Source organism: Eschrichtius robustus, chromosome 9 (genome assembly GCF_028021215.1).
Source record: "Eschrichtius robustus isolate mEscRob2 chromosome 9, mEscRob2.pri, whole genome shotgun sequence".
Taxonomy (NCBI): Eukaryota; Metazoa; Chordata; class Mammalia; order Artiodactyla; family Eschrichtiidae; genus Eschrichtius; species Eschrichtius robustus.
The window spans coordinates 25,761,385-25,905,563 of NC_090832.1; the positions used below are offsets into that span (position 1 = coordinate 25,761,385).

Consider the following 144,179-nt stretch of genomic DNA (forward strand, 5'->3'; position numbering starts at 1 on the left):
ATAGCAACTAGTACAGTGACTTCCTCACGGTAGGGAACTTATTAACCAGGCCCTGCTAGAGATACTGGAAGGTGAGGAGCAGAAACCCAACTAGGCTATGCTGAACCTCATGTCGAAAGCCAAAAGACTCAGAGCATCCATCGTATGTAGCCAGGGCTGCAGCAAGCACCCCAGGACACAGACAGACAGATAGATTGGTTCTGAGTCAGTTTCCTGCATCCTGTGGAGTCAAAAGGAAGACCTGCACACAGCAACGGGCCTTGTGAACAATGGTCACTTCCTGTGGCCAGGAGAGTCTGAGGGCGGGGGGTGGCCACTCACGGTTCAGACAGCACTTTCAGGCAGGGTGCTCCCGAGGCCACATCTGTAGACTGTTTCTCTTCAGATCTGCAATAAAACTCCTCTCCCTTTTTAACCTGTGTTAAAGAGTTTACAGTAAAGTAAACCTTGAACTTGCAAGAGTGAATTTAGCTTTCCCGTGGAGGGGGAGATAAGTAATACTCTGCTTATGGGTACAATAGCGTTGGATATTCACATACTCCGATGCCAACTTAACTATATTAATCTTTGTTTCCTCGTGTGAAAAATGGCAGTGCCATAGAAGTTTTAAAAAACCCTCCACACGCAGGAGGGAGGGGATATGGGGATATATGTATATGTATAGCTGATTGACTTTGTTGTAAAGCAGAAACTAACACAGCATTGTAAAGCAATTATACTCCAATAAAGATGTTTAAAAAATTTTTTTTAATTAAACAATAAATAAATAACCCTCCACGTTTTTTATCCTAACACACAAGTATATTAATAGTAGTAGTAATAGTGGTAGTCGACACTTTTGTAGTGCTTTTACTATTTGTCTGGCAGTGTTCTGAGCACTTCACACATAATCCACCCATTTATGTAGACTCAGCTGTGCGCACGATTTCATATCATAATGTTCAGTGCTAATTCTGTACCAGTATATGAGTTGTTCCACATCAGAAAAAAAGAGTGTGACTAGCAAAAGAATAATGATGTCAAAGAATAGTTGTGAGAATTAATAGCAAACAGTGAAACCGAATCGAGCGATTTCTTTTCTGTGTTGTGGGTCACGTGAGCTGCCCCATCTGCTGCAATGGAAAATGCTGAGAGATAAGAGAAACAAACGGGCTGCCTCTCGTGCTGCCCCGCACCGGACCACACGAATATCGACTGCTCACCCCCGGCTCCCCTCACTTTCCAAGATGATCCTGGCTGATTCCAGGGTGTGAAACTCCGTATGAAAGATAGGGAGGTGTCAGCAGCTCAGCCCAGAAGGCTGGGGATTGGGCAGTGGCTTCCTGTAATCCCAGGCGCTGGCTGACTGCCCCGCTCTTGGCAGTGAGGGCTGGGAGGTGGGCTGGGAGACAGCTGTGCTAGCACTGCCGCCTGCACCGGCCTGTGGAGCACTGGCCCCTCATGGAACTGCCTCACTATGTTCTGCCTGAAAGGTGAGGGGGCTTCGGGCCCACTGGGGTGGTGAAGCTACAGTTAGAAAAATGTTCGTCTGGCATCAGAGTCTAAATCCCAGGGCTAGTTCTCTTAGAATCCGAGTTTGAGGGAGTTTTGTTAAGCATGAAAGTGAAAAAGTCATTGTTCTTTTTTGGTTGCAAACAGGAAGAAAGACCTCCTGCTGGGGAGATGGAATTCTTCTTTTAGGCAGAGAGGATATTTCTCTGTTTGGATGCGTTTTGGATGTGTTTTGTCATAGGCAAAAGTAATTAAAAGTTTAGAATGAAAGGAAACTTAATAGTCTAAGTGGGAATGGTTTACAGCTGTAGTATGAGTCCTGTTAGAGAAGTTTCCATGCGATGAGTCGCTTGTGTAAAGGGTTAGAGTGAATAGAAAGGGGGAAGCAATTCTGTTGCTTTCGGCTTTAACGTGTGAATCCAGGAATTAAACTAATTTTACCGTAGAACAGACTTCTCGTTCTAGCTATGTGTGTATGGGTATAGTGCTTCGGGAAGCACTGGAAGATGGGCAATATATGAATATATGTAGTGATTCCCCCATCAGTTGGAGAGTATTTTCTCTTTTTAGGCACTTATTTTTTTCTTCAACACTATTTTTCTTCCAACTCTTGTCATAATGTAATTAATTTAAGCATTTAAGAATGTGTTTCTTGATGAGATTGTTGGAATGAGGGAGTTAAAATGAATTTCCTTGGAACCAGAGTAGACTATTTTGTTCATATCTTTCAGTGTATATCACTGTGTTGATGCGAAATTCTTGATGGCTTTTCAATTTTGGGAAAGAAAGTGGCCCTGGCTTGCTCTGCTGATTTGCCCCTTTGTCCTGAGTCTATGACTGAAGTGTTGACCAGGGTTCTCTAGTCTCAGCCTTTACAGATTTAACCCTGACAACTTAAAAACCACCAAAGTCTTTAATATTAAACTTTGAGTTTGGGTTGTTTGTTTATATGGTTGGTATAAATTTGATCAAATTGACGGGGTAAAAGCAGAAAAGAACATCACATCTTTCTCTCCCTAAGAATTCAACTAGGGGCTTCCCTGGTGGCTCAGTGGTTAAGAATCCACCTGCCAATGCGGGGGACACGGGTTCGAGCCCTGGTCCGGGAAGATCCCACATGCCGCAGAGCAACTAAGCCTGTGTGCCACAACTACTGAGCCTGTGCTCTAGAGCCCACGAGCCACAACTACTGAGCCAGCGTGCCACAACTACTGAAGGCCGCACGCCTAGAGCCCGCCGCAACTAGAGAAAGCTGCACACGGCAACGAAGACCCAATGCAGCCCAAAATAAATAAAAAATAAATAAATTTATTAAAAAAAAAGAATTCAACTAATTCTTACTCTAAAATGTATCTAGTTGCAATGGATTTCTAAGAAACCCCATCAGCAGAAATGAATTTGAATATTTCTGAAAAATAATTTGAGGTGAAATGAGTTACGGGCTTTCCTGATGCTTTCTCAAGAAATTGTTTGCTCAAAAAAAAAAGTGTAACTATGAAGAGCCAAAATTCAGTATCATTGGATGAGTGTGCCTCCTAACCGAGTTGTCATTTCCCCAGCTGAAATCATTATGATCTAATGACAGCTTCCGGTTTAGGATTTTTAATTGAATGCAGGTGTGGAATTGTTGCAGGGCATGACTTCCGCCGCTTCAGCGTGTTTGCCTCCACCCATTCCCATCACAGCAATTTCATTTTATTAAAGAATCTATCAATTTCATGGACTCTTAGTTTCTGAGGTAACTTGGGAGATTTTAGAAGGTCAAGTGAATGGCATGTGATGACAACTGAATGCTTTTATGCTGAAGTGTGTGTTCTAATCAGGACTCCACAATCCCTTTTAAAAAAAAAACAACCCACTTTCCCATCTCCCAGCAGCCAGGACAACAGTTGACATTTTGCTCTCTTCCTGTGATTTATAGCCTCTTGATTTACAATAATGATTTTTAGGTTGCCCTCTGTCCTACATGTGAGGCCAACGCAAGATAAAGTCATGGTGAGTGAGATTAAACACAGGAATATTAAGGGCTGCTTGTGTTGCTTTGTGTTCTTACTGCATTTGTGTTTCCCTCTGTTGGAGGCTTTTTCAGAGGACTTCATTAATTGGCCTGTTTCTGTGGCTCCCTGAGGTCCTAGGAACTATTGGTTATGATTAGCGTGGGTATTAAAGGAAGCATGATTGCCCTTCTTTTGGGTTCAATCGTGTCTTTGTGCATTTCTTTTAATTGTTGAAGAAAACACATCAGACAGCCTCCCACATGGATGCAGGGTTTCCTTTTCTCCATTTATACTACTTTTTTTCTGAAGTCATGTCTACTCAGCTTTTGGTCAATTTGGTGCTAGAAAAAGTGCCTTCTTGGAAGAGAGGTGTCATCTTTGTCACTGTTGTTGGCTATAATAGCTCGTATAGTTACAATCACCCTCTACTGTTGTCATTGAAGTAGCTCGGATACATTCATTCCACCCACGTTTGCTTCCTACGGGCAACATCTGAGCTCCCAGTCTCTGGGAAGATGTTCTCTCAAGTTCTGCCAAGGTCCCTGTCGTTAACAAAGCCGAGGTGTGTTGTTCCTTCACCGTGTAATCAGCAGTCTGGGAAGTGAGTTTCCAGCCAGTCAAATAATATGATTCGCAGGAAACTACCATGCATATATTGTATACCATTCATGGATGACTTTATTCAAAAAATTAGAATAAAATATTTTTACCTCCAAAACTGCATGGAACATAATTAAGTTTCTCCGAGACGATTCAGAAAATGCAGATTTCTTAATTACAGTGCACCAGCTTCATCTTTATAAATATTAATTATCTTTTCAGTACATCTCTAACTCTGAAGACTGTCCTTTTCTTTTAATTTCCAATCTATCACAGATAAGTATTTTGTAAAACATAAAATCACATGCTGTGGGCTGTCACCACAATGTCAAACAGGTGTAATAAAGTTCTTAAACATTTTATTTCGTTTTCTATAGTAATCTTACTGTAGACTGGTAACAAAGCGTTGGCACTTGTAAGTAGACAAATCTGTATAGTTAGTAGACACTTCTGTATTAGTTTCCTAGAGCTGCTATAACAAATTACCACCAAGTGAGTGGCTTAAAACAGGAATTTCTTCTTTCAGTTCTAGAGGCTAGAGTGTGACCTCAGGTGCTGGCAGGGTCTTGCTCCCTGTGAAGTCTCTAGGGCAGAATCTTTCCTTGCCTCTTCCAGTTTCTGGTGGCCTCAGGTATTTCATGGCTTGTGGCAGCACCTATGCCTCTGTCTCCACATGGCCTTTCTACCTGTGGGTCTCTCTGTGACTCTCTGTCACTTGATTTTCTTATTAGGACACCTGTCATTGGATTTAGGGTCTACCCTAATCCAGTATATGACCTCATCTTAACTGACTACATCTGCAGACTCTACTTCCAAATAAGGTCACATTCTGAGGTTCCCAGTGGACATGGATTTTGGGGGGGACATTAGTCACCCTATTAGAATGGACCATGCATAGTCACATGGATTGAGAGTAGCATTATAGGAGGTGTATTTAATGGAGAACTGTAAGAATGGCTGTCCAGTGTAGCTGCTGTGATGATGTATTTGAAATGTGTAGCATTGCAAGTTTGACAAGTTTGTATGTGTAGGTAGAAGGGTTGAATGTACCCAGTACGATCAGTCATGCAAAAGAAAATGTTGCCTTTTTATTTCCTATAAAGGATCCAGTTTCCTTCATGTACTCTGATCCTGCTGAGACGGGGAAAAACAAAAAACAAAATTGAACTTCAGTTCACTGCAGTCAACTCAGTGTGAGCCAAAAATTTAAACAGTTGCATTAGCTAGCTCAGCCTGTGGGATGAATCGGTCTCTCAGAATTCTCCTATTATCTCCTTCTCTCCAAAGTGGATTCTGTTAAGTTCCTCCCTTATTAATATAACAGAAGTGATGCATGCTAAGTTATGTACTTTTGAATCGTTGACTTTCTCATTACCTAATTTTTGAAATGTTAAAGCAGGATGCTTCCGTGTAGTTGCGTTTAAAACATAAGGTATTTTTTAGTGTCCTCACTCTTAATATGGAAAGGATTAATACACACATCCTTTTGTACTCTTAAGAATAATTTCAGTACGTTTCGTGAGAATCGTGAATCTTAATTTCTGAATTTAATATTGATTTTACCTGGCCTGCATTCTCTCCAGGATTTAAACCTGGCTTTGGGGTTGGACTAGATTCTTTCCCTTACACTCCTCTTACTGTCATCCAAGATCCAGAAATTGAGTTTCATGGATTGGAAAGGTGGTGCATTCTGTAGAGTGGGTGTATCCCAGCTGCCTACATACTCAGCATGGTAGGGTCCTGTCTGCATCCTTTTCTGCTTCACAAGTTACAGATTTAGGAAAGCCTTTAGGTTGTCCAATAATAGCAGAGTTATGTTGGAGATTACAGCTATGAACTATGTCAGGCATGTATTTCTGTTCCCGAGAGGGCAGTTCATCGTAGAAATTCAGCTCTGTCCTTCCTCCTCGTGCACCCTGGAACAGATCACGGGCCTCTTTCCAGTTGTCTCGTGTATGTTGTACATGTAAAAGAATTCCTTAGATTCTTTTCTTGGCAGCATTTGGAAAATAATGTCTGGAATCAGAAACAGATTTGTTATTTCTGTGCTGAAACAAGTGCATTTTTCAAGTTAGCAAGCAACCATTTGCTCTGGAAGGTTCCACACCCCTTCTTAAATCCAGTAATAACCTGTCAAGTAAGTGTTGAGCAAAGTTTATGCAATTTTACTATTTGATTCTGAGCATCATTTTAAAAGGCTTGAACAATCAAAATGCAAAGTGACCCTGGGAATATTGCATCTGTGTGAATCTGGACATTTCATTATCATACATTCAGATTTTGAGTTTTACTTAAATTAGGAGCAGCCTTTAGGACCGTAGTCCTGCAAGCCTTTCCTCCTTTCGTTTAAAAATTGCATATAATTGCTAGCCGATAACCTATAGCTACCAAGAGGAATTCACATTTGCTAAATCTGCAATTTGAAGTAGCACTTTTAATAAACACACTGATGATATCATGCATTTTTCAAACTGGCGGGCAAAGCCCTTGAAATTTAATAAACCAAACAAAGCTAGCCCTTTATTTCCTTTGTCTTTCCCTTGAAAACTTTCTCATGCTTTCCAGTTCTCTTTCTTCCTTCCGCTACGAATCAAAATCTTGCTTTTACATATGTTGCAGTAGAAGCCAGATCACTGTGCTGAAGAGGTGATATAATAAAAACTAGGAGATGCCATCCTTAAGGAATGAAAGAGCAGTTAACAGAGCTTTGCTGCCTGAAGCGCGCAGGGCTGGGGGTCTGCTCGTCTGTAGAGCATGCTCTGTGCGAGGATAGTGCCCTGGGTGATTTGGTGGAAATGAATCAAATGACTCGAATTACCAAAAGCTTTGGCAGAGGTTTCCGTTAGATTCTCCATTTGAATATCTCCTGCCCCGTTTTTACCTATTTTTGTTTTCTTTATTTGCTGATTTCCGTGTCTCTTTTTTTCTAGTCTTTTCCCTCTCCTCCTCTCCTCCTCCTCTGATTGCTCATTGAGGGGGCTGCGTTATACCTAAGCCGGATTGAACTCCCTCTAGTTACGAAGGTGCAGATCAGTAATCTGCACACGCGTTAGTAAAGGTGATAGTTAATAGACGAAGGCAGATGGACCAGTGTGATGAAGGCAATTTACCGCTCAGGACATCACGTCACCACCATCAGCCAGGCACAAAGGTATGCAGGGGTATGTATTTTTCTATTTTAAACATCAGCAGAAAATACTGCCGGAACAACCTGAGGGCCTTTAAGCAATTAATAGCTTTTGCATGATTGAACGTATTGGGGACGCAGGGTAAGAAGATGGATATTCCTAGATTTGAAAAATGTCCATTGTTTCGTAAAATCAAACATAGCAGTTGGATTTGAAATTAAGAGGTCTTCATTTGACAGGCAGTAGTATAATGACGAACTATTGGGTATCATATTAGCAATGTCCATTCTCCATCTGGTGATTATGTCATGTTTATCGGGTTTTGTTAACTTAAATTGGGTTTAGAATTTGTGTTGTTGTTACTGTCAAAATGTGGCTAATACTGAGAGCCATTGAGACAAAGGCCATGCTGGCTTGAATGAGGATTTAATTTGGGGGGTGGGCTTGCATGATAAGAGCAATGTGAGTGCTCGTCTCCACTTCTTCATTGGAATGTCTTCTTATAACAAAAAGATATAAATAGCATAAATTGAGCTTTAGGAACTGGGAGTTGAAATATAGTTTAAGTGAATTTATATTTAAGTGGAGTATAAAGGGTTTTCAAAGGTCAGATTATGTATTACATGTTTGTTCTTGAGAAATTTGGCAAGAGGCAAGACAGCATTTGGAAACAAAAGAGAAAAGTTCCCTCCTCTGATGACCATAAGAGGACATCTATGCTCCTTATGGTTTTATTTCACTGCGTGAAACTGTGCGAGCTTTGGAAACTTTTAGAATGAAAGTTGGGACACGTGCCTCTGCTCTCTGATATGTGGAGGGGGAGGGGCGGAGGGATGCCCTGCGACTTGCCGGGGGTGTTCTTAGGAGAGGGAAGAGAGAGGGGGTCCAGAATGGTTAAGGTGGCTTCAGGAAAGGCAGCAGTCCAGGAGATTCCAGAGTTGGTAGAAGGTTGGCTGGGGAAAACCAAGAAGCTGAGAGTCGTGACTTTTCTGTTTTCAAACAGAAAAGGTTCCTCAGCAAATGAAAAGGGAGCCCCAGAAGATGCCTGTGAGGTAGCATGGTGAGGGAGAACAAGGCATGTGGGAGCACCTAGCCCCAGATGGTACTCCGTCTCTCCTTCCTTGGCCATCTCTTAGAAATTCGGAGTTTTTCTTTAACCCATTCCTCACTTTTAAGAGGACAAAGGAAGCTCTAGTTCCTTCTTTTCCTGCAAAAGTGTTGCTATAACAGAATACCTAGTTGTATGCAAAAAAAGGCCAATATTATCCCAAGGTGGCTAATTTATATATCTAGATTCATCCAAAATTTGTTGATATTCTGAAATACCTTTGAGGTTCATCACATCTGACCAAACTGTTTTGATAGAATTTAGGGTGTAAGTATTAATTCATCAGATGTTAATGGGTACTTACCATGTGCCTGGCTCCCCCCGACCCAGGAAAGCCTTCCATCTCACACGGTCCTGGACTTCTCCCAGGCCCAGGTCTCCTCGGCACCCAAGACCTTTCCAGCTGCTTTCCTGTCCTCTCAAAAGGCACTACTGCTTGCGCCTGATTTGGGGGTTCCTCTTTCCCCAAGATTGACTTTGAGAACAAAGCAACGCCAGAGACTTTTTAAAGGGTTTCCCTGCTAATGATGACCCAGATAACAAAACATTAACAGATTAATCTATGAAGAAGATTCAAGAAATCCCAGCTCTGTCCGTTAATAACATAAGCTTGAGTAAAGATCTCCTTAGCTTTGAGAGTAGCAGCTACCTGACAAAAGATCAAGGATTAAATAATAACTTACATAAAATGCTGGGCCTTTTCTCACAAGTATGTAGTAACGCTAGTTAGATGTGACCTCTCGAAGTGCTTCATAAAGTTACTGATTAGACTTACCTTGGGCTTGTGCAAGTAAAGACCGACTTCTACCACAATTTACGAATACAATGTTAACTATCATATATAGTGAAAAAAGGCAGATATCCTTCTGGTTTTTCACTGCAACATATTTACACCAACTTTTGTAAAGTTTTCTGGAATCACCGTTGTATAAATACACCCAGATGAATACAAAGAATCATAAGTCACGTATACTGGCAAATGAGCACTGTAGCAACACAAATATTTTGAAAGCGGGGGAGGCCAAGGAGAGTATCCTGACGCGGTTCTAACTGCTCCAGCGGAAGTGTTTGCTCCCACAGCAGTTGAGACGAAAACCATTCCTTTTTGGAAATGGAAATGTTCCTGGCAGAACAAATACTTGATAAAAGTTTAAAACAGGATTTGGGCTGCTCGTATGGTGCCTTTTATAAAACTGCTTTGTATTAAAAAGAAATCTCTCCATATCTATAGATGAGAGGAACGGATGGGTGGGTAGTTTTATCCTTCATAGGTAGACATGTCCTTATTTCAGGTTGACTGTTGAGGAATCGGTAACTGGCTCTCCTTAATTGCTGGAGTATTTCTCCTTTTGCTCAATTCCTTCTTCCATTGTTAATTGGCCCATTTTCCACCTCAGAGAGAACAGGTTAGTGAGTGTACGAGTTGTCCAGCTGAATTGTCAGTAAATTACAAAGGAAGTTAAAAAAAAAGTAGCAGACCCGAAAGATGACATTGTGCGTCCATTCCTCCAAAAAAGCAGGGTCCATAAACGACGGAAGGACTGAATGCAGATGAGTAAATTTTTGATGGCTTTAAGCATGATTTAAAGCATTGGTTAACATGAGATAAAACATTAGTTTGATATTTGCCATCACTTTTAGGTTTGGGATTATATGATTTCAACAGAGACAGCTTCTTTTCAGTCACCTATTGCGAACATCTAAAGCTTAAAGGTCCAGTATGTTTTCTGCTTCCCACAGAAAGTTAATGTTGGTATGGCAGACATTATAAATCTTTATTTATATGCTTTTTTGGCTTATAGTAACAAATTTGGCTAGAAGTGAGTTTGTCTTAGTTGCTCCCCACCTCTCACTCACCTTCATGAAATCGTTGAATAGATCCATTGTTGGAGTGTTATCTGCAAAAGATAAAGTGTCTGTGAACTGAAGGGAAAACAGGAGCCCCTAAAATAGATGAGATTCCTTTGGCACATGACATACCAAAGGCTTCTCCCCGACTGCTATTTTGGACAGTGTTTGACTAGGTTTTCTTTAATTTTCCCTTTGCCTCATTTCAACATTGGAAAGTGACCTTCCTGCTCTGTGTATGAAGACCAGCTACCTTTCTCTGTCTCCCGCTTGATATTGGCAACTCTGTGATGTCTGCGATTAGGTCAGGCTGTAGGGGTGCCCGATAGAGAAGCGAGAGAACAGGCAGGCTTCTCTCTGCCAGAGTCGTGCTTCCTCACTGCACAGCGAGAACTCTCATGTCAATTCTAAGATAATTCTCTAATCAGTGTCAAGAGCCCTTTGCTGCTTTTCAGTAAGGGACTCTAGTATTTGTGATGTACTGATAATTCCCACATTTCTATCTCCAACTGGGACCTCTCCCCTAAATTTCAAATGTGAATATCCAACTGCCTCCTCCACGTTTCCAACTGGATGTCTAATGGACTTCATGAACTCCTGGTCCCCTTCCCGCTTTGTCCCCACATCTGTCCCACTGCAACCGTCCTCATTTCCATAGGTGGCAAATCCACTTTTGCAGTTGAGCAGGCTATAAACCTTTAAGTCATATAAGATTCCTGTTTCTCTCTTAACCTCCCCCGTTTAATGTCAGAAAATCCTATTGACTCAATTAAAAAAAAAATCTTTTCTGGGATCTGACTACCTTTGGCCACTTCTACTGCCAGCTCCTTGCCTGGGTCTCACCTGGACGACTCTCACAGCTTCCCTTGAGAGCCTGTTTTCATCCCAGTAGCCAGAGTGAACCTTTGAAAACCTAGGTGAGCTCATGCCACTCCTTTGCTCAAAACACCTTTCACTCAGAGTAAAAGCTCAAGCCTTGGCAATTTCTCGTTGTTTTCGGAACATCAGTCACAGGCCAAAACTAAACCATAGAGGAGAAAAGTGGTTTTCTAAGAACCACAGAACTTGTAGCTGTGTCAGATCCTTTATTCTGGCAGAAAATGCAAAGGTTTCCATGCTGAAACCACAGCCCCAGGTGAGTAGTGTTCTTGTCCGGTGCTCATGGAAGGTGTGGTCTTTAATGAGATGCCTTCATCTTTTCTGCAGTGGGAATGAAGATCATTCCAATCTGTCTCATTTTATCATCAAATGTAGCCATTTGTGTATTTAATGCAGCTACCAAGGTGTACCTTTAGTTTTTAAGAAATAAATTTGATAAGAGAGTTTCTGTTGGAATTTTGGAAAATTGATTCCCATGGCTTTTTTTTTTTTTTTTGGATAGGGATTAAGTTAGAACTAAACAGTAGGGAGCCTATCCATATTAGGAAGCTAACAGAAATATTTAATAAGCAGCTCAGTTTTTATTCTTATGCATATACTTGTTTTGCTGAGCCTTGGTTTGTTATAAGGAATATCAAAAAGTCCTCTCATGATAAGTGCTTGATATTTTACTCTTTCATAGAACCCCGGCTTTTTTCTTTTCCCTTTCATAGCATTATTAAAATGGAGGGCAGGCTCTGACCCACTCATTGAGTGAGATTTGCAGGTTCTTTGTGACATACCACGTCATGTGTTTGGTAGTGAAAGGTGCTGTGGCTTCCCCACTAGATTCTAAGCTCCTTGAGGGCTTATCCCGTTATCTTGACCAAGAAAGAATTCCAATTGGTATTTGTGATTAAAGGAATGAAATGTAATATTTAACCTAGTTTAGGTGGAAAGGACTTCATCCATCACTCTCCATGAAAATAAATGGACTCTTCTGAGGATAACTTAAAATAGAAAAGTGGATTTTTCTACTTTCAATGGGACTGAAAATATGCAGGCAATAAGCAGAGCAAGAAAGATTTTTAACTTTCAAAGTTTTATTTTCTATAGCAACCTGATAGAAAAATCTAGTGCAACAATTTCAGTCATTAATGGCTTGTTAAGATGGGGAAGCTGATCAGAGAGGAGGAGGAAGGTTAATGTGTTTCTAGAAATTCAAACATTCAGAACAAATGAGTCTAGACTTTGTGGTGACAGGGAGGGAGACATGCTTCCCAGGTACCTTCTTGGTCTTTGAAGTGGCAGGTCACCATCAGGGAAATGGCCAGTCCCCTGCTGGCTCCTCTCAAGCACCGTCCTGAAGTGGTTACACTTCTCCTAAAGGACTGGGGATTTACTCACTAAGGAGAAGCGCAGCCTTTAAGCACTTTCTTCCCTCTTGAGTTTTCAATTGGAAAAAAACAAACACAAAACAAAACAAAAAAAACTCTGCTCCAATGCATAGTCCCATGAATGGGCAGTTGACTGTAGATAAAAGGAAAGTGATAAAATTATCTTTAGAAATATGAGATTATTTTCTCTTAGCAAGTCATCATTTAAATATGGGACTTTTTCCTTTTTATATCTATTCAAATATTTCTATTGAAATTTTATCTCATTTGACCTTCCTATCCCTGATTCTAAATTTTCAGAGCCACTGGATTATTTTCTAGGGTTCCCCTGTATGCATTTCACTCTATTTCCATTACAACACTTGTTCCCCATTTTCTCCGTCAATATGCTTACAATTTGGTCCCTGTGTTTTTCTGTCCATGTTAGGTACTATGAGAACAAGCTGGTTATTATTCAGGACCTTATATCAGAGTGTACCTAGAGGTGCTTTATTAATATCTGTTAGTGAATGAGTGCTTAGCTGCATTAAGGACTTTATTTCTTCCCCTTTACCTCTGTGAACTATTATGGTTATTAAAAATCACAGGAACTTTAACCTGTAGGTTGTGTTTTCAGCTCAAATAAAACGAAAACGGTGGGCCCATCCATCATTTTAATGACCAGTTGAGATCTTACTAAAATGCACATTCAGGATGGTGAGCCTGAAATCTGCATGATGTGATTAACCAGGAGTAAAATTTTTGCATGTGAAGCAGAAAGACTCTTAACCTAGGAGTCAGAGAGAGTTTCTCATCCTGAGTCTATCATTTACTGACTCTGAGGAAGCCACTTAACCACTGAGCCATTTTCCCCATCTAATGAATAGAAGTGGCTGCCCTGCCTACTTGATGGGGTGATTCTGTGGGAATCAAATGAGATAAAGTACCTGGAATGTTATTGGGGAAACTGGCAATTCTCTTGCTTCCTCCTCTTTCATTTTCCTATACTTCCTGTCAATTCCCCCTTTTTAATATGTTCTGGAACCTGCCTCTCCTCTTCATCCCCTGGGCTAGCACTGCCATAGTTTGATGACTTAGCATTTCATGCTTTTATTGGTTTATCGGGAGTCTAACTTTCTGATTCTAGGCTAATTGCTCTCTGATCCCCTACTTCAGACCCTATCCAGAATGTAACAGACCTCATTGTGTTTCTTCTCTTACTGTAACTCTTCAGTTCCTCCCCCCCCCCCCCCAATAACATTGCCTTCAGGATAAAGTTTAACTTCTTTAATACGATGCAGGGGAGCCCTTTATAAAAGAACATCTTCCTGTTTTCCTCTTCAGCCTCAATTCTCACTTGCCTCTTCCCCCATCCATATTCACCACTTTTGCTCATCTTTCTTTGCACGTGTCAGGACCCTCAGCTTAGGAGGACTATCTGTTTCTCCCGTCACATCTACCTAACATTCAGATTGGACCGACAGGACTTAGTTCATACATTACCTCGCCTTGGAAGCTCTCCATCACTAACATTCCAAAGCCGGTTTTTAAGCTCTCCTCCGTGCTGCCTGTCACATTGTCATGCAGCTGTCTGTCTTCTTGTGCTAGGCAATAGGAACCTAGAAGGCAGGGCATGTGTATCAGTCATTGTCCTTGATGCTAAGAATCACATAAGACTTGATTGAGTTAATTCATTCATATTTGAAAATCTTTAAAAATATGAGGGAAAATTCTGGTGTATCATCTGGCTTAGTATTAGAAGCAAAATAGAAAACATTACCCTGCCCGTGTATAAAGTTATAAACTGTTCACACCTGGGATACTGAGGCTCATTTCCAACTGTTCTCTTTAAGTAGGTTCCAAGGAGTTGAAATGCATTAAGAATTGCACAAGTAAGATTTTTTTTTTTTGGTCTGGGAAGAAGTAACTATGCCAAAAAAAAGTCCTAAAGTAATTTGGGTTTTACCTGGGTAAACCATGTTTGGGATGCAGGACCACATTATTCTGTAGGAATAAATGACACGGATATTGTCAACCAAAGCCAGGTGTTCGGGTCTAGGGATTTATGACCTGGATGGTGGTGCATACCAAAAATATTAACCCATTCAAGACAAGTACAGATAAACAATTTAATGATGGAGCCATAATTGATTATCAAGGTAAGATAGTATGTTTGAGTCTTCTGGAACTCAGGAATCCAAATCATGGAATACTGCTCCTCTGCTCTACCAACCGTGATATGCAGACTCTGGCCCCGTGATGTTCATCACCTGGCGCCATGCCTGTCATCGTGTTACACTACATGGCAAAAAGGGACTCTGCAGATGTAATTAAGGTTACTACTCAGTGACCTTAAGAAGGGGAGATTAGCCTGGATTATCTAGGGTGGGCCTCATGTAATCCCATGGGCCTTAAAGAGCAGAGCCGCTGGCGAAGGGGGAGTGGGAGAGGCTCCAAGTGTGGGAAGGATTCAGTGTGCTCTTGCCAGCTTGAAGATGGGGGAGCCACCGGGAAACCTTGAGAAGGAACTGAATTCAGCCAACACCTGAATGAGCTTGGAAGCAGCTCTTCCTCTACAGCCTCCAAGTAAGAGCCCACACCAGACGACACCTTGATTTAGGCCTTGTGAGACCCTAAGCAGAGAACCCAGCCGAGCCTGCTGGACTTCAGAGCTGTACAGCCCTGAGATAAATAAGTGGGTATTGTTTTAAGGTGCTGAATTCATGGTATTTTGTTACAACAAAAATGGGGCTGACGTATGGGAGCTTCTTAGTTTGGGAACCTTTCTGTTAGGACACTTGATTTCCGGTGGCCCTTTATATTGAATGGGCTATGTTTGACAGACACTAAAATTAAATGCTCTTTCTGATAGCTGTGAGGGGTCTTTACTTCTGGCTGATCTGAGATCTTTCCCTGACCTCCAGAACATCAGAGTTGACCCGAAGCGTGCCCATGAGTGTGTCTTAGACTTCTAAAGGCTCCAGTGGAAAAATCAACCAGGGGAATCTTACGTTATTATATGCTGACTTTGTTCAGGAAAGGTTAACAATGATAAATCTGAGGAATGAAGATTGTGTTTGGTAGTACAGTATCAAAGGCTCATTCTCAATTTTTCCAAGTGTTATATAAAAGTAGGACATTTGAGATGTTTACTTCCTTTTAGCATAGTTTCTCTAATATTGCCTTTATGAGAGCTATTCTCTGTCAAAGGCCCCCTCAAGCCCCAAATGCTTGAAATATACTAATCTTTTGTTAAGGAAAAGAGAGAGGATTTGAGTGTGACTTCATTTAAGAAATACTGTACTCTCATGTTGCAATTCTAAAAGCCATTCATTTTATTTGTGATGTACAGGACAGGCAAAGACTTAAGCCTGGGCCATGCTTTGTCAGTGTGGTGAATTTGTCCGTGTTAATATTAAAACAGTTGACTTGGTATCAAAATAGGAAACAGTTGTGTCTGCATAGGATGATAATAGCAGAGTCAGAAATTAACAGAGTTGATAACCCTGCTTACTCACTGGCCTTTGTAGAAATTGACTACCACCTAGGAGGACAAATGTATCTATCCCTCTCAGAACACGGAATAACAACCTTATAGATAATTCTTTGAATGACTAGTTGAAGAATGAAAATGAAAAAGAATGGGCTACTGACTTGATGGGGCAGCACGGCCAACAAAGTTTAAAAACCTGACAAATTTTTTTTTTTGCTTGCTTTGCTTATTTTATATGTGTAATGAATTTGAGATATAATTTTGACTTTGGAAATAAGAGTTTCATTTGACCTTCTGCACATTCATTTCATCCCTCAGATATTGTCTACATTTTCTTGTTTTTCTAAGTCAGTCTCTTGTCTTTGTCTCTGCATATTTATTTTTTCAAAAGAAACATTTATTTAGTGTGAGAGCAAAGCTCCTGCCCAGTGGTGTTTGAAGACCAGGCTGGCAACAAAATCTTGATATTTTAGGCTTTTCGTATAATCATCTGACATTATATTTACTTACAAAGCTTCATAATTATGTCAAATAACTTGCTTTCTCTCCCTGATCCTCTCACCTGAGTCTTATGTGTACAATTTACTAGTGCCCAGTAAATTACAAAGTATGAACTGGAAAATGGCCCATGAACCTCAGAGGAGGAATAAATTAGGAGACAGGTCTGGGATCCAGTTCACAGGCTCTTGTGTGGAGCTGTCTGATCACTGGTGACTTCAGCTCTGCAGGGGACTGTATGGCAGGGGGCAGGAGTCACCTACCTTCCCTGCGGCTCAGCTCTTTCACCTCTAATATACAGATGGTAATTCCCTAACTCGTGAGATTTTCATGCACTTTAAATGGTATAATGCATGTAAAGCTTGCCTGGAACCTGTCTAGACCCAATAATTGTTAACTGCCATTTTTCTTTCTGTCCTATGTGTGTGTTAAATGCCACATAGCCTCTGTTAATCTAACCGCTGTTTGTGACACTGTAGCGTCAAAGAGGATCCTTTCACTCAGCGTTTTGTTTCCTAAGTGGATTGGTAGGGATCATACCCACTTGTTTTTACTCTTCATATGCAGATGCTCTCAGCAAGTGCCCGAACACCGGTAATCCTGCTGCACTCTGATTTGCCGGTGACGGGAGCTATAAACTCAGCTGCTATGCACGAACGAAAATGAGGGGATTTGTTTTCATAGTGCGACAAGCCTTATAAGCCTTATTACTCTGTTGTCACTTCATATTTTAAAAAGAACAGAAACTTTTGCTGTTGTTGCACTTTTGCCTTTCCTGCTTCACTGTCCCAGGCTGCTGTTTGTGAGCCGCATTGGAACGTTCATCTAAATGTCTGTATGGGTTTTGGTGTTTCATTGTGGGGTTGTTTTTTTTCTTTTTCCTCTGCACATAACTTTAGTTTCTAAAATATGTAACTACGAAAGAAAGCCTTATCCGTACAAAAATCCAGTGCAGCCTCACAGCGCTGTTCTTGACCTCATATGTCAATAGGATAAAAAGGAGGAGCCCGAAGAGAGACAACATTGATTTGTGTGCTGCTTATACAGCTGGCTCAATTTGCTTTCTTGTTTAAACACTGCAAAGCAAAGACAAAGAAGCTAATGTTACACACATTACAGGGTGTATTACCTTTTTTAAGGCATATCTGTAAGTGTAAAGAAGCAGGATAGATGCTGGGGGAATTTTAAAAAAAGGACCAAGATTGACAAAATTTTTATGGGTATTATCAAGATGGATTTTATTCAACTTAAGACCCTGTGTCAGGTTATTTTAAAATTCATTAGTATTGCAGGTAAAAAATAGAAGGAAATGAGGATATTTAAATACAAAAGTAGACTCTTGAAAGTAGTGATACAGAGAAAGTTAAATTTCAAAACTGATGAAATGTAGCCAAAACTGCATGCAGAGGAAAATTAGTAAACTTACATGTTTGTATTTTTAAGCAAAAAAGAATAAAAATCAAGCTCTTGACTCCAGGAAAAGTATGAAGGTTCATAGTTATTGAAATGGCTTATAATAAAAATTGGAGAAAAATGGCAAACCCACTGGAATTTGTTCATATATTACAGGTGTTCTGGGTAAAAGAAGAGAGGGCAGGGAAGGGGCGTATATAAGAAGGAAGAGAAGTGGGGACTGTGTATGACAAAATATGAGGTTTTAACATTGTGACCCGAGGATAAAATTTTAAATTTTATCTTTAATCTTGTGATCATTTTGGCCAAATATTTTCAAATCATTTTTTTCCCTAATAGACTTCCTTATCGGATCCCCAAATATTTCCCCAACACTTAAGTTGTCCTTAGAACTCTGCTGCATTCCCTCACGTATCAGCGTAGCTAACCTCCAATTTTATGTTGTCTTTTATTTTGCAACAAAATAAAATGGTTTTATATCTTCTTGCTCGGGGTGCATATAGTGATTGTACAGGACTGAATCCTTGCTGTTTCTGACAGGCCAGAAGCATCTCTTTTATCTATCTATATCACATAAGTTTGTGCCCCAAATAGAACTTTGAGCTCAACCTGTGTGGTTCTGTCGTTACAGATGTGAAAAAAACCAAGGCCCAGACACAGTAAGGTTCCAGGTCTCACCTATCAAGGTGTGAGGACTAGAAATGGCAATCCTTGGCCAAAGGCTACTCTGTCTCTACCAGTTTGTAGCCAGCCCAGTTATTATATGTGCCAGCCCTTCCAAGACCCTTTCAACCAGTTTTCTCTTTGGCTTTTATTACATGAAAATTTGGCAAGAAGGGCTTCCATCATTCAGATAATTTTCAAAGGCAAAGACTCTCCTTTTAATTTATTTTTGGTATTTAAGAATGGTCCTTTGATAATCACAGGAACATCCCTTCAATATTTTTAAATTCTGTTTTTACTTGAGTACTCACTTGATGTGGAAGAATACCTTTAAATCACTCTACTGGTCTTTCCTCTGTGGAAAACTTTTTGGCATTATCTACGTAGAAGCTGGATTATACGCACGCTATGAACCAGCAAATTCCCCTTTTAGTGATGTACCCAACATAAAGATACAAATATGTTCACCAAATGACATGCATGAGAATGTTCACAGCTGTACTTTTCATAGTAGCCCCAAATGAGGAAAAAAACAAATGTCCATTAATAATAAAATGGATGAGTAAGTCTGTTACCATACAGCAGTAAGAATAAACAAACTACTGCTACATGCAACCGCCTAGATGGATATCACAAACATAGTGTTGAGTGAGATATGCCAAACACAGAAGAGTATGATTCCCATCATATAAAATTCAAAAACAGGCAGAAGTAATCTTTGGTGATGACGTCAGGGTAGTGGTTACCTTTGGGACATGAACAGGGAGTTCTGGGAGCTGGTAACCATCTACGTCTTGATCTGGGTGCTGGTTACATGGACGTCCACATTGTGGCAATTCAGTAAAGCTGCTCACTTAACCATTTGTGCACTTTTCTGTACCCGATAAAAAGTGCACTTAAAATTCATGCTTAAATTTAGCTTTCGGTTCTCAGGCTTTGTGTGCATCTATGTGGGGCTTGGCTTGCTGTGTCTGCTATGTTAAGTGCTTATTCCTTCCCTAGGCATCCCCAGAGGGCCTGTGGGGTGGCGAGTAGTTAGGAGGGGGCTTCCAGCATCCCATACCTGGTTTTAATTCTTGCCCCACCACTGGACAAGCTTACGGCCTTTGAAAATTACTTGGCTCCTTACTGCGTCTCTGTTTCCACAACAACAACTCGGGGCTGTAATCAGCATCAGTGAGTTAAATGAGATAACGCATGGAAATGGTCAGCTCAGAGTAAGCACTATTAACTTCTAGCTATTGTTTTTATTTTGTCTCTCTAAAGACTGTTCTGTCCTTTAAAAATACAGAGCAATCTTGCTATTTGGCAGCAGGCTAGACCTACAACATAGACATGGGTTTGGACTTCCCATTCTTATGTCCTTAGATTTCATACTCTCCATTACTCTTCTGTTCCAGTATTCATGATGATTCCATGTCAAGAATTCCCAATCAAGGGAGTCAAGAATTCCCCTTTCTCAGTGCACTGTCTTCTATTCCTGGAGATATGGAGCCTATTTTGCTCCAGCTTTTTTACCTTAAAATGTTCTCATTAATCCATTGCCTTCCCCACCTCCTCCACCTCCCAATGATAATTTTTTCTTCCTAAATACAAAAAAATGCTGGGTGAACTGTAAGACATGGGGGGCAGACTTCCCGTAATTGCCTTGCTGGGTACCTTTTGCCCAAATGAGTGTTTCTTCTCAGGAATGTTCGGAACCTGTATCCAGCCATTGTTTGGTGGGAAGATGGAGATCGCAAATGCTATACAAAGAGATCAGGAAAGGGTGAAACGGGGGGGGGGGGGGGGGGGGTGGAGACCCTTTCTTTTTTCCATTAATGAAACTCATCGATTCAGAAAATAATCCCCTCCCTTTATGCCTAAAGATTATTGTCATTCATTAACCCAGAGTGTTGAACCTTGTTTTGTAATGTGAATCTAAAAAGGGCTTTTCAGTGACCCATGGACACAGAAACAAACCAGAGAGCTTGAAGAGAAACAGACGAAGAATTTTCTGAAAAGGGATATTATAATGACGTATTTCAGAGTTTGAAACTACTTTCTTGACCTCACATATCCTTTACATGCCCACCCATTTTTCTCTTTGTCTTCAGAGCAAAACATGTTAATAAAACAGGTGGTCTACATCCAATCTCCTCACTTTCCCGCCGCCTCTTCACTTTTTCGTGGATGTGGATCTGGATTGCGGGTCGTCCACTGCGCGCTGTGCATCCCCTCAGGGTACTCGCAGCTTCCCCGCGGTGTGGCCGGATGCAGCGCTTACATTTTTGTCTTTGCCTCACTTTAGTAGCACATTCTGTGCACGTGACTATTTTCCCCCCCTTGATACAGTTTCCTCCCTTAGAGTTTAAGAACCTACTTCATTGGCCACTTCTTGACTCTTTCTTCCTCTTTCTAACCAAGAGCCTTAGGATTCAATCCTCCGTTCTCTTCTCTACCTGCCTTCTTTCCCCAGGTGTTCTCATTCAGTGCTTTTCAGTACCTTTTGTATGCTCATTTCCAAGACTTTTTAAAAAAATTTATTTTATTCAAGTATAGTAATTTACAGTGTTGTGTTAATTTCTGCTGTACAACAAAGTGATTCAGTTATACATATATATACATTCTTTTTCGTATTCTTTTCCATTGTGGTTTATCACAGGATATTGAATATAGTTCCCTGTGCTATACAGTAGGACCTTGTTGTTTTCCAAGTTGTTTTTAATCTCTGACCCTGGCCTCTCCTCTGAGCTTCAGACTTAACATGCAATTGGCCATGTGAGATTTTTCACTTGCGGGTCCCATGGACGGCTCCCTTGGAGCATGTTTTGATTCCCTTCCCCTTCAACTGTTCCCCCTCCAGGGTTCCCTTTCTCAATAGATGGCATCACTAGCCTCCCCCAAGGTAAATTCTGCAAAAAACAACAACAACAATAACAACTGGAGTTAACTGATCCCTCCCTTTCTTTCTGTCCCACATCTAACCTTTCTATTCTACCTCCTAAATATATTTTGAATCCGCCCATTTCTCTTTTTTCAGCACCATTTCAAGCCCCCATTATTTCTTGCCTAGTTCACGACAGTAGCTCCCTACTTCCTGTTACTTGCACACAATCTATTCTCCACACAGTGGAAAATTGGATAGTGGTCAGAGAGATCTGGTCGAAGCTCATGTGTTTGTTCCAGAAATTAGAACTCAAGGTGGAATTGACCAACTTCTCATTCAGGCTCTGTTGTCACTGAAAGAAAAACACCCAGCATCAAGAGTTGTGAGTTTTATTCAGGGTCTTACTGAGGACCCTGGCTCAGGAGACAGCCACTCAGTAGCTCTGAGGAAACTGCTCTGAAGAGGCAGGAGAGAAACCAGTTTATGTATGATTTTTGGCGAGAAAATACGGGCAGTCAAGCATATGTCTCGGTAAAAGGTTACTGCTAATCACAAAGAACCGATATCTCAAGTGAATGATTTTAATGCTTTTCTGTGTATGGGAAGATGCAGGGATGTGGGGTCATTAAAATTCTTCCTGAGACATGCATCTAACTGTCTAAGGGACCTGCTTGTCCAAAGCACAGAGGGCCTCACCCTGGCATCGTCTTAATTTCCTCTCAGGGTGCCCTGTCGGTCAGCAGCCGCAGCCGGTCCGTGACTTAGCCCTTGCAGAGCTCGGTGGTGAGCATTGCTCTCTGTTCTTCTTTGTTCATACCACCATAGACAGAGAGGGCTGACGTGTTTCTTTTTTAGAGATAGAACATTTCAGTAATATAAATGGGAAGCAAAGAGTTACTAATCAACCCTCTCTGAATCCTGAAATGGAGGGAATAAGAAATACGATATGGCCAATGTAAGTGTTCTGGATCCTTCTCCAGACATCTTGTTAGAAACCCTTAGTTGTGTGTGGAGGAACGTCATTTCTGAAGTGTGAGAAAGAACTAGCACCAGACAACAACCTGCAGACACTGTGCTTGTTTTCAAAGATTGTTTACGAAAGTTGCCCTGCTCCCTGTTGCTCTTCCGACGCGGACTATGTATCATGACGATTACAAAAAAACATCTTGTACACGTGTCACACTCGCCTTGCAAACTTAAATTATTCATATATCGAGATGGCAGTAAATTACTTTCTTCATCCAAGATGCCATTTCTCTGATTTTTAAAAAACTGGGTAAGAACATTAATATTTAATGCTTTTATTTTATAATATCAGGGTGTTTATGAAGAAATCAATATTTTTGAGTAATGAGATACATAGAAATTCCATTTGATTGTCATTTGGTTCTTGATAAGACTTTGTTCAGGGCATTTTATCAAAAGGAAAATTGGATAGCAAAATAGAATTTTTTAAGGAGATTCACTAAATTACCACTAAATTGTGCCTTGAAAAAATACTGCTGAAGATATTACTATCTACATGGTGTTTTTTTCCTGCCTCATTTCAGAGATGGCTTATTTGTGCAGTGTGCTCAGAAAAATTGTGTTCTCTCAATAGATGCTCACCTATGGAGTGTTTAATTCTTCAGTGGCATTTTAGAATGTGTAAATATCAGAGTTTCTATATCACTGCTTAGATTATTCACTCTTCTTCCTGAGAACACATGATATAGTAGAGAATTAAGGCCAAACATAAACTTTTCTAGCATTGTTTCTGTTCATTTTTTTTTTCCAATTTTAATTACATAAGGTAGTTGGAAAAGTGAGTTTATCGAACTTGCTCTTTTAATTTGTGAAGTCAGATCGCAACAACCTATGGAATAATTCTGGTTTCTTGAAAATCATTCCTTTGAACCTTCCACTCTCACCTCTATTGCCATTATTTTTCTTATATAATGTGAATTTGAGCATGTATTTTAAAAAATCTGCTGTAATTTTTTTTTTTTTTTTTTTTTTTAAGTTCTCCAAAAATGAAGTCTATGGAAAGAAACCAATCCTGGGCTGTGTTGAGTTAATGTACTTAGTAGGTGACCATGTTGAATACTACTTGTGGGCCACTGATGCAATTTGAGTAAAAGAATTCTCCAACTTTCTCAGCTGCTGATTTAGGAAGATCAGATGTAAATGACTATATTTCTGGATCTGAATCAAAAACAGATATAAAAGGTGACAAATCCCAATCGATTTTGGAGCCTCTTGTAATTGTTCTTTCTCAAGAACTTGGCCAGAAATCCTTCAGCAGTTTCTGTCACTGGCTCATTCAGCTCCATCTCACTCCCTGTCTGGCCTGACTTCTCCTATCATGTTAGCTAAGCTAACACCTTCATTTCCCAGACTCCCTTGCAGCTAGAGTTGCAGGTACGTGACCTAGGCTCTGTCATCCAGACCCACTGATTGAATTTGGATGCCAAACTGAGGAATCATAGGCAGTAGCTGTGTAAGCTGTTTGGATCTCCTGGCAAGCCCAGCAGCACTGGTCTCTTGCTCTTCAAACATTTGCTTCTGTGGACACTTGACATCCAGACTTGCACATGATCAGTGATAGCCAGTGATGACCAGCAGGTGGCGACAGCGGCATCGTTTCATTGTAACAGTCCTGACTATGTGGTGTGTAAACTTATCCTCTGGCCACCTGGAGATTCTGAAAGCTCCTTAAGGTCCCTCAGTAATTCCTCTTACCTTAATATAATGAGTGGATTCTGTTTGCATCTAAGTGTTCTGGCATTGCCATCATAGCTGCTTTAATAAAGTGCTGGCTGTCCTGTTTCAATTATCTGATGTTCTTTCCCTAAACACTGATGTTCTTTCCCTAAATGCTGATAGTGGCTAGATTTTCTTGTGTATTCTTTATCAGAATTGATGCAGTATTTCAGAGTTGTATGTAATTAACATTGAGGAAAAGACAGCGTTTTAAAAATAAACAAACTATGTTATTTTTCATTTATGGTCTTTTTTATAAGATACATTTCTTTATTTTTTTCTTTTCCGTTATAGGTTATTATGAGATATTGAGTATACTTCCCTGTGCTATACAATAGGTCCTTGTGGTTCACCTATTTTATATATAGTAATGTGTATATGTTAATCCCCAAATCCTAATTTATCTCCCCCGACCCCCGCTATCCCCCCTCTATCCCCTTCAGTTACCATAAGTTTGTTTTCTATGTCTGTGAGTCTGTTTCTGTTTTGCAGATATGTTCATTTGTATCATTTTTTTAGATTCTATATGTAAGTAATATATGATATTTGTCTTTCTCTGTCTGACTTCACTTAGTATGATAATCTCTAGGTCCATCCATGTTGCTGCAAATGGCATTATTTCATTCTTTTTTATGGCTGAGTAATATTCCATTGTGTTTATGTACCACATCTTCTTTATGCATTCATCTGTCGACGGACATTTAGATTGCTTCCATGTCTTGGATATTGTAAATAGTGCTGCTATGAACATTGCCTGTTATCTTTTTGAATCAGAGTTTTCTCTGGATGTATGCCCAGGAGTGGGATTGTGGGATCATATGGTAACTCTTTTTTTAGTTCTTTAAGGAACCTCCATACTGTTCTCTATAGTGGCTGTACCAATTTACATTCCCACCAACAGTACAGGAGGGTTCCTTTTTCTCCACACCCTCTTCAGCATTTATTATTTGTAGACTTTTAATGATGGCCATTCTCATTTGTGTGAGGTGATACCTCATTATAGTTTTGATTTGCATTTCTCTAATAATTAGTGATGTTGAACATCTTTTCATGTGTCTATTGGCCATCATTTATGGGCTTTGTTCATGACCATATAGTTTATACAAAACCCACTCTTAGGGAAAAAAAAAAAAATCAGTTTGTCAAGGTAAGAAGTAATCAGGAACTAAAATATTCATTCAAAATTGTCCAGCAATATGAAATTGAAAGAGAGACTGGTGAGGCTAGAGGCTAACGTGAGTCAGTAGGTGACTGTATCCCATCCCCCCAGATTGTTGATGTCCTACCTGGAATAGATTAGCATTGAAGAGAGGGAGGCAGTGTTAGGATACAGCCAAAGGTGAGGCATGGGGGACGTCATTAACATAAGGGGCACAGACTACTTACCTCCATTCCTTCTTTCATCAACATTAGTTTATCTTGGTTTTATGGAGCTTGCTTACTATCTCAATTCATTTTTCTATGTCTTTCAAATTTTTCTAAAACACAGGATCACCACCTTATATGAAAACTTTTGGTGTCCAATCATTACTGACTGAATGAAGTCTAACCCCTTTATTCAATAGGCAAGATTCCTCCCAACCAGTCCTGACTTACTTTTCCAGCCATATTCCCACTGCCACCCCTAGGAACCCCACTTTTTCATCTGAAGGGCCAGCAGATTGTCTCAGGCAGGTTCAGGTGCAGACAGCAACGTAAGCAGAAGGGGATTCAACACAGGTTGTAAAGATTGTTGGAAAAGCTTGGGGAACAGGTCCAAGCTGAACTCCCAGGAATGATATCCAAGAAACCAGCTCAGAACTGGCTCACCAAGGGAGCCGTAACCTCTGCTGCAAGCAGAAAGCTGGCACTCAGGTTTGGACTCCAAGATCACATTGCCGCAGCTGTGTACCTTACCTGCAAAATGAGTGTCACTGGTCTTGCCTACCATCTCCACGAAAGGAGGAACTGGACGCTGAGGCTGCAGTTACCACTCCTACTGAAGTGTCTCAACAGTCAGACTAACCACCAGAGCTAGCTGAGTGCAGACTCAAGTCCTCAGCCGAGTTTAGGTGCAGCGACTTTTCAAACCAGGAGACTCAGGTATACTGGAGTCTGGGAAATGTGGTTTCCAGCTCCCAGTGACTGCAAGGCGGTTTGACTGAGGCCATCAGAGGCAACGTGCACCATTTGTTGTACACGTGACTCAGTATTCCCAGCACACAGACGCCTCGCTCTCTTCTTTCGGCCTTTGCTCTTGCACTTTTGTCTAGTTGGAATGTGTCTCATATCCTCTCTATGTAGCAAAGCCTTCAAGGTCTAGCTCACATGTCATCCTGCTATGTCATGTTTTCCCTGATATCATTTCCTTTTGGCCCCCATTAGAGTTTACCCTCTGTTTTAAAATGTCTTATTACCATTTGCTTGTATCTGCCTTCTTCTATTCAATAGAATTCCTTACAGACAAGGAATAGATGCATTTTTGTCATTTAGTCAAACTTACTGGCAACTCCAAAGCCAATAAAGGCCTGATCCCGGTCCTCAAGGAGGGAAGGTCCTAGTATGGGAGACACATAAGGACAGTTATGGAATGGATAAACCACAAAGGAGTGGACAATCCACTCTTGCGGGGAGAGGGCATGGGAGATGAAAGGATCAAGGAAGGCTTTGTAAAAGAATTGTCTCCATCTTGGGGTCTCCAGTGCCTAGAGTAGTGCTTGGTGTATAGCATCTTTAATAAAGAAGACCAGGCTGGAAAGGAGTGATGTGATATTTTTGAATGAACTTTTGTCTCTTCTTAAAAGTTCTCTATTAATACTGATACTTTAACATTAGTTATTTTTTAATGCCATAGAGTAAAGCTAAATCCTCTAGAGCTCATTGTGTTTAAACTGTTTCTTTTCTTCCTGTAACTCATTCCTTTAATAAAATAATATTAATTGCATGCCTACTGTGCATCAGATCTGGTGCTCGGCACCTGGACCCTGCAGACCCGCTGAGCTGTGGCCTCTCTTCTACAGTCTAGATCCTGTGTCTAGTGAGACATACAGTTACTAAACAAATAACTACAGAAACACAAGTACCAGTGCTATGAAAGAAAAGTGAAGGTCTCCATGAGAGTGAATAATAGAAGGTATAAACAGAATCAGGGTCAGGAAAGGTTTGCTTTCCTGAAGAAATGGCAATTAATCCAAGCCCCAACATATGATGGGAAAAGAGCAAGAAAAAAGTAATCCACTATTCTTCTGTCTCTCATTTTTCATAGCAACCGAAAAGGAGTTTTTCCCTGTAACTCTTCCCCCTTTGTCCATCAGCGCCAGCAATCATTTGGTTGACAATATACTTGGTATTCAAGTAAATAAATTCCAATTTCAACACACAAGGAAACATTTCAAAAAATGACTTGTACAATGTATAATGAGGTGAAAATAACCATTATCTGTGTGGAAATTTTTGTTTAGTCTTTGCAAGCTAGTTCTTAAGGGAAATTTTCATAGAGGTTAAACAACTATGGCCCTATAGACAAATGCTTTTTAAATTTCCTGGCTCTTTCCCTCCCTCACCTGTTTCATAAAGATGGGTGATTACCCCCTTTTTTTGAATGTGCCCATGAATGTTATGCGTTGTCACATTGTATCAAGTTCCCAAGCGTCTGGCTTTTCCTGGCACCAAGATTGGCCCTGTGCAAAGAGATCTGTATGGATTCGGCCCTGGCCCGCCAGGAGCTTACAAAAATGGCAGAGGGGGTTTTGCCATGTGTAGAATACACAAAACATTAAGGCAAAGAACTTAAAAACCATTTGAATTAACCCGAGAATGGATAATTGATGCTAGAGCATAAATAGACTAAGTACCTTTTATTAGGAAAGCAAGAAGAAAGACATTCGTCGTGGGGAATGGAGGCAACCTTAGAGAAAGCCCGTGGGGACAGGGCAGGCTGAGGGGAATTAGCTCCTCCTTTGAACACTGTGGGAATCTTCCGAAGCCGTCTGCATAGAACAGAGGAGAATTTGCAGGCTACGGCTGAAAGCAGTCCTCTGCCCCAGGACTACCAAACCATCCCCTTTTCCACTGCGATGTTTTTAGGACATTCTACACATTTTAGTGCTCTCTGAATGAAGCATTCACGTTGCCATTCAACATGTTTAGTTTGGGGTGCATTCTAAGTCAAATTATACAAGAAGCTATTTGTGGCATGCAGCAGCTGCAGAAAGAAGAGGCCGTGTTTTTTTTGGGGGGGGAGGGGAGTGGTGATGTTAAACAATATGAGTGAAGCTAGAAAGTTCAGAATATAGAGTTATCGTTGTTGATGAGTGGTTGTGATTGTATTGACAAGAGGGAGAGGAAGGCTACTGAGCGAAAAAGTGAATTTTATCCTATTTCAACATGGGGTGTCCTGCTGGAACTAGCTCTCCAGAGCTGCCCCGGGGATTATTTTGATAATGAACGTAATACATTGTCTGGAGTCTGTGGCTGATTCCTCTATCCAGTGGGGTGCGGTTGGTGAGTATTTCTCTTCAGAAAGCAGTTAAAATAATTAAATTCCATTCAAGTGAAGCTGATTGTACATGAACGTCAAGGCACGTATTGAAAAGTACAGTTATTTTAGGACCGCCCTCGATAGTCTAAATGTATACTTCAATAGTTTGCTAATGAGAATTGATTGTGGCAGCTTCATTTGAACTTGTTTCTATCATATAATGATGTGTGTGAATTGCTACGCACAAAGAGATAGGTGTTTCAGATGAGGTGATAAAAATGGATGAAACTGAGTCTTCTGAGAGCTGCCGTACAACTTGAGAGAGGTTTGGGAAAACTATTTGGCATTGTAAGAACTTAATCTGTTTTATTTTCTCCCCAGATTTCTTTTCTTTTTATTCTGGTTGAGGAAAACATTGATTGCCCATGTCTTCGTTACCGAATTCCTATAGTGATTTCTACTCCCTTGATCTTTTTTCTTTAGTGAAAAAAGCACACACACACACAAAATAATCAGTGGACCAAATTATGAAATATTCACACCTGTCTTTATATTTCCAAGCTTCATAGTTTTGGCTGCATATTAGAAATAATGTTAGGCACATGAAGAAGACTGTTGATCTTAATCCTGCCTGATATTATTGTATTTGCAAGATGTGAAGAATTTAATTTTTTTTTTTTTTTTTTTTTTTCTGCTTTCTGTTTCAAACTGCCATGATACCGATGCGGAGGACCTAAGCATATCATTTTTTACAAAGCCAGTGGCCAGCTGTTACCTAGTATTAGCATTATTGTTTTGATTACCATTGATTTTTCTCAGATTCTATGTGAGCCTAATTATGTGGGCTCTGCAATCACCATGCTTCCCTTCCCTTCCAGTTGTGTCCAGTTGTATTGTCCTCTAGCACCAGGGAATGCCCAGAAGTGTGAAGAGACTTCTGCAGCATCAGTTCAGAAATCTACATCGTGAAATCCTTGCTTTAGAAAGATTAGGTTACGAGAATTAGGTTACTGAACATAAGTCTCTATATACTAACCAATGTTTTTATTCTTGTCTCTTGCTGTCAGTTGTTGTTTACTTATTTAAATTTTACCTCTCTGGATTGAAAAGAAAAATCCATGAAAATATATGAAAACTTGAGTTTATAGGCAGGTTTTATTTATTTCAAAAGTCTGTGACTGCCTAACTTAAGTAAAAGTTCTGTACTCTCTAGATTGTCTGAATATCATTTTATGCCAGGCTGACCTTCCCTTGCTCCTGCTGTGACATCTCCAGCATAATTACAAAACCTTCCTAGCACTCATGCTTTATAAGGAGCTATGGTTTCTCTGAAGAATTCTGCTGCTGTTTATTCAGTGGCTTAGGACAATGTAAATTTTTTTTTTATAAAACCTAACACGAATCAGATAAATGTTATCCTTACCTAGATCAACTTCTACCATTACTAGAAAACCAAATACAGTTGGAGACATTTAACTATAAGTATTGCTGTCAGTTCATCAGCAAACCAAAGCAGTCTGTCTTAATTTGTCTAATTATCATTTTGCATGTGAACCAGCTGGCCTCTTAACAAAAGCAGTTGATCACATCAGCTTATTAATTGTAGCCTTCATCTTAACCATATGTGAAACAATATAAGAAATCACAGGAAATAAAAGAAAAACTAAACAGTTCATGGTATTCTTCCCATTGCTTGTTTTCTCCAAATGGAAACACACTCCTTTGGATTCCTTTGTTATAAGATTTTACCTTTTGGTTGTAAATTGATATGGACCTCTGTTTTCTTAGTCCTAGTTATTCACTTGTAGCTGCCCCCTTATTGAATCAGAAATGCTTTCTAGAATTCAGGGGTGCTTCCTTAATCTGAGCTTGGTTGCAGATACTAGGGAGTTTATGAATATTCACAAATCTTCCTGGAGGTATGAGATCAACTTTGTCCAAATTGAGGCTCAAAAGGGGCACAGAGATTACAGAGTATGGTCTTTCTTTGGTAGAAGAAGATGAGGACATTCTTTTGAGACATGACCATGAATGTGGGTGTGTTAAACCAGAGCCCTTTTTTCCAAGCTTTTCTGTCAAGAGACAGCAGGAGGAATCCTTTTCCTGTACCAGTGTCTCATTGAGCGGACAGCGTCCCCCTGTAGGTGGCAACCTTCGACTTTGTCAGTTTTTCCCCTGGTAGTCATGATTAGGAAGTATCCTTTGCTCTCAATTTTTTTCTAGGTAGAAAATTCTTCTCAAGTGTAGATTCTTTATAGGTTTTGTAACCTGTAGGTGGCAACCTTCGACTTTATTTTGTCAGTTTTCCCCTGGTAGTCATGATTAGGAAGTATCCTTTGCTCTCAAGTTTTTCTAGGTAGAAGATTCTTCTCAAGTGTAGATTCTTTACAGGTTTTGTAACACCATCAATCAAGCAGGTCCTTAATATTGTCCAATTTAAAAAGTAAAAGAGAGCCCAGAATATAAAACACCTCAGCTACTCACATGACTCTCTTAAATTAGATTTCCAAGATCATCACATTATACTTTGGCTTTTCATTCCATGATGAGATTTTTTTTCTTCCCTGAAGATTTAGAAGAAAGGTTACATTGATTTTTTTTCTTTTCAAATTTAAAATTTTATTTCCCTTTAAATTATTTTTCTTATAAAAGGATATAATTATGTTAAATTTAAATAGCCCAGAAAAAATATTTTTATTTCCAAGTGATTGAAAATTATTCTCTAAGATGTGCTAGGCCTTTAATATGTATTCAGAAAATATGTTTTGAATGACAGTATTGGGGAAGGTAAAATGAGTTAACTTAATTGAACTAGTTGATATGTTGCTCTACTCATATACTTTATTCCTCTCCTGAAATGAGCGATTATATACCTCATATAGGCTGAATAAAATGAATTAGATGAATCAGTTCACTCGGGTGGATGGATTAGGGCTATACAACATGTGAAGAATAACTAGTCCAAGTATAAGAGGCTTACATTTAGTGATCCTATTTGTTCTCTTTCTGCAAGACAGACATAGTTCACTTTGGAGGAAGTTATCCTTGAAGTAAAATGACATGTATTTTTGAAATAGTTATGAAAGCTCTGTCAAGGAATGCTTCTTAAGGAAGGGTTAATGCTTGAATTATAACTTAAAAAAAGAATAGGGGCATGCCAAGTGGATAAGTCAGGGATCCAGCATTCCCGGGGAAGAATAACAGGGGCACAGAGGGAGACATGAGTGTGGATGGTTGGAGCCCCGCCCATCAGCCCTCTGCAGTGAAGGCAGGGTAGCGTGGTGTACTGAAAACTGGAGCACAGGATGCGGAATGAGCTCAGCTGCTGGGTAGCTCTGTGATCTACTGCAGGTCACCTACTTTGTAAAATAAAAGGAGTGGATTGGATGCTCTTTAGGGCTCTTTTCAGCTCTACCTTTCTAGGAGCCTGTGACATCTCCCCTTTCCAGTTTGCCCTTGCTGTATCCCTACCCACCAGTATTTCCAATCTCAGGGCCCATTCCCTTCACAAAGCTCTCCCCTGTCTGCCCCACCCTATGTCCATCATGTCAGGACAGCCTCCGGATTGTCACATTCCCTACATTAGAGAGACAGTGCGTCCTTCCATCCCCGCAGGCATGGTTGAACTTTGAATGCTCAGTCAGCAGGGCTCCCTTTGTGTTTTAGACTTTTGATGGGGGTTTCTTTTTTCCAAAGCATACTTTCCGTCTGCTTCGCCTTTCATTTGTTCAACATTTGTCACATGAATATTGTGACTTGACTAAACTAGTCACGGTGATAGCAGACGTTTTGAAATTGACCAAGCAGATGGTAGCAATGGTTTTAGATTAAATTATTAACTAGGATCCACAGCAGAAGCCTTTAGCTTCAGCACATGCAGAGTGAAGGGTATTTCCTAGCATCTGAATTAACTGGCAAAGCGGATGCCAGATCAAGTTCCTTCTAAAGAATTGATACATTATCATCTCTTAAGGTTTCCCTTCCTACCCCCAGCCACTCCCCCGACCAGATATTGATGAGAAGAGAGATTTCCATTTGTCTTGTTTTCAACATGCCATATGATTCATCATTAAAGATTAATTCAGAAGCAGAAGAAAGAAAAGACTATTGTACCAATGAAGTTCTAGAATATTGGTGATTTTTAATACACTTTTGTGAAATAACATGATTCATGGGACGTTAAAATAATTCTTCATGGGCATCTGCCATCAGACACATATTTGCATTCCAGGCCGGCATCTCCACAACCATGCGTGCGTGTGTGTGTGTGTGTGTGTGTGTGTGTGTGTGTGTGTATGTTTAACATTATTATTCAACTGTTAAATGTGTAAGATTACACCCAGTGTATATTCAAATTTCCCCATTTGTCCAAAAGGCCTTTCTTTATAGCTGGTTTATCCAAAACTTGCATCCTATCCAGAATCATACATCTGGTTGTGATGTTCCTTAAATCTCTTTTAATCTGGCACATTCCCTTTATTGTTATTATCATTTAATTGATTTATTGCAGGGGCCAGACCAGCAAAATGTTCCACTTTTCAGTTTGAGTGATTGTTTTTGTTTTTTTCCTCTAGCTCTAAGTCTTGTATTTCCTGTAAAATGGAAAAATTTAACTTGTCAAAAATGTTTAACTCGAATTTACCATGGGTGATGTTTATATTACTTGGTATTTCATCGCGTCAGGGCCCACATAATACCGGTTGTCCCAGTAGCGTCTGCTGGATTAGGGAGATGGCAGGCTGATCCTTCCATTGTGCTGTTGCTCTAAGAGTCCTCTTAGATCGCAGCTCTTCAGTAATGGCATTTAAAACTGACAAGTAAATCAAAGAAGAAGTTTTAAATGTTTAATATCTTAGACTAAAGAGATGAAGAGTAGTAATTTGTAAGAAAAATGCCTGATGTGAAAAATAAGAGATTGATTCTTTTTTTTTTTTTTTAATTTAATTTTTGGCTCGTTGGGTCTTAATTGCTGCACGCAGGTTTTCTGGCTTTCTCTAGTTGGGGCGAGCAGGGGCTACTCTTCCGGGGGCTACCCTTTGTTGTGGTGTGCGGGCTTCTCATTGCAGTGGCTAAGAGATAGATTCTTTAGCCAACAACTGACAACTCATCTTTCAGTTTTTAATCAATTAAGTGCCAAACAGCAAGAACCTATAGTGAATTCAATTTGTCTTGAATAATATAAAGTATATTTTTCCATCTGTTGTATCAAATACTTAAGGCTATTTTTTAATATCATAAATTACAATTGTATTAACAAATGAATTTGTAGATTTTTTAAAAATCCCTTAATTGTGAAATTTTGTCTATCTGAAATTCAACTTTATCTGGGCATGCTGTATTTTACTTGGCAGTCCTGTTTTTAAAATTTACTCTCTTATTTGTACATTTATTGATTGTATTAATTCATCTGCCTATTATTAATTTGCTTTGCAGCTTCAATAATGATTGCTATTTTCGTAGATAAGAATTATAGACTGTATATAATTTCTCTCAATATTGCAAGTATTTATAAAAACATGAAACATAATTCTTCCAAAAGTTAAAGTTATGGGAAGACTTTGTTACTTAATAAACCGAAGCTAGGCCTAAGCTTTCTGTAAGTCTATCTATTACTAAAGCATTGTTATGAATGTTTATTAAGGAGATTATGTTGCTAGTTACTTTTTATAAATTTCTAAAATCTCTTACTACTAAGTGTGTACATTTTATTTTATAGACCTGTGGCCTTGCATAGGATACTTTCTGCTATGATGTTTTCCAATCCAACGAGTCTGAAAAGCACAAGAATGAATGGGTGTGTCTATGGATTTAAACATTGTATTTGAAGTATTTTAACTATGCATAAGGATAATCAGTACACCTAAATTAACTTGTTCATGTACAGTCTTCTGTTTCAGATGTTAAGCTTGATTTTTAAAAATAGCATAAAACACATCAGTAGTCAGTAAAAGCACCATTTATAGATAAGGCTAGGCTGAGAAATTTTCTATTTTCAAGAGCTAAATTCCTTTGAGACATGCTTAAATTATCATTTAGAATCTGGAGCTCTGACCAGAATACCATTACATCTGACTTTTCTTTCCCTTCCCTCCCCTTCCCCACTTAGATGACCACGGTGATTTTGTTGATTATAATGGATTTTGTCCATTTTCAATTGATCTAGGACTCAAATTTTATGTAATTCAAAATGTGTATATATATTATGTGGCATAATCATGCCTTGTTTCTACTTACAACTCCTGTTTAGTATTTGAAAATGTTTCTTTTTATGAAATACTTTTAAACAAAGTTTGTGAAAGTTTTAGATTCAAAATAAAGACTTTTAATGCCCTAACTATATTTAATGCCTGAAGCTTTGTGTAAATGGGGAGAGGGAAGGGAAGAATTCAGAGGGGGTGGAGGCCTATCTATGAGTCCTTAGACAGCTCTGCACTTAAAGCTTGTAGGTTTATACCTGTAATCTTTTGTCCTTAATAAAAAGAATAAGGGTATATTTTAAGGTTTACTGCAAATGAAAGCATGAGTGGTAACAGGGTCATTTATTAATAGCTAAGGTCTAATTTTTAAAATTTTATATGTTAAGTATATAATGGTTCCTGAAACATAATACACACTGTTAAAGGCAGTCTGCTAAGACCAAGGATGTTGTGGAAAAACAACCCTGCGTGAGAATTGGTTCTGACCTCCTCACCACTGGCGTGATGATTTGCTGCCACTGGGTCCCCACCTTCTCTCCCTCCCTCCAGTCAAGCCCACTTAAGCCCCTCAAACACTCTTCACCTAGACTAGTGATGTCTTACAGTGTCATGCTGGCCATACAACTTCCTCTGTTAAACTCCTTCACTGACTCCCTAGCCCACCAACTGAATTCCACCCCTATGACAAGCAATGCCCTTCAGGGTCAGACCCCTGCCTCTCTTTCCACCTTTCTCCGTGTCACTCTCCCATAAGCTTACACCGAAGCATTTGCAGATCTCCGTGTGTCCCAGGACTGGGCTTTACCTAGAAGTTCCCTCTTCGCCTCTGTTCCCTAACAGCTGTTTGTCTGTTTTCTACTGGAAGTTTTATGGTTTCTTACATTCAAGTCTTTTATCCATTTTGAGTTGGTTTTTGTGTGTGATGTGAGATAGTGGTCTAGTTTCATTCTTTCGCATGTGGCTCTCTAGTTTTCCCAACACCATTAAGGGCCCATCAACAGATGAATGGATAAAGTGGATGTGGTGTGTGTGTATACACATACACACACACACACACAATGGAATACTACTACTCAGTCATACAAAAAGATGAAATCTTGCCATTGGCCACAACATGGATGGACCTTGAAGGTATCATGCTATGTGAAACTAAGTCAGATGGAGAAAGACAAATACCGTATGATTTCAGTCATATGTGGAATCTAAATAAATAAAATAAACAAACCAAACAAAAACAAACATGGATAAGGAGACCAGAGTAGTAGTTACCAGAAGGGATGGGGGTGGGAGGAGGGAAAAATGGATAAAGGGGGTCAACTGTATGGTGATGGAGGGAAACTGAACTTTTGGTGGTGAGCAGGCTGAAGTTCGGACAGAAGTTTAACAATAATGTTGTACACATAAAACCTATGTAACGCTGGAAAGCAATTTTTAAAAAAAGCTTAAGTGGCTACCAATAACTAAACTATGTTTGGGTTTGCTTGAATTCTTCTCTAGGGAACAATACTGTGGCAGTGTTTTCTGACCTAATACCTCAAATTATGACCCAGGATCTAAAGCTAAATGCATTAACTTTCAAACACAAATAAAAAACTAATTTATAAAAAATAAATTTAAAATAAGTGAGCTACATACCCTTTGTCATCTTTCCAGTAAACATCATGGCCTTATCTCTCGCGCCATACTTATTCATTGTTTTATTATTTTTATCTGTTTGGGTGTGGTCACTGACTTTCGTAGGAAGTTCCTCCCCACTGGACTATGAACTTCCTACGAAAGTCAGTGACCATGTTCGATTTACTTTTAACCCGGATGCCTAACGCAAGGCAGCTAATAAGTGCTCGATGTAAAATTGCTGACTGGTGGAACATAAATGCATATTCACAGTTAAAATTTTTAGAATATGTGTTACTTTGCAAAATATTCCTCTGACTCTTTGCTGGTATGTTATATACCCGCTCCTGGGAAGTAATCAGGTAACTGTAGAAATAATCGGATGATTCCTAGAAGAAAAAATTTAAATGTTGGTTAAAAATAAGATTTCATTTCAGTGAAAGATTAAGCAGAAATGTTGGACTTTTATGAATAAGGATGCCAATATTTATGCAATAGTAGTGGTAATAGAATTCCAAAATTCTGGACCAGGATAAGCCACCAGGATTATTCAAGTGATATTAGAGCATATTTTCCTTTGTAATATTTGACAGTATTTTTAGAGAGCAATGATTTACTCTTAAATATTTTAATTTATAGGTTCTAATAAGGACTTTTGTGTAAGATACATTAACTTGAATGTACTAACTGAAGACTTCTACTCTTAAATATTTTTATTAGTTGTGGGCTCTAATAAAGACTTTGGTGTAAGATATATTAACTTGAATGTAGTAATTAAAGATATCTTTGCAAAACTTAATTGCGCTAATGGAAGAGGGCTCAGGACACCCAGATTCTCATCTTAGCTCTGACATGCATCAGCGTCTAGATCTCAGTTTTCTCATTTTTTACTGGAGTTTAAATGTACCTGTCTGGTTCGCTGAAAAATTGACTGTCAGCCCTAATAGAAATGAGAAAGTTCTTGATAAGTAGCTAATTTAAGTAAACTGGCTTAAATTAGACGTTCAGCTTGAGATAATGTGAGATTCGAGTAGAGGTTAGTAAGATGGAGCTGGAGGACAGACCAATGAAAGACAGCAGACGGAGGTGAAGACTGAGTGGGGTGTTTAAAGGCAGAAGCTTCATCCAGAGGTCAGCATATCTTTCTCTAACGGTCCAGAGAGTAAATATGTTCAGCTTTGCAGGGCATATAGCCTTTGACGCAACTACTCAGCTCTGCAGTTTTGTGCAGCCTGAGAGCAGCGTAGACAGTAGATGAATGCATGGGCGTAGTGGTGTTCCATCACAACTTTATTATCAGACACTGAAATTTGAGTCTTATATAATTTCACATGTCATGAAATATTATTCTTTTAGCTTTTTTCAACCATTTATAAAGAGACCAGCTGGATTTGGCCCAAGGGCCATAGTTTGTTGACTCCTGCCTCACACCAGCAAAATCATTAAGGTTTCAAGGGGGAATAAGTAAATAGCATAGTACGGAAGTATAACGACTGGCTCGTGGAAGCTTGTTAAGAGTTTGTCAGAATCCAGAGAAGGAGCAATCAAATGTAGGAAAGGAGCTAGTGGTTTGCAGTGTTGATGAAGAATAGTGCCAGAACTGGGTCATTAGCCGTATATGATTAAAAAGATAACTAGAAAGATGCGGAGAGAGAAAAAGACCATTGGTACTGGTTAGAAGTTCATGGTGACCACTGAGAGTTTTTTTAAATGGTGAGCGGTAGAATTTTAGGCAGGGGGAAAGATAATTTGTGCATCAAAACTGGAAGTGATAGGTTTAGAGCAGTCATTCATGCAGCTGGCAGTTTAACTCTCCAGCAAGTAGAAAGACAACCATGAGATTGTGAAGTTGATTTCCATTCACAATAAAGGGCATTACTGTCCCTTTATTAAGCTTAAGACTGCTTAGCTGTCTCTTCAGATATTATTCATGTCTCTAACAAATACTTATATATGCTTACCACATACCAGGGACTGTTCCAAGGACCTTGTCAATAATAACTTTTTAAATTCTCATAATAACCTTGTAATGTAGTGTTATTACCTCCATGTTACAGATGAGAAAACCAAGGTATGGAGAGGTCACTTCTCTAGTAAGTGGCCATTATCCTGGGTGAGAGGGCTCCAGAGCTGAGCTCTTCACTCCTTTGCTATGCTGTCAAGTCTTCCACGTTTGGGATATTAGAACTTTTTAAAAAAATTGTTGCTACTGATATAGAGCTAAAGTTAGAATAAGAAGTACCATGGATTTATGTATTTTCCGTTGAATGTGTAAATGGAACCATTGAAAAATACTAGACACTTTCGTAAAACCATGACTCTTCAATAAACTATGACATCCAGGCAAATGCAAATTATAAGATGAAAACACTTCCTCATTCTCATGCTTCTATGCAGGATGTAAAGTAAGAGATGAGAAAATCATTGGGGAAATCTTTATAATTAAAAAGCTCTTTCCAAACACAACTTACTATGTAACACGATAAATACCCTAATTTATGTGGTTCCTTCCTGAAGCTCTGGACTTAGGAGGTTAAGAGGCAATGCGGAATAACGCATAGAGGACAGTGTGCCCCGGGAAGTGGAGTGGAAGCCTGCTTTCTACCCCTAGACTCACCACTGACTGCTGTGTAACCAGATAATGGCATTATCTTTACACACCTCAGGCCACTTAATATCAGGTTTAATTGAATGAGAAAGGGAATTACTTCATGCGTGACTCTTACCAGAGTTCATTTTCTTAGAGCACTTCTCTGACTAGTCCTAATGTCTCACTACCAATAAACATATCTCCCTCTTTAAAATGAGAGCCAGTGGGATTCACTGGATAGATTCTTACTTTATTGCCATTGCCTCCTTCAAGTTTTTACTCAGATCTCACTTTTTCAAGCTCTACCCTGACTCCTGTTTAATACTACAACTTGGCCACCTCCCCTCCTCCCAAGCCCCTTTTATCCTATTCAACTTTTTCCTTTGTCCATTCTACTTACCACCTTCTAATATACCATATAATTGTGGTTTACTGTCAAGTAATGTAAGCTCCAAGAGGGATCTCAAATGAGTGGCCCTTAGTATGTGCTCAATATTTATCTTTTAATGAATGAATCAGTGTTCCAATGCCATTGTTGTATACATGAAAGGCCATATGCTGTTTCCAGTTGGAAATTTGCATGGGGACATTCAACCTCGGAAACTTGTTGGTTGTGAACTGAATAGGAGTACTTCCTGCCAGAACCTGCTGCTACCTGTCTGAGTGCAGTGAGCTGAGAGGCAGCTCTTGAAGCCGGGCGAGGTTGTCATTCTTGCTTATAAGTGTGTTTTCCTAAGGGAGACTTTGCACACTCGTTTCAGGCAGCTTACACTCACAGTAGTTTGTCATTTGCCATCTGGCCACGTGGTTACTTTTAAATAAAGCTATGTATGGGATGAAAGAACACAAATTGGAAATCTGTGATAATATGTATGGTGATAGGATAATATGTGTGTTTTGGTTTTTGTTTGTTTGCTTTGCTTTTGTTGTTGTTTAAAAAATAAGATTGGGGGGGAAATGATTTGAGGAGGAATCATTCCAAAGTTTTCCCTAGAGGGAGCCCCTTATATAAATTTTATTCTTTGACTAAGAGCTTTTGTTATAAACGAAATGTTTTGAATTAGTGGGTTATTACATTTTTCCATTCAGTTGTAAGTCTGGCCCAAAGCTATGAAATAATAGGTTGTCTAACATGCCTCAAAAACTGTTTTGCCATGAAGTGGAATTGGGGAGAGATGTGCGGAGCATTCTTTTCCTTTGTCCCTTTTCATAATATTTTCTTACTTGTGTTCTTTTCCTTTTTGTTCCTGTCCCTTTACCCCGGAATGTATTTTTTACAGTGTCTGCTTGTACCACTTTTCTGATTCTTCTCTATTTGTGTTTCCCCAGTTCTCTGTGGCTAATTGCAAATGGGTTTAGCTAATTGCAAAAGAACCAGAACTCAGTACAGTACATTCAAGTTAAAGAGAAACTCAAATAATGTTTGTTAGAAATTATTCCTCTTCTCTCCCGTGGGTGGTGTTTGATGTGGAATTTAAAAAACCTGGCTTAGATGATAATTAAATTTAAAATACAGATTTAAATGATTAGGGTACTATATCATCTAATTTCTCCTTTGGAATGGGAGAAGTTGAGGGGTTTTTTTGTGGGGTGAGGTGGGAGAGTTGTGGCAGCTAGATGCAAACAAGATCACCCTTTGGAACAATGACAGTGCTATGCTCACACTGGCAAGAAAAAAAAAAGAAACTGGGTGAGAAGACAGGGCGTACTAAATTGCACGAAAATGCAACCAAGTCCTCATTTACAGCTCCATGGAGATTCTATTGTAAAGTTTTACTGCTTCTTTGCAAACATTCCTTTGGTGTGGGAGGCTGAGCCTGGGGGCATGGTTGGGGAAACAATAGTCTGGCTCTTTTTTCCCCTAAATCAGTTCAAATGCCTGACTTAACTAGGGAGTCAAAGAATCAACAGACTGGCTCTAAGACTTGTCGGCTCCAGTAAAAAGATCTGGATGTTCACAGTGGCCCAGTGAAAATGGGGAACACATTTACTTCACCTCAACTTCCTTAAGGAAAATCTGCACTATTTTTGTGGAATCCAGAGAGGAGAAACTTCTGATCTATTGGAGAGAAAACTGAATAACTGAGCACCAAGGCAGAAAGACCGATGTGGCTATCATGCAAATAAGAACTGTGATTGGCTTTCTCTTTCTTTCTGTACATGTTGTCACTGGCCGCTCTCAGCCTTAAAGATTAGGTTTCAGTGGGAGCGTTTCAGGTTCAAGGACTGTTAATGGTTTGTAACTGCCTGACAATAAGCTCAACCTCAAAGTTACATCACCCGGGGCAGATGTCTAAGGATTCAAGACCAGGGGAAGAAAGTTCGAATCTGGAACAGAAGGACGCCGCTTGCCACCTGCTTGCTGCACTGAGCTTTTAATGTGATTCAAATTTCTAAGCCCTATGTAGACATCCTGGAAATGGTGGTCTTTATTAATACAAAGATCAAGTCTTTAATTAAACTTTTTAGGAAGAAAAGTAAGTAGTTTCTTTTCTCCCCCACTACATGCGAGTGTGTGTGTATGTGTGTGTGTTTTATGTACTACTTCATCCTTTCGAGTGACGGAATTAAGAGTGTGAAACAGCATAATTGGCATGAGTTAAACTCCATTCTATACCAAGTTGTTCAAACACCTCAGACTTTTGTAACTCTAGGACAGAATTCTGTGATTTTTTTAGCATGTCTTACTTATTTATGGGTTGGGATTTTAGGTGAATTCATTTCTGCTTCTCAAAAGAAGTCCTTTGAAGAAGGGGGGAAAAACCCTCTTGTATTTACTTTATGTCTGCCTTGATGTACAGTGTATGTTTCTTTGATTCTTTGGCTAAATATATGAGGAGCCTCTGTGTAATGTATCACATATTTTTGGTGGGGATGATCCTCTAAAACCCCCTGGCACTCTGTTGGGTATCTAAGAGCTCAAGGACAGGCTCTGTCTAGACTGATCAGTCATTGTAAAGTACACAGCTTTTGTGATGTGGCTTCATTGTATACTTACCACTGGTTTAAATTTCTTTAATCCAGGTGCTTCTTCATTCTTTGGAAAGTATAATTTTTATAAATACATGGTTCTGTTTTTACATAGTTGTTGGTTTATTTTATTTTACTTTAGTTTTTGGACCAATGGATTTAAACTGGATAAATGTGCCACGGGTAGGAGCGTTGGTAAGAGAAACTTCGGAGAAAGCAAAAGAACAGCCCTTGGGGCTCATTTCTACAGCTTCCCTGGTTGAAGGCTGTCTTTGGATGGACTGATTAAAGTCTGCCCTGGCAAGAGTGAGATACACCAGGGGAGAGACAACTGTCCTTTCTTAGGAGCCAGTTTAGTAGCTGTGTGGTGGGGCTGATGGTGTGGCTACACGGACGCTATTACTTGGATTTGATTTGTAATTGGCGAATAGGAAGAGTTTCAATTTTCAGTATTTTCCAACTATGAAGTATGGTAATTCAGTCTTTCAAATAAATAGACATTAGCACAAAACATTGTAATTAACTGTGGCTACTCTTTGGGGGACATATGGTGAGTCCCACCCTGTGCAAGATTCTCAGATACATAACTAAGAGCTAAATCGGGTCTCTGTGGATTTTATAGATTAAGTTTGATAGTTCTATGCACCATGCAAAACATTTGTTCCACGGAGGTTATGTGAAATGCCAGATGCCTAGTTTACATGCTGCTTTTAGCAAACATTAAAAGCAGAAAGCACACAGGACATTTCTGTTTTTAACTTGATGTCTAGTTCTCAATGTTTATTTTCCCATTTAGCAGTTTATGGAGAAAGTGGGATGGTTTTAAAAAACACGTTGTCCAGTTTTATTGAGATATAATTGACATACAGCACTGTGTACGTTTAAGGTGCACAGCATAATGATGTGACTTGCATATGTCATGAAATGATTTTCACAGTAAGTTTAGTGAGCATTCGTCATCTCATATACATACAAAAGAAAAAGAAAAAAATTTTTCTTTGTGATGAGAATTCTGAAGATATACTCTCTTAACAGCTTTTATATAGAACACAGCAGTGTCACTTGTGTTCATCATGTTGCACATCACATCCCTAGTACTAATTTATCTTACAACTGGAGAAGGTGGGATGATTTAGGAAATGAATTATTTAAAGCCCGGCTTGTAGAATTCAGTAGCTGTAGAGAAGATGGTATATGGGGTGAGCGCTGACCATGGTATACACGTGGTGGCTTATGTTCCCAGGGGCACTGAGAAAGGCCAAGTTCCTCTTCAGCGATGGTTGAAAAGTCAGGAGCTACCTTCAAGTAATTGCACTGCTCTCGCCACAACCATTCTTTACATGAGTTATTTCATAAGCTAAGGCTTTACATATATTAGTTCATTTGATCTGTTTAATGGCTGTAATAGCTGTACTGTAAGGTACATTGAGTTAATTTTAAACATGTTCAAATAGAAAGGTTCAATAGTTCATGCACGCCTGTTGATTTTATTTTGAGAGTCTACTTTATGGTCTCATTTCCAGGGACATGTTACGTTGTAGAAACAAGTATGCCCAGCGTGCCCTGTGTGGCATAGGTCAGAGTTAGGGGAGGACTCCCCCCTGACTCACAATTGTCGTATCTGCTGGTTTTACAGGAGTTAGACTTGTCACCCTCAGTAACTGCCTCAGCACAGGGTCCTTCTCAAACTTCTTTAGTCTCTTCTACACCTGGCTTATGGCAGCAGTTATATAGAGAGTATTTTAAAAATTGTTGAATATTTATGGTGCTGTCAGTTTCGTGTTGGGATCCATTGGTACCCCACTTAGATTGTGTTGTCAGGAAAAAATGAAATGCGTAGACAGAGCGATCCCAATCCCTAGAAGGATAAAGGAAAATTGTCATAGAGATTTAGCCTACCTATCATTTCCCCCTCTGATGTCCTCAATCTCTTTTGTGTTGGAAAAATTCAATTGAATTGGATTATATTGGGAAAAGTCAATTGCATTGGAATTTCTAAAAACATTTGAATATAAAACTATTCCATGAAAGCAAGAAATACAGAGAAAATTTTGTAGCACAAATGGATTTCTAATTAGATATGCTATTTAAATGTATTACCTTGAATGTTTATGATTAGTTTCGTAAAAATTTAATTGAGTTTATGACAGTGATGTTTTAAAAATAATGCCTTAGAGGGGAAAGAATTGGTCCCAACTTCTTAGTAGAAAATTTGTTTTCTGTCTTGACAATCTAACATTTGCTAACGCAATGACATAGTACAATTGACTATTATTTGTCATGGTGGAGTTAAGCAGGAGTTGGAGGTCTTCATTGATTTTGTTAATCATTTTCTAACACTGGAGTAGAGGGAGGGCCTAAAAAGCTGGGAAGCAATTAACTGAACAAACACAAAACACAGTGGGAAGGACCCCTGGGATCTGAGATTGAATCTTATTCAAAATTTGTTCCATTTCTCCCTTGCTGGCCCTTACCTATGGGTGTGTTAGGTACCAAGAACCCACCTTGATGTAACACATTTAATTTGACCTCTGAATGTGTTCTTTCTTTCTACAGCTGTTTCCAACCTAGATGAGGAGAGTCGATGGACAGTCCACTACACTGCTCCATGGCACCAGCAGGAGAATGTGTTCCTTCCCACCACAAGACCCCCCTGCGTAGAGGACCTGCACCGCCAAGCCAAGCTCAACCTCAAATCAGTATTGAGGGGTAAGATGGTGCCCTGCAAGCTTGCTGTTCGTGGATTATTGACTGTTAGAATTGAAAGCATAGATTTGGTTGCTATTTATAATGAACAGATAGTATGCTGTGTCTTTATAAAATATCATAAATACTCACAACCTAATACATGCCTCGTATGTTCTGGTCTCTGAAAGCTGCCGATTTACAGTTATGCAAATCTGTCCTTAAAGTGCCTGCTCCATGTTAGAACCCTCTAGCATGTTTAAACCACTAGTACTAATTTAATCCAAATAAACACCCGCTGATGTGGGAAATTTTGCCACTGCCTTTTTAAGACCATTGTAAGTATTCAAAGCAAATTGTTAAAGCTAGTACTTTGTAATGGTTTGTTCAGTTAGTTCAAGTTGGGTGGAAAGGGGACCTAAATATAGACTGTGAAGGAGTGCAGAGTGGTTTGATTTATCAGAACTTGGGCAGCACCCAACGGGGCTCCTTTAAGCCCAGGTGGGCAGAGTGCACTGTGGCCAGTAGGAAATCCAGGAAGAGTGTACACCTGTATCTAGTTTAAAATTCTCATTTTTACCTCAGCTTGTTGCTGATGTTAAGAAGAGTTTATGCATGGTCCAAAGAAGGCATCCTAAAAGTGATAAAGGAGGGAGGAAGTTCTTTAAAAGAGGAAGAAGTGACTTTTAAGATTCAGAGACTTCCTCTTAAAACAGCAAACCAACATTCTTATCCTACCAGACTCTGCTTCTACCAGCTTTCTCCTATGTGCTGTTTGGGATCTAACTATACTAAAAAAGTACTTGTTGCTTATCTGAAATTTGATTTAACCAGGCATCCTATATTTTATCTAATTGTGAAAGACTTACATCTGAGAAATACTGTTATTGATTCAAGAAAAACCCAGCATGAGGACCCCTCTAATTTTTATGATAGTTTTTACTTGTGTATCAGTCATTTATTAAGTAATTCATATATTAATGTACTGTTACTATAACTACTGTGGTTACTAGCTAACGTTTATTAAACGCTCAACTCTATACCAAGTATTGCTCTAAACCATTGCACATATTGTCTCTTAATCCTCACAATAATCTACCAACCATTACTGTGCCAGTTTTACAGATGACAACATGGAGACACAAAGATTAGAAACTTGCCTAAGATCTCAAAGTTAGTGGTAAAACCAAGATTTAACCTTGGACAGTCTTAGGCTATAGAGCCCATATTCTTAACTGCTGCCTTTAACAACCATTTGTTTGAAACCTGTTATTCTGGCAGAAATGCAGAATACACAGACAGGGTCTCAGCTCTCGAGGAATTTATACTTATATCTAGAGTGCAAATCACAATGTGAAAAATACTCGAGAGGTGCCAAAAATTGCTGTATCGTAATTAAAGGAAGCAGATAATCTCTGCTTAGAGAGAGAAGGAATAGCTGTCAGTAGACTCACAATAGATTTGGTATTCTGAGCAGAACTATACAAACATTTTCGATCATGGCCCTATTTTTTCTTCCTTTAATCTTTTATAATGCTTCAGTTATCTCATACGTATCTTGCAATCTTATGTGTCTTGTATCTCACAGTCTTGGCATTGGACTGTCCAGCAATGAGGACATTATTGGGCTCCCTTTTTCATTTAGACTGAATACCCTGTATATTTAGTGACTACAAGCTTAAATGAGAAGAATCACATTAGTTGGGCTCTTCCGTATGGCCTTGGAGTTGTACTTTGACCTTTGCTGACTTCATGAGGTGCCTAAATCCAACCACAATTTCTTCTAGATCCCTTCAGTTCCTAGTGATTTGTCTTTAGTAAATTTTGACAAAGAGCTTCTCTACTTAGAGCTCACCTTCCTCCACCAAAGAGTTAATAAGAAGATTAAATGGCACTGTTCCCAGGACAAACCCCTGAGGGAGTGCCATTGTTAACATTTCTCTTGTTGCTCTGAAGACAGAACACTGCATGGTCTGGCTTGTAGAGAATGCTTTCTCAAAGGTATATGTGAATTTGAGTATTCAGGCCCAGTGGTTTTTTTGATCACTCTCCAGGAAATAGTGCTTCACTACCTCTTTCATGTATTTTCAAGTACCAGATCAGAGCTTCTCTTTTCTGCCCTTAGAACACTGAGCATCTGTATATAGATTTTTCTGATTTTATTTTCTTTTGGACTGTTCAACAGATACCTATGAAATATCATCACCACTGGTTTTGCCTACACTTAGATTTTATTTTGAAAAGGTAAATGCTTCAGTGATTGCTTAAATGCCCTAAAATCGTTCATCGAAGGGATTTACTCTTCATAAAATTAATAAGTTTGGGAAATTCTTAGAGCTCAACTTTTAAATCTGGATTTAAATGCAGCTTAAGAGATTTTAGATACCTGATAACTTGAAGAATAGTGGTTGAGAGAGATGAAATGAGAAAGAACATCTGAGCTCTTTTGTTCTTCATTTATTTACTTTTAATCACATGTACAGAACTTCACATACCACTTCCCCTACATCATGTTAGCAACTCGAAATAAACACAACATGAGCGCAGAGTATTTATTGCCTCATTATCAGTGAAGATTAAAAAGAAAAAATCCAGTCCCTTACTATATGGCACTATTAAAGTATGATGTTATATAAGATTATCAGTCTAAGTTAATTTGACCTCAACAGCCTTTGCTTAAAAATAGAGAAAGGTAGGTCACTCACTATTCACAATGAGCATTCTAATATTTTGTTCCTCCTTCTAGTCTTACTGTGACTTTGTCCATTGTTTTAAGGAAGGAATACCATCATTTAATGTTAAACAGGTTGGTGCTTTTTCTTAATCATTAAATGCTCATTGTCTGAGCTGTTCTGTCAGTTTTTGTGGGGGGGGCTCAGCTCCCCTCTTGAGGACCATAAAATACAGGGGGAAATGATACAGTGAGTACTAATAAATTAATAACTAAGTGTTGTAAACATTTGCTTATGTTAAAGTAATGCACAAATGCTTACTGGTCAGTAGAGTGGTTGAGGAAGGCACAGGTTTACTGAAAATGCTTTTACGAAAAAGCTAAGCTCGGGTTAGTACATAAAGGTAGATAATAGACACTACTTAATACATATTTAAGAATCAATTCTGTGCTATGCCAGGAGTTTTCAAATGAAGAGAGACAAAAGGTCGTGGGTCCCCAGCTTTAAAGAGCTGAGCTTGCTGTCTGGTGTCAAGACTGAAGTAAACAGACAGTAGTGTAATGGAGATGGGCGTGAGGTACGCTGGGCATACAGGGGAGAGCTTGGTCAGCCAGAACAGCACTGGGAGACCACCACTCTCCCATTCCCGCGCTGCGGAGGAGACGGGCTTTCCTGGTGCGTCACACGGCATGTGGAGTGCCTGTAGCAGGTGGTTTCCATTCCAGTCCAAATAAAGCAGAGATCTTTTGTATTTGTTGTTGGGGGCTAGTCTCTGGAGAACTTGATAGAATTTAGTGACCATGCTCTTGGATCAAATGATTTGGTTTTGTTGATTTATTTAGTTACCAGAGATTTAGGTAATGACTTATTGCTAACAACAATACAAAGGTGTACCCATTTGTTTTTGTTTTTTTATTTCTGGCTGCGTTGGGTCTTCCTTGCTGTGCGCAGGCTTTCTCTAGTTGCGGCGAGCGGGGGCCACTGTTCGTTGTGGTGCTCCAGCTTCTCATTGCGGTGGCTTCTCTTGTTGCAGAGCACGGGCTCTAGGCGCGCGGGCTTCAGTAGTTTTGGCACACAGGCTCGGTAGTTGTGGCTCGCAGGCTCTAGAGCGCAGGCTCAGTAGTTGTGGCGCACAGGCTTAATTGCTCCGCGGCATGTGGGATCTTCCCGGACCAGGGATCGAACCCGTGTCCCCTGCAATGGCAGGCAGATTCCCAGCCACTGCACCACCAGGGAAGTCCGTACCCATATTTTAAGAGTATTTTGATATTTGGGTAAACAGGACATCTGGCTAGTAATGAATAGTGAATTTTACTGAATTTCCGGAAGAATTCTTCCCTTTTAATTTCCATAGTTATTTGAACCCTTCACGAACTTCATCAGAGTTAGTTGTGATGATCAGTAACCTTTATCTATCTAAATTTTTATCTCGGTAGTTTTTATATATATTGAAAGGGCCACAGTTCAGTGGGAAAAGGGGAATTGAGGGATGAGGTGGGCTCACTCAGACTCAATGAAAGTTTCAGATTTTATTTCTTCACAACCTGTAGGCCTCATTTGACAAGTTTTAAGATTATTAAAGGCTGAAACAAACATGTGATTTTTCAGGCTTCATTCCCCCAAAAGGCCAACTTGGGAGAGAGATAAACATACTTTCTCGTAGTATGTTTAACAGGCAGTTTGGTTACTGCATCTGTGTTAACTCCTGCCTGAATTAGTTCACAGAGCATCTGTTGTTGGTATCAGAAACCGTCTAGTCACAGCTCTCATTCCTGAAGAAACACATTTTAGCAGGTCAGCCCGCTCTGTGGCTCTAGAATTAGAAGTGTAAGCCCAGGGAGGAATGTGGGATCTGGCCTGTGTTAATTCAGAGTCAGAAGGTTATGTTTATTATATCTGGAGAGATAAGAATTGGGGATTTACACTTCGAAGAAATGACTATTTGTACCAAGTGATTTAAAACAATAGTGTGTGTGTGTGTGTGTGTGTGTGTGTGTGTGTGTGTGTGTGTGTGTGTGTACAGACCAACCTATTTAACATTAAAGAGTGGTATACCTTTCTTAAAATTATGGACAAGGTTTCCAAGTAGTCCCAGCCAGGTTTCTCTGACACTTCCTGACACACAGACTTTATCTAAGGGTCACTGCATCTACCTTTCATTGTCAAGAAACCACCTACTAGTTGCATTTTGACTCGAACAAGTAAGTCTGTTCTGGGAAGGGCTGTGGGGATCTCTGGATTTGATGAGGGGGCTTGGTGGTCTCATTTGTCTGCGTTGGGCTGATGCGTCCCTGGGATATCCCAGGTGCCCTGTGGTTTTGGCTATAGAGTCTCCTCTTGGGGGTCCTGTGGCATTTTTTACGGAGCTTTCTGGAAGACACCTTCCTAGGCATGACCTGGGGGATGTTGGCTGAGAGCTCTCTCTCTTGGAATGATACATCTGCTCACCACCCAGACAGGCTCAGGACGAACATCTGCTTTGCCCACCTTGTGCTAATGACAATGAATTCTTCATCTTTTTCTTTTCTGTCACTTTTAAAAAATTATGACATAGAACACAGACAAATACATAAGACATGTACAGTTTAACAAATAATTATAAAGCAAACATCTATATAACTATTATTACTCTGGTCAAAAAATAGAATATGACCTGAACTCCAGAAACCTCCTGTTGTTCTTGCTTTCTAATAGGAAAAGCCCAGGTTTCATGAAAAGTGCATGGGTCACATCTAGGTTTACATCCTGCCTCTGTTATGTACTAGGAATATATTATTTGAGTTTAATTTTGAGTTTGTCTCTTTAACATTTTGAGCTTTTTTTTTTTCATCTATAAAATAAGATCATAATATCTGTTTTTGTGGGAATAAAACCAACTTATTTATATAAAGTATCTCAAAGTACCTGCCCCTCAATGTGGAAGCAGTGTTTGTAGAAAGAAGGGTGCCTTTTAAGTGCAATGGAATACAGATAGAACTTTCAGCCCTCTTTCCCAAATGGCTGTCATGATTTAGCTGGCACTTCCTCTCCCAGCCATTATGCTCCAGGGATATACAGTGGGGAGGAGGGAGAGAGGAAGAGAACAAGGAACATTGTCAGATGACAGTGACAGCCATAGACACTTGACACTCAGGTTCATTTCATCCACATGCGCAAGATTCCTTTTCCCCGACTCCCCATCAACCTCTGAAAGATGCCCAGGATGCTAGAGCTAGAAGGGCCCTCCCCGGTCCTCTGGTTAATAAATCCCCTTTCCATTTTGTAGATAAGTAAGCCAGGACCTATCAGAGTTAAGGGATTAATTGACAGCTGCTTTGCAGTTTATAGATGGCTCTGCCAAGAACTCCAAATCAGGTTTCTCAGCCCATGCTGGCCTGTTTTGATCTCAGATCCCAAGGGCCTGTCTCTGACGCTTCTTCAGCTGCCCTCAACTTCCAGAAAGGTCACTGGGACAGGGCTTACACGGGGAATCCAAAGGCTCAAGGCAGATTTGGTTTCTTCAGCCAGTTAATTTAGGAAATGCAAAATAGCCTAAGGTCGGTGGTTTCCCTGTTGCTCATGAAAAATTCTCTTCACTCATTCCTGATTTCATTAAAAGTCAAATATGTTTAAGAGAAATAAAGAAAGGAAGCTTCATCGTGAGACATCATGTGTGACAAACATCTGTAACCATTGTTTCATCCTAATAGCATTTGGTGCATATTTTTAGGGCTACGGTAGGTCATTAGTACCTCGATGGACTTAAAAAAAAATAGTAATAAACAGGTTATAAAAGCAACAAAGGAAAGAAAGATAAGGGATTAGAAACATTAAATATACCAATGATTTAGCACTTGCAGCCAGTTTACTCTTTGCCTACTTCTTTACTTACATTCTTCCTGAAGAATCCTTTGGTAAAATTGATGTGTAAAAGGAGACGGTTAAATGTCACTGGTTAAAGAAGGATTATCTTTCATTTTTTTTTAATAAGAAAGAAACATTAAATTACACTCATTCATGGAGAATTTTAACTTATTTACTAGTTTAAACAAAAATAGGCATAGAATTGAGGGCAGGGCAGGGAGTGGTTCGTTATTCTAGAAAAGCCGCTGAACAGAAGTAGGATGTGTAATTGTCTCATCTTTCCTGAACCACAGAGGCATTGACATCTTGTTGTGTTGTCAGTAACTGTTCTGAAAAATGAGATAGGAGACCAGAATTGTGATTCCACTGCTGCCAGTAGCCCGTGAGATATTGGAAAATCATATACCTTTTTTAAAACATAAGTTTATTTATTTTATTTATTTATTTTTGGCTGTGTTTGGTCTTCGTTGCTGCACGCGGGCTTTCTCTAGTTGCGGCAAGCGGGGCTACTCTTTGTTGCGGTGCGCGGGCTTCTCATTGCGGTGGCTTCTCTTGTTGTGGAGCACGAGCTCTAGGCACGCGGGCTTCAGTAGTTGTGGCACATGGGCTTCAGTAGTTGTGGCTCACGGGCTCTAGAGCGCAGGCTCAGTAGTTGTGGCACACGGGCTTAGTTGCTCCGCAGCATGTGGGATCTTCCCGGACCAGGGCTCGAACCCGTGTTCCCTGCATTGGCAGGCAGATTCTTAACCACTGCGCCACCAGGGAAGCCCCCAGAAGTAAATTTTTAAAAGACACAGGAACCAGCTTGAAGGGTCTCCCACAGACCAAATTTAAGGCAAGTTTTAGCATCAAAAAGAAAATGAGATGTGACAGGGTGAGAGAGTGGCATGGACATATATACACTACCAAATGTAAAACTGATAGCTAGTGGGAAGCAGCCGCATAGCACAGGGAGATCAGCTCGGTGCTTTGTGACCACCCAGAGGGGTGGGATAGGGAGGGTGGGAGGGAGGGAGACGCAAGAGGGAAGAGATGTGGGAACATATGTATATGTATAACTGATTCACTTTGTTATAAAGCAGAAACTAACACACCATTGTAAAGCAATTATACTCCAATAAAGACGTTTAAAAAATAAATAAATAAATACAAAAAAAAAAAGAAAATGACTACAGTTGACTATAAATACTGAATAGGTGCGCGGGCTTCTCACTGCGGTGGCTTCTCTTGTTGTGGAGCACGGGCTCTAGGCACGCGGGCTTCAGTAGTTGTGGCACGTGGGCTTCAGTAGTTGTGGCTCACGGGCTCTAGAGCGCAGGCTCAGTAGTTGTGGCGCACGGGCTTAGTTGCTCCGCGGCATGTGGGATCTTCCCGGACCAGGGCTCGAACCCGTGTTCCCTGCATTGGCAGGCGGACTCTTAACCACTGCGCCACCAGGGAAGCCCCCAGAAGTAAATTTTTAAAAGACACAGGAACCAGCTTGAAGGGTCTCCCACAGACCAAATTTAAGGCAAGTTTTAGCATCAAAAAGAAAATGAGATGTGACAGGGTGAGAGAGTGGCATGGACATATATACACTACCAAATGTAAAACTGATAGCTAGTGGGAAGCAGCCGCATAGCACAGGGAGATCAGCTCGGTGCTTTGTGACCACCCAGAGGGGTGGGATAGGGAGGGTGGGAGGGAGGGAGACGCAAGAGGGAAGAGATGTGGGAACATATGTATATGTATAACTGATTCACTTTGTTATAAAGCAGAAACTAACACACCATTGTAAAGCAATTATACTCCAATAAAGACGTTTAAAAAATAAATAAATAAATACAAAAAAAAAAAGAAAATGACTACAGTTGACTATAAATACTGAATAGGTGCGCGGGCTTCTCACTGCGGTGGCTTCTCTTGTTGTGGAGCACGGGCTCTAGGCACGCGGGCTTCAGTAGTTGTGGCACGTGGGCTTCAGTAGTTGTGGCTCACGGGCTCTAGAGCGCAGGCTCAGTAGTTGTGGCGCACGGGCTTAGTTGCTCCGCGGCATGTGGGATCTTCCCGGACCAGGGCTCGAACCCGTGTTCCCTGCATTGGCAGGCGGACTCTTAACCACTGTGCCACCAGGGAAGCCCCATATCCCATTTTTGTACTTGGCTTCCTCCTCTGGAAAACAGTTTTCAATCTCCAAGTTCCCTTCTAAGCTCCAAAATTCTGATTGGCCTCTTTTAACTGTTTAAGAGTGATATGCAAAGTTTATTAACACAAAGATACAATTTACGGCTGAACACAAATACTGACAAATTGAATTGTCCACAAATCTAAGTTTGTGGTGACATAAAAGTTTCTAAGTGCACCCAGCAAGTGAGGCACTGGGCTGGATGTTGTAGCAGAGTCAGAGAGAAATCGACATGGCCGCTTTCCTAGTTTACACCTCGTCAGAGAGAGAAGTGTGTGAATGACTCACAAGGTTGATAATGGTGGTATCACTGAGCCACACCCTTGTCCATGGGTGTTGTCTTTAAAACAGAAATCTGATCATGCCTCTCATTAAACATTTTTTACCAGCTTTCCACCATTGGCAGGATAAAACCTAACTTCCTTAGCATCTGAGAACCTTCCTTACCTCTGTTTGTCCAGCCTCACCTGACAAATCACCCTTTCGCCACCACGCCCCCCCGCCCCGTGCTTCTCTCCGCCTCCACCTAAGGTCTTTACCTTGTGCCCTTACACGTAAGGATAAAGTCCTTCTGTTGGAACCCTGGCTTGTCTTGCCCTCCCTTTCTCTCCACCCCGTGTCTCAATCCACTTCCTCTCCCTTCTAAACCACAGCCTCTCACACCTGGCCAACTCCTGTTCCCGTTGTAAGGGTCATCTGGTTGATGCTCGGATTCCCACAAAGCTTTCCTGGACTCCTCAGGGCAGACCTGGGCATCCCTTACCCACTTTTCTACACATGCCCACAGAACCTTACACCCCTCCATTAAACCAGTAATTGTGTTCACATGTTGATCCCCCCACCTGACAGCAAGACCTTTGGCGGCAGGACCTTTTCTTGTCATTTGTGTGACCCCAGTGTGTGGTACTGTAAATACTGTTGTATTTGTGGAGGTCCTGGAAAGGTCATCTCGAACTCACGAGGAAGATCAGCCACAGCCACAGAACAAGTGGTGAGAACACGGGAGTGAGGAGATTGGAGGTAGAGAGAGTGCAGGGAGAGGAGTCGTGAAGGTTCAGCCTGGAAGGCTTTGATCTAGGGGGCTGGAAGGAGAAGTCAGGAAAAGAGTACCTGGGGAAGAAGAGAGGAAATCAGGATGGGGCAGTGACCATGGTGCTCGGGGATGGGCAGAGTCGGAAGAGAGGCTACTGAATTGGTCAGTAGGCAGTCACTGGTGACCGTCAAAAGAGTGGTTTCAAGGGGGTCTGTGGATTTAAGAAGCCAGGTTTCATGAGATAATTATTTTAATAAGCAGAAAAATAATACAAGTAATATTTTTTAAGAAATAGAGTAAATGATGTCAACAAGGCAAAGAGAAAAAAGGACAGTATTTTGAGGTGGTGGCAGGCTAGAAGTAGTAGTAGTATTTGTTTTAAAAACTAGAGCCAATTAAAACATGGTTGTAGACAAAAGAGCCCACAGGAGGAGAAAAGGTTGCAAATATAAAGAGAGAATGGGAGCATTCCCTGAGGGGACAGCAGGCAGTGAACAGGCGCAGGCAGAGTTCAGGTTTCGACTTCTAGTTCCCAGACAGGACTGGGGAAAGGGCATTTTGAGATGGAGCAAAAAAACGTTGAATTTGTTTATTAAGGGGTGTTGGAGTCTTGATAGAAAAATGGCCCCCACTATGTGGCTAGTTCCTTGGTGAGAAGGATGACTTCATTTGGAGCTCTCTTGTTCAGTGCTTGTGAATTTAATTAGGTTGACTTTTCAAAGACAAATGGTAATGTTATTAAAAAGACTTCTTTTAATGTTTAGTATTTCATTAGACTTCCTTTGGAATTTTTATCCTTAGGGAAAGTTGCCCAACCTGATGAAACAATGGATTGAATTCTCTATTGAGAAAAGGGAAGTACAAAGACAAAAATAAAAAATTAACAGAATGGAATGATATACAAAGGTGGCAGTTTAACTTCTGTTGTTTGATATGATGGCGCACAAAATTTTTTATAATACTAACTCTCTAGGTATGATAACCCTGAAAGGGTAGTTAACCTGTGAGAGGGAAGTCAGATGCAAGAGCAAAGGAAAAAGGAACAATCATTGCTTTTTCAGTGGGTAAAGAGACCTGTTGCCTTTTTTTAATGGTAAGCAACACACAAAAGATAGAATAGCAAAGACAGTCATTTAAATGATCCAGGTCTTAACAAAGCACTATGGATTGTTTAAACAAAAGGCTTTTTGTTTTGTTTTTGTGTCCATGGTCAGTCTGCTGTTTCAGCAATTGCATTTTAATTCCTGATAAAGTGAGTAACTTGAGTGGCTGCTGTATTTCGCCCAGCGCAGCATAAAAATGCTACATTGAAGGTACTGTGGATAAGGTTTGTTATCATTCCCTGAACAACTGAAGTCCCCGGTGTTGGTTTAGAATCTTTGCAGGCTATTTGATATTGAGTAACCTTGGTGATGCTCTAGGACTGCCAGTGATAGGGCTTTTTCATTCTAAAGTGAAATGAGATCACCTCCAGTTTGGCTGTGCTCTGGTGGTGCTCAACTAGGGCTTGCAAACTCGCAGCACCTTCACATTTATCATGGGCACCAGAAAGCTTTCACCTTAATTTAAATCTGATTTAGTTCTTCAAGTCTCCTTAAATGATTTTGGGTATGTGAAGAGAAGAAATGTTAAAAACCAGTTTTCTGCCATGGCAAATAACATTTGAGGAATAATTCCTTCCATGGTTTGCAATGAAGAATAAAGCTAACAAACAGTTTTATCCAATGGTATAAGTTTTAATATTTAATTCCTGTGTTTTGGGAGGTTTTTATTCCACCCTAATAGAAATTAACCATAGAGGGAGAATATCAATCAAAATGACCTTTTTTTTGCCCTTCTGCATAAATGAGATTGCCTATGGTGTTTAATGTCAGTGAAGGAGATACTGGTCCCAGGGTATGGAGCGAAAAGACTCTTTTCAATGCCTTTTCAGTATATTAGTCAGCAGATTCATTTCCTGTGTGACTGTTGAGCTGATGACACCACCTTTTCCCATCCTGACCACTTTATCTCCCCAAACTCACTAAGGAGATTGAAATGAGAAGTCATTTGGAATAGTGCTAAAATAAGTGTTAGGCATATGAATTCAGCAGTCTGCTTGTCATTTCCCCCCTCCTTTGGCAAAACCCATCCATTTCAAAGGTGGCTTTTCTGACCATCTCTCTTCTACCTTAGTCCTTCCCAACACTTTTCTGGGAGCTTTCCTGTGACATCTGTTCTATCTGACCAGAAATCTTTGGGGGAGCTGCCCATGATGGAATTAGTGTTTTAATGCTGGATTTGGTCAGTGTCCCTGAAGTTCTACCGAGACCAAATTTTCTTGGATAGATAACCCAAATAGAGCACTGAGTATCATCTTCCCTACCTGCTCTTCCCTCATCCTCTTATTTCCTGAACATATATATGATTGGGACCCCTTCCCCCTTAAATTCTGTGTTGCTGCTGGCCCCAACCCATACCTGCCCGTTGTGCTTAATAAACACTGATGACATGGGTGGGGTACCAGATAGATAGGCAGGTCACATGCTTTGGGTAAATTAAGACGGAAGGTATGGCCAAAGATAAAATACACCTGGGTGAGGGATAGGGACGGCCCTTCTGTCACATAATCACAGTACCCTTTCAAGTACTGATGGTTCATTCATTTAATGAACTCCCTGGCCACCCACACTGAGTAAATCATGTCTGGCTTAGACACCTTTAGGAGGACATTGGCTTTTACTTTCAGGGCCTGGAAAGCCATTGGAGAGGTTTGAGCTCAGGAGTGACATAATCTGACTCATCATTTTTAAATGGTTCAATCTGGTTCTGTGTTAGAAGTTTGCAGTAAAGGGATCGGGGTGATGCAGGACACTGGGCGGAGATGACCACATTAATCAAGGGAGAGGTGGAAGCAGCCTGAATCAGGAAGCTTTGTTTAAAGCTGAGCTGAAGGGGTACGTTAAAATAACACGACCTCTTCAAGCGTTTTAAGGGAACCTTGACCTGTAAAGTACTTCTACAGGAGCAAAATTAAAGCTTTTTCTGAAACACAACAGTATTCCTTAGGAACCGAAAGTAATTACCAGATATAGCATTTCTCCTCCTCCTGCAGTGATCTGTTAAATTCTTCTTTGTCCTTTGTTTCCTGTTTTCCTCTCGAGTTATTCTGTGACATAATAAAAGAAACAGATTAACCCTCTTTTCCCCTCGGGCCTTTTATCATTTCTCACCTGGAATATGTTGGAAATCTTAAACTATGAAAATTCTGCTTCCTTCTTCAGGAACCTCTCCTCTAAGTGGAAGACTTTTCCTTTTATGTCACACCTACCCCAAATGGTTGAATGGATTTCACATCAAGCACCTTTAATATTGTTTCTCCTTCTCTGTGGCTACTTACCTTCCTCTGAAACAGTTTTCTCCTCCTGTGGCTCCCAGACCAGCAGTAGGAACATCACCTGGGAACTTATTAGAAATGCAAGTTCTCAGGCCCCACTCCAGACCCACTGAATCAGACACTCTGGGACCCACTGGTCAGCCAAGTGGTTAGCAAGCCCCCAGGGGATCCTCATGCACCTTAACTGGGAGAACCAGTGCTCCATAAATTGTCATGTGAACTTGTTTAATCAGTCAGCTGAATTGTAAACACCTTGAAAGTTGTACCCCCTTCAGTTTCACTAGCTCATCGCAAGCTAGGGTTCGAACACACAGCTGTTCACTGTCAGAGTTTGAGCTCTTGACTGCCGCCATTCATCTCCCTGGCTGTTAGCGGAAGGTTACTTAAACTGATTCATCTCCTTCCGGGCGCTTTTTTCTCCTTGACACGTGGGTGATTGTTGGCATATTTTCTAATTGGCCGTCTCTTTCTTACCTGCAGTTAAACAAATTATACTCTAACACCTGGAACATTTTGTCTCATATGCACCGTTAAGAGAGGAGATATTTCAGAACTTTTAGAGAGACTTGGGCTCAATCATTAAAGCCATATATTTTCTCCTTTTCTTTTTTATTTTATCATACTTTGGATGCAAAGTATCTTTGACGTGACGATTGATAAAGAAGTTGTCTTATGGACTCAGATATGCAGTTTTTGGAAGATAAATTTGGATATAATACTTCATATATAATAATATGCTTTTATATCATTGTAAGTATTGCTGTATAACTCCATATCAATACAAACTCTTACTCTTAAGCAGAGAGGGGAGAAAAGAATGAATCATTAGTGTAATAGTAAACCAAAAAGGCATATTTATTTGGAATCTGTTATTTTAAATTGCTCTCAAATTATCTAGGACAATATGCATTGAAAATATCTATATTAAGTCCATGGTGTCTTTAGATTTAACATAGCTTTTCAAGTCACTTGATATGCTGCAATTAACTGAACAACTTAAAAACATTTGACCATTTATAGTCTCTTAATTATGTTCTAATTTGTTGATTCTTAAAGACGATTTAAATAAATTGAAGTACAGCTGTTTTGAAGAAAAGAATTTATGGAAAGTCCAAATGTAATTTTGGAAAATCCAATATACCTGACCGGCAAGGCAGAATCTGAACTACAGTATCAGTATGATTTCTTTCTCTTGCTCAGGATTGCCAAACCCAATAAATTAAGGTACTAGAAGGCAGACCCCTTCTATTTTAAAATGCATTTTGGTTTGATTTTCATTAAGAAAATAAGTTCCCTAATGTTTACAGAGCATAATATTTGAGTGCAGTAAATTTTTCCTACATGCTTGTTACTTGAAAGCTCAAACTAGAATCTTTAGCTATATAAGACCTGATACAGCTGTTGGACTGGAATTGATTATTGATTTTCTTCTAAATATATGTTTGTAGTCTTCTATGTTCTCAGTTCTCTGGTACCGGACAAAGATATGTAATAGAACTGGCGTTTGACCCTGTCACTGATAATCTGATGGATAAATAACTGGGATAGAAGTTTGGAAACCTGGATCTACCAGAAACTTAAAACACTTGTGTTTTATAATCCGTAAGACAGGTATAATATCTGCTTTCCTTCAATTCCCACAGAAATATTTTACACACAAATCAAATAATGATGGCCAAGGGCTTTCAGTTTAGAAAATAACGCATTTATTAAGTGTCATCAGCAGTAATGGCTTTAAAAATCAGTGATCTGAAAAAAAGAGTTTCTTAGACTGTGGTTCATCACAGAACATTCTCACTGAAGCAGTACATCATGACCACTATTTATAATTAACTTTGGAACTGGAGTCCTCCTAATTGTTAATGACCTTGAATTATAGGAGGAGGATTATGAAAGATTTAATACTGTTAAAAAGAAACCACGTTCAGATTTTAAAGTATGGTACGTCTAAAATGCTGTACTGTTGTGAAATACCAACATTGTGCTTTTGACCTGAATGTTTCAGCACTTTCCTAGCAGTTCATGCTCGTATACACCACCACTATACATATAACCTGAAAAATGACAAAATAGTCTTTCTTAACCAGTCCTTTTGGCTTTTAATGCAACAGTGCTTGTTTTCTTTTTTTTTAAGTATAATTAATTTACAATATTGTGTTAGTTTCAAGTGTACAGCAAAGTGATTCAGTTGCACATATGTGTGTGTGTGTGTGTGTATATATATATATATATATATATATATATATATGCTTTTTCAGATTCTTTTCCATTATAGGTTATTATAAGATAGTGAATATAGTTCCCTGTGCTATACAGTCAGTCCTTGTGGTTCACCTATTTTATATACAGTGGTGTGTATATGTTAATCCCAAATTCCTAATTTATCTCTCTCCCCTACCCCCACTATCTCCCCTGCTATCCCCTTTGGTAACAGTAAGTTTGCTTTCTATGTCTATGAGTCTATTTCTGTTTTGTAAATACATTCATTTGTATCATTGTTTTTATATTCCATATATAAGTGATATCATATGATATTTGTCTTTCTCTGACTGACTTACTTCACTTAGTATGATAATCTCTAGGTCCATCCATGTTGCTGCAAATGGTATTATTTCATCCTTTTTTATGGCTGAGTAATATTCCATTATGTATATATACCACACCTTCTTTATCCATTCATCTGTCGATGGACATTTAGGTTGCTTCCATGTCTTGGCTATTGTAAATAGTGCTGCTATGAACACTGCGTCTATCTTTTCAAACTGGAGTTTTCTCCAGATATATGCCCAGGAGTGGGATTGCTGGATCATATGGTAACTCTATTTTTAGTTTTTTAAGGACAGCAGTGCTGCTCATTTTAAATACTTCCTTTATCATTGCTTCCTCTTCTTACTCAGACAAGCTAACGTTCAGCAAACCTCACTTTTTTCCCTTTTAGCATCCACTCATCTTACCACATCATTTCCTTAGGGTATAAACGACAAATCCCTTTTTCTTCCCACCTTGCATTCAATTTCTCTCTTTCTCCATCTCCTCCTTTTCCTTCTGTCTTTCGTTTAAGTAAGTCAGAATTTAGTAACCATTTAATTAAGTTAAAAACTTTGTTCTCTCAGAGTATATTTCAAAGTCTTTATAATAAATTCATGAAATTTTTCACTTATAATTGTCTCTTATGGAATTATAACTATGAAAAAATTAATTATGACAAATTATACAAATCAATGGTAAAAATGCCAGTGTGCTTTTACTAGCATCACTAGGTGATTTACTTTTCCTCATACAGGTAACGTTCAGACTCTTATTGTGGTTTAGTTGGAATTCATGTATTTGAGTACTGTTAGCTGAGTCATAGCATCTGGAGGAAGGTGGTAAATACAGGTGAGATCATGTCACTTCTCTGTTGGCAGTCTCCAGAGGCTACCCTCTGGCCTCCTGGTGACAGCCAGAGTCCTTACAGGAACCTCCAAGGCCCTATGTAACCTGCTCCCCCTTTACATGTCTAACCATCTCCTATTGTCCTTCCTCTTCACCCAGCCCAGATCACTCTTCCCTCCAGCTCTTTCTCAGGGTGATGGAACCCACTTTGTTCACTCAGATGTCACCACTCAGGTAGCCCTGCTTCAATACCACTCCCTATGCCCTTCCCTGCTTTATTTTTCTCTTAGCACTTAGGACCTTCTTATGTATTATGTAGTTGATTCTTTTTACTGTTTGTTGTCTGTGACCTCTTAGAGCATAAGCTCTATGAAGACAGGAATTTTTGTTTGTTCTGTTCACTGTGGAATCTCCTGTGCCTATAACAGCACTTGGCAGACAGTAGATGATTCATAAACATTTATGACTTAACAGATAAATGTGGGACGGGGATGCTTTCCTCTGGAGTATACATGAGGAACCGAGAAAAGAGAATTGTCTTAGGGGCTAATGACTTCTTCCAACTTCGATCCTGCCTTTTTGGCAGTAATTGCTACTCTACCTCCTTACTCCTTTTCTTTGCTATTCTTTCGTTAAAAACACCAATTGAACCTGGCACAGCAGAGGATCTAAGGAAGTATGTGATATGGTTTATAATATTGAAGAGTTCAGGCTAGCATGGAACATTGTAGTAACTAGGGAAGGCTTTGTGGAAAAGGGGATTTGAAGTAAACCTCAAAGGATTTTGATTGAGCTGTCTTGAAGTAGCACAGTGACTTGGGTTCCCTGTAAGCATGCCATCATCTATAAGAGGGTTTGGGAACTGATGATGGTAATATACATTATATATTAATATGTATAATTAATATAAATTGAAGAATTTATAAAATGACTTCCAGAAGGGATCAAAAGATTTTCTTTTTCATCTTAAAATTCTGAGTCTTTTAATATTTTCATTACCCATTTGAGATATGCAGTGTTTTCACCTACAAACCTGCTTTCCCTTTGAGGAAAAGTTAAGAGTCCATCTCTAATCTCAATTTTAGTAGACCTTAAATACCAACATTCTTTTAGATGAACATTTACGTATTTCATTTTGTACTCATATTTTTGTTCTTGTTGTTATGGAAATGTAAGTATAGGGGAAAAACTATAATAAAACTAGTTTAACATCTTTTCTTTCTTGGAAAGAGTTTAAGGAAACTAAAACCCAAAAGTGAATGTACTGATTTGCTAGATAAAGGCTAATGTTATTTTATACATAATTAAGCGTGGTACAGGGAGATATGAAGGAGGGTAGTTTCTCGTCATAAGCAAGTTGATACTCTCAGGAAAGAGCACCAGCTTTGGGGCCAGAATACCTGGATTCTAATGTTGGCTCCACCAATTGGAGCAAGTTTCTTTTTGTGTCTCAAGGTTTTCGTACGTAAAATGTAGATAATTATTATCCCCATCTCTTAGGCTCATTGTGCAGAGTAAATGATTTACTGTATGTAAAGTGCTTAGAGCAATGGCTTGTTCACAGGCAGCCCTCAATCAAAGTCAATATTATTAATACGCAGTAGTTAGTATGTCTGCTGAGAGTTGTTTTTACATCTCGCCTTTTCCTACTACAAAGGGTAACTTTTCTTGGGACCTTAGAGATTGGTCCTGAAGCTGACAGATGTTTCTTGCCCAGAGTTGCACAGCTCTTCAGTAGCCAAACGGGCATCTCCAGATGCCCAGTTCCTGTCACAGTTTCTTTTCCATGATGCTCTAAGATTTCTGCCAAAGGCACCCCTGCCCCATTTCTTTGAAGAGCCTTAGGAATGTCTTTCACATCTTAGCATCTCCTGGTTCCACACTGGGTTAATTTCCTAGGGCTGCGATGACAAAGTACCGCAAACTGGGTGGCTTAAAACAGTAGAACTAAAAACAAAAACAGAAACAGTAGAACTTTATTGTCTTACAGTTCTGGAGGCTATAAGTCCAAAATCAAGGTGTTGGCAGGGCCATGCTCCCTTCAACCTCTAGCGGAGAATCCCTCCTTGCCCTCTTCCAGTTTCTGGTGACCCCACATGCTCTTTGACTTATGGCAGCATAACTCCAGTCTCTGCCTCTGTCTTCACAAGGCTGTCTTCCCTCTGTGTCAGTGTGTCTCCGAATGGTCCTGGTGTCTCTTTTTACTCTTCTCATAAACATAGCAGTCATATTGGATTAGGGCCCACTCTAATGATCTCATTTTAACATGCTTACATCTGGAAAGACTATTTCCAAGTGAAGTCACATTCATAGGCACCAGGGGTTAGGACTTCAGCATATCTTTTCTAGGGACACAGTTCAACCCAGCACACATACTTCCAGATCAAAGAACCTTGATCCTTTTCTCTCCTTGCTTTGGTAGTTACAATATATCAAATACATTTACCAAGCACCTGGCTGATACTCTTTCAGTGTAAAAATGCCCCTAAGTATAAGGCTTTGTGTTACATGAAACTGATTAGGTTTGTAAATTTTGTAGTTAGATTAATTCAAATATTTGTGCTCTTTCTTGGATTGAGAGGAGTTAGAAATAAATGTTCAGGCCATTGACAGTAAGAGAATCCCCATATGAGTGTCATACTCACTTAGGAAAAGCAATACAACCTCATGATGTTTTGGTAAAGATGTAGCCAACAGCTTGGTCAAACTGTAGAATCTTAAAGAACTGTGTAGGGCTTCCCTGGTGGTACAGTGGTTAAGAATCCGCCTGCCAATGCAGGGGACGCGGGTTCGAGCCCTGGTCCGGGAAGATCCCACATGCCACGGAGCAACTAAGCCCGTGCGCCACAACTACTGAGCCTGCACTCTGGAGCCCGCAAGCCACAACTACTGAGCCCACGTGCCACAACTACTGAAGCCCACGCGCCTAGAGCCCGTGCTCCGCAACAAGAGAAGCCACTGCAATGAGAAGCCCGCGCACCACAACGAAGAGTAGCCCCCGCTCGCCGCAACTAGAGAAAGCCTGCGCGCAGCAACAAAGACCCAAGGCAGCCAAAAATAAATAAATAAAATAAATAAATTTATTTAAAAAAGAAAAAGACAACTGTGTAGCCAAGCAGGTCTTGTTATGGAATTGCTTACTGGCTTTTAAAAGTGGGAGAGTTTGAGGTAGTTGTGGTTTATGTGGTAAATGCTGACAGCAGTGACTGTTTTTTGAGCACCGGCCAGGTGGAGGGTTCTGTGCAGAGTCCTGACACACCCTGACCTAGTCTCTCACCTTAAAGAGCAAAGTACTTGGAAATATTTGTTGACTGATTCTGATGACAGCTTCCCAGAAGAAGTAATGTGCCAGCACTAGAGGTGGGATCTGAGTTTCCAGGTGGTTAAAATGCTGTCCCCCAGGTCTCACAGGTGGTGAGCGGTGCCTTGTTTGTCTGGATTCCAGACACTCAGCGGCTTCTCCATAGAGTCCCTCCCAGAGGTTAACGTCCTGTTACTGAAATGCAGCAGGGTAGCTTTTCATCGCAAATTCCACATCGAAAGCCTCTCGATCTCATTCAAGAAGGATTGGAAATAAACACTTAGTAAGTGTTGGGAGAATGGGTGACAAGAATCTGGAAAATCATAGATTCAGTGTTGTCCCTCTTTTTGGAGGAGTCATTAGAGCTGGTGTGGGATGGTCTCATTTTCCCCCTTGCTTATGAGGTAGGGTTGCCCTTCCTTGTCCCCTCTGAAGTTAGGTATGGCTGTGTGTGTGGCTTGTTGTGTCCAAAGAAATAGGAGTGGAAGTAAACTCTGGTTATTTCTGGCAGAAGTTCCCAGAGCCAGTGTGAAACGCACATTCTCCCTGCTCTGCTGAGTGACGGTCCAAGCACAAGCTGAGAAGGACCTTCCCTCGGCCTGGTCCCTGCGTGACTGGTGAGCAGAGCCCCCAGTAGCTCTGCCTGGACCGGGGAACATGCAGGAAAGAATCTTCTTGTTGTATTAAGCCACTGGGATTTTGGAACTGTCTGTGACTGCTGTATATTCCAGCTCATTGTCACTAATTCAGTACATTGAGGAGCAAAACAGAGAGAGTGGAAATTCATCAAGGATTTCCAGTAGAGAAAGTGATTTTGAAGATAACTCTAAATCTTCTTGCAGCAGACTCAGCATATCTAAAAATATTAAAACAGAAAGTCTAAGAATAGTTTAATATGTGAAGGTTTGGAGGACAGAACAGTATTAAATTCACAAGATGTTTAGGTAACCATCTAATCCTATGACAGTATTTTTTGCTTCTATATTAAAAACTTTGGTCTACCAAGGTATTCGTCCATTGTTCTTGCGCTAAAGAACATAGTTTGACATGAAAGGAAGGAGGAAGAAATTTGTGGCTGGGAAACCAGAGGACACAATAAACAGTGACACCTTTATCCAAGTAGTACTGTGAGAACAATAGCGTGGTTTTACTCTTAATTTCTGTTGCAAGAGACGTATGTGTTAAAAGACAGAGCTTCTATTACATTTAGTATCGTGTTTCCCTCCTGTGGTTACTGGCATAAACTGGCTTTAAATTATGCTTTGCCTTGCTCTTACCATCAGCTCAGTGTTTGAAAAGTCTTTGTTTATTCATGATGGCTAGTACTCACTTAACATCTCACTCCACAGACAATAAACTGAGTTTTTAATGAACAAAGCCATGGTTTAGAAACTGAGAGCCATTGCAACTTGACAGGAGGAAATTTTCGTACATTTCCCGTAGAGTTGGAATAAGATAAATGGCAATGGAATTTGATGAGTTTACTAGATTGCAGAAATCTGATAAGGGTATAAAAAATTGGTCATCTGCCATAAATTTATATGGACTGACTTTTTTTTTTTTGGCTGCGTTGGGTCTTCGTTGTTGTGCGCAGGCTTTCTCTAGTTGAGGCGAGCGGGGGCCACTGTTCGTTGCAGTGCACAGGCTTCTCATTGCGGTGGCTTCTCTTGTTGCAGAGCACGGGCTGTAGGCATGCGGGCTCAGTAGAGCACAGGCTCAGTAGTTGTGGCGCACGGATTTAGTTGCTCCGTGGCATGTAGGATCTTCCTGGACCAGGGATCGAACCTGTGTCCCCTGCATTGGCAGGCAGATTCTTAACCACTGCACCACCAGGGAAGTCCCTATATGGCCTAATTTAATCTTAGACCAGCATCATGTTCATTTGATATGCTACTGTCTGTTATGCTACTATTTAAATATTTTTGTGACATAAACTTAATCTTGGGGGAAAAAAAGGCATTATCTTTTAAACTAGGCTTAAAAGGTGACACATATTGGAAATAATAATTGTCAGCCTTTCATGCTTTTAACTTATGGATAATAATTTTGCAATATTTTGGTCTTTTAAGATTCAACAGGTATCAAGTTATTAGGCTACTTTAAATTTCTTTTTAATTAAAAAATTTTAATTGAAGTGTAACTGTTGTACAATATAGTTTCAGGTGTACAACAAACTGATTCAATATTTAAATACATTACAAAACAATCCTAATAAGTCACCATACAAAATTATTACAGTATTGTTGACTATATTCCTTATACTGTATATTACATCCCTGTGACTTATTTATTTTATAACTGGAAGTTTGTACATCTTAATCCCCTTCACCTATTGGGCGGTGCCCAACCCCACCTCCCTCCCCTCTGGCAACCATCCACTTGCTCCCTGTATCTATAAGTCTGTTTCTGGTTTGTTTGTTTTGTTTTTTAGATCCCACATATAAGTGAAATCATACAGTATTTGTCTTTCTCTGTCTGACTTATTTCACTTAGCGTAATACCCTCTAGGTCCATCCATGCTGTTGCAAATGGCAAGATTTCATTCTTTTTTATGGCTGAGTAATAGTCCTCTGTATGTTTGTGTGAATATTGGAGTACATATAACTTCTTGAATTAGTGTTTTTGTTTTCTTCAGGTAAATACCTAGAAGTGGAATTGCTGGATCGTATGATAGTTCTATTTTCAGTTTTCTGAGGAACCTCCGTACTGTTTTCCATAGTGGCTGCACCAGTTTACATTCCCACCAACAGGGCACAGGGGTTCCTTTTTCTCCACATCCTTGCCAACACTTGTTATTTCTTGTCTTTTTGATGATAGCACTTTGCTTATTTTTAATATTATTGCCAAGAATATCAGAACTAATATCACCTTTAGAGATGATCTAGCCTAGCAGCCCCTTGCAGAGGAATCTTTTTCAAACACATTCTTACATGGTATCTGGTACATGAAACAGATTTTTTAATATTATAAACTTCTATAATTTGAGACTTGTACTTATCATAAGGTCAGTGGATGAGGGGAGAAAGGATTATTTTGAATAAGAAAAGGACTTAGCTTAAAAGGGCCTTGGCCTTCACTTTGTATTTTGTTTTGTTTGGCAACTATTTGAAAGCACTGAATTACGTGATAAGTAGCTGCCAGTGGTAATAGGTTTTATTGGTTTGTTTTACAAGGTTCACCCTGAATCCTTAGGCGACTTCAGTTTTATAGGACTACAGAAAAGTTAATTTAGCAATACAAGTTAATGACATGTAGAACTATGGAGCTGTTATTTTTTATCTTAGCTTTAAGATAAAAAAAGAAAATCAAATATTTACAGAATCCCAGAACTCTGCACAGAACACCATTTGAAAACTAGTCATCGTGCTTCATGTAACATCGCTGTAGAATGAGAGCATAGAGTCTGGTTGTACTATCTACTTTTTCAGAGAGATTGTCAAATATTGGAGAAAATGTGAAAGTACTTCTCACTGAAAAGGGTTAGTGTTAGTAAATCCTCATTTTTAAAAATGTGTTCTGGAAGTTTCCGAAATTTTTTTTTTAATTTTCTCTTTTACCCAGTATTAACAGTGGTTGCCAGCCCACACATTGTTCAGCCCATAAGTAACTGAAGTAGCAGGGTTTAGCTCTCTTATGATTATCAGTACATTTTTTAGTTAGTTGGCATTCTAAAAGAGCCTCATGACTATTTCCATGGGGCTTTTAAAAAATCTGATTTATAGTTTTGGTTTGGTTCTCCACTCCCACTGTGAGGTAGATAGCACAGGAGAGTGAGGAGTTTTTTATTCTCCAGTTGCAGAATTTTTATCCCTCCACTAAAGCAACTATTCATCTTCTCTTTGAAGAAGAAGCTTAGCTCCTAGTGTTAGAAGGGAACTCTGAAGATGCCCTACTTTAGTTCTGTGCCATTAGGTGCCTGGTTTTGTAAAGCTGTGCAAAGAGGAAACTTGTCCAAAACCAAACACATGTCACCTTCCTTTACCAAGCTGGATATTTAAAGGAACCCTGTGGGGAATCCTTTTGCAAGGCAAATGCTCCTCTGAGGTATCTGGGTAATAGGAGAGCTCCTGGGGCTTTGAAAAGCCATTAGAACTCTTCTTTCTGTGCTCACCCCCACCCATGGGAGTTATCAGTGCAATGGTTTGTTGCTCCTTGAAGAGAATCTCTAATCTCTGAGCAGCCAGTGGCCCTGGTCCCCCTGTGATCCAGGGCTGCTACTTGCCTTCCACTCAGTGGTGCCAGGCATTCCTCTGTGGACTGGAAGATATCTCAGACTGCCAGCCAGCTTGTACTAACTAAATTCTGCACAGTGATTATAGGCTGTTTAGCATCAAAGTTAAATTGAGAAGTAAACACAAAATGAGAGCATTATAATCCATGATTTCTCTTGTCACTTCCGGCTAATCAGTCTAGAAAACAAGCCTAGCATGAGAATTGCTTGTGTTTTTTGATGTGGAATTACTTAATCAATTGTATCATGTCAAAAATTATAGTTAAGTATGGAAACCAGTATGGAGGTTCCTCAAAGAACTGAAAATAGGGTTGCCCTATGATCCAGCAATCCCGCTCCTGAGCATATACCCAGACAAAACTCTAATTCTAAAGGATACATGCACCCCTATATTGATAGCAGCATTATTTACAATAACCAAGACATGGAAGCAGCCTAAATGTCCATCGACAGATGAATGGTTAAAGAAGATGTGGTACATATATACAATGGAATATTACTCAGCCATAAAAAAGAATGAAATAATGCCATTTGCAGCAACATGGATGGACCTAGAGGTTATCATACTAAGTGAAGTAAGTCAGTCAGAGAACGACAAACATCACATATCACTTATATGTGGAATCTAAAATACGACACAAATGAACATATCTATGAAACAGAAACAGACTCACAGACATAGAGAACAGACTTGTGGTTGCCAAGGGGGAGGGGAGTGGGGGAGGGAAGGATTGGAATTTGAGATTAGTAGATGCAAACTATCATATATAGGATGGATAAACAACCAGGTCCCACTGTATAGCACAGGGAACTATAGTCAGTATCTGGTGATAAACCATAATGGAAAAGAATAAGAAAAAGGATATATATATATATGTATAACTGAGTCACTTTGCTGTATAGCAGAAATTAACACAACATTGTAAATCAAGTATACTTCAATAAAACTGAAAAAAAATTATGGTAAGTAAGACCTTGGGTTCAAATTCTGAGTCCACTGCTTACTTGCATAACGTTACACAACAAGTGATTTAATTACCCTAAAGTTGACTCAGAGGGTTGTTGTGAGGTGTAAAGGTAATCCCTTTGAAGTGTATTAATGTGTCATGTAGAGTGTGGCAGCTGCTTTAGTTCTTTTTAAAGTTGACTCAGAGGGTCTTTTTATCATCATTTTTATTATTAATATTGTCATTATTTTGAAATTGTGTTATACGTAGAGAAATATTACTAGGAAAGGTAAGTAAGGAGGATTAAACTAATCCTGGTTCTTAAAGCCGTTTCTCCCCTCCCCGGCCTGTACCCCTGCAGAATGTGATAAGCTGCGGCGGGATGGCTACCGGAGTTCTCAGTACTACTCCCAGGGACCCACCTTTGCAGCCAACTCCAGTCCATTCTGCGATGATTATCAAGATGAGGATGAAGAACCAGATCCAAAGGTAAGGCTTCTAAATGCAACAGAGGATCCTGGACTGGATCCCAGAAGAGAAAAAGGACATAAGTTGGAAAAACTGGTGAAATCAGAATAAGTCTGTTTTTTAGTTAATAGTACTATCCCACATTAATTTCTTAGTTTTGGCAAATGTACCATGATTATGTAATATGTCAATATTAGGGAAAACTGGGTGGAGGGTACACAAGGAATTCTCCATACTATCTTTGCAACTTTTCTGTAAGTCTAAAATTAGTCCAAAAAAGGTAAGTTCAGGACCCAAGGAATTCATTAAAGGGACATAATCAGTGTATTGATTTCAGTACAGTATTCAATAAACTACATGAGATATTAAACACTTTATTATAAAATAAGCTTTGTATTAGATGATTTGCCCTAACTGTAGGTTAAGTGTTCTGGGCATGTTTAAGATAGGCCGGGCTAAGCTGCATTGTTCGGTAGGTTAGTGAATTATATACATTTTGACGTTTGTTTTCAACTTTCGGTGGGCTTATCTGACAAAACCCCATCGTAAGTTGAGGAAGATCTATACAAAGAAGGTCTTTTATTATAAAAGGAAAAGCAGCTATTTCAAAATTGATCTAGCCTATAATTTTAAAAACTCACTTTTCTCTTGTTGGTGTAAGGAAAATTAAAATCAGAAGATGAAGCACATGGTGAGGATTTTGTTTTGTTTAGATTAAGTTTTTTCAGCTTTATTGAAATAGAACTGACAAATACATTTATATATATTTAAAGTGTGATGATCTGACATACGTGTGCTTTGTGAGACGACCATCACAATTGGGTTGATTAACACATCCATCACCTCAGCACTTTAAACACAGAATTATAATTCATTTTTTAAAAAGTAGTTATTAAGCATCTTCTGTGTGCCAGGGACTCTTCTAGGTGCTGGTGATGTAACAATGAAGCAAACAAAAGAAATCCTCGTCCTTGATGGTGCTTTGATTTGATGGTTAGACACCGAGAATAAATAAGCAATGATGCTGTACTAGTGGCGTGTGCTCTAGAGTAAAATAAAACAGAACAAGAGGTTGCAATTTTAAATTAAAGGGGTAGGCCTTCCTGAGCAAAGAGGTGATTGGGATTAAAAGAGTGAGCCATGCAGAAGTCTTGGAGAAGGACATTCCAGGAAGAAGCAGCAGCCAGTGAATAGATGTTTCTTAATGTATATAGCATTTACCTGCTACTACAAAATGCAAAGATTAATAAGATATCTGTACTTGCCTCAAGAAACTTAGAGCTCTCAGGTAGGGAGAACTCACCAGAATGAAAAGTTTTACATATATTAACATGATGCAATAAGTGTTTGTTATATAGTGACATTCGAAAGAGAAATTCTTCTGACTTGGGCAGTCACGAAATGGGGAAGGGGTTGGGAGAGGGTGAGGTGTGTAAGAAGAATATTTATAGACTATTGCAACAGGCAAGATGTCCTAAGGACCTAGAGATCCAAAGAGTGGCTGTGAATGGTGAGGAAGGGGGAAGTTAAAAGCTAAAGTTAAGAGATGGTGTTATTCTAGGAGTTAAGGAGACAAATTTCGAGTCTTAGCTCTGCCACTTGCTGCATTTCTTTGGATGTATCACTTGGGCCTTCAAGGCATTAATTTCTTTATCTAGAAAGTAGTGAGTGGAAAATTGTTCTCTGAGATCGGAGCTATAATTCTTCCCAAGTTAATTTTAAAAATTAACACAATACCAATACAGTAAGTCCCCTACATATTAACGAGTTCTGTTCCGAGAGCATGTTCGTTAGTCCAGTGTGTTCGTAAGTCCAGCAAAGTTAGCCTGGGTACCCAACTAACACAATCGGCTATATAGTACTGTACTGTAATAGGTTTACAATACTTTTCACACAATACGTATAAAACAAACACAAAAAAATAAAGAAAACATTTTTAATCTTACAGTATAGTACCTTGAAAAGTACAGTATGGTACCAGCTACATCACCGCTGCTTTTACACTTGCTTCCGGACATCCTGGGCTTGAAATAAAGATACTGTACTACTGCACTCTATACAGTACTGTACAGTAAAGTACACAAAAGCATAAGCACTTGTAGAGGATGCACGCATGTGACAATGTATGCCAGATATGTGAACTGACTTAAGTGATTGGGCATGTGAACACGGTTCACATCTTTGAAAGTTCGCAACTTGAAGATTCATATGTAGGGGACTTACTGTAAAAAGTTGAGTAGTTTTGTTCTGTTTTAGTTTGGAGTTATTTTAGGGGATGGGAGGAGGAGGGCGAGGACTGGAGAAACTGAGTCCAAGGTTCCTACCTGGGAAAGCTGTAAAACAGAAGAGCAGTGGGGGAAGGAGAACCGGCCTGACCAGGTATTAAAACATAAAGAGTCAAGAATCACTCCAGTGTGGCACCTGAATATACAGACCAGTAGGACAGAATATTAAAAACAGACTATAAAGTCCAGGAGTAGACCTAAATCTTTAGGGATTTAGTATATGATGAAGTTGGCATTTGAGATCAGGTGGGAATCCATTAACTGTACGAGGGGCTCCGAGCTAGCAGTTTATGGTCTCCACGTTAAGACCAAGACCCCTAACTGCAATCATGTCCTTAAATGTCACTCTAACAGTTGGGATCATTTTAAACATGGAGTATATAGAAGTCAACTTAGAGGGAAAATTCTACTGGGGAAACCCTCCACTTTGTATTTCCAGGTGGGCAGTGGAGGTAGGGCTATGGTGAGGAGAACAGTGAACTATAGAGAAGAAGGGACAGGTAAGTTAACAAATGCTTAGGGGACAAATGGTCTGACAGCAAAATTAGGATGAAAAAGCATCTAACTTGCATTCAAGAAATAATTAAGCATCTGTTATTTGCGTAGGATAGAAGCACTCTCCTAAAATGAGAATTGCTAATAGGGCAAAAGTTAAGGACATAAATTAGAACAGAAAACTTAGGGGACGTCTGTTCTGGTTATTTATTCTGGCTAATCATTCCAGAATAATTATCGTAATGCAAAACTTTTCCCAAATAGGACTTGTGTTTATGGTGTGGTGAAAGGCATTTTGCTAATGATGTCCACGTGTATCTTTCAAAGTAGTGTAGTGTAGCAAGAAAAGAAATTGCTTGAAATATTTCCAACTATATATGTTATGTATATCATTAAATAGTAAACATGCTGCATGAAAAATGCTGTCGGCAAAGAGATTCAGAAATCTCACAAAATACCTTTTTATTCAACTGTGAAATCAAAGAGTAAGGCATTGCTTTAGTATTGTCCTAGCCTTGACATTTTTTTGTTCTTTTAGTTTTCAGTGTGTACCAGGTACTACCAAAGAGGTTATTCAGGTCTTTGAAGAAAATTCAGTTATAGATGACAGAACACTTCCTTAAGAAGGCATTTCTCCAACTGCCATTGTTGGAGGTTATGTTTGATGAATATCTTCACTGAATCAAGGAAACATTCATAGAGGCCCCATTGTCTCAGCAGAAAGAATGTCAGTCATTATTCAATCTCTTGCGTAGAATTCCCCCTCAAACAGATAAATTAGACTGGGATTGTGGCAATAAATCGTTGGCTTTAATGGTATTGATAGAAACAGAAATTTTCTTTTCTAGTTTCTGTTTTTCTTTGAACTGGCATCTCAGGTTCTGTTTTAGTCTTCACTGATAAGAGATATCTAAATTGAAGGAGGACTTAGAAGACGACAGAAGGACAGTAGCCTTACTCTGTGACTGCACATGGAGGAGGCTTGTATAAGGTGATGCTTCCGAACACCGGTCTGGGGCAGCTTTTCCACCTGTCAAAGCTGGTGGCCTTGGCAAATTGCTTCCCTCTGTGAGCTTCAGTTTCCTCAACTGTGAAGAGTCATAAACGACATGTTCTGGTTTTGCTCAGGACAGTCTGGTTTACAGCTGCTGTTCTGTGTGATTATTAAAAGCACCCCTTTCACTCTCAGAGGTGTTCTGGTTTTGATAATAAATTGCATGATTACCTCACCCACCTTGAGGATGACTGTGAGGTTGAAGTGAATTAATGTTTGTAAGATCCTTAAGCGTGGTGCCTGGTGCACAGTATATGCTCAAATGATGATGACAAGTGTCTTATAAACTGTCTGGTTTTATGAAAATTGGCTGCTCTTTCAGTCACTCTGAGTCTTTTATTCCACCCACATAGAATTTCCTACCTAAGGCAGTGAATTTGAGAGGTTTCAGCAATTACTAAAAAATTTCTAATTGTGTCTTCACAGGTTATCTACGTGTAGAACTACCAGTGGTTATACTGGTACTAACTTTATAATGATAGTAAAATACTTTAGAACTTTTTCAAAATTATATCTCATTTTCACAAGAACTCCCGTGAAATAGGTACTTTAATAATTATTACTATCATTTTAACCATCTGGAAACTGAGACTCAGATATATGAAATTACTTTCCCAAGAAGATCACATAGCCAGAATGAGTCAGAGAGGACATGACCCAGGGCTTCTCACCTTATATTTCATTTCTTTTCATTGCACCATATTGGTGACATAAAAGGGCAAGATTACTAAATTACCCAATGCCTTCACATTATGCCTGCCATTGTCATTTTTCCTTCTATATTTGACTTGTCTGATATTCATTCGTTCACGCTATTGTTTTCAAAAACCATTTAAGTCCTGCTTGGTCTCAGTATCCAGACAGGGCCCCTAGCCTAGGGTAACTTACCATCTAGAAAACATTTATGATGATTCTAGATACAGTCATTTCTTACTGGGTCTCTCTGGGTGAGTAATTTCAGGACACAGTGGAAGCACAGAGGAGTCTTTGCTGGCTCCTTGTGTTTCACTGCTCTGCAGTTTGTGGCACTTGTTACTCTCTACCTTTGCAGGCAGGGTGGGAAGATTGGGGTCTGTCATTTCCAGGCCTTTATGCATTCAAACAGTGAGGGTGTCTCTCATAACTTGTTCCGGTTTCTCTTGCTACACACATCCCATTAAATTGGAATGGACTGTATTCATGTCTGCCCTCCATTCTAGACTGGGGCAGGACGGGGGGACGGACACACAGCCTTCTCATTGTGTTGATCTCTATATTCCCAGTATGGAGCCAAGCACCTGGCACAAAGAAAAGCTCAGAGGCTGGGCTCGGTGCTGTCTGTGAGTCTACTTAATACTTACTGCAACCATGCAAGGTAGCTTGCATTGTGCACATGTCACAAATGCCTCTTGGAGGGATTACACCACTTGCTTAAGATCACATAGCTTTTAAACCCTGAAACAGAGTTCTCTCTCTCTTTTTAAAAAGAGCATTATGTGGTATAATTTACATAAAATAAACTACACATCTTTAAAGTATACAATTTAATAAGTTTTGACATATTTATACATACAGGAGACCATCACCACAATCAAGATAGTGAACACACCCTTCACCCCCAAAAGTGAACTAGGATTAAAACCCAAATCTGTGACTCCACAGCCCCTGTTTTCCCTCAAACAATGAGTGTATGCGGAATTGAGCCTTAGCTACAGCTCTTTCCTGCTAACTACTCTGTTAGGGGAGTTTTGAATTGTTGAGATAATAGGAAGAACATCTTTTTCAACCCATCAGCCATCAGTAAAAGAGTGGATAAATAAATGTATTAGAATGGGATGTAGGCTTCAGTGAAATGGATTAACTATAGCTCACACAACAACATGGATATGTCTTCGAAACATAATGGTAGGCAAATAACACTGCAAAGAGACTGGTACCATTTTTATAAAGTCAAGCAAGTCTAAATATGTAATTTAGACATATTTATGCACACACATAACAAAAATTTAAGGAATGATAAATAACAGAATTCAGGAGAATGGTTACCTTGGGGGAAGCAGGGAAAAGTATGGGGTGGATGCAATTTTTGGTACTATTTTAAGTCATGAGTTGGGTAGTAGGGTCTTAAAAATTCATGTTATGTTACATACTTTGTATATATGATTTATTATAATAAAAGGTCATTAAAAGTAAGAAATTACATTATCACTTTGAACATTTAGGTTCACTTAATATGTGATCGTTTAAATCCAAAATATTTTAATTCAGTACATGGTAAGAAAGTTTAGAGCCCATGATAAAGAGGCTAGGTTTGTGGTAATATACTGAGTAGGAGAGAAGGAACAATTGAAATTATTTAATAATGTGAATGTGGAAACCACCTCCTGGCCATCGTGGAGCTGCTGGATGGGCCATGAACTGTGCTTCTGTGTGGATCCCCCCAAACCACTACCCTTGGTTTTTGTTGTTGGGTCCAGGGCCCAGGAGGCCGGGGGGAGGAATATGGAGAGAAGAGAATGAAGTCAGGATCTTTTGTGTCTAAGTGTATTGACGGTGGAAGAAGCATATAGCCAAAAAAGACTCCAAACATTTTGGCGCCTTATAAAACTATCTAGAATCTTTAAAAAGCAAGAGTTGACCCAAGAAAGATTTAATTCTGGAGAGAAAAACACCATGGACTAAGTAAGTGTCCTATAAAAAGGACCGGAAGGTATGTGGGTTTCCTCTTAAATGGTGCTCTATATAGTTTCATCTGTTCTATATCTATTTTTATGTAATAATTGCTAAATGAATGCTAACCTTAACTCTGGCTATAATTAGGTTTTCTAATTTTTAAAAACATAGCAGATTAAAAAAAAAAAAGCCTGGGTGGGCATATGTGTTTCATAGTTAAGCCCATTTTTTGGTAACTTGGCCGTCTGCCAAAGAGACCATGTTTCAGGCCCCACCATCCATCTGGTGAGAGCTTGTCTGATTTCCAGACAGGACCTAGTAGTCTCTGAAATGCAGGACTTAACAGCATCCAAAATTCACAAAACAACTGCTGGTATGGCAGGTGATCTCCCTTTGTAAATTAAGCAATTTGACACAAGAAATCGAGGTTTCTTATGTTTCATTTGTGACTGTCCATTCCTTCCAGGATAAGGATATGGGGGTGTTAATGAACATTACTGATCAATTTGCAGTTTTTAAAACTGCATTTAAGTTTTGAAAGCAAGACCACTTTCAACTCAATATTTTAAAAAATAATTTACCCTGTACTGAGGGATCCCTTAACATGAAGCATGGCGACGCTATTTAAGTTATTCTGTTCTCAACACAGGGAGCTTGAGTTGCTCAAAACGTACAGCTGGTAAATGACGGAGCCAGCATGCTGATACTTACTGTTTTTTACTCCAGAGTGTAGTGTTCCATCCACTACACCACACTGTTGACTTTACTCTAGCTTTTTTTAAAGGTTTTGTTCTTATTCAGAGATATAAATGGAGATTTTATTTTTATTTTATTTATTTTTGACTGCGTTGGGTCTTCGTTGCTGCATACGGGCTTTCTCTAGTTGCGGCAAATGGGGGCTACTCTTTTTTGCAGTGCGCAGGCTTCTCATTGCGGTGGCTTCTCTTGTTGCGGAGCACGGGCTCTAGGCACGCCGACTTCAATAGTTGCAGCACACGGGCTCAGTAGTTGTGGCTCGTGGGCCCTAGAGCTTGCAGGCTTCAGTAGTTGTGGCGCACAGGCTTAGTTGCTCCTCAGCATGTGGGATCTTCCCGGACCAGGGATCGAACCCATGGCTCCTGCATTGGCAGGCGGATTCTTAACCACTGCGCCACCAGGGAAGTCCGGAGATTTTAATTTTAGATAGAAAACCTAGTAATTCATTGCAAATTTTGCCAAGTTGTTATTTTACACTGTTTGACAGCAGAAGCTTTGAGGGCACATGTGGGTTCTAACCCCAGTTGCCCACTTGTGAACTTTCCAAAAGTGAAGTTGCTTTACTCCATTTCCTTATTTACAAAACAAGGCTAATGCTGTGAAGATTAAATGAGGTACCAATTCCTATAAAGCCTGTAACCCAGGGCAAGGCATTGAGCAATCAGTTACTAAATGGTGACCCCCTTTTTAGCTAAAATTGTGAAATAGCTCTCTATGCAATTCTGATTTAAAGCCTTCTGAAACTTACATTCTCATGGGATAGACAAACAAGGTGAATAACTAAAATATATGCATACTGGTGATAATGTACTGAAGAGAAAAAAGAAAGCCGAGAAGGGGGATATAAAATATTGGGGAGGAGTTGAAATTTTAGGTAAGTGAACAGGTAAGACCTCAACAAGAAGGGGACTCTTGACTAAGCACCTGAAGAATAAGAAGGTGCTATCTGTGAGGATGTCTAAGGGAAGAGCAAGTGCGAAGGCCCTGAGGCAAGAGAGTGCTTGGTTTGTACAAGGAACTGGATGGAGGATGGTGAGGCTGGAGTAGAAGAAATAAGGGATAGAATAGTAGAAGATGAGGTCAGAGGTAGCAATGGGCCAGTTCATAGGTCATGTTGGGTCTCGTAGGTTATAGTAAGGATGCACAGGAGCCGCATGATCTGACATATTTTATTTATTTATTTATTTTTAACATCTTTATTGGAGCATAATTGCTTTACAATGGTGTGTTAGTTGCTGCTGTGTAACAAAGTGAATCAGCTATACGTATACATATATCCCCATATCCCCTCCCTCTTGCGTCTCCCTCCCACCCTCCCTATCCCACTCCTCTAGGTGGTCACAAAGTACCGAGCTGATCTCCCTGTGCTTTGTGGGTGCTTCCCACTAGCTATCTATTTTACGTTTGGTAGTGTATATATATGTCATATAAAATATATGACATATTTTAAAAGGATCCCTCTGGCTTCTATGTTGAGCAATAGACTATTAAAGGGGCGGTGGGGAGAAGGGGAGGGTGGCCAACAAGGTCAGAGCATGGAGACCAGTTAAGAGGCTAAGGTAATAATCCAGAGCATTACAATATCCATCTTAATGGAGTAATTGTGATGAGTTCTGCCATTGAGATGGTTGAGGTTTTTCCTGTTCCCCTGCTGCATTTATAAATACTGAGAAGGATGAGTCAGATCATTCTGGAAGTTGTACCCTCCTGGTTTTTTATTTCTCTTTAGCAGATTGTGGCACTGTATAACGGTCCCATTTGCATATAACTTTATCTGTGACCTGCATGTCTGGGAAGTTTTCTTGCAAAGGAAGGGAGCACTTTATAAAATAGATGATCTTTGTCACTGGTCATACTGGAGCGGTCCCTGGTCATCATCCCATGGCAACGAGGCTAAACTGAAATACTATTTCATTGCGATAGTTATCAATTCTGACACTCTCAGTCAACTGAAAGAAAGGTAGGTTACTAAGGCCGATGAGCCCCATTGAGCCAAATACAGACCATAGAACAATGCTTCCCCACCTCCCTCGGCAGACATCACACGGAAAAGGGAACCCTCTCGGTACGGTGTCACCATGCTATTTATTCTCCATCAAGCTGAAGCTTTACTTTTCTTTCTTTCAGACCGTTTTGATTAGGATTTGCTTCTTATGGCCTTTAAAATTTGTGCTATATTTCAAAGTTGCCTGAAAAATTATTTCTATCTATAGATATCAGAAAATCAGAGTAACCTTCTAATTTACTAAACTGAGATTCAACTTCAGACATGTGACCTTTACACAAACTGCATGAAATTCTCAAATAAAATTAATTTGTGTATGTGTGTGTTTGTGTATCTGCAACATAAGGGTAGATAATAAGTATTATAAATCAAACCTAACGCGAATGTCACAACTGCAAAAAGGATAGAAATAATTGATTTACATCGGTATGGCTTAGCTGCTGCTGCTGATTCAAAAATCCCTTTGATTGCCTTTCAAGGATCTGTAGGAGTTGTGATCATTTTAACCAGTGTTGGATCAAATATGAATAGATATGGTGCAATTTAGTATCATAATAGGATGTCATAACATATGCTCATTATAAATTGAGTATATTGTCAGTTTAATTACAAACATTTCACATTTTCCATAGGTGGCAAAAAAACATCATTTTACATGTTTTATGTACTAATAATATAATATAGTAATATAAATTCTCAAATATCGAGATGTCTATTCATATGATTTATATTTTTATTTCCACAATGCCTTTTCCACAGCTATCATGTCATTAGGTTCACGAATACCTCTAGTGGGATGTGGAAGGTAGGGAGGATAGCCCTTTTTTTTACAGCCAAGTAAACTTCAGTGTTTAGGAACAGCTTCAAGATCACTTAACTGTAAAGTGAGTGAGAAAAATCTTCACAAACATAATGTTAAGTGAAAGAAATAAGTCACGAAACAGAAAATGCAATATAATTTCCCTTAGAGAAAATTCAATTACAGGCAAATGAAGCTGGGGTGTTAGGAGTCAGGATAGCAGTCACCCTTTTGGGGGGCTGTGTGATTGAGGGGTGCTGTATTGACCTGGGTGCTAGTATTCTAGGAATTCCCTTGGGAAGGTTTATTGACTTTTCATTTTTAAGGAAAACCTGTCTTAACTGCCTTAGATGGTAGTTAGTTTAAATGCTTTTGACTTGAAGAGCAGTCCTTAAGTGTTTATTATGATTATAACCTGCCATTTCCCAACAAAAGTCAATTACCCTTTTTTGTTGTTATTATTGCTGCTGTTTCTGAGACCGTCACATTTCTTTTGAGTTCTTGGTGTTTTCTTGTCATAGAACCAGCTCCTGGAGCCATGGTGAAGTTCATCATAAAACGCTTGCCAAAACAACTTTCTTGCTTACACTTTCTAAGATGTTACAGGAAGAAAGGTGTTGACGAGGGCTCCCCAGTTAGCATGTTAATCTGTATGAAAACAGACACTGCTAGAAATGTTTTCATGGGACTTTGGTAAGGCTCCAAGCAGAGCTTCAGTCAGCTTCTTATAATTTAACAATTTCACACTGATTTTTTTTTTTTTCCCATATAAATGGTTTCCGAAGAGCACAGATAGTTGGAACAACAATAGCTCTCTCATTTTCAAACTGTTCTTTGAGGTCAGGGCCTAAAGGAAATGAGATTGAGGCTAGAAATTACTTTGAGCAAAATGAAATTTTAATAAAAATAGAAACTGATGGGCAAACCCATGATGTTTCTCTGGGCTTCTAATGTTAAACTAAATCCAAAGCTTTCTGATCACAGTAAATATAGAAAAAAACAGGAAGAACTTAAAAAATTTTGTGGGTCAGCAAAACCTTTTGCAGTCCTCATGGCTTAGAGACTAAGGCCTCTGCAAATCGTATATATTATGGGTCATACTCAAGGTGATGAACGGTTCTCTTGCAAACCGTTGCTTCTGTTCCTAAATGTGACCAATTTTTTTTTTATGGCTTGCTCCAAATCAGTTTAAATTTTTTTTTTAAAGAAATGTATTTTTAAATGTTTCTGCCAGCATTTACACACCTATGGCTTCCTCTCACTTTTTTCCCCTGCAGTGTTCTATCTCTTCATCGGAAGAGGAAAGACTTTCTACCAGGAGACCTAAAACGCCAACCTCAAGTGAATTCTCTGACCTTAGTACTCAAACCAACTGGACCAAATCACTTCCCTTGCCAACACCGGAAGAGAAGATGCGACAGCAGGCCCAAACAGTCCAGGCTGATGTAGTTCCTATTAACATAACTGGTATGCTTTGCTCTGCAGACAGGTTCCAAATGTTCTGGGAGAATGACTATGGCTCTTTGTTTGTTGTACGCTCTTAGCATGTCATTTATACATCAAAGGTAAATAGCTGTGGTCTGACTTCCTGCTCTTTGTTTAATGAAGGGAATACTAAAACATATATATGTGTGTGCATGTCAAATAGATATTGCTTTTAGATTAGAAGACTGTGTCACCAGAGGTTGATGTCAAAGAACTCAGTGGTCCAGCCATTCAGCTGAAGTGTTTCTTTTAATTGATTTGCCTTTTAAAAATATTTTAGCCATGTGGAATATTTGGAATATCTTATATTTGGAATATCTTCCAAATGTGACCTTGGGTAAGAAAAAATTAGGTTTACCTTCTAAAGGGCTATCTTGACTCATTTTTAGAAGTGAAGAAATAACACTTTTGTGATATTTCTGAACGATTTGCTTACCTTCTTGTTTTCTCAAGTAGAAAAAGAGAAAAATTACTTGAAATAAAAATATCAAGGGAATTAATAATAACTATAAATATATATTTTTTAAAACTTAATAGGGTGGTAAAATTATATCTTGAGCTCCATAATTTGAATTCTATAACCGTCAAATAAAAATCCATTCCTTCTGAATTTGACAATATCATCTATGATAATTAAGGTGACAACAAGGTACATAAAGTTCAAAGACAGTATTTCACAAATGTAGAAGAACTGTTAAAAGATATCAAAACTTTTCTACTTTATCACTTCCATAGCCTGCAGAGAAGCTAGGTCAGTGGTTTGGGGAGTGTACAGAATGCAAAATAGACACGTTAAGAGTTAGTAGCTTCAGCCATTAGACTATGTGTTCAAGAGAAATAGTTTACTGATAGTTATATTGATAACCAGTCCATACAGAGCCTGGCTTATAGGGCCAGAACCTAAAAAAAAATCAGGTGACCAATAAGGATAAGTTTTCATAAAAAATCAGGATGAAAACCCATAGCACCCTTGCTGTGTTTCTGACGCTGCTGCTCTTGACTACTGTTAGAAAGCTTCTTGCCATGGCATTGGTGGGACTGAAAACATTTTGTAAGGGACTAAAAACATTTTGATAGTTACTGAAGAATTTTTTTTTATTAATTTATTTAATTTATTTTTGTTTGTGTTGGGTCTTCGTTTCTGTGCGAGGGCTTTCTCTAGTTGTGGCGAGCGGGGGCCACTCTTCATCGCGGCGCGCGGGCCTCTCACTATCGCGGCCTCTCCTGTTGCGGAGCACAGGCTCCAGACGCGCAGGCTCAGTAGCTGTGGCTCCCGGGCCTAGTAGCTCCGCGGCATGTGGGATCTTCCCAGACCAGGGCTCGAACCCGTGTCCCCTGCATTGGCAGGCAGATTCTCAACCACTGCGCCACCAGGGAAGCGCCACTGAAGAATTTTTTAAAACCTTACAGGATGTTTAAAAATTACATTTAAAACTCTTATTTTGAATTCCAGAGAAATTTAATAACTAAGTACCTGAATTATTTTAAATTCCATGTGCATTTTTCCATATTTACTATACTTAAGCCTTAAAGGACTAGCATGGCATTTTATTCCATTTTCTTTACAAATAACATTGATTTTTCTGAGCGTGATTCTCATTCACCTAGATCATATTTTTTAAAGATATTTTTATACGTAGTTACGTTTCAGAACAAAGTACAATGTTTATTGCTCAATGAAATACATGGGTGCATATTTTCTACAAGAAAATGCATTACACTGTTTGATTGATTAAATGCAGCAGAAATGTAATTACATTATATATGATTAAATGCCTCAGAAATAATATTATAAGATAAGATTGTGCTATGAAATGTGACAGTCCTTAATGGAATTAGGGTAAACTGCATTATCGTGAAATTAGGAAATTTAAAACAGAGTAACCAGAGTTTCAGGAATAAAGAATAATTTGCAGTGAAATACATTGTCCCAACAGCAGACACTGTCAGTCTCTTTGAACTTAATTCTCTCCTGTTTGACGACTAAGTGGATATGAATTACATAGAGTTTAAAAGGAGGCCTTGAAAATGCCACACAGGAAAGGTGAATGACAATAAACAAATGAGCGGTATGAGTTAGGAAAAAATGCAGTTTAATTCTGAGTGGTTAACATTTTTGGAAATGTAGAAAGCAAATACCTAATTACATATTTATTGATCCATTTTCTGGATCCGTGTGTTCACATATACACACGTATTTCATAAAGAAGTAGTTTTTCTAATATTCTGGTATAAATAAGCATTCATTTTAAAATGTTTACTTTTAGTGGTTGAATTGACATAGGTTATACAACTTCCTGCTCTTTAAACCATATATTTCTAAAGCCCTAGAAGACTTTTTAAATAAAAATGTAGCTTCCTGTAGGGCATTGTCACGTGTTCATTTCTTTGGATGAACACTGACCCTCTGTTTGGTTTGCAGTACAGTTCAGCAGAGGGAAGAATGCCAATAAATACATTATTTCAAATGCAGAGAGGTGCTCGCCAGGCATAGAGGTAGAACATTAGCCCAATGAGCTGCTGGCTTGAAAATCAATTTAATCCCTTCAGTCATAGTCCTGTGGGACTCATCATGTTCTAAGAGTTGAGAAAAAAATGTTTAAAATAAAATGTACATACGCGTATGTCCCATAGTCTGCCATGTGGGATAACAGCTCTTCCACTTGGAAGATAAATAGAGTGGGTAAACATCCTTAAGCACTTCTTACAAACTGCCTTTGTACTGATGTTCGAGCTAGCTAAATTGATTTCTAAGTAGTAACCATGACCAACTAATGCCATTTTTCAATGAAAGGGAATAATTAAATTCCTCTCAGTTCAGTAGATATTTACTGAATAACTGCTTTGTGTCAGGCATTGAGCTGAATGCCACAGGCGATGCTACAGTACATGATCATGGTCCCTGCCCTCCAGAAATGTATAATCCAGCGGGGCAGGCAGTCCTTTTAGGTCACGATTCAAGATGGAGTGTTGGCACCAGTAATGGTGTATGTCTTAGATGTTCATCTTCATGATTTGTTTCTTAATTTCTTTGGAGCTTGGGTGGTTTATCTTTGTTTTAGTTTAGGAAGCAAAACTGGAGACTAAATGCAACTATCTATTAATGTTCTGTCCATTCTTAATGGCTTGACCCAAGAAAATGTTTTTCCTCTGCTGCAGGGAACTAGTGGACCAGTGAAGTCCTGACTTGTCCTTTACAAGCGCCATATATGCTATTGTACATAGTGACCCATTTGTCACAGTGATGGTACCTTCCGGCGTTTCAGGGTCTTCTCTAAGTCATTTCTGTTTTTCTCCATTAGGACAGAAGTGTGAGCATTTTCAAGTTTGCAAGCACTTATCTAAGTTTGTTGCTTTGTAGGTAAAATGTGTTTTGATCATTCAGATCTTTTATCCTCTGTTTTGACTAGAACCTTATTGGTTCTATTCACAATTTAGTCCCATTAAAATAGAAGATACATTGTTTACAACATACCCACTTTGAATGTGCGTCAGTATTGCTAAAAAGAGTGAATAATTTTTATACTTTTCTTAAAACATAAAAGTATGTATTTTGTGTATGTATTTTTTTTTTAAATCTCTTTTTGAGGAGAAGAACCATTTAATAAGGTCAATGCTATAAAACTTTCTTTAATTAAACTGTTAAATTTAAAGCAGACCAATCAATAACTGATTGGTCTGCTTTAAATTTAAACTGATAAATTTAAAGCAGACCGATCAATAACTGATACGTTACTATTTTATGGCTCCCATGGTGTTTTAATCACACATCTTACACGCTAGAAAGAAAAAAAGTCCTGTGGATGTGGCATTCTGGGTTTGGTTTCAACATAACTGAAATGAATTTAGATCAGCTTTAAAAAGTGATTAAGAAACAGCAAGAAGCAGTTCAGCTTTAACAACAGCAGTGCTCCTGGGTCTCATTGTGGTAAAAAGTACTTTATCATTATAAGGCTTTTTCTTTTTCATTATCATTGTATCTCACACCATAGCAATTACCACAGTCTATCCAAATTATCAGCCTCCTTGACGGAAGAAAAAGCTCTTCATCCAAAATTCTTGATTAAGTTATTTGTTTCATCACATAGGACAAGACATTACATTGGTCTCTGGAGAGGACCAGATGAGTCAGACATATTCATCGCTGGCACCGCATACATGCTGATGTTAAGCGTGGTTTCAGTGACCAGAAGACCTTTGTAAAATACTTCCAAAATGACACTTTTTTTAAATAACACAAAATCACTTTTCCAGTGTGTTGTCCACCAGTTTGTATTTGCCACTCCAGCTCATTTGCAAATGAGCTCAAGGTGCTTCCTTTGGAAGGACACACACACGGAAGTTGGCAAATAGCCTTATGGTGCTAATGTGCTTTCCTTCCTTTTTTGCCCTTCAGCGTTCATTCATCATCGTATGACTGGCTAACATCGTTATTAATACCTTCTTAGCATTTTACAACAAGCTTCTGGAAGAAAGTGCATGGTGTCGGCTTGCTTGAAAATAACCTTGCTTTGCTTGTTCTACTACCCTACATTAGGGGAGAATTTCGATCGCCAGGCCAGCCTTCGGCGGTCTCTAATTTACACAGACACTCTGGTAAGACGACCGAAGAAAGTCAAAAGGAGAAAGACTATTACAGGAGTCCCTGACAGCATACAGAAGGAGCTAGGTATGGCTCATCAGAACTGTATTCTGTTGCCCCTCATTGCTACTCACCATTACTCTGCTAACCTCATCGGTGGTGCTTATGAAATCGATACATTCTGATAGCCTTTTGGTACCCCAGAGGGCCAGCTTCTTCCCTGAGCGAAGCACTGGGTACAAATCTTAACATCCCATGCAGATGATTTATTCAGTTTTGTTGAGGAGGTAAGAGGAAGAGCCTATATGAAAACTATTCATTGGGATGATAGAAATTTAAGTTATGTCATCATCTCTATGTACCTTGAACAGTGGGCATTCCCCCAATAAAATTTACTTTAAATTTAGAGCTTAAGTCTTCATAAAACCAAAAACTTATTCTAGGACTTCACATTATGAATAGAGACTTCATTAGTGGTACCGACAATATTGGTGGCATTTTGTCATCAGAGACAGCAGTATAGCATAATTAGTAAATACCAGTACAGTAGAAAATAGTCACTTGTGTTGGCTAGTGCTTTATTGGTGCTTCGGTGAAACAATTTCATAGCTTTTTGATGCAGTATTTTTCAACCTTTGATAAAAAAAGAAAACGAAAAAACTTTCGGCTGGTGGAGAGGGTGATTTACTTCATTATTCACTCATCTAGTTTGTTTCTGCTTATCTTTATATATGCTTTGGATAATCCTTTCCTTCTTCTCTTTCTATATTCACTTCCTCTCCTTGCTTTTTCATGGCCCATCAGGAATGTCTGCCGAGATAGCAGGGCTAAGAGCAGGGGCTCTGGTGCCAGGCTGCTTGGATTTAAATCCTATCTCTGCCAGTTACTTGCTGGGTGGCCTCAAGCTGGTTACTTCACCTCTCTGAGACTACTTTTTCATTCAAAAAATGTGGCTGGTGATGTTACTAGGACCTACCTCATAGGGTTGTTAGAGGATTTAATGAATTTATACAGATGAAGCCCTTGGTGCCTGGTACTACTACAAACGTAATAGCTACAATTACAATTATTGTATTCAACTTAATACTACCTATCTTGAAACTTGCCTTTTTCTTTTTGGCCAGCCTGTGGACTTCTTTCCTTATAATTACTTCACCTGGTCTTTTTACTTTTATTTGCTATTGAGGGCTATACTCTAGAAACTCCTAATCATTATTTCTGAACTTGCCTATTAGTCTTTTAATCAAAATGAGTTTATCCTAGCAATATTGGTATATGTTACAGCAGTTTGAGGTAGCATTTCAACTTCCAGGTGCCACAGACATCACTCCTGTGTGTTTTTTCCTAACACCCTTGCCTAAATGCTGTGTATTAGGGAAGGAAGTCTCACTCTTCTTCACCCCGCGTCTTCTCTCTTACTGCCATCCAATTCTACAGCATGTGGTCTCTGCCTTCCAGACTGTAACAACAACGGGACAAGAGTAGTGATGCTTTTCCTCTGCTCTAGGTAGCTCCAGTAACCCCGATGACATACGGGTACGCATCTTATCCCATAACACAGGAGTTTAATCACAAACAGAGGCAAGATTGCATCCACAGATAGATAATTTCACAGGATTTCACAGGATTTCACAGGATTTCACAGGATTTATGAAAGTTGCTTCTGGTTCATGCCCTCACATCTGCCTCCTTTAGTGGACCAGGGCTCCTGTATCCCGTTCTTTCAGACTCTATTTTTCTCTCTCCTTTAGATAACAGCTAACTAATTTGAGAAAAAATAATATGTACTAGTATGTTCAGCAGATATTAATGGGCTAAGTTTTTTTTTGTTTTCTGGGGTTTTTTAAAAATTTTTTTTTGTTTTGGCTGCATTTGGTCTTTATTGCTGCGTGCAGGCTTTCTCTAGTTGCGGCGAGCGGGGGCTACTCTTCGTCGCGGCGCGCGGCCTTCTCATTGCGGTGGCTTCTCTTGCTGTGGAGCACAGGCTCCAGGCACGTGGGCTTCAGTAGTTGTGGCTCGAGGGCTCAGTAGTTGTGGCGCACGGGCTTAGCTGCTCCGCGGCATATGGGATCTTCCTGGACCAGGGCTCGAACCCGTGTCCTCTGCATTGGCAGGCGGATTCTTAACCACTGCGCCACCAGGGAAGTCCCAATGGGCTAAGTTTTTACAGAACTCTGGTAATATTTATATTTTAACTGATCTTCTAGGAGATGAGCCTTAACCTAAAAAAGTGACTTTAAAGACAGTTCTTTGCAAGGTAACAAGGTTGATGTTTCCAGGTAGGCTACGTTTTGAGTGGCTTTCCAACCAATATGGGAAGGTTTTGGATGGCTTTGTGCGAAGAGTATAAGAATAGTTTGGCCTGAATAAAGATAGATATACACATAAGTATTCAATATGAATTATCTATCTATCTGTCTATCTATCCATCCATCCATCCATCCATCCATCCATCCATCCATCCATCCATCCATCCATCCATCTATCTATCTATCTATCTATCTATCTATCTATCTATCTATCTATCTATCTATCTGTATTTCCATAGCCTCAGAGTTAAGAACTTTTATCACTTTTATTACTGAACCAACCAGTATGGAGCCAGTAACTCAGTTGCCTCTTTGGCCTTACTGGGAGGATCTGATCAGTTAGGTAAATCATATCTTCTGTAATTTTAATATTTTTAAAACCAATGATAGAGTCTCTAGGGCCTGCATTCATTTCTCTTTTGCCTGTAACATAGGAACACCACTAATCCTTGCGGAAAGACAATAGCTTTCCCTACATCATCTGTGTTGTGAGTGTTACCAGATGTGAGACAGTTGATGTCATTGCACAGTTGATGACATGTCCTGGATCACCGCTGGAGGTCAACTGAGACAGCTGTATCTAAGTTAGAGCTAGTTTTTTTAAAAAAAGACAATTAGACAACCACTCTAGTTTTATAGATAGGGTAGTTGGAAGGATTCAGGGGTAGAGTAAGGCAAAGTAACATTTGAATACAGTAACATATAGCAAAAAAATTAGATCTTTTCTTTGTTCGTTCATTTGGACAAAGGTTGACCTTGCCCTTTCTTCTAATATTTTGTACTTATAAGGTGTCTGGAAAGCTTTGTGCTACCTAACTAATGATTATCAAAAATAGACACTTCATGTTTTCTTTAAAAATTAGTCGTCCTTAGATATAAAGCGTAGGGAAGGATGGCTGAGTCAAACAAGTTAGATTTTTAAAGGATACGATTATCTGAAAGAAAGACATTTAATAGGAAAGATGCAACCTGTCCACTAAACACTGCCCAAGTTGTTGGGACTTTGGATTTTTAAAATCTAACCAGGGATGCTCCCAGAAGTAGAGAGTTAATTGTGCTTAATTATATGCAGCTTTTACTTCAAAATCTGTAGTGGCCTCGAGAGACCAGTCAATATATAAAGCTTTAAAATCAAGGTATGATATTTTCTGTTTAAAGCATATTTATGGTATATAATGTGTTGCCTTCCATTTAAATAAAAGGCCGAAATTTCTAACTCTTTCTTTACTCTCATCTTAAATGTACATTGAGTTGTATTTGAATGACTTGTTATGAGGTTTCATCTTTTAGAATCAGGTAAGATTATTTTGTTGGTATATAATGATTGTTTGGCTGCTGAATAATTTGGGTACTCCTGGAACTTATCCCAATATGGATTCCCCAGGCAGAAAAGGCCTTGTTTAAAGGAATCCCCTTCTGAATAATTTTTGCTGGTTTGTACTAAGAACATTACTTTAGACCTGACAATACATTAAACCTTAAGTAAAACTAACTTGTAGATTTCTATCATTTTTGATTACATGTGTTTTTTTAAAATTGGGCAGTCCTTGTCGTATTATATAATAAGTAAAAGAAAAAATATGTGTAATTATTTTAAAATCAGGTAAATCCCATCAAGATTTTTAGCAGCACCTGAGCAGACTATATTTGTTTGTAGTTCTATTTTTGTAATTTTTGCTGTTTAATCAAGATAGCATTCATCTGTGTCCTGTAATATTGTCACACTTTTTGTACTGTGAAAATTTTGGAGGATCTCTCTTGGGAATAGAATTTTGGTGGTCCCTGTGATAAATAATATCAGAGTTGTTTTATATATATATCTTAGAGGTCTTTAGAAAAGCATTGTTATTTTAATTAAAAAATAGTATTGAGCTCTAGGTGGTGAAGAAATGGCTGTAGTCCCATTTTCAGAAGCCTAGAATGGTTTCACATGCAAAATGGTTACCTGAAAGAATCAAGACTTTGTTTATGGCCCTTAGAGACATTTAAAAATCTGCCACTGACCTCATGTAAAAACTACTACAAATTTGAAAGAAAAAGATATTAACATAATAAGGTATGCTGAATGTTTGGAATTGAACTGGTGCAAACTGATACAGAACTACAAGTCAACCCCCCACCTTCTAAAATACTAAACCGCAAAAACTTGCACACTTCTTCTTTCCTTAAAGTGGGTTTTTCTTCTGTTCCTGCCCTTTTGCCCACTTCCCCTCTTTCTGAGGGAGAACGTCACATGGGCACATGTGAGTGTGTGTGTGCAGTAAGTATACTTGGCAGAGGGTAGGAGGAGGAAATAGATCCTCTTTGCCAGAGATACGGGTACAAAAGTGATTCTCCATCATCACAGTGAAGGAAAGAGCTTTATGCTGGGGAGCCTTCGTTGCAGGGTAACATCTCCTGTGCATTTGATGCAAGACCACTGCTGCCATTTTAGCATTGTGCTTTGCTCCTTGGGTGAGCTGTGCTATCCAGTCAGGGACATGTGCCATATGATGGTTAATTTAAGTGAGGTAGGGAGGGAGATCTCAGGAATCCCATCATCACCAGTGTCCTTGTCCAGGTAAACAGGGATGCCAGGTGGTCCTTGATGACTAACAACATAGAAAGAATTATGGTTTTGCTACTATTTTTCAAGATTTAATATGTCCTAAAGATTACTATGCATGGATTGATTTTTTTTTTCTATATATACTTTGAGTAAGTTCTTGGCTTCATGATTTTTTTTTTTTTTTAAGCTTCTCTTCTTTCCTAGGTAGCTTGAAACCTTTACCTACACTTAAGGATTTTTCTCATCCATTTTCCTCCCTCTCTGTAAACCCTGCCTCGTGCTGCTGCTGCTTCTTTTTTTTTTTAAACATACTATTCTTTCTGTTTGGTTACAAAGCTCCAAGAAATGAATAATCCTAATCTGAGGAAGTGTTCACTGGATCTGTTCCTGCTGCCTTTTCCCCACCAGAACACAACAGATTGCTACTGAATTTTGAATGTCATCAACAGACAGATGATAATGGCTTAAGATGGATAATGAAATGTTTGAAACACAGATGGGCCTGTAAATCATTTTTCTTTTTCTTAGGATTTCCTTCTGACATAAAAAAATTAATGTAATTAACAACGTTTTATACCAATATCCCTCATAAATGGTATCTCTGTAGCCCTATTGTTGAACTGCTACATTCGTCTGTCTTTGGAAAAGACAGTCACTGCTTGATGGCTGTTCTGTGCAATCACCAGGTGGGTGAAAGGCTACCTTTACGAAAAGGAGGTTATGTGAAAAGTAAACCTTCCAAGAAGCACTCAGCTTTGATCTCAAAGGGAGTACCTGAGAATCCTATATGCAGCACTTAATCTATAGGAGGATTTGAAGTATATATTAAGAGAAGTACCCAAAATTCATAATAAGGATTTTCATTGTAGGGGCTATCAGTAACTGTCAATACTTAAACTTTCTCTTAGGTGCTTACAGGAAGAAAAGAAACCAGACCAAATAGAAAAGATTTTTTTCTTTTAAGTACAACAGGAGAGTCAGAAGGGGGTGAGAGATCAAGGTAATGAACTAAGATACTGATTTTTATTTTTAGGTGACAAGCCTCTTTCTGCTTTATCTCCAGCTTCGGGGGGCACTGGCCAAGATGCTGTTGGTGGCCACTCAGTGGACACCCCAGACCACTACTCTACGCTCGGAAGGCTCGATAGCTATCGATCTGCTGGGCAGCGCTCAGAAACCAGGGATTCCAGCTGTCAGACTGAGGAAGTGAAAATCCTACCACCTTCGATGAGAAGAATCAGGGCGCAGAAGGGGCAAGGCATTGCGGCCCAGATGAGTCACTTCCCAGGCTCCTCTGGGAACATGTCTGTGCTGAGCGACTCTGTGGGCGTCGTGTTCCCTTCTCGCCTCAACAGTGACGCTGGTTTCCACAGTCTCCCCCGGTCTGGAGCGAGGACAAACGTTCAGTCCCTGGAGCCACGGCTGGGTGCCCTGCGCCCTGCAGAAGACGCAGACGAAACTCTCGCCTACCAGAGGGGTCACCTGCAAGTAGACGAAGACTTCGGACATCTAGGAGCTGCCCCAGGGACTGGAACACTTTTGAGGCCCAAATCCCAGGAGCTGGGGCACTTGGAGGGTGAAAACGTAACAAGTCCGGCGTGCGTAGTCTCTCCTCACGCCACCTACTCCGCCACCCTCATGCCAAATGCCACGCTCTCCTCCTCTTCAGAGGTTATTGTGATTCACACTGCTCAGAGCTTAGGGCAGCTGGACAGTGAAATTACCAGTTCATCTTCATACACAAAGATCAAATCCAGAGACCACTTCCTCTCCCGGCAGAAAGATGGTCATCCTTCTCCCCGTGGTAACTGGACTGAGGGGCACGCCACCATTTTTTCACAGGCCTCAGACCCTCATTTGTCCAGTGCAACCACTCTGCTGTCCCTCTGCGATTCTGCGGTCTCTCTAAATATGCCCACAAATCGGGAGAACGGGTCCCAGGCCATGGCCTATAATTGTAGAAACAACCTGAGCTTCCCGGTCCACCCCCAGGATCTGAACAGCAAGAGTGAGTCCAGTTATTCCGGAGGCAGGGGACACGGTGGCAGCGCAGAGCCCTGGGAATACAGTGCCTCGGGTAGTGGGCGTGCGTCCCCACGGAAGCCACATTTGGCAACTCCGGGTTACTCCACTCCTGTAAGTAACATGAGCAGTGGCAGTTTGGACCAGACGTCCAACAACGATGATGTCAGGGCCGTGTATCCAGAGGACCACGATGGCTACTACACTTCTCGGCACACCAACTCTGGACACGGACCCGGGAATCTGTACAATAGCAGCGATGGCTTTGGGAACCCGAGGCACAGCGTGGTCAATATTTTTGATGGAAGAGCGCGGAAGAACCAAGGGGACCGGTCGAATTGCCGAGACAAAAACCTTTCTCGAAACATCTCTCTGAAGAAAGCGAAGAAGCCTCCCCTGCCACCCTCTCGGACAGACTCTCTGCGCAGGATTCCCAAGAAGAGCGTCCAGTCGAACGGGCAGGTGCTGAACGAGAGCCTGATCGCCTCGCTCCAGCATTCGCTGCAGCTGAAACTGCCGGGCAAGGGCGGCAGCTCTCCCTCCCAGAGCCCGTGCAGTGACTTCGAAGAGCCTTGGCTGCCCCGCTCCCGCAGCCAGAGCACAGTGAGCGCGGGCAGCAGCCTGACCTCCGCCACCACCCCCAACGTCTACGCCCTGTCCGGGGTCACACCGGCACAGAGCGACACGAGCAGCGTCAAGTCCGAGTACACAGACCCGTGGGGTTACTACATTGACTACACGGGCGTGCAGGAGGACCCGGGGAACCCAGGCGGGGCGGGTCCAGCCGGCAGCGCAGCGTCGCCCGGAAACGGGCCAGGCCGCCATCTCCCGGAGGGGTCCAGGGCTGCGGTAGCCCCGGTGGCCGATGGCGCAGTCAAACCAAAGATCACATCGCCGGAGAAGTCACACAGGGTCACTTCTCCATCCAGTGGGTATTCCAGCCAGTCGAACACACCCACAACTCTCACCCCTGTGCCTGTGTTTTTAAAGTCAGTGTCACCAGCCAATGGGAAGGGGAAGCCCAAGCCCAAGGTGCCAGAAAGGAAGTCCTCTCTGGTATCTTCGGTATCCATCTCCTCCTCGTCCACGTCGCTTTCCTCCAACACTTCTACGGAAGGAAGCGGAACTATGAAGAGGCTGGATTCGGTGCTGGCGACTCCCCTTGCTGCTCCTCCTCTCCCCTCTCTCCCATCTCCTTGTCCCAGTGACAAGTCTCCTTTCCTCCCTCCTCCCCCTCCACTGGCAGATTTCCCCGAGGGCTCGCCTCTGCCCGGCTCGCCCCTCTTCCCCTCGCCACCACCGGAAGTTCTCACTCCCTTCTGTCCCCCCACCAACGTCTTCTTTCCTCCGACACCTACAGCACTTAGCCCCTTTCTTCTGGACTCATCTGCTTCCCTGCCACCTCTACCACCTGCCTTACCCCCCTCGGTACCCCCGCCTGCCCCACCGCTTGACCCCAAATTGATGAAAGATGCCAGGCCTTCTTTCAAAAAAGCTGGCCAGCCAGAGCCCTCCCGGGAGGCCTGCAGGCAGCCTTCCACCAAGGAGGAGGGCGGTAGACCCCGCATGCCCCTGATCACCACGGAGGCGTTGCAGATGGTGCAGTTGCGGCCGGTGAGGAAGAACTCAGGAACCGAGGTAGCACTGTTACGTGAACATGCATCTCAGGAAAAACGAACTCCGGTTGTTCCCCAGTATCATTTAAAGCCATCTGCTCTCCTGAAATCCCGAAATAGCATAAATGAAATGGAGAGTGAAAGCCAGCCTGCCTCCGCGACAAGCTCGCTCCCGACTCCTGCCAAGAGCTCGACTCAGGGTCGCCAGGACAGTGTAGCCGAGCGTGGCCTCCCGAGCCGCAGCCCGGGCCGCGCCGGGGAGGCAGAGGCCGGGCCCGGGACCGCCCCGCCCCATGAGCCACCCGGCCCGTTGCCCAGGAGGAAGCCCCCCCCTGTTTCCAAGAAGCCCAAACTGTTTCTGGTGGTGCCACCTCCGCACAGAGATTTCACGGCGGAGCCCGCAGAGAACGTGAGCAAAGCGTCGCCCAGCCCCACGAGAGGAGAGGCACGAGAGAGGTGTGCAGCCGGGGCTGGTTCCGATGAGACCGACTCTGGCATCTCGGTTCTTGCGGGAGGAGCTGCAAGATCTGAGTCCTCGGGCAGAGTGGAAGCCAATGTCCCCATGGTGCAGCCCGATGCCTCGCCAGCCCCCTCGCGGGAGGAGCCGGGCGCCGAGAGCAGTGCGGACGCCGGGGACAACGTGGAGAGCTGTTTGTCTCTGCAGGACCCAGGGCGTGAGTCTGGTTTTCTCTTGTTCCCCTCCGACCATATGCAGCCGAGGCGAACAGAGCTGGTGCACGTTCACGTTCAAGCCAGCAGTATGTGGACTCCCTGTGCTGCCTTGTACTTAGGTTACCAACTTGGCATTTCTATGAATTTTTTTTTTTTTTGTAATCTAGATCTAAGGGTAGAGCTTACAGAAGCGCAGAAAAATAGAGGGGGTGGGGTGGTTGGCAGCAGGCTGGGTATTAAATAGCAGTGAGTAATCCCCTGGAGAGCTGCAAAGAAATGTTATAACAAAATTTAAGAGAGATTCAGTCAGTTTATCTAGACTTTAACAGAAAAGCCTGAGCTTTGACTGTCATGCTTGTGTCATTTTCCCCATCTTTGTAAAATATCAAACTACAGGCCCTACTGCCTCTCCCTGTGATTCTCACGTTGTCAGAATGGTAGGGAAGCATATTTGGGAGCTTGGCTACAGACTGAAATTCAAGTCATTTGTGCATCTTGTGTCTGCCTGCTTGTTTCTCCATAGCTGGGGTACCGGAGGCTGACACAGCCGGTTCTTCCTCAGAGGCCTGTGACTTCTGTAAGGAAGATGGGAGTGATGAGGTGATGACCCCCAGTAGACCCCGGACCACGGAAGACCTTTTTGCAGCTATTCACAGGTATCCAAAACTTCCTTCCTCTTTTTTGCATCTACTTTATGAGTCCCCCTTTCCAAATCGTTTCTCAATGTATTTTTCTTTCTTGAGGTTTCTGCTGTCACCCAATTAGGCTTCACTAACCTGATTATTGATTTCTTAGTTTGTTTCTATATTTTTATTTGCCTTGACTCCAATTTCTGTTTTACTTTGTTCCACTGATTTTTATGATGATATGGGGGACAGAGGCTAAACATGATGATGCCATTTGGTTGGCCCTTCTCTTACTAGCAAGAAATGCAGTGTCACTGTATTTGATTGGATATTTACAGGAGTTGGGTTAGAGTAGCCAGTGGTCCAGTCCAGGATGAGGGATGCTGTGTTCTGTGGACTTAAGATGCACAGACTCGCTGTACAGGACTTCTTCTTTCCTAACAGTGTTTGGTTTTATTGCTGTTATTATTTTCATTTTACAGAAAAACTCGGATTTTATAGTGTAATATCTTTGGCTACTTAAATGTTTCAGTAAAAGTACATCTTTTTTAAGCAGGAGCAAAAGGAATTAAACTTGCTTGTTACTATATACTGCTAGTGCCATCTACTGGCTTAAGAAATTATTGGGTTTTAAAAAAATGTAGAGTAAAATTTTCAAAATAACTGCCTGAACTGTTGTACTTTTTACATGTGATCACCTTGAAGAGTGAATATGACTTAGCCCTAAAGTTTTATTTATTGCCTCATTTTTCTGGCTATAAACAGTTGAGTACTCCCACAACGGTGTCATTGTGAAAATGAATATGATTGTGTTCGTGCAAGGACTTTAAGCTATATGCTGTATAAACCCTTTACTTCCTTCTAAAGTTCTTTACCATAGTATTTCAGATAACTGTTATGAATGCCCCTGTACTGCCAAGGTCCCTGAATCAAGGTCCCTTTTTTTCCTCATGAAACTATACATCCCGTAAAATCATTTGATTCTCTGTGTAAGTAACCTGTGTCAGGAGTGCTTTCCCAATTCTTGGAATTTAACTGAAAAGGCTGTTATTGCATGAGATGGAAAGCAGAGGCTGTGCAGTCCCTACCTGCGATTCCTCGTGCAACATGTAAACATCTAATTTAGGGGGGAAAAACCCAAGCTGATGAATTGAGGTGTTTGTCAAGAATTATGTTCTTTAACTCTTGACTCCACTATTGGTATAATGTCCCAATAGACCCTAAAGACTGCCCCTCTAACATTGTCTGACGGCTCTCTGTGCTCTCATTAGAAATAAAAAGGTAGCTAGTGATCACATTATTCCTCCAAATAGGGAAATAAAAATTCCACATCCTTTGAAAGCAACTTCAGTGACATGTCTAGAGGTTTACACTGATGTTTCTAACTCGAGTCATGCTGGACACCTAATGAGCTCTCAATGATTGTGTAACTGTTAGGAAATTCTTCCAAGGCTCAACATCTCCCGTGTGGTATGGGATGCATTGGGTTGCTAAATATACAGGCATATATATTTAAGACAGCATCCACAGAGAAGACACGTCGCCTGGTTGCTCTGTGCACTAAATACTTGGTCTCAGAGAGAACCCAGCTGTTGTGGGGCCACATCACCACACACTTTTCCTAACAAGATACCGAGGATCTCCTCTGTATTTTACTGTAGCAACCTTCGTAAGGCACTAAAAGACTGTGGTTTCTCCTACCAAGGAGTTACATCTACTGCAGATGCAGAAATTGGCCAGTCTGTATTGTTCTGTGTACACGATAGAAGGAAAGACTGAGTAGGGTATGGATTACAGAGTGAGAGCAAGGATGCAGGCTAATTTTTAGTAGATGGATGGATGGATGGATAGATAGATAGATGATAGATAGATAGATAGATAGATAGATAGATAGATAGATAGATAGATAGATGCAGGCTAATTTTTAGTAGATAGATAGATGCAGGCTAATTTTTAGTGGATGGATGGATGGATAGATAGATAGATAGATAGATAGATAGATGCAGGCTAATTTTTAGTAGATAGATAGATAGATGCAGGCTAATTTTTAGTAGATGGATGGGTGGATAGATAGATAGGTAGATAGATGCAGGCTAGTTTTTAGTAGATAGATGCAGGCTAATTTTTAGTAGATGGATGGATGGATAGATTAGATAGATAGATTAGATAGATGGATAGATAGATAGATGCAGGCTAATTTTTACTAGACGGATAGATAGATAGATGCAGGCTAATTTTTAGTGGATAGATGGATGTATACATAGATAGATAGATAGATGCAGGCTAATTTTTAGTAGATGGATGGATGGATGGATAGATAGATAGGTAGATAGATGCAGGCTAATTTTTAGTAGATGGATAGATAGATAGAGATATAGATAATATATTAGCAGACATAATAGGAAGCCATCTAAAGTCTGTGATTTTTAGGGCTTTATTTTATATCCTTCAGTACCTAAGCTAATAATCTAAAGTAAAGAATATCTAAATTGAAACACAACTTTCAAATTTTATAATGCAAATTAATTCACTTCAGATTTAAAGCCAGATGGAAAATGTAGAACACCAGTTGAGGTGTGAAGTTTTTATCTTTAGTGAAGTAATTAGTTTTTAAGCCAGTGTTAATTGTTCAAGCGTTTTTTAATAGCCATTTTCCTTAGAAATACACACACACACATATTTATAGTCTGTGTGTATATATACACACATATATGCAGAGAATTCATATATTTAGTTTTAATTCTCATTTTAGTGGGCAGTTACTCTTGAGAAACAACAATACTTTTATAAATTCCCGTCTCCTGTCTTCATTCTAAATCTACAATTAAAGGTTGTAGCTTTAATCAAGCATAGCTATGGCTTGTTATGTGGATCTCAGCACACCCTCTCCATTTAAAAGCAAAACAGAAAAGCCACATTTAAAAGCCACAAACCAATACCTACAAGAATCAGATGAGCAGAGATGTCTTTGGGAAGCAAACAGTATAAATTGTGAGGTCATGAGCTCTCCTGGAACGGTACTCCATCAGGTCCTACTTCTTGTATTAAGCCGTATGACTTCACTCTCTAGACCTCGATTACCTTCTCTGGTCAGACCAAACCACCTACATGTTTTCCAGTTCTGAAATTCTGAGATGTTATTGTTTCTGTGGTTTTTGTCAGTGGGTCAGCAACTTAACTCCAGAGCAGTGCTCTTGTTGACAGTGGAATAGAACTGTTGAACCAAAGTACCATAGGCCAGTCTCTGCTGTCCCAAAGGGGCTGGCGCTATGTCAGCTCTGGCCACCCCCTTCAGCCTCTTAATTGGGTTTTTACCACTTCCTGTCTTCCATTTTAGTGGCTTCTTTTTGGCCAGAAGCACAAAGAGGACCCTGGGAGCACCAAGCCCAGGGCAGCCATCACGGGCCCATCCTCCCCTGTGGCTCGATGTGCAGGACAGGTAAAAACAGCACTGAATCCTGAGCTGATAGCAGGAAGGAAGAATTATATTTCCCTAAATGACACTCAAAGGTTTGTTAGGCACCTACTCTATGCCTGACACTTTACGCCTATGACTGCATTTATCTTTACTGATAAGCTCTGAACTGTCTACTGTTATTCCTCTTTTCCAGATAGGAAACAGGATCAGAAAGTTTAACCTGCCCCAGTTTAGAGAGCAAGGAAGCTTTAGCAGTGGGTGAACCCAGGTCTGTGTGACTCCAGAGGTCCTTTATCTCATTGGATCCTCACAAACCTGTGAGGTTGTTATCATCATCTGCATTTTACAAGTATGAAAAACTCGTAAATAGATGAGTGACTGGTCCAGGGTCACACAGCTAGAAGTTGCTCAGATTCAACTCTTAATTTCTATGTTCAGATAGCATCCTCTCAACCTTTGCCGGTTGCATGTTCTGGAATTTTATAGCAGAAAAAGAGGTATAACCACATCTTAGTAAATGTATCAAGTTTCCTTAACAGCCAGTCCGCCTGCACTTAGCTGAGAGATTCCTCCCACACTTGAGTTGTTGATATGAAGAGACCTGCAAGGGGCCACTTGGCACATCTGCTTTACTTTCTCTAATGCATTCTCAGCAGAAGACACATTAAGCCAGGGAGATTCTTAGAGACTGGGTATAAGAAATTCCCCCAGGACAATTTTACTTTTCCTGAAGGCCCCTCCTCTTTCACATTCTACCCACCTCCCTCACATTTGCTTGCTCGGCTAGTGGTTCTCTGCAGTCAGCCAACAGGATCTGATGTGGAAGGTTCACTCTTATTTTCCGGAAAATTGGATTTCTAGGAGTTGACGAATGGTCCAGTAAGAGCCAAGGAAAACTGGTTTTATGCCAAACTCTAGAATGATGGAGAATGTAAAGTTGCAGAGTTGTTCTAGAACCTAAGGTGGGGGCCTGTCTCAGTATGTGGGACATTCTAGGAGTTGGCTTATCTATTAGGCCAGTGGTCCCCAACCTTTTTGGCACCAGGGACCAGTTTCGTGGAAGACAGTTTTTCCATGGGGTGGGGTAGGGGGGGATGGCTCAGGGGGTAATGAGAGTGATGGGGAGTAACAGATGAAACTTCGCTCGCTTGCCCCCCACTCACCTCCTGCTGTGCTGCCGGGTTCTTAACAGGCCCCGCTACCCTGCGGCCCGGGGGTTGGAGACCCCTGTATTAGGCCATTCAAGTGCCAGCACCATAAAATTCACTCAGCATCAGTCCCATATAGAAAAGTTAAGTAAGAAATGGCAGTTATTAAAAACGCTGGAAGTGGTCCTATCCAAAAGTAAGATAATATGATGTTTGAGATTTGTTTCAGAATAATCCAGTGAGCGTAGAAATGAAAACAGGGTGGCCATAAGTTAATAATTATCACACCTGGGTCATGGGCACACATAGTAATACAATGAACTATTCTTTCTGCCTGGGTGTTTGGTACTTTCCATAGTGAAAATAATAGCTGGTGACCTTAATGTGCGGTGAGAGAAGCAGGGTGGATGTGGTTGGCATCCAGTGGCCCACGAGGAATTAACCTTCATCTTAACGTTCTTAAATCTCAGGTCTAAGAGGAAAGTCCTTGGCCGTAAAGATTCCGATGATGATCACTCCCGAAACCATTCTCCCTCCCCGCCAGTGACACCCACTGGCGCTGCCCCCAGCCTGGCCTCCCAGAAGCAAGTGGGATCGATTCAGAGAAGCATCCGGAAGAGCAGCACCAGCAGTGACAACTTCAAAGCTCTGCTGCTGAAAAAAGGGAGTCGGTCAGACACCAGTGCCCGCATGTCCGCAGCCGAGATGCTCAAGAACACAGACCCCAGATTCCAGAGGTCAAGGTCGGAGCCTTCGCCAGACACCCCCGAGAGCCCATCAAGCTGCTCCCCGAGCAAGAGCAGAAAGGCCCAGGACGAGTGGGCCAAGAACGAAGGCTCGATGCCTCGGAGTCTGTCCTTTTCTGGCCCCAGGTACGGCCGCAGCCGAACTCCGCCTTCCGCAGCCAGCAGCCGGTACAGCGTGCGGAACCGGATCCAGAGCAGCCCCATGACCGTCATCTCAGAGGGCGAAGGGGAAGCCACGGAGTCCGTAGACAGCAGGGCTCTCCGGACCCTGGGCGCTGCGAGGGGACGTTCGCTGGAAGCACTGGCGGGGGATGGCGTGGGTGAGGGCAGCCTGCTCTGTGCAGGGGAGCCCGCTGCCTCGCGGGGGGCGCAGGCTCCCGGCCCCATGGAGGGGCGGCCCAGCGCAGAGGGCACGGATCCATCAGAACAGCGCGGAGGTCCCCAGAGGGAAGAGAGTTAAGGGCGCGAACCTCCCAGGTGATGTGGGGAGATGTGCAGCACGTCGCTCTGGGAAGCCTGACAGGTACCCTTCCCTGCCTTGTCCCTGGATCCCGCTCAGCATTTGTGCTGTGGGCCCGGCACGGCCGGCCCCGCGGCGGAAAGGGAGGGCTATTTAGGACTCACTTGGCACTTGCCCTGGTGGCTTAAAAGCAAGTAGAAGCTTAACTTCTAAAAGTGCTTCCTGGGGAAGATTTTTTTTTTTTTTTTTTCTCTAAATGCTGGGTGTGTGTGCAGGGATGTGTATGTGTGTGCATTTGGAACACTTTTTATGTTAAAAAAAAAATACAAGCAGCATGTACAGAAATAGGAGAGACAGCGTTAAGCTAGGTAGAGTAATGGAGCCTTCTGAGCAAGGTGGTAACTGCTTTAAAAGTATTACGTTTATGGAAATTAGTGAGTTCCAGAAGAAGGGAGAGGACCATTACTTCTGAGAAAGAGGAGGTAGATTTGCTGGTTCTGAGCGCACAGAACGGGTGGGGATGTGCACAGGTGTGCTTTCAAGGGGAGCCGTGTAGTGGTTACCCCAAAAAGTTGGTAAGGGGCTAAGTGACTCATCGGTTCAGGTACTTTTTTCTGGGGAAAAAAGGCTTTGTTTCTTTTTTGTAAAAATGACAGACACGTGGACATGGCAACGCCGTAACTCGGAGTCTGCTGCTGTGCAGCCACGGACACACAACTTCTAGCCTGGTTTGTAGAAATGTAGGTAATTTTTTAATGACTTTCCTCCTTGAGCAGCAGCTGAGACCTCCTTGGAGAGCTGAAATGACAGTGGCACATACAGAGAGGGTAACAGATGAGAGAAGGGGAGAGGAGTAAGTGATACACTGCTGGAATTTGTTTCCTGCTTATTAAATAAAATTATTTTTCAGAATTAAATTTTAAAACTTGCACTACAGAACTGTGGGTGGAGCCTTTCCTTTTACAACTTTTTTTTTTTTTTAAACCAGATTTAAACTTCCATTTGGCAATTTCTTATCACTTGAAACGTCAACATTTGCTAACTTTTGGATATCCTTTTGGTTACACCAAAGAAAAAGTTAATGCTATTTTTCCTTGAACTGCCTGCCATATCATGTCCTCATTTAGAAAGGTTTATCAAAACCTATTATATATTATCTTACTTTGAAGAAAATGCTGAATAGCTCTTTTTGGTCAAATAAACTGATAAAAATTGGCAGGCCTTGGCTCTTAATTAGCCCTGGGAAATGAATTTTTAGATTAAAAAGATTTTTTGCATCATTTGGTTTGTGTGTTTTTATATTTTTTACAAATAATTGAGTTCACTAATTACCTTCTAATCTTCTCCGGTTAGAATTTTAACACTTTTAGACATGGAAGAAGAGTGTGTAAAGTATTTATTTTTATGTGATATTCTTGTGACCACTTCCAACTGCCATGTACATAGACTCCTTTATTTGTTGGTTAAATAAAATCAGAGTCTTGTCTTCTTCATCAGAAGGACTTAAGATGAGAGTACTGAGATTATTAGCCTAAATACAATGCAGCTGCCAATTATCATCTTTTTTGGTATGAAAATGTCATCTCAAAGTTGGACTGCACAGGCCCAATCATCATAAGGTTTATACAATAAAACATTAGGTACCCATTTTAGACACGTCTTTGAGACAAAAACAAATCTAAAGAATTGAGACTCCTTCCGTCCTCTGAAGAAAACAAAACACGTCTTTTCACACAACCAGAAATCAAGACCTGACATTTGGCCAAGAGCAAAAGGACTTTCTACCACTTGGAGCAAGCGTCTGCTACATTGGGCGCAAGAATCTTTTCTCCTAAATTTTAGAAAAGTGGCATTGGCTTTTGAATATGAAATCTTTTCATAGCTACCTAAAAAGAATGAGAATGTACGTGGATATCAGAAAACAAATTTAATATATAAATCATTTATGTTGAAGGTAAGATAAGCACCCTCAAAACTAATTATAAAGCTTTTTTTAAAATCTCCATTTTTAAAGGAAAAATATATTAAGTTTTTTAATTTGCTTTGAATAAAACAATTGTAAAGTAAACATTTGAACTCTTTTTGTTCTTGCTGTTTGTACTTGCATTTTTGAGTGGTGAGCTAGGTCTTCTGGTTACAGAACTGCTGAGTGCTTCGCTGGATACAAACAGAACAGCGGTGGGAACCCAACAGAGAGGAAGTAGACCATCACAGACCCTGTGGGTGGTGCCGTCCAAAAGGACCTAGGGAAAAGCAACTCTAAAAGGTGACCTATGGACTTTGAATAAAATCCCAGTAAGATATCGACTGAGATTTCAGGTGATGTGATGTGTAGAGAGATGCGAGAACTTTTCACAGCATGGTTGAAATATAGGGAGACAAGGATCTAGACTTACCCCGGAAACACACGGCATCTTCAGCTCTGCTACTTTGTGGGGCTCGATACTGTTAATGCACCATATATATTTAAAAACTCAATGAAGACAGACTTATTGACTCTTCCCTATACCCGGAGACTTTAAAGCCCCAGGGCTAAGCTATTTCCACCTTGTTTTTCTAAGAGTTGGGAGAGAAACAAATGACCATTTGGTCTGTCGGTTGGAAGCAGCCTCAACTTTCATCTGATTTCTGCCCTCCTATTTCTGAAAAATGTTGATTGAAACCATTGCTTCTCCTGTGGGGATGAGAGCATATTTGTTTGGGGAATCACAAGGACAAGGAAAGAAAAGGAGGCGTTTCTGTTTCTCGATCTTATTTCCCATCCACCAACACCACGCCCAGCTCTGGGGGTGGGTGTCCCAGGAGGACAGGGGAAACACAGGATTAGTTTTTTGCATTAATGTGTTTTCAGCACATTAATTGAATTTGAACAATTGTTTATATTGCTGGGATGCCATCATGAAATGGGTACAATAGGATAATTTCGCAGACATGAGGATATTGTTGGGCGGGTAGGGGGAAGGAGGGTCTTTCGAATAAAACATGGACCCGATTCTTGAGGTTCTGTAATAAGCTATTCAGTTACTATAACATAGTTTCTTTCAGTGAGCTGCCCTAAACTGCCTTCCACACAGGCCAGCCTTTATTCACAGAACAAGAACTAGAGCAATCTGTAGTCACTTGTTCAGCACTGAAAAAAAAGCCCTTTGTTAAATACTTCTCATGTGCTAGGTAAGGAAGAGGGAGTTCTAACATAGAGAAATGTGGATGAGAGATCATTAAGGTGCTTCAAACCTGGTGAAGAAGACATACAGTGAACTGTCAGAGTAGACGAAAAGGAAGAACCCTGGGCAGACGTTGCTGCGCGCCCTCCCGCACCATGTGAGTTCCCCTTTACCAACAGAACACCTGGTCAGTCAGCCAGTGCAATGGGGAACTCTGGGGAAAAGATCACTTACCTAAGGAGTCCTGTGGTGGACAGAAACAGCTAGGTCCTTTACCACTGTCCCGCTTGGTCTTCGGCAAGAGACTAGCAATGCACCAAGTAACATACTAGTACCACCCACCCCACCAGCTCCCACAATCCAAAGGGCCATGTGGCACGGTTTTGGCCAGTGAGACTGGCAACAGTCTAGGAGTTTCCAAGAGAGTTGCTTTCCTTATGTAGGTGCCATCCCCTTCCTCCTTTTATCTCTAGAATGGGTGGGAGGCTGGAGGAGGAACAGTACTCTTGCAACCTTTGAGGCACCAATAAGGACGGAAGAAGCCACATGTTGTGGAAGGCGGAGGAGAAAGGAGCCTGGTCCATTGATGACATCCAGAGTCACTGCACCAGCCTCAGGCTGTCTACCTCCAGACCCACTGGGTAAGTCATTTGTCACCTGCTTTGCAGTTGAGTGATACTGTTCTCAGAGGAAGATAAGAGAGGGATTGGCTATGGTGAACCTGAGCCAAGAGTGTACGAATGAGGAGGATTTTGCCGAACAGGGGAAGTTGGCAAACGAAAGACACTCCAAACGGAGGGGATAGCATGAGCAGAGGCACAGAAGCAAAGTGTTTAGAGGAAACCAAGGAGCTAAAATAGGAAGTCTCTAGAAAAACAAAGTGGGACATGAGACTGGAAAGGTCATCTCAGGCAAGAATGTAGAGGGCCTGGGATGTCATCCCAGATAATTTGGGTTATGTTTGTAGTACTGGGAAACAATGAAGGTTTTTAAGAAGGGGAATGATGTGACCTGCCTTGGGTCTTAGCCTTTTCTCAAGCTACTCCCTCCCTTGGTAACTGCGTCTAATCCCATAGCGTTACATTAATGTAATATATACCCGTCACTCCTGAGTGTCTCCTGTCCTGACTTCGTCCATGAGCTCCAGTATATCAGTTGCCTACTCAGAATCTGCATTTAGAGGTGTTTTAAACTTAAATATATCCAAGCCTTTATCAATGGGCATTACCATTCACACAGTGGCGGCTCAGGCCCCAAGTCTAGGCTCATCCTTATGGCCTCTCTTTTCACCCCACGTCTAAACCAGAAGCAAGTCATGTCAACCATATTGCCAAAATATATCACAAATCCAATCACTTCTCACCAGTTCCACTGCCACCTCTCAGGTCCAAACTATTATCTCTTGACCAGACTACTGCAGAAGCCTCCCAACTGGTCTTCTTCCCTTTATCATGCATCTTCAACCACCCTCAATTCACCTTACAAAATCTGCTTTTAAAAACAGTTCAAGCACTCCCCTGCTTGAAACGCTGCAAAGACTAGATGTTACAATTGGAATAGGCTTCTAACTTCTAGCTGTGGCCTGCAAGGCCTTTAAGATCTGCCACTGTTCCCCTCACTCAAAAGGTTCACCTCATTCTTCTTTCTGTGCCCTGATAGATGCTACTTCTGGACTTAGAGCCTTTATTTTAACTATTGAAAAGAAAGGTGCCTGTATTTCTACCCTGGTTTAGGTTCCTTAGGAAGTAGACACTGTAACACATTTGAAAGGAAAAGGGAGGAAAGAGAATGGGGCAGGCAGAGCTATCACCCTGCAGTACTGATCAGTCAGCTAGGTCCTTTATCAGTGTCTTGCTTGGTCTTTTGCAAGAGGCCACCCTGAGAAAGGTGTGCCCTCAATTTCCACAGCTTAGTGAAATCACTGACCACTTATCCTGCCTGCCTTGAGAAATAGCATGGCCTCAGCTTGAAAGCTAAGGTGGACCTTTTGAAGCCAATAGTTGGAAGCTGTCAGCCAAGCACACTTCTTGCAGCTGGATGGCAAGTCTTTTCTTGAGGGGGGATATAATGGCACATCTCCATGCCTGCCACACCCCACCACTTGCACTGCTTGGATACAGTTCCCCATAAGCATGTGGAGAGCACCTCCTCCAGGGCTCTGGTGGACCTCTCTTCCTGAGGAGAGATTTAAAAAGAAGAATTTGATAGGACCAACTACAGAAGCTTCCAGCAAACAGTCTCCAGGATACAAGTGTTACTCATCATCCCCCACCTCCACTCTAAATTCCTTTCACCCTCAACTATCACCTCTGTTGGGCTTGGGGCTTTCCCGATGGTGTGAACCAAGCCCTCATTCCAGAGTGTTCTGAAATCCTGGGAGCCAGGGTAGCTGTACTTGCCTGTGGATACACAATCGGGGAAGGAGTACAAAGGGTGCCCCAAGTGGGCCCTGTAGTTCCCCACGTCATGCAACTGTAGGCTTGCCTACAGTTCAGGGTCAATTACCCCTGACAAGACGGTGACTCTTCTTGCCTGCCGGTCCCTGGATACAAAGAGACCCGAGTGCCCAGCTGGCAGCAATAGGTTGAAGTTCAATGGAACCCTTGCTATGTTGCCACTGGAGAGTGTACACCTCTGAGAACAAGGACCTCTGGCTCTGCAGAGCCCAGAGTTGTGGGGTGGAAAGTCCTACATCCCTAGTGGTTCACTGGGAGTGATTGATGATAAGTGAGGTCACTCCTCCTTCTACCCCTTGGTTCCCAGATCCACGTGTCCTTCCTATTATAGACACAGCACCATGTAGGTTCTCTGATTTAGTAAGTGTACTGTGTTTGGGAGATGGCGCCCCATCTTGGCAGGGTATTGCAGCCAACCAGGCAGTAAAGCAAGTCATTCCAATATTCTATCAGGCCAGCAGCTTCTAGGTGGTGCAGTATGTCAGAGAACCAGTGGATCCTGCAGCCATGAGCTAACTCTCCCTGATTGGATATTATGATGTGTAGATCACACACTCTGTAAATCCACGTCAGCGGATCAGAGACTTTGTAAGTTTCTAGACTGTGGTGCTGGGCAAGGCCCTGTGAGCAGGAAAGAAAGCTGCATACCCAGAATAGGTGTTAACCCTCGTGCCAATGAATTGCTGGCCCTGCCAGGAACGAATGAGTCTAATATGCTCAACTTGGTATCAAATGACAAGTCAGGCTTCCGACAGCCTTACCAGGGTCTCAGCATTGGTATGTAGTGCTGGCAGGTTGGACATTCAGATTCAGCAGTATCTAGGTTGGCCTTGGTAAGTGGGAGTCTGTATTTTTGGGGGGGTCCATGCATAGCCTCCATCTTTGCCACCACGGCCACTATATTTGTGTGCCCATTGTACCAGCCCTGGGGTGGGCGCCAACAAGAGCTAATACCAACGGGCAAAGTCATTTCGTCTACTTGGTTGTTTAGTGCCTCTTCCAGTGGGTACTTTCCAGGGGGCCTTAACATACGATACGGTTTTTCAGGTTCTGTGCCTGTTCCCAGATGTCTAACCATAGGCCTCTACCCGCAGACCTTGTCTCAATCCCATTCTTTTTCTTTTCGAACTCCTGACGAGTTGGCCAAGCCATTGGCCACTGCCAAGATTCCATATATATTTCAACTTTTCTCTCTCACGAAGTGAGTGACCAGGTCCATCACCAAAAATTCTGCCCTTTTTTTTTTTGCAGAAATATTGCAGAAGATTTTTTTCCTCGAAGCTTTCTTTCGATGTCACCCCTGAATGAGGGTGTAATGCAACGGCTGTCCATCTCCAGCTTGGGCCCACATAGTAAGCCAACTCACTGACAAAAAAGCAAGCTCAAGTCCCTGCCCCCCACCCGCTTCAGCCCATCTTACAGGTCCCAACAGCCATAGGGAGGGAGCAACGTGGGGGCAACTGTAATGCCATGGGGATCTGGGCCTCCTGCTCATGTAGCTTGCTTGCCTGCTCCGCTCCTGCTCGTGATTGCTCCTCGAGGCATCGTTTCCATCTCACGATGGAACCGCTTAAGGTCCCACAGACCTTAGGACACGGTGGTTCTGACAAGGCCCAGCTAAGATGGGCAGCTCTGGATGTATCGTCACTTGGTGTCTCATGGGTCCATCTCTACCAGGGCCCAGCAGCACTCCAGAAGCTGCTTTTCAGAACGCATGCGGTTCTCTCCTGCACTTAGCGCAGCCCTGCTTCAGGACCCCAGGGACCTGCATTGTGATTCTCCGACTGGGTCTTATAAATTCCACACTGCAATTTTTTTCACCACTGACACCTCCAGTACCCTAGGGTCTGCCAGATTACATGGTCCAAGTTGCTGATTCCTTCATATCTACCACTTCTGGATCTGTTTTTAGTGATTGATTCCCCCCTAATTATGGGTCATATTTTTCTGTTTCTTTGCATATTTTTCTAGTAATTTTTTTATTGGATGGTGGGAACTGTGAATGTTAGGTTGCTTGTTGACAGATTTTACTGTATTCCTTTAAATAGTATTAGGCTTTATTCTGGTACACAGCCAAGTCTTTTGGAATTAGTTTGATCCTTTCAAGGCTTTTAAGCTTTGTTAGGGGAGCTCGAGAGAAGCCTTTGGTTTAGAGACAATTTAACCTCACTACGAACACCATACCCTTTTGAAAACTCTACCTGATGCCCCATGGCTTATGAGTTATTTCCACTCTTGCTAGTGGGAACAAAAGCTATTCCCAGCCCCAAATGTGATCTGTGACTCATTTGTTCTACTGCTTTCCAGTTGTTCATTTCTTGGCAGGGATAGTTTCTTCTTACACCTTCACAGATTAGTGCTCAGCCAAGACTCAGAGGGACTCGCTGCGGATCTACAGAGCGCTCTGTGTGTGTGTGTTCCTCCTCTCCTTTCTTCGGCCCAACAAATCCTAGCCACCTTGGCGTTCCGTAACACTGGTCCCTGTCTCCTCAACTCAGTGAGACCACTGGCCTCTGTTTGGCTTCCTCCCCCCTCCCCGCTTTGCTGCCTGGAAACTATACCTCCAAGCCATAAGCCTGAACACTCACTGGACTTCCCTTTCTTCCTCTTCTCTCAGAGATCACAGTGGTGTGCTGTGGACTTTCCACGTCTGGCTCCTGTTTCACCATCATGGCCAGAAATGGATGTTCATCTGGGGAGCTTTAAAGAGCATTGCTCAAGGGAGTACTGTTTTTACTTACCACCCTGGTTGAGGGAAAGGGGGTTTAGAGACTTACACTCTTACTTCACAGGTCAAGGAATCAGTGTGGGTTTATCCTACCTGCCAAGTACGTCTATCTTAATTATATATCCAGGGATTGGAGAAATAACAATGAGGGTTTGCAGACCCAGTGGACCCACTATAAGCCAAACTTTGACTAGTACTCTATTTTCTAACGTCCACATGCTCCCACTTTAAAATGGGAAGGGGAACTATGATGACACTTTGAGTTTCTGGGTATCAAATGTCAATTTGAATCCCCGCGTATCTGGATATTTTTCTTTCTCCAATGTGTAGCCACCTGAGTAAATGGCCATAGGACCTTTTGGAAAAATACTAGGGGACTCATTACCATATACACTGAACTACTTACTGCAGTGACCATTCCCCTAAGGGCCCAGTCATTTCTTCAGTCAATGGGTTTTGAGTCTGGAAACTGGGCAAGGGATCACAGTTTTGTGGGGTTTTTTTGGAGGTTACTTTTTTGGGGTGGGGGGAGGTGATCTCAGCCCCCTGCTTATCCATCCTTGATCTCTTTTGATTATATATAAAGAATTACCCTTATTGGTTACCCTCTCTATTTTGCCCCTAGGGATGCCATGTTCTATTAACTACCTCTGTAAGACTTCACAGGTCAGGCCCCCTTGGCTGCCATTTTGACCTTGGTGTTTAATATAATTTACGCACCCTTACTTTTGTGGTTAGCACTGCCGCCTGGGCTCTGCAAGGTCTTGTCATCACCCACATTGCTCTCAGCAAGCCAAGTTCCACCCCAGCCTTTCCAGCCAGCCCAACCTGCAGAGGAGATCGATGCTCACACCTTTCTCACCAGTGCATTCCCACTGGCCTTGGTAAATGATGCTCCTCTGGGCCTCCTCGTGGAACACAATGTCTATGGACTGAATTGTGCCCACCCCAGATTTATATGTTGAAGCCCTAGCACCCAAGGTGATGGTATTTGGAGATGGGCCTTTGGGAGATAATTAGGTTTAGGTGAGGTCATGAGAGTGGAGTCCCCAAGGTAGGATTAGTGTCCTTACGAGAAGAGAAAGAGACCAGAGCTTCCCTTCCCTCTCCATCACGTGAGGATACAGGAAGAAGATGGCTATTTACAAGCCAGGGAGTGGGCCCTCACCAGGCACTGATTTGGCCAGTACCTTGATCTTGGAATTCCCAGCCTTCCGAACTGTGAGAAATACGTTTCCCTTGTTGAAGCCACTCAGTCTATGGTATTCTGGTATAGCAGCCCAAACAGAGTATGACAAAAATCCTCCCATGGGCCTTGTTGCCGCCTATGATATACCTATTCCAGCATGCCCCTTCCGTGAGCCTTTTCAGTCCTTCCTCTATTACCTCTTCCATCAGCTCAGGCATTTCAACATTTCTATCACTGTTTCAGGCTACTAGGATCATCCCTAAAGCAGTGAGTTTGCTGTATCCCCTGGAGTTCTACTCATGGTGTTAACTCCTGTATCCAGAGCAATATCCCCAAGTCAGTAAGCTTCCTTTATCCAGTCTTGTGTCCTGGCACCTTTGGCTGAGCACCTTCAGAACCCAGTCCCCAGGTACTCTCCTGGCCCTGCCAGTACACGTTGGCCAGGCTATGCCGCAACCTTCGCACATCGTCCATCTCTCCCTTCATCAGGCCCAGCCTGGCCTCTGCCAGGTTATGCTGTGACTTCACCTTGGGTAAATGCCTGATAGTCGGGAGATGGGGTGGGCACAGCTCCTAGAGGCACCTGTTGCCTTATGGGGGAAAGACCTCTATATTGTCTTTCCTCGTATTAGGGCAGGAGGAGGGAGAGAGGGTAGTTCTAGCTCTTAATGGGGGGAAGGGTGGGCCTCTTCCACAGGCCCAGAATGTTCAGAAACTTCTAGGGAGTCAAAACTGCTGGGGGCATCCGCCAGATGTCCCCATTTCATGTTCCAGGTTTGGTCCTGACCGTGACATGGCAGATCGGGCTTGATTGAACATCTGTTGGTGGTTATTCCTTTTACCATCCAATCCTTATGCTGGCCTTCTGCATGAGGTGAGGACTTCTTAGCAAGCTATCAAAGAGGCTCTGGCCCTCACATGTAGTTTTACATTCTTTGTTAACTGACCTCGACTTTCCATCATCCACCTGCAGGACAACAATCCAACTCAGTAACAGCCATTCAAGTCTACTGTCCTTGTACTCATTATCCACCCCACTCCTAATTTTTGAAGCACCTGAATCATTCACCAGTCACTGCATTCCTTTTCACCAGTAAGCTATTCCATTTAAGGGATTAATAACTAGACAGCCTCGTGCCACGAGCTGTGTATGTACGGCCTGTCCACAGGGATGGGGAACTCATAACCAGCCAGGCAGTGCATGACCCAGGCCCCAAAATGCTGTCTTACTGCCCACAGTCTTGGGGCCACACAGATAACAGCTGTGCCAGTTCGATGCTGAGACAGAGTTGGGAGTACAAAAGATGTATGGTGATGTCATACCCATGAAAGGAAAAAGGAAACACAAGATTGGGCAGGGGAGCTGTCAGACTGCAACACAGATCTGACACTTTCTACGAGCCCGCCAGGGAGCTCTGGAGCAAAGACTGTTTATAGGAAGGGTCCTGAGTCGGACAGAAATGGCTAGGTCTTTGTACCACCAGCTTGCTCAGTCTTTGGCTGAAAGATGCCAGTAAAAAAAGCATGCCATCAGCTCCTCCTGCCTCGCTCCATTGTAGGCTAGGTATCTCCCTGAAAATAGTGTGTCCTTATCTTGAAATCTGCAGTGGATCCTGAAGAAAGTCACAGCTGGAGACATCGGCTAACCACACCCCTCACAGCCGGAGCGGTCTTTTCATGAAGGTGGATCTGAGTGGCATGTCCCCCCCCACCCCGCCGTGCTTGCCGGCCATGACTCCAAATCCCAGAAAAGATATGCCCATTCTTTGGCCACAATCAGAAATAAGTACCAGAAGTGATTGATGACAGCTTCGCTTCAGTAACCTCGCCTCTGAACCAGGCTCCTAAATCATGCTCATCAGCAGCGACCCCGCTCTGGTAACCGCACCTCCACAACTAAAGCTCAATCAGTTCCTAAGTGATTCTGAAAGTCCGCTAATCCTTGAACTCTGCACTTCCAGGAACTCTGTACAAGTCAGCGTTTTCTTTGTCCAGAGAGACTGTGTCCTGCAAGCACAGTGCAAGCTGCTCAGCAAGCAGTATGTGCAGCTTTGTTCTGGATACTGAAGGGGGCTTCTGCCTTTGACACGTCACCTCTTCTCAGAAGGCTTCCCCTGCCCCCAGGCTGTCATCTGAGTGGCTCCTTCTCATCATTCAGATCTCATGTGTCTCTTCCTCGGGAAGGCCTGGCCTGCCCACCCACGTGACAGCCACTGCAGTCCGCCCAGCCACACCCTATCCCACCGCCCCATTGGTATTTGCACTCTCTCTCGCTCTCTAGAACGTACACTCCACAAGGACAGGGGCCCTGCCTCTCCTGCTCACTGTTGTATTCTCAGCTGGAAGGTGGACTGAGTAGGAGAGGGGAAGACGTGATTGGATTTGATGGATACAGCCACTGATGGGGGCATTTCTGCCTGTCACCATAGCCCAGCGCCTGGAATAGAGTGTAGAGCCTGCGACCCAGGAGGGACTCCATAATGCTTCTTGAAGAATGAATGAAAATAAATGGCATTCCAGTGAAATATTTAGGAGGAAAAGCAAGATTTTTAGAGGGTTAAGTGATGACTAGAAAGGAATGAAGGAATGCACTCAGTTTAAAGAATTATTTTCAGGCTTTTAAAAACATGAAAAATTGACCTACACGTAGACTAACGTGGATGGGTCTGTGGGAAGCACGGTGGTGGTGCTGGAGGGGTGCTGCCCACCTTAAAACCCTGTCATGGTCCCTGAGATACCTCCTCACAGCCTAGAGCTCCAAGGAAGCCTCTGGACAACTCCTTCCAGGGAAACTGGATAATCAAGGCAAGGGAGAAATGGGAATTATTGTCCTATGTAAGGGTCTAGGGGGAACTAGGATTTTATTCTGGGGAGCAGGGAAGATCAGGCCACATCAGAGCCTGTTGGTAAGTAGAGTGATTGGAGCATGCTGGGAGGGAGAGCCTGAAGATGGGAGAAGGCCTAATTGATGGAGTGTGAATTAGACCAACAGGAAAGGTGGATGGTTTAGTCTCGGAAAGGAATCTAGACGTGAATTTCCTATTGATAAGAGAAGAAAAATCTCAATAGAAATGTTGAGGGATATTTTGTAGTCAGTGCCAGCCACATAATTAAAATACCTGATTCATTGCTGTGAGAAATACTCTCTGGTCTGGATTAATTGAGGGCTGAAAAATGTTTTAGTTTATGATTTATGGACCAGGAGGGGAAAATGGGATACCCTGGACTGAATAGTACAAAATCGCTTTTTTATGGAACATGTTTCAGATTACAACTAAATCTTGGCAATCAGACATATGCTTTTCTCATCTAAAATGGAAGTTACTGCATAAGAGATGTCTATTTTTGTAGGACTATGGAGTAAATATATAAATATTTACCTCATACCAGTTGAGGCGAGTACTGTGGACTTTCATCAGTAGGAGGGCTATAAGGTGACCCACAGCTGGTTTTGGTAAATGAGCTAAGAAAGAAATTTAATTTCTTTTTGGCAAACACAAAAATGCAAAGAATAAAAAAAATAATCAATGCAAGCAAATACCTTTGGAAAATAATTGCCTAAGACTTAAAAAATTATATCCATATAATAATTTCAAAACCAGAAACCTAGCTTGTTTTGTATCAAAAATTATAATCTAAAAGGTATCTCTGAGGGCATAATCATGTTGATTATGCATGCATGACATGCAGGAAGGACCCCTCAACACAGTTGTAGCCCACTGATGGCCTGAGAAAGCTGCACTCTAGAACACTGACTGCCAGTGGGTGCAGCGGTTAACAGCCTGGACCCAGGAGTCTGACTGCCTGGGATGGAATCGGCCTCTGCCCTTACGGCTCCAGCTGGGGGCAAGTTACCTTACATCTCCGTGCCTCAATGTCCTCATCTGTGAAATGGAGATGACACAGGGTGGCACACAGGGTTGTTCTGAGGGTCGACTGTGGGAATTCAGGTGAAATGCTTAGAAAGCTACACCTAGAAGGCAATCCATAAATGTTAGCTATGGAAACCACTAACTGTAGGTACGTTGGTCTAGTGTACCCAGGTTAGGGAGATTAATTTTAAGAGATACCGTATAATGCTGGGGCTGCAGGGACCTTGAGCATCATCCGGCCCCACCCTTTCATCCACTGGATACCCAAATCTGCCACATAAGTGATCACGTGCCTGCTTGAACACACGCAATGATAGAAACGGGAAGTAATGTCATTCGTGGGCAGCTTTACCTATTGGGAAGTCACTGAGCTCCAAGCTGCTTTTCTCCTTCGTGCCTACAACCATCGTCCACTAGGAGCCCACAGTAAAGCTATGACCTTCCCATGACAGGCTTCTAGATATCTGACTGACACTCTTCTCCAGGACAAGCGCGTTCCAATACAATTGGGTCCAAATTTCAACCTCTTTGATTTTGCAGCAAACCCGTCTTTGAATACTGAATCATTTTTATATACTGATTCAGTATATAAAAATACTGCATAAAATACTGCATAAAATGCTTTAAAAATTCAAGTGAATTTTAAAAGTCTATGTTTGTATACATTTCTTCAGAAAAAACATGCCTCTCTTGAGTATCAAAATAAAATAGGAAGTCCCTAACTTCATACATTTATTTTTTGTCATGGAATATTAGCAACACTTTTGAGTATTCTGAGAGCTTTTCTTGTGTGGTGGGAGCAGCGGGCAGGTAGGAAAGAGGGCTCAACAGAAAAAGTAACAGTGGCAGCTGCAAAAGACACTTTGATTTTTGGTTCCAACTGAACTTGAGTTCTCTAGGCTTGATGGCCTTGTAGTTCCACACAGGATAAACTTTAACATTTTTATTGATAATATCTGGAGGAGGTAACATCCAACTGACACAAATCCAAGTAGAAATAAGGCAACATGATTGTGATACAGTGAAGAAGGGGGAAGTAACATGACGTTTCCCTGGAGCCTCATAGAAATAAAGATCGATTTACATGTTTATAGAATACTGTCCCCTGTTATCTGTGTATCTAAAGCTTCAAGCATTAAAAAGGCACAGTGGAAATAAGCTCAATTCATAGTAGTACTCTCAGGTAGAGATACTAGACACATTTTGCTTATGGGTAATGTTGACGTCTATGTTAAACAGAAGTTTTGCCCCTGGCAATGGACCTTCCTCTCATTTTGTCATTCACTTTCTTTGGAGGGTTCTTTTTTCTGAATCAACCACACTTCATTTCTTCTATCAAGCAATTTGAAAGGACTGTTGTAGCCTGCGGTGTAGTAAACCTTTTCATCGAAAACTTTTCCTTCTTCCCTCAAAATGCTTGCTAATGTCAAGAGTTGTTCTTGATTCTTTTGGGCACTAGAGAATCCATCGAAAGACCTACAAAGGAGAAAGTAAATGACCATAAATGATTTTAATACTGATGTGAATGTCAGTCTAAGAAGAAAAGTGGGAGCTGATACAAGGAAACCTGGATGGAGCGTGGTTTCAAAGCTCCTCCCTCTTGGCAGCTGAACTGACTGTTCCCTTCCTCTGGTTCCCAGGCTCAGTGTGACCTCACACGCACTGAGGGGACCCAGGAGGAGGCAATACGTCCCAGCTGTTGGGCAGATTTGGAAGTTATGCCATCTTGTGCTCTAACTCTGTGCTTCTCAAGCTCTAATGTGCATGCAAGTCACCTGGGAAAACACAGGTTCAGGAGGTCTGGGCTGGGGCCCAAGAGCCTGCATTTCCAACAGTCTCCTGTACTGTTGATTCTCCTGGTCAGAGAGCCACAATGAATCCCCCTTAGCAGCCTCCCTTTAGTCTTTCCATTTTCTAGCGAACATTTCCCCTTTCTTTCTCTCCTTAGAAAAAGGGCAGGCACTGCATTAACAGATGAACATAAGTTTTGATCCTCTATGGAAGAGATGGACATTTTGGCAGCTCTATACAGTCTGAGAAAAGCTTTAACAGAGACAGAATCAAAGTGCTTGGGAACACTGAGGATATGATTACATCGGGGCAAGGTGTGTCTCTGAGTTGGGTCTGGAATGGAGGATAGTTTTGCTGGGCAGAGAAAGGGGAGGGATAAGAAAAGAACAAAAGTCCAGAAATACAAAGCAATTTCATAGTGAGGCATAAAATGAGGTCAGAAAGGTGAGTCAGAGCTGGAAGGAGGAACCTTGTACATCATCCTAAGGCCTTTTGAGATTATTCTAAAGGATGTTGGAAAAGCAGAAAAGTAACTTGATTAGATCTGGGTAAGAATATAGGCAGAGAGATGGAAACTAGATTGGAGAGAAGGGGCCAGTTAGGAGGTTGCTAAGAGGATGGGGATGAAAAGACAGTCAAAAGATTTGCATAAAAAGTGGGAAAATAGAAGTTTAAGTGTAGATTTTAAAGTATATAAACAAAAATACCCTGAGATTAAATCATGACAGCACACCGACCTAGCTGAGTTGCTGACATGTAAACGTGATGAATTTGAAGGCTGAGAATAGGAAAAACAGTCACAAAAACATTCCTAATATGCCTTCTTTAGCATAAGGTTTATTATCAATGTGCCAGTGGAAAAGATCATTCCTACCATTCTTCAGATAAGATGTAAGGTCTCAAGGGTACAAACCAGGCCTGTTCTGTTCAACAATGTCTACCAGGCACCTAGTCATTCCTGGCATGCAGTACCTTTTAAATCCCAGTTGAGTAAGTAGAGGAATCTGTGTATGCACATGTATATAAAATAAAACATTGAAGATAAATTGATAAAACTGTTCTATAATTTCCATCATGTTGACTGATGATGATAATTCTGAACCATGTGTTAGGAAACATTTCGGCTCCTAAATTTATTATTTATTTCCTTAAGGAATGTTCTGCCTAAAGGGAATCTGTTTCAGATTCCACTTCTTCCTTGAAATCAAATCTTGAGCCTCTTACTTAGAAATCATCTTCTGTCCTCTGAATACATGTTGTTCTACAATGATCTATCCATGGCTTTATTCAGGACACAGACATATACTGAGCCTCCCCACACACACCTGCCTCACCAGGAGCCGAAGGATACGGGCAGAGTTAACATGTTGCTATATTCTTGAGGAAGTTACAGTCTATCAGTAGGTCATTAGAATTTAGAATCATAGCACCGAGTGGCTGGCTGACTGGAGAAACTGAGGAAGGCATCACAGACAAGGTACCAATTGATCTAAGTCCTGAGGGATGAAAGTAGGCTCTCCAGGAAGAGAAGAAAGAGGGAGCCGGAGCTGGTAGTAATATCATGCTCATGTTCTAAGTATTTTAGGTAAATTAACTCATCTGATCTTCATGGCAACCCTGTGAGATAGTAGGTAGGTACTGTGATTAGACACATTTTACAGATGAGATTTTTGGCAAGGAAAGTCTCAGTAACTTGCCTAAGGTCAAAGGTACAGAGATGTGGAGGAACTCAGCCTACTCAGTGAAGGGCGGGAGGTGGGGGGAGTTGTCAGGGAGACAGGTTGGGCCGCGTGTTGCAGGTGATGCGTATACTGAACGGTCTGAATGTCACGCAGAAGCAAGAGGAAGCCAACAGATTTTTAAACACAGTAACAGGTTGGGGTTTTGTTGCTGTCGTTGTGAGAACGATCGGGGTTCCAGAGTGGAGGGCCAGGGAGAGGAGACTGGTGGGCAGAGAGAACAGCTGGGAGGCTCTTGAAGTGGAACCTGAGACTGAAAAACGGCGGAGTATCTGGTGAGTGTCAGGCACGTGCCGAGCACTGGGGTAGCAAAGAGGACTTAGCTGCGGTCCCTGTAAGGTGAGGGCCCGAGCAAGGAACAGTGGGGAGGAAGGGAACGGAATCACGACCCTTTCTGAGATGAATGGGCCAGATTCAGGGGCTGGTTATCAGGGCAGGGTGCGCTGCTGATGGCTACGACGGTCCTTGCTGGGGAGGCTGGCAGGCTGATTAGTCGCTTTACTGAGACAGGCATTGTAGGTCAGAGTAAGGAACCAGTAAACCAACCAACAGAGGCAGTCACTGCGGGAAGCAGCTGCCATCCTTTGGGCTGGGGGAACCAAGGGAAGAGTTTGAGGCTATCAGAAACTACGAGTTGAGAGGAGGGGTACCATGCATTGTTTTGAGGTATTTTTCTCCAAATTTAACTAGAGGGCAGGTAAGGACAGTCTTTTGCTTTTGTGGGGGAAGGTCCGGTGTATAATTTGTATTGCATCTTATCCGTGGAAGGTGTGCATCAGCCTTCTCATTAAATGTATTAGTTATTTCTTCTAAAGGACCCTTAGTAATGTATAAAACTAAGTCACTAGGAAAACACCACAAAATGCATTAGACCTGTGTTTATGGAAGGGGGAAAAGCATAGGAGCTAAGTTGCCCAGGAGCTAAACTATGAGTGCCCGCCAAGTAAAACCAACAGTCAGAAAGGCTATAAATTATCTACCACTTACCGTACAAACACCGTCATTTCAGCTCTGTCTTCAATGAAGACATCTGACTCTGAAGGCCTGGGGGGATCAGATTGCCGTTCAGAGGGGATATACAGGGAAATGGTAATGGTAGACTCGCTAAAAGGACCTGAACCGGGCTCCACGTAGCTTGTCACTGGAGCTGTCATCTTTATTTTCATCTCTGTGCCACAAAAAATATATATTTAAATGCAAAGGAGACCATGAAAGCAGATTTAGTGTATTTATGACCACATTTAAAAACTTATTTTTTGACCTGAGTTTCTTGATTTACTTGACATAAATATTAACCTTTAAGATAATTTTCATCTTAAAAAAAAAATAAGGGCAAAATGACAATTATCCACTGCCCACATTAAACACTTTCTGTATTTTTCATTAATAAATTCCATAGTTTTAGGGATAGAAGGGGAAATGAGAGATCACATAGTCCAGTTCATTCTTTACTTTTACAATTCAGAAACAGAGGTCCCATTGGCTAAGTGACCTGCTAAAACATAAATAGCATCAGAGCCAAACCAGAAGATATATCTTGACACCCTGGATCTTGTGTTCTTTGACCCTTGCTGCCTCCTAATGTCTCTTACCCTACCAGTCACCAAATTACCTCAAAGCATTAGCCATGAAAAGGCCTTAATGCTAGTTACACAGAGGCCCAGTTCATCCAGCAGAATCACAAACAAGGAGAACAGAGGCTAACAAGCACTGCCCAGTACTACACTCCTCTAGACGCCTCGGGTCCTGAGAAGAGTCCTCTTCAAACATTAAGTCTTTGATGATCTGGTTATTTTTCTATTCTAAAAGCTATTTATCTAATCAGCGAAGACTCAATAAGCCAGGGCACTCAAGCACAATACAGTGTGTATAATGACAAGGTAAAGTGCCTTCACCTTTCTCGTTTCTGCCTTGAATGTAGCTGTTCAGCCTTGTGAAGCCAGTCTGCATGGCCAAATCCCAGTCCGTAGACTCAACCGAAGTGCTGACCCACTTCGCAGGTCCGTAGCGTCGGATCTCATAACTTCCGGGCTAAGATGGAACAGGGGGAACTTGGGGAAGCAATTCTAAGAAGGCAGAGCGTGAGATGCAACAGTACAGGTACCTTGATCTCGGGTCCACCTGGGACGGCCAGCCCAGGGGCTGCGCTCCCCTGCACCGGGCAGGGCTTCCCAGCACCAGGCAGGGCTCCTCCCCCGCGGCTCCCATCTTTGGATTAGAGACGCCGGCGGCCTCTGCCCCACAAGCAGGGGTAGGGAGAGTCGGCTCAATTCGGGTTAAAAGCAAGCAACTGTTCCGCCCCCGCCCGGAGGGTCCCATCGCAGGTTTTGGGACGTGGTCCATTTTTTTTTTTTTTTTTTTTTTAACCGCAAAGAAAAGAAATTCTTTTGTGGCCAGTACGTGGGGGTAACTACGGCTTACCGACCGCATCTTCCCGTTTGTGCAGGAATGGAGCCAGGGACTCTGACCATTTTTAAAAATGTGCTTTTAAGTTAAACCTATGGGACCCTCCGGCCGCATTGAAGATCACCTCGAGGACAGCCCCACGCTCCCCACCCCCCGGCCCTCACCCTTCGCGCCCGCGGGTGGAGCCTACCTGGGGGCCTGCGTCCTCCGGGGCTTCCCAGCACGGCGTCTCCGCGAGGGTCTCCGAGGCCTCGGCTGCCCCGGGATCGGGCTCCAGCACCTCGGCCATGGGCGGCGCCGACGCTCCGAGAAAGAAGCCGGCGAGCTGCGCCGGAAGGGGGCCGTTCGGGACCGCCCCGCCTGCGTGTCCCCGAGTCCCCGCCCCGTAGACGCCCGGCCCTCTCTACACACTGCAGGAGCCCCGAGTCCGCAGGGCACTGCGGGGTCAAGGCCGGGAGGGGGCGCTGCGACCGCGATCCCACCCCGGGGCAGCTCTGGCCGGCCGCTCCCCTGCGGGTCCGCCAGGAGACCCGATGGCAGGCTCAGCTTGGCCAGGCTTTCTTTGGGGGGGGGTTTCTCCCACCTCCACCCTTTTTTTTTTTTTTTTAAATCTTTATTGGAGTATAATTGCTTTACGGTGTTGTGTTAGCTTCTGCTGTATAACAAAGTGAATCAGCTATATGCATAGGTATATCTCCATATCCCCTCCCTCTTGTGTCTTCCTCCCACCCTCCCTATCTCACACCTCTAGGTGGTCACAAAGCACGCAGCTGTTCTCCCTGTACCATGCAGCTGCTTCCCAGTAGCTATCTATTTTACATTTGGTAGTATGTATATGTCCATGCTACTCTCTTACTTCGTCCCAGCTTAACCTTCCCCGTGTCCTCATGTGCATTCTCTACATCTGTGTCTTTGTTCCTGTCCTGCCCCTAGGTTCATCAGAACCTTTTTTTTTTTTTAGATTCCATATATATGAGTTAGCATATGGTATTTGTTTTTGTCTTTCTGTCTTACTTCACTCTGTATGACAGACTCTAGGTCCATCCACCTCATCACAAATAACTCAATTTCGTTTCTTTTTATGGCTGAGTAATATTCCATTGTATATATTTGCCACATCTTCTTTATCAATTCATCTGTTGATGGACACTTAGGTTGCTTCCGTGTCCTGGCTATTGTAAATAGTGCTGCAATGAACACTGTGGTACATGTCTCTTTTTGAATTATGGTTTTCTCAGGGTATATGCCCTGTAGTGGGATTGCTGGGTCATATGGTAGTTCTATTTTTAGTTTTTTAAGGAACCTCCATACTGTTCTCCACAGTGGCTGTACCAATTTACATTCCCACCTATAGTGCAAGAGGGTTCCCTTTTCTCCACACCCTCTCCAGCATTTATTGTTTGTAGATTTTTTGATGATGGCCATTCTGACCAGTGTGAGGTGATACCTCATTGTAGTTTTGATTTGCATTTCTCTAATGGTTAGTGATGTTGAGCATCCTTTCATGTGTTTGTTGGCAATCTGGATATATTCTTTGGAGAAATGTCTGTTTAGGTCTTCTGCCCATTTTTGGATTGGGCTTTTTGTTTTTTTGGTATTGAGCTGCATGAGCTGCTTGTATATTTTGGAGATTAATCCTTTGTCAGTTGCTTCATTTGCAAATATTTTCTCCCATTCTGAGGGTTGTCATTTCATCTTTTTTATGGTTTCCTTTGCTGTGAAAAAGCTTTTAAGTTTCATTAGGTCCCATTTGTTTATTTTTGTTTTTATTTCCATTACTCTAGGAGGTGGGTCAAAAAAGATCTTGCTATGATTTATGTCACAGAGTGTTCTGCCTATGTTTTCCTCTAAGAGTTTTATAGTGTCTGGCCTTACATTTAGGCCTTTAATCCATTTTGAGTTTATTTTTGTGTATGGTGTTAGGAACGGTTCTAATTTCATTCTTTTACATGTAGGTGTCCAGTTTTCCCAGCACCACTTATTGAAGAGGCTGTCTTTTCTCCATTGTATACTCTTGCCTCCTTTATCAAAGATAAGGTGACCGTATGTGCATGGGTTTATCTCTGGGCTTTCTATCCTGTTTCATTGATCTATATTTCTGTTTTTGTACCAGTACCATACTGTCTTGATTACTGCAGCTTTGTAGTATAGTCTGAAGTCAGGGAGTCTGATTCCTCCAGCTCCATTTTTCTTTCTCAAGATTGTTTTGGCTATTCGGGGTCTTTTGTGTTTCCATACAAATTGTGAAATTTTTGTTCTACTTCTGTGAAAAATGCCATTGGTAGTTTGATGGGGATTGCACTGAATCTGTAGATTGCTTTGGGTAGTATAGTCATTTTCACAATGTTGATTCTTCCAATCCAAGAACATGGTATATCTCTCCATCTGTTTGTATCATCTTTAATTTCTTTCATCAGTGTCTTATAGTTTTCTGCATACAGGTCTTTTGTCCCTTTAGGTACGTTTATTCCTAGGTATTTTATTCTTTTTGTTGCAATGGTAAATGGGAGTGTTTCCTTAGTTTCTCTTTCAGAATTTTCGTCATTGGTATATAGGAATGCAAGAGATTTCTGTGCATTAATTTTGTATCCTGCTACTCTACCAGATTCATTGATTAGCTCTAGTAGTTTTCTGGTAGCATCTTTAGGATTCTCTATGTAATGTCATCTGCAAACAGTGACAGTTTTACTTCTGCTTTTCTGATTTGGATTCCTTTTATTTCTTTTTCTTCTCTGATTGCCGTGGCTAGGACTTCCAAAACTATGTTGAATAATAGTGGTGACAGTGGGCAACCTTGTCTTGTTCCTGATCTTAGAGCAAATGGTTTCAGTTTTTCACCACTGAGAACGATGTTGGCTGTGTGTTTGTCATATATGGCCTTTATTATGTTGAGGTAGGTTCCCTCTATTCCTACTTTCTGGAGAGTTTTTATCATAAGTGGGTGTTGAATTTTGTCAAAAGCTTTTTCTGCATCTATTGAGATGATCATATGGTTTTTATCCTTCAATTTGTTAATATGGTGTATCACATTGATTGATTTGTGTATATTGAAGAATCCTTGCATTTGTGGGATAAACCCCACTTGATCGTGGTGTATGATCCTTTTAATGTGCTGTTGGATTCTGTTTGCTAGTATTTTGTTGAGGATTTTTACATCTATGTTCATCAGAGATATTGGCCTGTAGTGTTCTTTTTTTGTGACATCTTTGTCTGGTTTTGGTATCAGGGTGATGGTGGCCTTGTAGAATGAGTTTGGGAGTGTTCCTGTCTGCAATATTTTGGAAGAGTTCGAGAAGGATAGGTGTTAGCTCTTCTATAAATGTTTGATAGAATTCGTCTGTGAAGCCATCTGGTCCTGGGCTTTTGTTTGTTGGAAGATATTTTAATCACACTTTCAATTTCAGTGCTTGTAATTGGTCTGTTTATATATTCTATTTCTTCCTGGTTCAGTCTTGAAAAGTTGTGCTTTTGTAAGAATTTGTCCATTTCTTCCAGGTTGTCCATTTTATTGGCATAGAGTTGCTTGTAGTAATCTCTCATGATCCTTTTATTTCTGCAGTGTCACTTGTTACTTCTCCTTTTTCATTTATAATTCGATTGATTTGAGTCTTCTCCCTTTTTTTCTTGATCTTTGCTATTGTTTCCTTCATTTCTTTTTCATTTATTTCTGATATGATCTTATGATTTCTTTCCTTCTGCTAACTTTGGGTTTTTTTTGTTCTTCTTTCTCTGATTGCTTTAGGTGTAAGGTTAGGTTGTTTATGTGAGATTTTTCTTGTTTCTTGAGGTAGGATTGTATTGCTATAAACTTCCCTCTTAGAACTGCTTTTGCTGCATCCCATAGGTTTTGGGTCATCGTGTTTTCATTGTCATTTGTTTCTAGGTATTTTTTTGATTTCCTCAGTGATCTCTTGGTTGTTTAGTATCATATTGTTCAGCCTCCATGTGTTTGTATATTTTACAGTTTTTTTCCTGTAATTGATATCTAATCTCATAGCATTGTGGTCAGAAGAGATACTTGATACGATTTCAATTTTCTTAAATTTACCAAGGCTTGATTTGTGACCCAAGATATGATCTATCCTGGAGAATGTTCCATGAGCACTTGAGAAGAAAGTGTATTCTGTTGTTTTTGGATGGAATGTCCTATAAATATCAATTAAGTCCATCTTGTTTAATGTGTCATTTAAAGCTTGTGTTTCCTTATTTATTTTCATTTTGGATGATCTGTCCATTGGTGAAAGTGGGGTGTTAAAATCCCCTACTATGATTGTGTTACTTTTGATTTCCCCTTTTATGGCTGCTAGCATTTGCCTTACGTATTGAGGTGCTCCTATGTTGGGTGCATAAATATTTACAATTGTTATGTCTTCTTCTTGGATTGATCCCTTGATCATTATGTAGTGTCCTTCTTTGTCTCTTGTAATAGTCTTTATTTTAAAGTCTATTTTGTCTGAAATGAGAATTACTACTCCAGCTTTCTTTTGATTTCCATTTGCATGGAATATCTTTTTCCATCCCCTCACTTTCAGTCTGTATGTGTCCCTAGGTCTGAAGTGGGTCTCTTGTAGACAGCATATGTACAGGTCTTGTTTTTGTATCCATTCAGCCAGTTTGTGTCTTTTGGTTGGAGCATTTAATCCATTTACATTTAAGGTAATTATCGATATGTATGTTCCTATTACTACTTTCTTAACTGTTTTGGGTTTGTTATTGTAGGTCTTTTCCTTCTCTTGTTTCCTGCCTAGAGAAGTTCCTTTAGCATTTGTTGTAAAGCTGGTTTGGTGGTGCTGAATTCTCTTAACTTTTACTTATCTGTAAAGGTTTAATTTCTCTGTCGAATCTGAATGAGATCCTTGCTGGGTAGAGTAATCTTGGTTGTAGGCTTTTCCCTTTCATCACTTTAAATAGGTCCTGCCACTCCTTTCTGGCTTGCAGAGTTTCTGCTGAAAAATCAGCTGTTAACCGTATGGGGTTCCCTTGTATGTTATTTGTTGCTTTTCCCTTACTGCTTTCCATATTTTTTCTTTGTATTTAATTTTTGATAGTTTGATTAATATGTGTCTCGGTGTGTTTCTCTTAGGGTTTATCCTGTATGGTACTCTCTGTGCTTCCTGGACTTGATTGACTATTTCCTTTCCCATGTTACGGAAATTTTCGACTATAATGTCTTCAAATATTTTCTCAGACCCTTTCTTTTTCTCTTCTTCATCTGGGACCCCTATAATTCGAATGTTGGTGCATTTAATATTGTCCCAGAGGTCTCTGAGACTGTCCTCAATTCTTTTCATTCTTTTTTCTTTATGCTGCTCCCTGGCAGTTATTTCCATCATTTTATCTTCCATCTCACTTATCCGTTCTTCTGCCTCAGTTATTCTGTTATTGATTCCTTCTAGAGTATTTTTAATTTCAGTAATTGTGTTGTTTATCACTGTTTTTTGCTCTTTAGTTCTTCTAGATCCTTGTTAAATGTTTCTTGTATTTTCTCCATTCTGTTTCCGAGATTCTGGATCATCTTTACTATAATTACTCTGAATTCTTTTTCAGAGGGTGCCTATTTCATCTTCATTTATTTGGTCTTGTAGGTTTTTACCTTGCTCCTTCATCTGTAACAAATTTTTTTGTCATTTCATTTTTTTTTTTTTTTTTTGTTGGGTACTGCTGTATTCTTGTCTTACTGGTTGTTTGGCCTGAGACGTCCAGCCCTGGAGTTTGTAAGCAGCTGGATAGAGCTGGGTCTTGGTGCTGAGATGAGGACCTCTGGGAGGCCTCACTCCAATTGATATTCCCTGGGGTCTGAGGTTCTCTGTTAGTCCAGTGGTTTGGACTTGGAGCTCCCACCACAGGAGCTCGGGCCCGACCTCTGGCCTGGGAACCAAGATCCCGAAGCTTCGTGGCACGGTAAAAAAAAAAAAAAAAAAAGGAAGAAAAAATGAAAAAAAAGGAGCAGTACAATATCAAAGCATAAAAAACAAAATAAAATTAGAAAGGTAAAAAATATGTATTAGGAAAAATAAAACTATAATTGAAACAACTGCAACAAGGTAAAATAAAACCACAACAGAAAAAAGAAAAAAAAAGGGGGTGGGGGGAACAAGCCAAAAGGAGAGATCACTAACGAAGTATAGAGAATAAAATAAAGTTAGTAAAATAAAAGATTTATTAGGAAAAATAAAAATATAAAAGAATTAACAATGGTGAATCAACAAGGTAAAACAGAACCCCAATCTAAAAGAGAAAAAAAAAAAGCCTTGGCTATGGGGGTGGAGTGTAGGCGTGGGGTGGAATGTAAGCAGGGGTGGGGTTTTGGGTGGGGCGGACCTAGGTGGGTGGGGGGTGATGTTTGAGCGTGGGCCTGCCCTTGTTTTTTAATTAACAGGTACACAGAGGCATCCACTCTGGGAGCCGGAGGCAGAGGACCGAGCAGGGGGCCAGTGGGGTTTCTGGTGTAACTGGTCTGGGAACCTCTCCCGCGGCCCCACCCACGGGGAACTGGTTCTGCTGACATCTACTCCTGGGAAGGGAAGTGAGCGAGGCCCGCCCTCTGGGTGCACCTTCAGTGAAAGGTGGGAGTTGGGGCGGGGAGGGGGAATGCTCCTACCAACTCTGACCTTGGCCACCCCAGTCCGCACCCCAGTGGCCCGAATGCTCCCGCACGGGTTGGATCTGGGGACCCAGCCCGGGGCAAGCGGGCAGCCCCACTCACACCTAGATGGCAGCTTAGGGCCCAAACAGCCGTCAGGGACCCTAGGGGGAGGCAGTAGGTGGGACCACAGTCCCACCTGGAGAAAATCTTCAACTGTACTGGTTTCTTGTCCTCTTCCACCCAAATGACCCCCACGCCCCTGAGTCATCCCACCAGACCTAACAGGCTGGGAAGGTGAGATGGGAGAGAGAGAAGGGACAGTGGCCAGACCCTGGTGATTTTGAAAGTTTTTGGTTAGATTTATTCTGTATTTTTTTCTAAGAGAATTATTGAGATAAAATTCACTTACCATATAATTCACCCACTTAAGGCATACCATTCAGTGGTTTTTAGTGTATATTCACAGTTGTGTAACCATCAACCACAGTGAATTTTAGAACATTGTCATCATCTTCAACCCCCCAAAAGAAACCCCATTGAAACCCCTTTAGCCATCATTCTTCAATCCTCCACCACCCAGTCCTAGGGAACTGCTAATCTGCTCCTTATTTCTATTCTGGACATTTCCTATAAATGGGATCATACAGTATCTCAATACATTGGGCTGCTGTAACAAAACACCGCAGACTGGGTAGCTTATAAACAACAGAAATGTGCTTCTTACACTTCTGGAGCCTGGAGGTCCAAGATCAGCATGCCAGCAAGGTCAGATGAGGGCCCTCTTCCTGGTGGGACTACTTATGGTCTCCTCACATGGTGGAAGAGGCAAGGAGTTTTCCCTGGTCTCTTATAAGGGCGCTAATGCCATTTGTGAATGGTCTGCCCTCATGACTTAATCACCTCCCAAAGGCCCCATCTCAATGCCATCACACTGGGCATCAGGATTTCAACATACGAATCTTGGAGGACACAAACATAGCATATAGACCGTGGTCTTTTATGACTAGCTACTTTTGCTTAGCAAAATGTTTTCAAGGTTCATCCATGTTGTAGCATGTATCAGTACTTCATACAGTTTAATGGCTGAAAAATATTCAGTTGGATAAACATTTTGTTACTCATTCATCAGCTGATGAACATTTGAATTGTTTCAAACTTTTGGCTCTTATGAGTAGCAATACTGTTATATACACTTGTATACAGGTTTCTATATGGACATATGTTTTCTTTCTCTTGGGTAAAAACCTAGGAATGGAATTGCTAGGTTAAATGCTAACTCTATATTTAACTTCTTGAGGAACTGCCAAACTGGGTTTTAAAGTGGCTGCACCATGGGAATTCCCTGGCAGTCCAGTGGTTAGGACTCCACTCTTCCACTGCCGGGGCCCAGGTTGGGGAACTAAGATCCCACAAGCCACATGTTGCAGCCAGAAAATAAAATTTTAAAAATAAAAAATAATTAAAAAAAAAATAAATAAAGTGGCCGCACCATTTTAGATTTTCACCAATGGGGTATGGGCAGTTTCTCCACATCCTTACCAACACTTCTTATTATCTGGCTTTATTATTACAGCCATCCTAGAGGTGTGCCTAGTGCTTTACATTTTTTTTGTTTTGATATATAATTCACATAACATAAAAGCCACCATTTTAATGTATACAATTCATTGTTTTTCAATATATTCACTATGTTATACAGGCATCATCACTAATTCCAGAGCATTCTGTCACTCCAGGAAGAAGCCCTGTACAATTTAGCAGTCACTCCCAACCTCCTGGCCTCTGGCAATCACTAATCTACTTTCTGTCTCTATGGATTTGCCAATTCTGGACATTTCGTATAAATGGAATTATATATAATATGTGATCTTTGGTGACTGGCTTCTTTCACTTAGTGTAATGTTTTCAAGAGTCATCCATGTTGTAGCATGTATCAGTACTTCATTCCTTTTTATTGCTGAATAATACCCTGTTGTATGGGCCTCCTGCTTTTAAAGCAATTGGTGTCTTTACCTTTCCTTCCCCTTCCTGGCCCAAACAGGTATGCAGTGGCCTGCGGATACCTGACACTTTCTAGTGTTATAGCAAATCTATTATTATGCTGAGCTAAATTTGAATTATTTAGTGAAGGCTTAATAATGAATTTTGACGTATTTTTTAAAACAGCCTTATTATTTTAACTTATGTAACAGATGTGATCCATTGTGTAGGTAATTTTGCAAAGCTAAGAATACAATTTTACTTTACAGAAAGGTTTTTTTTTTTTTTAAAGAGGAAAGGGAAGTAATTTACACTGTTGCTTAAGAAATCTGTTGTTCTTTTTCATCTGCACCATACCTTTTACAGTTATTGATGCTTTTTGAAGGCAAGAGCATTTTATTTGTAGAAAAACTGAGGCTAAATTTGGAGATGTTCATTTTATAGGGTGTGGAATATACAATTAATGAAGATAACAGCAGGTGACTAAGCTGAATTATCTATATTTACAAGGTGATAATTAGTCATATAAAAGAAGGAAGGAAAGAAAAGGATTTATTTTAAACTAATATAATTTCAGTTAGAATAAACAATGAAATTCAGAAGGCTCAAGTTTTATACTCATGTGTCAAATAATCTAGCTAGTTTTCTTGTTGATTAATTAAGGTAAAATTTTTCTTTCTATCAGCTCATATTAATTGATGTTTATGTGACATTATGAAGATATTTTAAGATTTACAGCACATGTGGCACCTTTATATCACCAGAGGCCTCCAGGTTCATGCCAGTAGGGAGCAAGCACGGGAGAATCCTGCAGCAGGAATTCCAGCTGGTTCTTATTATTCGCGGCAGGTATATATGTTCTATAAGGTCACCACGGACATTGAACTAGTCAATACTGAACCAGCACTTCTAGAAGAAATACAGACTTAGGTCCTGTGAGCCTCTGGTTATAACATTTTCATCAACAGATCAATATATAACCTCATTTTATGTGTGTTATTGTATAAAGATAACTCATTTAATATATACTGTTAATTCATTAACATTGAACTCACAAAAAACAACACTGTAACTTACGCCTTAATGAAGTGTGTATAACATATATCTTCTCTGAAAGGCACATCCCAGCCTTCTTGCACTTAGGAGCACTAGATGGCACTTCAGCACTGCTTGGGGGGCATTTAAAATAGCAAAATCACCAACAAGAAGCACAAAAATGTGAAAAATGTGGCACTAAATACACTGTGAAAAGGACACTTGTTTACTATATAAGACCTCAAAGTAGAAGGCAGAGCTTAGCCTTGCTCGACCTCAGCTGGGAATGTGCAGCCAGTGGCTCAGCTTTTTCACCACTCTACGCACGCACGTATCCACCTGCGATCCAGAAAGTGCTGAATTGATCTGGGGGTTACAAATATATATCAGCAAGTAGGTGAATTTGTAAATATGGAATCTGTGATTAATGAGAATTGACTGTAAATGCTTCCTGCACTAAGTTATATTAGTCACTTCCATTCATATTTCATTGATCAAAGCAAGTCATCAGGCCTTAACTGACTTCAAGAGGGTGTGAAAGCGCAATCACACCGTGTCGTCAAAGAAGATTTCAAATATTTGAGAGAAGTACTAATGCCAATTGCTGATGATATCGTTTGGTCATTCACTGATTATTCCATACTTGTGGCAGATTTTATTTCCCAAAGATAGTTGCAGCATTATCTCCCATCCAACATGCTGTTCTTATTATGTGACTTTGACGCACCTCCCATTGAGAGATTGAGGTCTCTGCTCCCTTTCCTTGAAACTGGGCAGACTGTGTAACTTCTGAGGCTAGGTAATTAAAGACCTCCACCAAGTGCTAAGGACACCTACTCTTAGAAATACAACAAGCATGCTGAAGGGAAGCCCAAGCACCTCCACAGATAGCTATGTATAGGTTCCCAGCTGATGTCCTGACTGACAGGTGGCATCAACCACCACACGTGTGAGTGACCAAGGGTTCAGATGGCTCCAACTCCCTGTCCTCCAGACAGCCTCCGTTCTTCCAAGCTGAGGCCTCGGAGGTCATGGAGCAGACACAAGCAGTATCCGCAGAATCTGTGAGCGTAATAAAATGGTTATTTTTTATGCCACTCTGTTTGAGGTGACTTTTTTTCAGGAATAATAACTGGAAGAGTTATTATATGTATCATCTATGTATAGTGCTGTAGTAGGTGTTGGTGGGTTTTAGAAGTGTATAAAATTTGGTCCTAGTCTCCACATAGTTTACATTCAGGTCATTGTTTAAACTGAGGCCATTCTTGTACCCACAATGTAATTAAATAGTTGGTCTTTTTATAGTTACCACGATCTCAAATATGATCACTGTAAAATGGGTAGCAGCTTGGTATTCTAACAGAAAATGTAATCTTTTCTTTTGCTTGGTTTCTCCTTTAGCTTTGGTGAGAATTTTAATACTCATCCATTATTTAGACACAAAACAACCCACGAAGCTCCATTTACACTAAGCACTTTGCTCAGTGCCTGACACATAATTGCTTGATAAATGTTGAATGAATGCCAGTCCAAATTTATCAGACGCAGACCGTGATCGAGTGTCTTTAGAAGCACTTGTGAACCACCTTTCTCATGGGCCACAGAAAATGAAGAGACATTTATTGAATGTGGGGTTGAGGATAAGAAAGCTAAGGTCTAAAGCTGGGAATGTCTTTAAAAATTAAAACATCAATTCTAATCAATATGAGGCTGATATAACTTCCGAGACTGTGGTGAGTGTTTGTAAAAACAGAGAGGGATATCCACACTGACTTTAAAAGGTTCATGCTTTGAGGTAAAAGTAGACAACCAAATACACCACAACTAGGTAGCCAATGTTCTCAAAAAGCTCTTAAAAGAAATTAATATAAATTCATATTTAAATATATTACATACATTTTTTTAGTTTGGTTTTTATTATTTATTTAATGTTTAGAAACATGGGGATTTTTCCAGGTTCATATTTATTGTACAAATGGAATATCATTTGATGAGTTGACATTAGCTTCTCTAGGTCTGAGAACTTAATGGATGCAGTAGAGACAGGTTGGACTCCATTAATGTTGCTTTCACATCTGGAACTCTTTTGGACCTGCACTTGAAATACAGGATAAGCAAAGCCAAGCCTGTATATGTGGTCTGTACATGGTTCAGTCTACTTGTGAGAGTGTAAGTGTTGAAATTTTTTTTTTAATACCAGTGAACTGGAATTGGGTATCAGTTTCTGGGCCTACAATGGCTTCAATCCTGCCATAGTCACGAATTCTATAGCTTGCGCCCTTCAACATATAAAGCCATCCCTCCACCAGATCAGAAGACGGTGCCTCCTTCAAGGTTTAAGAGTCTGGCTTTCCATCCAACTCTCCTACTTCCTGGTATGTGACCTTGGGCATGTGGTTCAGCCTTATTGAATCTGTTTCTTCATTTGTACAGATGGATGGTATTCACCTCATATGATTTTTGAGGATTCCAAGAGACAATGCCTGTTTATCTCTTAGCCCAATGTTTTGCATGCTGTATCCTGATAAATAGTAGTTATTAGCATGGTCTTTTGTGAGTAAAAACTCTGGACCTGTTCATTAAGAACTGAAATTGGTTCTATGAACTCACCTGATCCCTTGCTTATTGAACACACATATTGCATTCTTATACATTCTGCCTATAGGAGAAAACTTATTGAGATCACTTACTTGTTTATTTTTATGATGACATTAACAAAATGAGGAGAGAGGGAGGGAAAGAGTGGCTAGAACCATTGGGTTTGTGTAGGGAGGAGAGAGAGAACACAGGTATTTCCTCTGAAAAAATTCAGATTTCTCTTGTTTCCTTGCCTGAAGCTGGCTTGCTTTGAACTGGGATAGCCTCCCTCCCAGGGCTGCACTATAACTGTGATGGGCCCAAGGTACTTTTGCCTTGGTGGGTCCCTTCCTCTGTAGAAAAATACAAAAATTATATTTTATGACTCTGCTGGTATAAAGATGAATATAATCTTTGACCCCCAAAGTTAACTTTTTAAATTCTGATTGTAAAAGAAATTAAAACATTTTTATGGGCCCCTAAAAATAATGTGAGCTCTAAGCATGGTGCCTGGTGAGGCTAATGGACAGACGGGCCCTGATGTCTTAGTTTCCCTACAAGAGATTAAGAACACATGACGTATTATACGGGCTGATAAATACAGAAAGGCACTAGTACTTACTCTGCCTTTTTGGCAGATGTGTGTTTTAACATTGTATCCTTCTAACAACCCTCTGAGACAGGTCTTACGAATGTGATAAAGGAGTAACTAATGAATAATTTAGAACCAAGAAGATTCAGTGTTTGAAGTGAGAAAATTTAACTTTGGCCTCACCTTGTTCCGAATCCAGATGGAGAAGATGAATGCTAATGCTGGCCCTTCAAAACATCCAACTATGTGTATTGTCTGAAAACGCTGGGGAATTGGAGAAGGAGAAGGTAAGTTTTAACTCTATATTGAGAGTCCTGCACTGCACTAAGAATATGTTGGGGCTTAAGAGTTTGTTGATGCTTATGATACCTTATTCTAACATCAGAAGATGGTGATCTCAGTTCCTTTACTAGAGGCTGATTTGGTCTTTGGGACCACATGGTTTCTGAGGAGCAGTTGTGTGTAATTCTCATCTTTCCTCTTCTATAGGTAAGGCTCTCTCCCCCAAGCCCCCGCCAGCTTCTTTCAAGATTTTTTCTTTATTTTTGATTTTCTGCAGTGTGAATATGATGTGCCTAGGTGTAGTTTTTGTTTGTTTTGTTTTGTTTTGTTTTTGGCATTATTCCTGCTTGATATTCTCTGAGTTTCCTGGATCTGTGGTTTGACATTAATGTAGGGAAATTTGCCACCATTGTTGCTTCAGATATTTCTCCTGTTTTCTCTTTCTCTTCTCTTTCTGGGATTCCCATTACTCGTATGTAACACCTTTTATAGTTGTCTCACAGTTCTTGGATATTCTGCTTTGATTTTTTTTTTTCAGTTTTTTTTTTCTCTTTGCTTTTCCATTTTGGAAGTGTTCTATTAACATTTCCTTAAGCTCAGAGATTCTTTCCTCAGCTATGTCCAGTCTACTGATAAGCCCATCAAAGGCAATCTTCATTTCTGTTACAGTGTTTTTGGTTTCTAGCATTTCCTTTTGGTTCATTCTTAGAATTCCCATCTCTCTGCAGACATTGCCCATCTGTTCTTGCATGTTGTCTGCTTTTTTTCCATTAGAGCCCTTTGCATATTAATCATATTTATTTTACATTCCTGGTCTGATAATTCCAACAACATTCCTGCCATCTCTGAATCTGTTTCTGATGCTTGCTCTGTCTCTCCAAACTGTGTTTTTTGCTTTTTAGTATGACTTACAATTTTTTCTTGAAAGGTAAACTCAATGTACCAGGTGAAAGGGACTGCAGTACATAGGCCTTTAATAATGTGGTGGCTGGTGGTTAGGTGTGGGGCAAGGGAAAACGTTTTATAGTTTTATGATTAGGTCTCAGTTTTGTAGTGAGCCTATGCCGCTGGGCTGTGAACTTCACAAGTGCTTCTCTGTTGCTTCTTCTTTTCCACCATTAATTGGAACAAGATAACTCGCAGGGCTGGAGTTGGGTATTTCCCATCCGCAGAGTAAGACTAGAACCAGCTGGGGCCGGGAATTTCCCTCCCCCCAGGTGAGTTAGGCTCTGATAAAACCCCAGCAGGCTAGGCTCTGGTGAAGTAGTTTCTCCTGAGGGCAGACCTTGTTAAGAAGATCAGCACGTTCTGGCGTATTTCAAAATGGTTCCTCTTCTTCTACTGGAAGCACGAGAAAGGTTTTCTTCCCAGAGCTCCACTGTGAGAATCTGGTAGGGCTCCTAGAGGCGAGACTAACTGAGTTTGGGCCCCTCTGGAGTTTTTAATTCTCAGATTTGTCTACTCTGAGCCTCCAGCAATCCTTCAATTACAGTTCAGCTTTCCCCACCCTGGCGCTGGTTCCTGAGGAGGTTTCTGCTTGCGGATTTCTGCTCAGGTAAGTTGTGATTCTTTGTATCTGCCTGTCTGCCTCTCTAATCTGGGGGCCAGCGGTTTGTGACCTCAGTTCTCTGAGGGATTTAAGAAGAGTTGTTGATTTTTCAGTTTGTTCAGCTTTTTCTTGTTGTTAGGATGGAGGAATGACTTTCAAGCTCTTTTCATGCCGGACCGGAAACTGGACTCCTTTTCCTTTGTATAAAATGTTGCCTGAGTGATATTTTCTCGCCCCACGTAGAACTTAGTGAAAATGTTCACATTCTGGTCACCGTTCCTCGTATCCTCCCTCCCATTCTTAATCTTTTCTGGCTACAATGATTGCTTCCCCAAATACTTTTTAGCTGTTAAAGGTCTAGTTCTTTCATCCCTGGATTTTTAAAAAATTCCACTCTCTGTCTCGGAGTGCTGACAGCTAGTACTACCCATGTGTGCCAGTTGTGTCAACATTTAAACAAGGATGCACTGTTGTTTCTAATATTCTGCTGGCAAATCCTGCTTTGTGAATTGAATTGGTGGCAGACGCACATTAGGCTGATGGCTTCAGGAAGGGGTTTACAGAGAATGCTGGGTTATAAATGATGGTTCAAAGCTAGATTTACAGATCTAGTTTTCTCTAAACCTGTTACTGTACATCTGTCCACATTGAAGCTCTCCTGTAGTTCGTACCCGCCCACATTACCTAGAGAGAGGACTTTCAGCCTTGCCTTCTATTAGAATCACTGGCTCTATTTCTGTTTAATTGGTCTAGATGGGTCTTGGTATCAGTATTTCTAGCAGTTCCTCGAGTAATTCTACCATGGAACTAGGGTTGAAGTCCACTGGTGTGCAGCAGGTTTCGGCAGACTTCTTCGCTAAAGGAACGGATAGTAAATATTTTAGGCTTTGAAGGTCATATGGTCTCTGTTGTAACTACCCAACTCTTGATGTAGCAGCCATAGGCAAGTGGGCATGGCTGGGTTCCAATAACTTTATTTCTAGCCACCAAAATTCTAATTCATATAGTTTTCATGTGTCATGAAATATTTTTCTTTTGTTTTTTTTTAACTATTAAAAACTGTAAAAATCAGTCTTGTCTCACAGGATGTACAATTAACAGGTTGCAAGTGGGATTTGGCCTAGGGGCTGTAGTTTGGCAATAGTTTAGCTGTAGTTTATTTTCTTCAATTCTTCAGTTTGGTTCCATAAGAGAAAATGTTTCCTTAGCTACATCATTGGCAACATCTTCAATGAGTCCTAACATTGACTACTTATTTCAAGTAAGTCTACCAGAACATTTTTAAACACGGCAACGCATTTCCTTATTAGCCTTTGAAATTGTGGCAATTGGGATGCTTGTGTCTACAAGTAACAAGCATGGCTTAAATGGCTTTAAGCAGTAGGAAAGGTATTCTCTCATTAAAATATAGACAGTTGCAGGGTTATTCAGCTGCTTGACAATCATCAACCCAGGTGTTTTCCATCTTTCTACTCTACTATCCTCAATACTAGTCCTGGCTGATGTCTTGCCTTATGGTTGCAGGATGGCTGTTGCAGCTCTAAGCATCACATGCAGATACATAACATCCAGCAAAGAGGAAGAGTATCTCCTTCCATGCATTTATTTTTAATGTGAGGCAATCTTTTTTAGACCAAGCCTCTCCTCCTGTGTAGATCTCTCCTTCATTCCCAAAGACCAAATCAGCCACCGGTGAAGGAATTGAGATCACCATAATTAATTATCATGATGCATCCCCTGTTGTCGGGCGGGATCTGGTCTGCCTCTCACAGGTGGTTCCAGGATCCCAGAACCAAATCAGGGTTCTGTTAGCAAGGGAAGAGGAAGAAATGGCAGCTGGGAAGGACTCAACAGAGTCTCACAAGAGAACTAGATTCTTAGGATTAAAAAAAGAAGGCTGTCTGCTGAGCTTCTTATTTCCATTTGTTTATTTACTTCCCTTAAAGATCATTAGAGAATTGTCCAGTACAATTTTCCTGAAAGAAATATTATTGATTTTTCACTCAAATAGATTATATTTTGCTTCAGCCCTCAAAGAAATTACTTTATTTCTTTCAGATTACATTTGAAAAGTAACGCATCCTACTTTATTTTTCTAAAACTGTACCACGTTGCATATCTAGCATAAAAATGTTCATGTCAAAAAAGCTTTAAAGAGTCATTTTTTGTTCATTTTGAACCATCAAAAGGTTGTTTGGTTTTGCAGTTTATACTGTGAAAACACTAACAATATTTTTTCCCCCGAAATTACAGCAATGAGTACGAGTTTAAGAACCATGTGTGGTTCTTATCCTGATACCCACCCCCATGGGTATCCTGATACAGCCCCCAAGTGGTACATGACCCACCTCTACCTCCCCATTTGAAAATCATGGAGGGAGATTTGTATCCCATTCCAAATTCAGAGCTATGTCCATCCTGTTGTGAGCCCTGACCCCCAGTCAGGAGCAGGGACTGAAATTCCACATTTGCAATTTCTTGGGAGACCAGCTGGCACCGTGGAAGCTGCTCTGGCCCAGGATGGAGATGCCAGGCGTCTGGTCCCAGCTCTGCCTCTTAGGTGGTATTTAACACTGGACAAGTTACTTAACCTCTCTGAGCTCTAGTTTTGACATCGGCAAAGCAAGAGTTTGAACTATGTGATGTATAAGATTCCTGTTAGAGCTTATCTGTGTTTCTCTTTACCATGTGATCCAAGATTTCGACTTTTCCCTTCCAATGTTAAACTGATTTCTATTCTTGTTCCTGCTGCTTGGTGAAGGCACACACGGTCACTGTGTCCCCCAAGATAATGTGTCAGGGCAGCTACCCTTTGTTCTGCCACTGCACGGTCAGACAACCCGCAATATTCTAGTGTGAGACATTCACATGTAACTAAGCCAAATCCTCTCATTCTAGGAAGCAAATCAGAATGTAAGCAAGAGCAAAACTACAAAGGAGAGAATTTTGGAGAGCTTTATTTTTTTTTTAAACTAAAATGTTTGCAAATGTCTGTTCTTTATTATTAATATTGAGACATTTCACCATTATTTACTACTACAGCTCTAGAGGTGTTTCTCTCACCTTCTAGAACTCTCCATGCATCTTCACACAGAAGTGAAATGATGAGGCCCTGAAAAACTTGTGTAGGAAGAAAAGTTTTATTTTGGTGGCAAAAGCAGTTATCTTTGGCTTATCAACATTTTTCTGTTTTTCTTTCTTTTCAGAGCTATTTCCTATGTTCACTAGTAATTCTTTTTCTTCCTCAACTCACATAGAACTTTCTTGTTTTTCTCAGGGCCGTTATACGTTATAAAAGAGCCCGGTCATCATTAGAACAACCTGGGGAGATTTTTCCCTAAGGAACTTGAAAATGCGTTAACAAGATTGACGTTTGTCAAGCTCCCCCCATCCCCATTCATCCAGGTGTCGGCCAGTGAATTGCAGCTTCTTAGGTCCAGAGGCCCTTGCCCCCCTGCTCAGGCGGGCTCAGTGAAGGGTGGAGAGCTGTGTTTTAATGGTTACAAGAGCAGTTTATAGCGGCACGTCCAGCCCAGGTGAACCCGCTTTATACTGAAGGCCCGCATCCAGAGCCTCTCCTCCAGGGGCGTTCCTGGTGGCCTCTTCATAGGAGGGTGGTGAACACGAGAGAAGGGCTGCCTCCCCGGGCAGTGGGGAGTAAGGGAAGGCCTGCTCGCTGCTCCAGGGTAAGCCCGGCAGGAAGTCGGTCACCTCTCCTGCAGGCGGGTGCTCTGGAAGGTCGAGGCCGGAAACCTGCCCCTGGGGCCGAGAGGCCTGGCAGTGGCGATACAGGAAAAGCAGCAGAAAGGCCAGGAAGAGCAGGACGGTGGCTGGAAGAAGGATGTACAGGAAGGGCTCCACATCTGCCTTGGTGGAACTTACCTTCCGGGTGCCCTGGAGTTAGGGAACGGAACTGAGTTAGGAGATGGGGAAAGAAGACCCCTGCATTTCTTAGGCTGATCTTTGTCTTCATCTTGTATTCTCCTTATCATTTACTCACTCTAAAAATCACTCTAATCATTCATTTATGCCAATGAGCTCGAGCCTGCATGAAGTAAAGTGCACTTCCGTGGTAAAGTATGAATTCAGAATGTCAAAAGTACACAAGGGTACCCTACAATATTTCCACTGAAGTAAAAATATTAGGATAAATTTTAGTTGGCAGGTCCATCACTCATTCTTTGAATGAGAACTCTTCCTATTTATGTACTTATTTTGTTTAGAATTAGACCACTAATGTTTTATTGCCACAGAAGGATTATATGGAACTGACTTCTTTAATTCTAGAGTAAAATCTGACATTGTTATGTGCTCATATCTCATATAATCAACATTTGAAATCCGATTGGATAGCTGATGCTTATGATGATTGAGATTTTGAAATTTCCTCAGTATGTTTTTGCAATATTTGTAAGATAAATATGGAAATTTGGAATTCTCTCAAGAAAAAGAATTGCAGATAAATTTATTTATTTATTTTATTTTTGGCTGTGTTGGGTCTTTGTTGCCGTGCTTGGCTCTTCTCTGGTTGCAGTGAGTGGGGGGCTACTCTTCGTTGTGGTGCATGGGCTTCTCATTGCAGTGGCTTCTCTTGTTGCGGAGCACGGGCTCTAGGTGCATGAGCTTCAGTAGTTGTGGCACACAGGCTCAGTAGTTGTGGCTCACGGGCTCTAGAGCACAGCCTCAGTAGTTGTGGCATACGGGCTGAGTTGCTCCGCGGCATGTGGGATCTTCCCGGGCCAGGGCTCGAACCCGTGTCCCCTGTATTGACAGGCGGATTCTTTTTTTTTTTTTAATTTATTTATTTATCTATCTATTTTTGGCTGTGTTGGGTCCTTGTTGCTGCGCGCAGGCTTTCTTTAGTTGCGGCGAGCCGGGGTACTCTTCATTGCAGTACGCGGGCTTCTCATTGCGGTGGCTTCTCCTGTTGCGGAGCACGGGCTCTAGGCGCTGGGGCTTCAGTAGTTGTGGCTCACGGGCTCTAGAGCGCAGGCTCAGTAGTTGTGGCGCCCGGGCTTAGTTGCTCCGTGGCATGTGGGATCTTCGTGGGCCAGGGTTCGAACCCGTGTCCCCTGCATTGGCAGGCGGATTCTTAACCACTGCGCCACCAGGGAAGCCCAAGAATTGCAGATAAATTCATTCTTAAGCAACCTAAAAGGTATTGATTTTATTGTATCAGCTCACAAGAATAATGATGGTTCTTGATGGAGCAAATAGTAGGCATGAAATGATACTCCAACAGCAAGGTAGAAAAGCCATATGAAAAATTAAGTCCTGTTCCAAATTGCATAGACATCGCTTAACACAAAGCTACTAAGAAATAATGAAGTATTAAAAAGCTTCTCTGTTCATTCACAACACATGTGAACGTTAATATATACTACTACAGAGGAAAAGAAAACAGTGTAAAGCCTTATAATTGTGTTTAAAGAAACAACATATTAAGATCTTTATCTACTGATTTAAAATAAAACTTATAGTAATAAAACTATGAAAGCTGAGGTTTTTGCCTTGATTTTGGTGGAAAGAACAAATGTTTTGCTCGTCTTGACCTCTTAAGAGACTGACTTATCTAGTGTTGTTCGTATAATCTTTTTTAATTCCTAAAGAATTTACAACTATGTTGTTAATTCTGACTCAAAATTAGATGGTTTATTTAATATTTACACTGCTAAATATTTTGTTTTCTCTGAGATATGAGTTAAGATATTTTAAGTTAAAGTGCGTACAGTTAAAGGTTTTCTTGGGAAGAAGAACATCGTCTTTGGGCTTTGACAGCTGTGGTCTTGAATTCCAATATGACCTTCTGATACCTGCGTGACCATGAACCATTCACTTGCCCCCTCTGTGTCTACTTTTTCTTCTCTATGAAATGAGAATATGAACATCTTTTTTGGAGGGTTGGCATGAGAATTGAATGAATCAGTGAACTACGAATTCTTTCTGTTTTCTCACACATAATCTAGTTTATCAGAACCATTAACTTAAAATCTGTTGTGCTGTAACAAGGACTTTGATTATAAAAGCTATAAGAACTCGAATAAATTTACTACAGTTATTAAAAAATCAAGTTGGACTGAAAAAGCAATTTAACTACATTTATTTTCTTCCACTAGATGAATCACTGAAAATGTTAAAGCTATTATCTCTCAATACTTAATCACTCTTCAACCTTGATAAACAAGAGCCATTTTGCATAACTGATTTTTCCTTCATTCTCCTTCAGTAACGTGGATGATAATAGTTTCTAAACAGTTGTGGGCATCAAATTTTAAATACTCTATTAAACCCTCTAACTTCAGTATGCATAGAATATGGAAATACTTAATATTCTATTTAAAAGTTTTTCTGTAATAGACCCTCTTGCTTACCATTATGCTATTAATGCTATTAGTTGCAAAAATTTGTGAAAAGAGAGATGCTACAGTCCCCTTCTGTAATTGGTACGTCCATTGGTTATTTTGTCCAAATATTGAGTGGCACTGAAAGACTTATCTAATACCGCAGATTAGGACAGTTTCTTAAGATAAAGAACTCTTCTTTCTTCCGAGTTAAGAGATCACAGAGCTATGAACAAATTTATGACGGTATCCTTAATTTGTTTATTTAATGATTCATGGTATATTGGTTCAAATTGTTGTGGATTTTGTTAATGCAGAAAGGATGTCTTTTTCTTTTTTAACATCTTTATTGGAGTATAATTGCTTTACAATGGTGTGTTAGTTTCTGCTTTATAACAAAGTGAATCAGCTATACATATACATATGTCCCCATATCTCTTCCCTCTTGCGTCTCCCTCCCTCCCACCCTCCCTATCCCACCCCTCTAGGTGGTCACAAAGCACCGAGCTGATCTCCCTGTGCTATGTGGGTGCTTCCCACTAGCTATCGGTTTTACATTTGGTAGTGTATATATGTATATGTCACTCTCTCACTTTGTCCCAGCTTACCCTTCCAAGATATCTTTTTTTAGTCAAATATTCTAATTGTTTCACTACCCTCAACGTGGTTTTTTAACTTTTAATATTTCTCAAGGACTTTGCTGTTCAGGGAATACTTTAAAGAAATAACCAATAGAAAGTGTAACTGCTGCAGGATATATCATATATATGTGTATAATTTATTTCTGTTAAAAGTGGTTTTAGAGAATTTAAATACCAATCTCACCACTCGATTTTCCAGAAAACAAGAAAATAGGTTTGTTTCCCCCTTTCTGGTGGGACAGTAGTATCACTCATTTCCCTGCTGACTGTAAAATTAATTCTGAGTTTTTAGGTTTCTACAAGTATTTTTCCTTAATGACGCCTCAGATTGAGACTTCTTTGGGGATTTCCAAGGTAAAGCAAAACAGCTGCTGCATTTCTTAGTGAGAGGCAAAGCCTCCTTAACCCTCTGCTGCCCTTCCTGAAGTAAGATCCTTCGCTTCTGCTAACTCTTAGAAACAGCTGGATAGCCAAAGGGAGTCTCTCTCTCTTTTTTTTTTTTAGTGTAGACTGAGCAAAGAACAAAGTTGTCATACCAAGGCATAAAAATTTGTTGACTTCTAGCTTCGGTGTTCTTTGATATATTTGGTATATCAAGTGTTCTTAGAATATATTTGTGACAAGTTTTACTTGAGTTTATCATTGTCAAAAGATACCAACTTTCAAGGTAGTTCCTTAGACCAAGCCAGTCAGTGAATTCATATTTTTGTCACACATGTAATACAAAATGTTGCCAATAAGTTTTCCTAAAAATGTAGGCATTGTTGGTTTTAAAGCTAACAAAGATACTTTGGGGAAGAAAAGGCATAAGTCATAGGTACAAACCTGCAGATGGGTTTCCGGAAGAGGTAGGCTCGGTTCACTGGTTAACCACTCGTATGTCCCCCTGCCAGCGTGGCCGAACTTCCAGCTGCTGCCCATCAGTTCCCGCATGTTTTCACCCGACTGATGTGCCAGTCACCCTTCCGCCTCGCCGCCCAAATTTCAACAATACTGCTGCTTCTTGGCCTGCATCCAGCTTGGATGAATTCAGCTGATGGCTGTTGGTAAATTTCTTCTGAGTGTCAACAGGGAAAAGAAACCAACCAGAGAGACCTCTCAGGACTATATTTAAATTCAGTGCCTCTGGGTTTGCTTTTGTGGCCTTTATCACGGTAAGGATTGGCATCAGATATCGGATATGGAATAGATTTCAGACAGAGGAGTTCTTCGCATTCGTGTTATTATAGTGTCGCGAATGGTCTCAGTGAATAAAGAGCTGTTCGTATTTAGATGTAAATACGACCCTCTCCCTTCCCTTACCATATCCCTCTCCAGACATGTAGCTGAGCAAGAACTACCCAAGCTGAATTTCCTTTAATTATTTCTGGATTCTGTGGTACAGAGAGAAGGAGTATTCGGTAGTGAAGCAAGACTCATTAATATCACTTTTGTGAATTATTTAGATGAAAGACACTAAATGATAAAATTGTACAGAAGCCAGAGAGACAATAGCTCCGACTGTTTGGATGGAATGTTTGCTGCTTTCGTAGTCTTAGTTCTGATTACCTTGTGAACTTTATAA

The 144,179-nt window shown here is 41.0% G+C and overlaps 3 protein-coding genes and 1 pseudogene across 4 annotated transcripts; 1 reads left to right on the plus strand and 3 right to left on the minus strand.

Moving 5' to 3' along the window:
* Positions 1-1,404: 1,404 nt before the first annotated feature.
* Positions 1,405-102,785, plus strand: NHSL1 (NHS like 1). 2 transcript variants are annotated; one of them, XM_068551587.1, is made up of 8 exons: positions 1,405-1,472; positions 44,471-44,623; positions 69,903-70,030; positions 81,333-81,522; positions 86,078-86,209; positions 92,043-95,291; positions 95,813-95,945; positions 100,952-102,785. In XM_068551587.1, exons 1-8 carry the CDS (start codon positions 1,457-1,459, stop codon positions 101,685-101,687), a joined length of 4,737 nt encoding a protein of 1,578 aa, XP_068407688.1. In that variant the 5' UTR covers positions 1,405-1,456; the 3' UTR covers positions 101,688-102,785. The 2 variants fall into 2 exon arrangements, with proteins under 2 accessions (XP_068407688.1, XP_068407687.1); XM_068551586.1 differs by lacking the exon at positions 86,078-86,209.
* A 13,239-nt stretch (positions 102,786-116,024) lies between these two features.
* On the minus strand, positions 116,025-121,362 carry HEBP2 (heme binding protein 2). The gene is made up of 4 exons (XM_068550950.1): positions 121,223-121,362; positions 120,522-120,657; positions 119,614-119,794; positions 116,025-116,572 (listed from the first exon to the last, which is right to left on the minus strand). The coding sequence occupies exons 1-4, from the start codon at positions 121,319-121,321 to the stop codon at positions 116,374-116,376; spliced, it is 615 nt and encodes a 204-aa protein (XP_068407051.1). The 5' UTR covers positions 121,322-121,362; the 3' UTR covers positions 116,025-116,373.
* An 11,281-nt stretch (positions 121,363-132,643) lies between these two features.
* On the minus strand, positions 132,644-132,921 carry LOC137769102 (ATP synthase membrane subunit K, mitochondrial pseudogene; annotated as a pseudogene).
* Positions 132,922-139,180: 6,259 nt separating this feature from the next.
* On the minus strand, positions 139,181-143,548 carry SMIM28 (small integral membrane protein 28). The gene is given in 3 exon segments (XM_068551326.1): positions 139,181-139,203; positions 139,206-139,527; positions 143,441-143,548. Coding segments are annotated over 3 exon segments (453 nt in total).
* Positions 143,549-144,179: the final 631 nt, after the last annotated feature.

Excerpts from the sequence above, each read along its gene's own strand:
- NHSL1 (XM_068551587.1), top strand. Across the intron at positions 44,624-69,902 it reads CCTCAAATCAGTATTGAGGG|AATGTGATAAGCTGCGGCGG; the intron begins GTAAGATGGTGC and ends GTACCCCTGCAG. Across the intron at positions 95,292-95,812 it reads GTCTCTGCAGGACCCAGGGC|CTGGGGTACCGGAGGCTGAC; the intron begins GTGAGTCTGGTT and ends GTTTCTCCATAG.
- HEBP2 (XM_068550950.1), bottom strand. The coding sequence starts at position 121,321 with ATGGCCGAGGTGCTGGAGCCCGATCCCGGGGCAGCCGAGGCCTCGGAG. Across the intron at positions 120,658-121,222 it reads CGGAGGACGCAGGCCCCCAG|CCCGGAAGTTATGAGATCCG; the intron begins GTAGGCTCCACC and ends GTTCCATCTTAG. Across the intron at positions 119,795-120,521 it reads TCAAGGCAGAAACGAGAAAG|AGATGAAAATAAAGATGACA; the intron begins GTGAAGGCACTT and ends TTTGTGGCACAG.